General features: G+C 34.3%; 1 protein-coding gene across 2 annotated transcripts; it reads right to left on the bottom strand.

Annotated features, from left to right (window-relative positions):
• Positions 1–18,054: 18,054 nt before the first annotated feature.
• On the bottom strand, positions 18,055–95,978 carry LOC108777803 (lachesin). 2 transcript variants are annotated; one of them, XM_018544784.1, is made up of 11 exons: positions 95,960–95,978; positions 54,847–54,897; positions 43,971–44,074; positions 40,030–40,237; positions 39,625–39,780; positions 30,058–30,186; positions 26,118–26,255; positions 25,391–25,540; positions 24,526–24,594; positions 24,070–24,144; positions 18,055–18,382 (listed from the first exon to the last, which is right to left on the bottom strand). In XM_018544784.1, exons 4-11 carry the CDS (start codon positions 40,085–40,087, stop codon positions 18,237–18,239), a joined length of 921 nt encoding a protein of 306 aa, XP_018400286.1. In that variant the 5' UTR covers positions 40,088–40,237; positions 43,971–44,074; positions 54,847–54,897; positions 95,960–95,978; the 3' UTR covers positions 18,055–18,236. The 2 variants fall into 2 exon arrangements, with proteins under 2 accessions (XP_018400286.1, XP_018400277.1); XM_018544775.1 differs by lacking the exons at positions 18,055–18,382; positions 43,971–44,074; positions 54,847–54,897; positions 95,960–95,978 and having other exon boundaries at positions 24,005–24,144; positions 25,391–25,555; positions 40,030–40,123.
• Positions 95,979–107,251: the final 11,273 nt, after the last annotated feature.

The raw sequence follows: 107,251 nt of genomic DNA, 5'->3' as shown, positions 1-107,251 counted from the left end.
TATATATATATATATCTCACTATGGTCGTCATGAAGGCTAATGTTTTGATCGTCTGATCGCTCGACTGAATTTGTGGTCTTTTGCTACTCGTATGGCATCTTCAGAGTTTAGCGATGCGAACGTAGCCCTCCATTGGCAGACGAGAACGTTCGAACGTTCTGCAATTCAGGCAAAAATAACGCTGATATCCGATCACAATAGGAGCACAATGGACACCGGGGACGATGACTACCCGACTCTGGGCACTCAAAGAAATTGGCTAGTGGTTTCCTGACCCCGAACGCCCGGACCTTAACGGATAGTTGGAAACTCCGGGAGCAGGTGGCTTTGGTGTCGTGCCCCGAACCAAACCGAACCGCTTCGGAAACCCCTTCCCGTTCCTTTTCACCTCTGCCCTTCCATCTTTGGTAGAGAAGAGCAGCCCGGTCATTCTTTTCGCATCGCATCCGACAACGGAGTTACCGGGTGCTGAGAGTTCTTTTAAATCCCGAATGCTTTTCTCGTCCCTCCTCTCTCACGTGCGCACCATCCCGTCTCCGCCTTGATCGTCGCCGATCACCCTCTCTCGTAACTGATCTCCCACACGGCGCTAAGTTTTCTCCTGGTATACGTGATCTCGTGGAGTCATCCGGCTATCGGAAAGACGATCGCTCTGGTTCTCTCAGACAGTGCTTTTCCGAGGGTTTCGTATAAGACTGGTGGTTTTGTTAGTAATGGGGACAGCCGAAGGGATCGCGCGATCGATGCGCAAGATGTCAATGAATGATTATTGCAGCTGGGCAGCTGCATTTTACATGCAAACGAATATGATTGTAATCCTATATCGCGCTGCTCGCTCACGCAATTAAATAACCATTAATGTGGCCCGCGCCCAGCGTGATTATACATTAAATCACGGTCTGATATTCAGGGCAAATAAATAGTCGCGAATTATGCGACGCGGGAAATCGTAACTACCCACGCTGAACAAGCTGAGAGAGCATATACAGCACTTTCCTGATGCATTCGAGCGTGGCATTGGATTTCACAAAAAATAGAAGGCAGAACTGTGACGGGCCTGTTGTGCCCCGCGGAGCGCGATTTCACGAATTCGGAAAAAGAATTATGCCACGTCATAAATGGCGATTGTACGCAGAAGAGAATAATTGTTCGACTGTCCTACTGTAAGAGTATAATTGTTTACTGTATATCAAAGTTGATTGAATTTCCTGCACTTTGCGATGTAAAATGTCAGTTTTGAATGAATAAATATGAAGCTATATATATGCATATATATATATTGCTATATTATTTAACAAAATATTAAATGTATTTTAAATATTTTTTAGCTATTATTTAATTAAATATTTCGATTGCATAAAAATACTTAAATGTATAAAAAGCTTGGAACTATTTATAAAAGTATAATAAATTTGACAAATTTCACATTATGTAAAACTTATATAAGAGTAAATTATAAAAAAAATATTTTTAATTTTTAAATCTTTTATAAAATTAGTACAATATTTATATATACATAATGTATAATAATTTATATTATATTATCAATATTGTACACATACATACATATATATTACTATATATGTATATGTATATATCCATTCTACATAATAAGAAACAGTAACCGTCACGAATAATGACATTAGAAATATTAAATTACATAAATATAAAATTACATTTTTATTCCTTATATATTCCTTATTTGTAAATTTTACTTTAAAAATATTCTGTTGTATGTTTAAATTTTGTAAATATTGCTATTAACTAATTAATATTTATGTCAATTAACACGTCAAATAAATGAGGTTTTTGTCAAATATAGACTCATCCCGTTTATTTCGACTTCCATTAACGGTACATGTAATTCGCTAATTACAGTCGATTGCATATTACATATATGTCAATTAGGTATGTCTGCAACTATGTATATAGCATATATCATAGCTATATGGTTATATCGATCGTCAAATCGTTCAACGTATTAAAACTAATCAATCGACCAGTTTATATCTTATTAAAATTTACCTTTTCAAATTTAACTTATACTACTTTCGCAACTTATTTTAATAATTGTGATAAGTATATATTACGCTGTTAAATCGGTACTCTATCGTCTCTATAATATCAAATTTAACTTAATTTAAGTCGTCACTGTTCCTACAATATATATTGTTATATTATATTAAAAAAATGGTTAAATTTTTGAGACCATATAGTGTCAAATTTAACCACTGTTTTAGTATAAAATAGTGATTGAAATATTGAGGATATTGAGTAAAAGCAATAGCGACTTAATTAGATTAAATTTGACACTATAGATTTAACGGTATAAGTTATTTATACCAATCGCTTTATACTGCACTTCTATGCGTATATACATATATATATTTATAACAAATTAGTGTTTATATTACTTCATTTACAAATAGATAAGAATAATAAGTATAAATTACCTAAAAACGTAAGAGATATATTGCAGCATTGAATTGTTTGCGTATTACTTATGCATTTTCAACTGCATTGCGGTCTGAATATCAGTTTAATCCCATTTATGTTAGAATGTTTACCTAATGATTATATGAAATGTAGGTATATAAGTGTAAATACACACACACACACACACACATATCTAACGTCATAGAAACTAAAGTTTAAATCAATCGGGGTCGTGTCAAGGAGAGTGCAATCATGAGTTTATAGCTTCTCGATGAAAGTAAATGGTGGAACAAGTCCTGTCCGGCAATGCTGAACGATCAAAGACACGAACTTGACGAACTATTGAGTACGCTTCGACCTGATTAATTCCCTCTGACACGTGCACGAGCTCCAATTACCTTAAAGTAAGTGTCCTTTGTTTACTATTATTTATAATTTGCTTCGAAAATATTTAAATAGGAATTATATAAAATATAAAAAATTTGAAGAAAGATTTTGTCATATTGACCAAAAAATAATTCTATGATTACAGTATTCTTATATTTTAATTATAAGTTCTAATTATATTTTATTTCTATCTTATATCTTTTGATATGTATGATATGTAAATATAAATTATAGATGATTTCATCATATTTCACGTGCAATTAAACAATTAAATATATTATGAGACTATTATTTTTTAATATAAACGAATAAATTTATATTTTGCCAATATGCATTAAAAGTCATTTTTTCTATTTTTGATGCTTTAAATGCTGAAGATTATATAATTTTGTATTACATTAAACAAAACATTAAAAAATTTAAAATTTAATTTAATCAAAATTGAATTATAAATTACAAGAAAATTCCGTATCCATTTTAATCGTATTACACATATAATTAATAATGTACAGTATATACATAATACATACATTCATCAGTCATTTTAGATTTAATGCACATCTACAAATTATTCGCATTAAGTGATAAAAGTTTACATTAATCTTTCTTAAAATGCACGTTCGTATTCTGCAAAAGATAAATAAGTAGTTAAATGATCATGATAGAGCAAATTTTCTTACTTCGTCGCGCTAAATGTGGAAGATAAAGCGGGCTTAAAAATTAAGACTTAGCCGTTGAGCTCATAGCATCATGTTATCCGCGTAATGAATATATATGCAAGAAATATGCAGCATAGATAACAAAGTAACTTTGCGTAACAACGTAATCGTTTAACTAAAAAACTCGAAGCTCTATTAATAATAAATCTATTAATTAATAATAACTCTATTAATAATAAGTCATAACTGCCAGCGCCTGCGTTCGCCACGTATCCGCGTGTTCATCGAGAACCCGACTCGCCGATGCACAAGTGGATACACACGTTAGACTTCAACCAGATTTCGGTAGTAAATCTGAGATTGCAAGAGAGAAGATTCAACGGTGTCTAGGGCCAGCACAAAATTTATGTGAAGCCGTTCTTGCCCGCGCTATGCTGGTAGATGCAGCAACGCTTTTTCCTGCCTTCTTCCTGCAGGCATCTCGCGCATCGGTCTTTGTAAATGTATCGCGAACGATAGACGCATTGTATCTCGATTATGCTCAGAGTAGGAGTGCTTTCGCAGATGTATCTGATCGACACTTCAAGACGTTTCACGAGTTTATCGTGAGTGATAACGTTAAAATAAATTTGTAACGCACTAAGTGCGATTTATGGAACTGCTATAAACTTTACAATACATTCTCTTGCAAGTTATACTTGCGGGTTCACACGGAAGAACAACATAGGAATGAATCAAAGTATGCGGAATATTCGGAGCATTCGGCTCGGAGTTTCAGCGGTGACGATTATACGCTTTTCCGTGAATGCTATTATTATTATCCGGCATACTAATAAAAGAGGATAATTAGAGAAGAAATCTCCGAAATGTAGAGTCGCGTTCCCATTTCTCTTGTAATAGCACGAAATCACGGTACCATTCTCGTCTAAGATAACAGGGCGTCGAGACCGTTTTGTCAGGATCCTCTTGACGTCGGGAACGTGAGATCGTTATTTCATTATGGTTAATTTGAGACTGAGTGCGCTCATGGGGAGGCCAACGAGATAACAGAGGGATTCCCGTCATTAGAGGGACGCATCTAGTGAAGATTAACGAGCTCTTTACTGCACAATATCATGTGTGCACCACGTATCAAATATAATATTTATTTATGTTTATTTCTAACGCATTCACGTGATATGACGGAATGCTTTTTTAGTATTCAGTCTTTATTGAAGGAGCGAAAACGCAGGAAAAACACTATTGTCGATACCGCGATAATGTATTGCTCACGAACATTTTTCATGTATACTTAAGTAAAAGAGCATGGTATACCTTATTTAATTTTGCTCTAATTTTATTGTGCAGATTTTAAAAATAATAAAACTAGCTTATTTAATGTTTTGATTTAAACACATTTCTTATCTACATTTTTTTAATTTAAAGAATTGTCTAAAAGAAAATTAAATTTTATTAAAATTCCTAATAATATAAATGATGAAGGTAAGAGAGAATCTTCTTCAGACCGTAAATTATTATGCATTAATTTTGTAAGGATAGAAAGAAAAATGGAGGTTACTAGTCGTCGGATTATCGATCCACTGTCATTCCGTTATTCCTTGCGCGCCTGTGAATAAATAGGTGAGTAAAGCTGCAATATAACTATATATGTTTGTATATAAAAATTGCAATATATAATTAAATGTAATGATAATTTGTGATTATTTCTTTTTTTATTATAAAGTTATTATTGTTTTGTGTGTGACTTTTGTATCATAAAATATATAAAGATACAGAGACAAATATCGAAATATAAGAAAGTTTCCGTGTTCATATAATATTGCACAAAGTATATAAATAAAATATAAATAAGAATTCATACGTTAGCATCGACATCGAATCTCCATGATTGGGCGAATTTAGCTGGAAAAAGATAGGGTTATCGACGCAACGCCAATATTGGCTTGGAGGATTGGCTGATCAAGTCGTGTTCCTGCACGGAATCTTGTTTGCTTCACGTAGCTTTTATATTGAATCGCTTGTATTTTTCGCGAAAATCCCACGTATTGGTTGCTAAATTAGATTAGACAACATTCGATGGGACAGAATGCATTTTGTTTCAAAAGTTACTAGCTTTCAATCTATTGTCTCACGATTTTGCTACAAATTTGGATTTCGAGTTATTTATTTATTAAAAAAAATTATTTGAAGAAGTAAAACATTATTACTCGTATCAAAAAATTATTTTGTTACATTAACTTTATCTAATAATAGTAGCATCATTTTTCAATCAACATATTTTTTTGCAGAAATAGAATTAAAGGAACTAGTATGGTCATTAAAAAGTATAAAAATTTATAAAATAAGTTTTATATTTATAGACTTATGCGATAAATTACAAAATATTAAATGAACTATTTAACTTTAAAATATCAATTTCTTTCATTGATATATGTAATGATCGTGCTGTGTGATACAATGTTGATAGTGATTCTAAGTAAGGAATAATACTGACATCCATACTAATAGTTTCTTAGGGTTATATGTACTCCTTTAGACACTACCTACAATTGCTGTAATTCATAGACCAGAGTTTCAATCCTTGTCGAGTGTACATATATACATATATATACATAATAGTATATCTCAACATGTTTATAATAGATTTTGAGTAATGCTGCGCAAACTCATTGAGCTTAGTACGTAGTAGTCGAGTTGCTATTGGACATTACTACAATGTCATTCTTTAATTACGATGGTATAAATTGAGATCTTATGTTCCGTCAATTTATAATAATTCTTTTTTAATCTCTTTATACGTATACGTTTTTATACTGCTCGAAAACAATATTTAGAGCATTCACGCCACGAAAGAGTGGAACGTGCAAAAAATGAGAAAAAAAAAACAAAAGAAGAAAGGGAAATCGCGGAGGGCTCGGCCTCGTAAGATTTATGAGGACCGACGAGGTCTTTGCTGTGGACTCCGTGTGTACTTACGACCCTAAGATATTGCGGTCGTTTCCCTTTGGTCAGGCAAGCCGAGAAAGTCAGTGTGAGCGCACCGTTCGTCCGACTCCTTTTTGCCCCCATGAACGATCGGGCCTCCTGTCCCCCTTGCGTTCCTCCATCCCTCCCATCAATTCATTGGATTTTTAGCAGCGAAGGGTTATAACCACCACTATCGTGTGAAATGTGCCCCCACCGAGTTAAAAATTGGCTTCTAATATGATATATGCCGGTCACCATATGGCCGAGAGAGTGCCGCAAAACGGACGATATTTTCAGTTTCTTCGAATAGCGCTTATTTCTACCTTCCCTCGTTCTGCAACCTACCCTCTTTCTTCTATACGTTTGCCTACGTCCATTCCCACTTCCTCTCTTCCATCGCTCTTCTTTCGCAACAGTCTCTCCGTTCTCCCTTATGCAATCCTCCCCCCTTTTCCTCCGTTCTCTAACGTATTATTGGAAAGCGATAGTATTTTCGTGCCGGCGGTTCTCTTATGGCGCGGTCATATTTCATGACCCTATTCTAGAGAGGCGAGAACACGAGCAACGGAGGTGAGGGTAGCAGAAAGGGATAACGGGTGGGAATACTGGTGCATTTAATATGCAATTGCCGAGCGCGCTACTGAAGGATAAACCTCTTGAAGGATTGGCGAATCAAGGTCATGTGATACCTTCGAGTCGCGCTTAAGACAGGATCTAGTCCTCGCACGTGAGCCACATTCAACTTTCAAGGTCTTTAAAATCTTATATGGTAGTGTGAGATGTACATATTTGTGTGATAACATAATAAAAAAAATAAAATTCTCCTTCAGTGTCTAAAATTGTGCGAGCACGCAACAAGGAACTTATTATCTCACAATATGCACGTAATTTATTATTTATCTGCGGAATATTTTTCTCGCAGATAGTTTGTCAATAGACAAAGATTTTATTATAGAAATAAAGGGAAAAACTTGAATATGTCTAATCACAAAAATAAATCGATTATATCTTGCTATTCGTTTGTAAAATTACAGTATTGAAACTGTTGAAAGTACTCAACTTTCTGAGTTCTTAGCAAACTAAGTACAAAATTATACGAAGTGGAAAGAATCTTGGATCTAGTACATATCCAAGAACTAAGGGAAAGGGAGAAATAAGGGGGATGGAGAATCCTTCTTCGTAGTTGCCGACGATTCAGATTAAACGAGGCCGATTAATCGCATCTAATTGCACAACTCGGGACGAGCTATTAATTCCCGTTTGAGAGAGTAGGATTACCAATCGCTAAGTAGATCCAGTCGTCATCTAGTCAGATCTTCCTTTGTATTATACTCTTACGTTCCTCTATATTATACTATTAGGTACATATAGATATGAAAGATAGTAAACATCATAATTTAGAATAATATGAAAATTACATTTTGATGATATACAAAAGTTGGTTTTAATTTTGTTTTTTTAAAATAATTATATCAAATAAAAAGTAAATAATTTTCAAAATTTTTCATATTGCGTAACAGACATTAAAAAAGATAAATCAAAGATATTACAGAAAAAAGACTATTATTTATATTCTTTATGCATGCGTGTTTATAATATTACTCTCATATTTCTAAAGCTTCATTTATATTATTCTTATTGTAATATACATTATTGTGTAATTCTATAATTCTTATATATGGAATTTAAGTTATATATACGTACATAACTATGATATATAGGAAATTTTATACATTATATAGCTTTAGAATAATGTACTATAAATCAAAACGCATAAATAATTTTATATCAATTATTAACCGTTTTATTAACAAAGAAAAATTTAATAAATATGATTAACTGGATAGAAAATTTTGTTAGCACAATTTAAATTTGACAGAACAATTTAATTTCTGTTGTGATAAAGTTTTTAAAAGTAAATGTGATATACGGTTAACAGCGAGCGAAATAAGATTGCAAGAAGAATGAATAAAGAATGGAATCGTAGAGACATCTGAGAGATATAATTTATTTATGATACCCGGCGTGGATGATAAAAGTCTTAGCAAACGAGACTGAAATTGAGCCAGACATTGTTTTTTATTACGGTGAAAACTCATCGATGTTTGAATGATTTGCATAATGCATTGCGGTTTGGCGCCGGAATAATTCGAATATTTATTTCACTTTTTTCCATTTTATTGATCACCAAAAGTAATATAGCTTTTTAAATAATGTAAATCCGATAGAGTTTGTACGTATACAAAATGTTAGAATAATCTATTTACATATGTGCTGCAAACATATATTTCATAATCTGACTATAATACAATTATAAAATAAATATAAATTTGCTTTTATTTGAATCTTTAAGAATAATAATCAGAATATATGTGTACTATATATATTCGTAATATATATAGAATTATTATCGCTTATAATATCGCATTAAGATCATAATTTTGAATTTTTATATTTTACCGCTTTAATTTTTACTTCGAAGCGATATATATATATATATATCATGTCAAATATATTTGTTTTAATAATTAACCCGCTGGCAAATCGTTATTCGTATGAATTACTAATGCGAACTTATATTCGCTAATTACTAAAAAATGATAATAATGTATGATATATAGAACAGTTCACATCTGTTCGTTCGATTTATGCATATTCAAATCTAAGTCTCACACATAACAGACACTAGACAGGCACCTATATTTTGTATAATATAGTTGTATAATAAGTACTTGTAAACTCGATCGATATTCCGATCGCGATGAATTAAATATTTAAAAATGTACTTATCTTTATTCAATATATGTTATACAAACCAATTATAGAAGTCAATTAACATATTTGTTTCAGATTAAAATATTTTATTTATAGATAAAAATAATTTGTATGCATCAATAATTTGTATATATTCAATTTTGTGTATATTATGTAAAAAAGCAGACATGCAAATACACAGGTTTAATTTCTTCAAGTTAAATCCAGATTATATAATATAATCGATACCTTCCTTACGTAACGTAATTTCTACCATAACGTTCACAACTATCGAAAACTTAGCACGGATTCAGAATATTACACGCGGAAATGATCTCATCGTAAAGATTGCACAAGGACGGCACGCAGAGTCCTCCGCGTAAAGTGACCTCGTCAGATCGATTCGATTCCAGGCGATGAGCGACGTCGAGGAGAAGAGCGAACAAAACTAGACGGGCTCGTCTGCCGATCTCTTCCATCTCGACGAGAGAGGATCAACGCTGGATAATAGGATTTTTTGACATGCGAGAGACTATTCGGTTCTACTGGATGGGCCTAGGAGAAAATCGTGCTTATTGCTGACTCGACGGAAACGACTTACGCATCGTTGCGTGCAAGAATAATATGACATAAGCTCTGGTAACGTCAGCTGCTTCGTTTCACTTCCTGTTTCTGGTTTCCATTAGATCATATTAGTTGCACGCGCTTACCTCATTGTAATGTTTTTTACTCATGTTGTTTTTCATTTCAATAAATATATTAGAAAAATGCGTTGTATGTGTTTTTATTTAAAAAGTAATTAATAATATATATGCAGTAAATAAATCCAAGCATTATAGAACTAAATATTTTTACACTTTGTAATCAATAAGAAATTCTCAATGTAATAAGTTTTATATAATTAAATTTTAGTGCAATAGAATATTTACAAGAGATTTTCAGATAATAATAATATAAAATTTAAAAAAAGCACAACAGAAGATACTTATTCAATCCTTATAACTACATATGCATATTATATGAATATAACGAAACTGATACATCGATCAAGTTTAATTAAAATAGTATTTATTATACCAAATATGCATATATGGGTCTACATATGTGTTTAAAGCATATTACATATATTTCCATTTTAATTCTTGCACGTTTAAACAGAAATAAATTTTACCTTGTGTATTTTAGTAATATGAATAACATGATGATATCTAATTATTGCGATATGGAACCTTCTTTTATTACCATTTAATCGAATTATGTTATTTTTTATTATATAGGAAGATAAATTCAATATAACAACTTAATTCATTTAGTTAGCGACTGGATTGCTAATAATGAGAAATACAAATCGTTTGAATATTGATTAACCTATTATTTATCGATATACAAATATATTAGCATGAGAAACATTGACCAAGTTTGTCATAATAATGTGTAATTTTGGTGAATAATTATTAAATGATGACAAATACGTGTACATAAAAATTATTCCGATTGTAACAGCTAAATCGAATTTTGACACAATTTTTCGGAAGAGAGAAAGATAAGTGGAAGCTGAGCGATAGAATAAGATGTTCTCATACTCGCGTACATTCTCGTATAAGATCCGAATCGAAGTCTTTCCCACAGGACTACAGGAGACACTTTCAAGATTACTTTTCTAGCTGTCCGAAGCGAATTGATCCAAAAACCATGCGGCACTTCCTGTCTGTTGCATTATTTTCGCCGAATATCCAATCGTAGTGAGAGCCGATGAAAAATTGCTTTATGTAATTTTAGAAATTGATTCTGTTAGTCTGTACATATCAATCTTCAATATTTGAGTGAATACCATGTTATTTTTAACGTAATATAATCAATAACTAAAAAAGCTCCTATAGAAAAAAGACATATTTCGTTCTTTCAGCGAGATGTACATAGTTTTTAACAGATACTTTTTATATATTATTAAATCAAATTGTATAAATACATGCACACACACACACACACACACACACATATATATATATATATAATAAATTTTTACGAGAAACACATATACATTTACACACTTTTTAATAATTTTTATTTTATTAAATGTTTTTCAAACAATCTTTCTAATTATGATTGTAATAAAATCAATACTTAACTTTTAATCAGTAAAAATGTAAATCCTCATCTCGTTTTTTTTTATCTTAGATAATACTTGATAATGATTAATTGTTTCATTCAGATTTAAGAAATAACAATATTTATGGACATAGAACAAAGACTATAACAATATTTATGATCGAAAAGCCTAAAGATCAGAAATTAATTTTTTATTTAATTTAATTTTTACGAGCAATTTTCCATGTGTAACTTAGGTATATTACAAGAATAAGTAGTTCGACTTGTAGAGCACTCGATCTACTAATTCAATTAAAGTCGGATAGAACATCAATTTTGATATTCGGGCTGTCAAGGAGTGTTCTGAACACGTTCGTACGACCGGTAATGGCCGCTCAGGGGTGGAGAATAGGAGACTGTACTAACTTCCGCGAGTCGATAATGTCCCATAATTAGTAACTACCAAAATGTCGAGAAGGGATATATATAGAGTTGGACAGCTATCGAGGGATCGTCGTATATTGAGAAGGCAATCATCGTCATGAACGCCGTCGAATTATTTATTATTATTGTCGCTACCGTTTATTACGAACGGAACAACTGCAATAAGCATTAAAGTCTCTTAATGTTTCATAGGTTTAATAGCACAGTGTAAATCTTATCGTACTATACAGACATTGTTACACGTAATAATTATCTAACTATGGATTAGATGATCGTTCTATGAATCGTTTATTGCCCATTCTGTCCTGTCACTATATGCTCATCTAATGTCAAAGAAAGAAATAATAAATGGTACAGGAGCTGATTGATCGTTCACCATCCGTCTCGATTCGCTGACCCTGCTCTTTTTTCAACTCTCTTTTTTAATCGCCAGTCATTTTCTCGCCGACTGCATCGATATGTACGCGCATGTAACCACGCTTGCCCGCAGCAACAATTCTCAGTTGAAATACACAGCGGGCCAAATGCCGGATTTGCGAAATCGCATGGGCGTAAATAACTGCGAAATGAAACGCAGAGAACCTGTTTGCTGGAATCCTCCGCTGGGATCGATGCACTTTGTTTTTTGCGGCGCGTGTCACTCATGAAGAGCAAAACTTTAAACCACGAAACGTACTTTTCTCGTAGTGTAAATTTTAAATTTGCTGAAATTTTATTCTAATTAAAGCATAATCAAATTTAGCAAAATTAGATTTTTTAATTAACGTTCTCACAATATTTAATATAAAAGAGTACAGCACAAAGTGCTATACTATTAGCACCTTGTGCTCTTTTAAATTTTATCGAGAGACAATCTAAGTTAATTAGAAAATTAATTACTAAAAAACATTGCGATATTTTTAGAATGTTTCTCACATATCCTACATTTATTAATATATTTATTAATATATCCCACACATATATTAATACGTATGATACTCTTAGTTTTACTTGTTAACACCTACGCTTTAATGCAACCATGGCACGGTATACAACAGCTCGTGACCACTTCGCATTCATTCGGTTTGCCTATCACGTGTGCCCAGCAGTGGGCGTACCTTTGTTCAAAGCAAGGGTATTATTGTCCTTATCAACTAAGCATAACAGAATCCGAGTTGAATTCAGCGTAATTTCATTACAATGTTTCATTATACATCTAAAATTTTTTAATAAAGATAAATCTCGTCAATTACAAAACTGCTTTTAAATGATTTTAAATAACCCAACCTACATTTAAATATTATCGAGATTAAGATTCTTTATAATTTTAAAATTAATCAAAATATGATCTTTAATAAGCTATTTGTTTCCATTAAACATAAAATTCATTAATTCTCTTTATTTAATTGTGAATAATCATTATACAACGGACTATTATTTACAAAAAGACCAGTACAAGTGGAAGAAAAGGTATCGGAGAAATATCGTCAAGGCAGATGTTGTGCCCTTTTTCATGTCACTATAGAAAAAAGTTTGTGAACAAGAAACTGTGTAACATTTGTCTTTTAAGTTTGGCAAGAAGATCGATTACTGTTACAGGACGAAAAAAAAGATCAGAAACTGAAGAAGAAGCTATCATTATATAATATTCTAACTATTCATTTCAAATTCTCAAAGATTAACGAGAATATTTATATCAATAGATATAAAATTAATTGTTAATAGAATAATAATATTAAACCAATCGTAATATACAATTTTTATTCGATCTTTGCAATACAACATTAACTCATTACAGATTGTACGAAAATCGTAATATATCTGCTTATATAATAAAGTGCAATAATTTTAATTAAAATTCCAATGAATACATTCGTATTTAACGAAATGTAACTGATTAAAGTTACCAATAAAGTTACTGTTTTTAATTACTATAGTAATTAATTCGAGAATCGTCGAAGGCTCAAATGAATAAATCAAAGAATAACATCAAGTTGCCAATATGAGCCGACACCAGGTGACTGCGTGTTGAAAATTTTTCTTTATTAATTAATATAAATCCATACGTTTCGACCTCAATCTAGGTCCTCTTCAGTGTAATATACAAAGAACTTAGAAAAATATATAGTGAAATATAAAAAATAAGCTATAAAAAATATAAAGTGATTTCTATTGGATTTGATTAGTAGTGATAACACCTCTAAAGATTCTAAGTTCTTTGTATATTACACACTGAAGAGGACCTAGATTGAGGTCGAAACGTATATGGATTTATATTAATTAATAAAGAAAAATTTTCAACACGCAATCGCCTGGTGTCGGCTCATATTGGCAACTTGATACTATAGTAATATTTACTTTTTGATTAAAATTAGATATAAACTAAAAATTGTTACTATATGTAATTATTTTATTTTAGAAAAAATATATAACGTTAAATACTTAATATATTTGTGCATATATAACACATATATATTTACAATAAATGTTTAGTATATCTATATTAATTATGAAATATAAAACTTAATATGTCATACTAATGATGACTTCAAAGAGAAATGAAATTATTTCCTCTTCAATTTTGTGCAACATATTATCTGGTATCAATGTCTAGTATAGTCCCTTTATAATTAACAATGGATGCATGGATAATTTTTTAATTCAATACATTGTCTACATCCATGAATCAATACAAAGCATGAGTTACACGTTTAATGATAATTTAATTTACATACGTCATATGTTGTACACAGTATTCATGTAGTTAATTAATTATACCTTTTAATGAAATGGTCAAAATATAAACACAAAATAATTTCTAACATTATTAATATGTTAACAACTGTAAATAAAATTTTAGAATTTTACACATGTATATTATATTTTCATAAAAAGATATTCAACGGCTTTTAAATATATATTATTTAACAATCGATACAAATTTACAAGAAAAAATATAATATACCATGTACATGGAGATTCACACATTACAAAAATAATAAAACATTAATTTCCATGCATATGCGTTAAAATTATCTATAATGATTAATATTATAACATGCAGTGGGATTTGCAAATATTCTTTCGAAGAAGATATAAAACATATTTTATTTGATTTTCCATAAAACATATCGCACATCATATTACTCTTAGCTAAAATAAACAGATATTATTTGCTACCGTAATACATGAAACGTGTTTATTATAATATGTTCTTATGGCACTAATTTATGATACATCAGTAAGCAAAATTAATGAAATTGTTAAAAATGAAAATTGATAAATGCGATATATTTTCGACAGAAATTTATTATGACATTACTTGTTTTCATATTAATTATAATTAAAATTAAATATGTATAATTTATTATAAACATTATCTTTCAGTAATTAAATAAAATATTCAGCACAAAATAATTTATTAATCATCTATGTTAACTGAAATTTCAAGATGTGTGCGGTTATAACTTTAAATATTATCTATTTGATAAGTATACTTTAGACATTAACAGTTATATAAATCACATTATTTTCGCGCGCGCGCGCGCGCGTGTGTGTGTGTGTGTGAAATATTCAAGTTATTCTCTTCAAAATTTCAAAGTTATTTGTAAATCAAATTACATGTATCGTTCTCTCTTATTTAAAAAATGAGGCAACATTACAAATTCATTTTTCCGGAAAAGGAAAGAAACTATTGTTGTACTTAACAGAAATTACTGAATAATCAAATATTGGCAAACACAATATATAGACATGATTAAATGTTATTTTTATTGTTTTCAACATTTGTTTTGATGTTTACAAACGTTAAAACGCTATCGTTTCTGAGTTGTAATGATTTTGACGTTCCTTCTTTACATTATTCTTTTTAAGTTAGTTCATTTTTTACTATATGATTGATAAAGTAATTAGGTATTTAACTATTATAACTCGTTTATGATAATAACTCGAAATCATGTTTTTCAAAGTAGTGTCATTTTTAAAGTAGTTATATTAACTCACACATGCATAAATAATTAATGATACTTACCTCTCTCTCTTTCTCTCTCTCTCTCTCCCCCTCTCACTCTCCTTCTCCCTTTCTTTCTAGCAAGAAAATTCCTTTCAATCTGTTTCCATCTCAAGAAAGTACGGAAACATGTAACAAAAAAAAAATAAAAATCTGTAACGTAAATAAAAATAAACTAATAAAAACTTAGCAAAATTATTACAAATAAAAGTATATTGATTATATGGAATAAATGAAGATCTGGCTCTTTACGGTAAGGTTAGTTATTAATAAATAATACATGCATAATAGCAGTCATTTACTCGATTTATTAAGATATACAGGCCGACAGTTCCACTATCTATATCTAATTATCGGTTCGTGTGTCATCCGAGGCGATGCACCCAGTACATAAAAATCATTTGACATAGTGAAATCGTCGGACATGATACATTAATAACATTATTATAACTTAATTTGAGATATAGCTACGATCGCTGCAGCCTCATTGGTATTCTATTAAACGACGTTATCGTACCGAATACCGCCGTATCATCTCAAACAGTATATAATATTCACAACACTCGCCTTCTACACTCGGTTTAACAAGCGCAGCCTCGAGTCATCCTCTCAAAGACGACGATCCAGACTGATCACAGCACAACGTATCTACAATATTTACAGAATTAACAGGGAAAGGCGCATAACATGTCACATCCGTCTCATCTAAAATCGAACGGCATGATGGCAATTTATATAATATGATATGATCAGGTACAACGTAAGAGGAGATTCAAAGTGGTTGAAGCGTCGCAGAGTATTCTCTACGTACATATATGCCCATAATAGCCGCACATTCGCGTCACGCGATGGACAAAACGAGAAGTGAAAAATAGGAATTTGCGCGAATATGATAATCGCTTTCGGAGATGCCAATCAATTTTCGAGAACAGCGATTCGAGAGAGATATTTATATATATATGTACGCGCTATATATTCAACATTAATCGTAACAACAGTACGCGTTGCACCTTTCCGGATTGCTATCGTTTCTAATAATCGCGGTCGCTTAACTCTGCGATAGAAACCATATTTCACTCCATCGAAATGTCATAATCGCGCAAAAAGAAGCCACGAAGCTCTCTGCGTCACCGTCGTCGATGATTCGAGGCTACTTGATATCTAGCGTTAATTCTTTCCCCAAGACACACATACTCGGGCGCGAGCTTACAGATTTTCGTCGAACTCCGTTAGCAGTCGCACCACGCAAAACGCATGTAGGACCATGTGCTCGAATTATACTTGCACTCCTTATCAATCCAACAACTAATTATGAGATTACCGAGCGATGCGTCTCGACACAACTACGATCCGTACGTATATGTATATATATATATATATATCTATATATATATTTTTGTTTATTTATATTTTTTACCGTTTTATCCATACGTATATGTATATTTACTGAATACAGTTCCTTTGTCTTTCTCGTGATATAGCAAAAACGCGCATACATAACATAAAAAACGTCAATTAAAATGCACATTAATATCTCTCAATTTTTTCGAAAAAAGAAAAAAATGAATTAGCGCCTAATGGTTACTGAACGGTTTAGTGAATTATGGCAAATATACATGACGTTTCGTTTCACATCGGCGTATCGGAAGCCGATAATATGTGAAAAATGTATCGGGGGCAATATTTACTGATAGTCGAGCGGCGTTTGAAAAATGTTACGTTTGAAGAACATTTCATACATTAATACGACGGCCAATCGTAAATCCAAATATTTTTTTCAGGAGTCGCATGTTTTACGAGAAAGATATTACAAATGTCCTACCAAAAGGAATTCGAGCAGGTTCATCATATTGTGTCCGAATGATCAAGTTTCGCTAATCTAACACTCCGCTTCTCTCAATTCGAATAGAAAAGAAGAAGCGGACACATTCGTCGCGCCGGGCGAGGATTCTCAGTCCCCGAAATGTCCCAAATTTCCAGAGAGAAGTCTCGGTGTCCTCCTCATCTGAGTGTATTCCCAATCCCTGAAACTATTCAACGCGGGATCATCAGATAGAAGGACATCGCGGGTGACGGGTCTCTCTCAATGTATGCGCCGCAGCATTTCTCCTTGACGTTTCTGTTCAAGAGAGTTCGCCGTAACGGTCGCCGAAGGGGAAGCTTCTCCGTACATAGGAGAGCCGAGTCGCGCTATTTTCATACGAGCGCCGATCAGTCGAGAAAGCCTAAACGTAACTTCGTACTCACCGCATATATACTTACACGACATTATATATATATTTATATATTTATATATTCATATATATATATATATTATATATTTTCTTTGCGCTCTTTTTCTCTGTGTATAAGTTTATTTTTAGTACGAAAATAATTTCAAGCGCGACGCGGTTAGTATTCGTCCGTCATTTGCCTGATGGCGCACCGGAACCACGCGCGCACCAGCTGTCGCCGGCCCGGTTGCCGACCAATAAACACTAGAACTGGAAGCCCCGTTCCTGCGACGTAAGAATCACCTTCGGATGGCCGGTACCAGCAATGACAGGAGGCTCGAAAGGAGAAGGATGAGCGGTACACGATGGGACATACCCGAACTCTGGACGTCCGGCAGCTCACCCGGTGGCCTCATCGACGCTTGGCCGAAATCCCTATCATAGTCTGGAAACAGACGAAACTACGCTGCGATTGTTCTAGCAAAATGGACAACTATTATGTGAGCGTAATAAAAAAAAAGTACCATTCTTTTTCGAACATAATTGATAATTCATTCGCAAAAAGAACAGCTAGAGAAGATAATAGAAAGTAGAGAAAAACGTTGAAATATGAGATCCAAAACATTATTCTATGTTTATCAGTTCTAGGATATAGATTACTTAGACCGGAAACGATTAGAAAATACACAGTCATAGACTTCCAGATGTTACACTTTAAATTCAAACATAAATTATAAATAATTTTACAAGAAATATAAAAACATGAACTCTTTTATGTAGTTTCATAAATCATATATTATGACATATAGTATATATCCAAGAGATCGAAAAAATATTTTTATACATTATACTCTAACCGATTCAATTCCATTTTTATCTCATATTTCGACATTTTTTTTTACTAAATTATAATTGATTTATTGTTCATATGACAAGGCTAGTAATTCAATAGAGATGAGTGTATAAAAATATCGCATCTGTCTCTTACAATTATGTACTCTGTATAAAACGCGTTGCCGTAAAACTTGTAAAATCGAAGAACCAGTAAAAGATTTTTAATGAATGCACATGAATAATAGATTTAAACGTAATTATTTCCATTCAAATATTATATATGTATGTCATCAAGTTCATTTGCATGTCGGTAATGATATTATTATATATTTATAATACAAATACACATACATATGTGTATATATATTATGTATGTGTGTGTATATATGTATGTTTCTATATATGTGTGTGTGTGTATATATATATATATATGTATATATATATATATGTGACAGATTTGTCCAACTCATACTCGAGCAAAAGATCGAGCAAGAAAGAAACGCAAATGAAATAATTGTTCACAAAGCATGTAATCGGATGTAATTCAAACTGCAGATTATTTTTATGGATTAGATTAAGAATTTTTGAGAAATCTAATCGATTAATTCTATGTATAATCAATGACAAACCATTTTAGTATATTTGTCACAAGAAGTGCTTCAATATATTTTGCTGCAGCTATATACGATGGAAATGGACATTTAATCAATATACAATAATTAGAGAACGATTTTAAACCTGTCAATCAATTCCCTTTAAGTAACACGGATTACGCGATCGCGCGCGCGTCATCCAATTTTATATTTATGGAAAGGAAATCGCTTAAATATTAATAAAATTGTCTTAAAAGAAACGTGATTTATACATTTATTTTCACAACAAACATGTTATTTATTATATTCGAAATACATATTTTTTTGTTCTTTTAGTAAAAAATATAAAATTATGTATTTGGAAAATAAATTTTATTTCTCTTATAAGCGTATAAATAATTTACCATTTATTCTATCTAGTATTAATTACATAAAAAAGATGATTTAGTTGAATTATTTAAAAACTTAGCTAGAGAGAGATTTAAAAATAGTTTTATTGAATCTTCAAATTAATTACAAATTTTAATCATGATCAGTAATTGAGCAATGCTATAAAAAGTTTCGACATTCTACCAGCGTGTAAGCATCTTACATAATTATTTTGATGGTTCAACGAAGTTATTTTCAGATTGAAATTTTTAAATACTTCAGCCAATTAGTCTTTCTATGTATGATATTTCAAATCCATGATAAAAATATAATCCTATGTAATAAATAAGATCAAGCGCTGCTGATAGTAAAGGAGACAATTTATTCATCGGCCCAGAAGTAATATTCTTTTGCTTCAGTCGATGGGGTTAGCCGCAGGGCAGACGACCATCGGAATATCGTTCGCACTTTGTATCACCGACCGCGAACACCACCACCGTCGACACGTTTTGGACAAACTTCTTGGCTGTATTTTCACGTAACGTGGCCAGCACTACCGCCGTTTGCCAGCTGCGCGGCGCCCGGAACAAATAGTTGGTAGCGCTTGAGAATACGCGAAAATCGTCAAGCTCGGCGGCTCATTTCCTCAGTGGCCTCATTCTCGGTGCGACCGAATACATGCACGTACGGTAACGAGCGGATACGGAAGATAAATACGAGGAGTTGTTGCGGATAATGTGAAACGAGAGGGGGGGGGAGGGACAAAGAGAAAGGGGAGTTAGGAGGAGAGCCGTGAGCCCCCGCTCGTGCGCGTCCGGGAATTAAATTCGAGCGAACTCTCGGTTCTACCGGAATTTCTGCGATGTTCAACTCGCGCAAATCCCTTTTTAACGAGATAAAACCCTCGGCGAAAAGAGAGAGAGAGAGAGAGAGAGAGAGAAAGATGAGGAGTGGCCGGACCCCCGAGAACGCAGGAAGGGTAAATTCATTTGAGATTAAATACATCCGACGTCTGTTAAATCGGCCCTTATCAACCGTTACCATCAAAGAAACGCCGGATGAAATGTTACTGGATTAATTGCGGCGCCGCAGTAATTCGCAGATGTGTCTTGCGAGCTTTTTCATTTGTTATGTGGCGAGAAGAGCGATGAGACACGTAGTGAGATACGTAGCTAAGAGCTGCTACGCGAAGCGCGTCATGATATATCGTGCTTCCGGTGTTGAACTACACACTTGAAGTCCTTAAACTTTAATAAGGTTGTTTAAACAAATTTTTACACTTCAGTGCGCGAAAGAAATAATTTGCAACGTGAGTTCACAGACAAAACGATTATGTTTTTTTATAATATTGTTTAGTAACAAATAAAAATTAAAAAAGTGAAAACTTTCGATGTACATAAAATTATTCGTAATTTAATCCTTGAACACGTTTCATGATGTATCAATAAAAGAAATAATCTATATGTGAGTTATAAATAGCATACAAATAATTATCGATAAATTTTGTAAATACCTATTATTATATATGAAGTAGATTGAATAGTATGCAGGCATCAGAAACTTTAGAAAAAGCTCCATTTTATCCGATTAAACTCACATCTACCAACGGCAACTTTTATTGATTGTTCGAACTTTGATAAATGAATTGAAGTCGAATCAACATCGCGCCACCTGTGGCACTAATGTATAGTCAGTAATGTTATAGAAACGAATACATCAATGACGGTAGACCATACATCAGAATGTACGATTATTGCGGTGATAAAACTTCATGACCCCGATTACCTTAATGACTTCCACCCACGGCATTATCAAATAATCTAGGATCTACTCCCTTGTAACAAGTTGCATTTATTAACAGCAGTACTATCTGGATGAAACAAAACTTTTGCTCGTTTCATTAGTTTCACTTTCAAATCGTTCCATCAAAATTTTTAAACTGGGTCATATTGACAAAATTGTTATTATAATATCTCCTATTTTTAACGACACACACACGCACACAAATGTTAAGTATATTTCTAAAAAAATATCTATATATTATGCGTAAACTGCAATAATTGACAATTTTGTTTTATATGTAATTTATTAGTTAATATAAATAAACATAATTTATAAAGTAATTATCATTATTATTATTATCTATCTCAAGTATTCCTTTAGATAGAGTTTAAATTTAAATCAAATATTTCCCAGAAATTTTTCGTATTTCTTATAGGAAGTAGATATTTAGAGCGAACGATATTATCAAAATTTGTTTTCTGCAAAAAGCGAGAATGTAACGACTTGAGAAAAATATCCTTTTTTTGCTTTTTTCTGAGCACTGGCAGATAGTCGTCCCAAATGCAAGGCGTTTCTCGAGAGTAGTTCATCGTGCCCCTTGGCTTGCCCGCCAGGAACGGACGTCGAAACCGCACGTCCGTTCGGAAAAAGTTATTCCCACCTACCAGTAAAATCCACTGTACGTGACTTTCCGCATGGTCGGCGACAGACGAGCCATTTTCCAACACTTTAACAACATCTTTACTGGCGTTTTAGTCTGTACATTCTCTTACCATTGATTATATTTCAGTGGCTTGAAAATCGCTTGAAGGTACTCGAACTTCTAATTAGTTACAATGAACACTAAAATCGTTTGATCACTTATCGAAGATACGTCAATAACTTTTATCGAGTGATTTATAACGCAACAAAAATAGTTTGCTATACAAGTGCAGCCTTTTAATCGTATCAAATATAATGGATATTTAAAAATTGTCTCTTATTGGCACATTCTACTTACATAATAAAACAACATAACAAGAATGTTCTCATTTAAAGTTGATTGTTATAAACAACTGTGTCGGAATCAAATTTCTTTAATTATTCTCAATCAAGTGCATGCTATCGAAAGTTAAAATAAATGGCCTCTAAATTTAAATCATTCTACGTAATTTACAGTATAAATTCATAGGTTATAAAGTGGATTGTGTATGTACTAATTATTTTTAAAAACATAAAAGCATTTAATTGTAAGAGATAGTCGAAAAGAATATAAATTACAATTGTATGCACACAAGACAAGACTTTTAAAGTCAATTGATTTTTAGAGAAGGGAAGGAAAAGCTATAAAGCGAGAAAAAAATAACGGAAGAGTTTGCCTCTCTCCATTTCCTTCTTTCCACTTCCTGATACCGGAGGCAGCAGACGGCCGCGGGTCAACGCAGCTCGTTTTTCATTAATTGAAAGTAAACTTCAGGAAGGGAGAGCTAGCCTGACGCTTGGGGGAATCTTTGAACAAAGTCATTCCAAGTGAGTTTTGAACTTGCATTCTGCCGCCAATCTCCGTCAGCTGGCTTGTATAATATAAGAATCTGCGAAGTGCTTGAAGTCGTTAACGTGCGAAGTCTACCTTTTGCAATAGAAATCAGAATCGATGAAAACACTGCAGAAAACGATCTATTTAAACAGATTTAGACGTTGAACTTATACGTGATCGTAGTACCAAAAATACATCAGATTCACGAAAAGAAGAGTAACAATTCTCTTTTGAGTTTATCGATGCATGAAATGTAATTGAATGCCCCGTGGAACATCAATTATTATACTGTGGCTGAATTTCGAAATCTGGGGATAGTAAACTTGTACGAAGGATTTACGTGAAAATGTTTCGACGGACATCTTGTAATCCCTTGTAGCTTAACCTGATCAATACAAGAGCATTGGTAGTGGAGCACAGTATATACAACAATTTTGCATGTACAAAGTTATAATAATACGAATATAGTCATTTTGAAGAACATTTTATAAAAAGAAAGAGTAATAATTATTTAATATTTTTCAATAAAAGTATTAAATATTAACTAAACTCTCAGTAAATCCGAAATATAAAATATCGTTTTCTTTTCAGTATTATTTTTTCCTAATTAATATTGAAAAAAAAAGTTTAGTTAAAACTTTTGAACTTTTTAGTCATTTTAGTTACAGTGCGCAAAAAATACACGCAATTATTGATTTTTGTCAATGAGCAAGCAAACAGACGGTTAACGTATATTCTCACGTTAGATTTTACGACAGCAAAGGGATGACCGCAGAATCCTTCCCGGTCAATAAAGGGGGCCGAGTAACGCGACGAAGTAATTCGCTCGCGGATAAAGTGGATCACCGAGCATTGCCAATTTAGTGGATTTTCTCTCTTAGGCTCTCTCTCTCCTCTACTCCCCCAACCCTCGATCGTACATCGTTGACGAGGTTTTAATTACGCTAATTACTCGAACGACATGGCGGTTCGGACGTGTATCGTCGTGGGAAATGCCTGGGCTCTACGCGGAGCGTGTTAAAATAGATATTTACTGACCTGGATTTCGCCATTCCTCGACCTCGTAGTCGAAAGGTCGTTGATTTTGTCGTGATTTCTTGTTACTGTTTCTACCTAAAATGCATTACACAAAGGCGGTTTTACATTGGTGCTCTACGGTAGGCTACTGCGAACGAGGAGTGGAAACGGATGGTTTTATTTAAGAATCGAGAAATAAATGAATGCCGGATTTCTCTCTCAGAGGTTTCGCTCAATCCTAAGTTAAAATATTATTTCTACCTATTTCGAGATCCATATTAAACGCTTCCGGCGATTTAAGGTAATACTGCATTACCTTACCGCTCAATTTAGATCACGACGTATCTTTTCTACAGCTGTCCTATGTACTTATCGTAAATACAACAGATATAACTGAGACAAATATAACTGAGACAAATATAACTGATACAGACATAAATTGAGAAACAATACCAATATTTAAATAAATTTAATTACCATTCTTGTGCGCTGACGTTGCGTCGTATGGCTGCTGTGTTGTAGTTGTTGTCGACGGAGCTGGGATTTCTGCGTTAAAGTAATCAAGTGGCATACTTTAATATTAAATTCGACTGTTCAAGAATGTATGAGATTGCATTCAGAGTAATAGATGATGTTGAAGATATATACAAATAAGTCAAGTATCATTACAACGTGGAAGTTTGTTAGATTTCACGATTACTCTTCACAAGTCCGTGATGTTGAGAGACATTGAAGCGGTCTACAATTGTTTTCGCGTAGATCGTCGGTTAAACTAAACAAAACTTCCCTTTCTAATCTACTATTAATGTTGTCAAGAAAACAACACATTTCGAAGTTTCACTATGAAACCTCACGAACTTCCGCGTCCTATTATGCTCCACTTTGCTTTGTGTATTATTCAAAATTGAGATTTTCAGAAGTTTCTATATCAAATTGTATTTAGTAATGTGAAATTTTTAAGAAGACTCTCTCTCTCTATGTTTACGATGATTGCATTATATCTTATAATTATGTTAAATACAAATTTAATGAGCAATTATTATGATTAATGCTCGTAAGAGAAGTGTACTCAATCTCGTCTATTGCTCGTTAACGGCGAAAACTCAAATATCTTTAAGTAACTTACTATTGGAAACCAATTATTTCACCATTAGCGCTCAGACGTCGATTTCGAATAATCGATCTTAAATAAACCACAACGTGATATCACTTTATTCGATACTTTTCAATGCGCCATGTTAAACGTTTTTCACTCAGTGCGAAGATATACCTTTATCGAATTTTACTTTTACTCGTATCAGATATGTACTAACATTCTTATTATCATCATTGCATGACTTACCATCTAGCTTGATGACACCATCCGTCCCGCCAAGAGAATTTTGTGCAATGCATTTATACGAACCAAAATCTTTCGGACCGACATTTCTTATCTTCAGTATCATATACCTGTTGTAACCACTGTCGGTGGCTACCGCATCGTACTTGTCGCCTGAAACAGAATTGCCTGTGCAAATAAAACCAGGTTCTCCGACTTCCATTTAAAAATAGAATTGTGAAATCGTGAGAAGTAAGAAAGGAAATTTTTAATATCAATTCACATACATATATGGAATTATTCATTTATATACATTGAAAACTTCTAATAACCATTTGTTTGTGTATTTATAATTTTCATGCTTGTTGAATAAGTAAACATAATTTTAAAATATCAGATTATATTTACAAATTTTTAACTCAATTTTTAAGTAAAATTAATATTTCATTTTGATTTAGACTGTTACAATTAGTATTTACAATTTTGTTTATGTACAATTTTGTTTTATTTATTTGTACAATTTCAAATAAGTAAACAAAAACTAGAATATTCAATAATATTGTTCTTATCAGTTTTGATATTCTTCCTTTATATTGCATGGTCATTTTTGTAACAGATATGCAATCAGACAACAGTAACATTTAAAAAAACGAAAACGTTATTTCTTTTCATTGAAATTCTAGATATTTTAAACTTATCAGACATGCAATGATTGTAGGGAATGTGTGCATTCTCGGATTCTTTAAATTACCAGAGACTATCATGTCGCCGCGTTCAGTTGTCCAATAATTTATCGAGTTCGGGTAAGCTTCAGTGTGACACTCGAGGGTAACGTCTTGTCCAATATACGCTCCTTCCAACTGATTTGGTATAGAGAGCATGGGTGGAACTGTAACACAGAAATGATATTCATCATGAATTATGTATATATACTTTCCAGTTGCTAGGAACGATGGGACGCAATGAATAAATTTGCATTAATATATAAGACAAAAGTAATTATGGGGAATGTGAAAATATTTCAGAGTTTAAATTGATTATAACAACTGAATTAACAAACGATATTCACGAAGCTTGTCGTGAGTACGTTAATATAATTATATATTTAGTATGTATATTTTTGTAAAATACAAATGCAGTACAATATTATAAGTAGCCAGCGGAAATAATTATCTTGCTTGAGATCAGACCAATCTAGCAGTCTGATATTTGTTAAATGCTAATCGGAGAACTCATTAAAACAATGTAGAAAGCTTGTACAAATATGTATTCAGAATTCTCTTTTCCTCTCTAAGTTACAAGCCGTTTTTAACGTCCGAAAATTCAGTTGAACCTTACAAAAAAAAAAAACACGACCAACGCACGTAGTATTGCATGCAACTGCATATATGTAATCTCTCATCTTTGCTTTAGAGGTTGTCACGATGTAAAAACACTGTCCAAAAATAAACGATTGCATGCCGTTGCATGCAATGTAGACTGCACGTTGGCTTAATCAAGAAATTTTCTACTGAAAAAACAAAAAATTTACATAAAAAAAGTTCTTTCTGAGTATTTATTTCAATTTTATTCATTCTTTTAATGAGATGTTTCAAGGAAACGTTTCTATCGATTTGTTTTAACTGTGAATTTATAAATATCATCAACTAATCGTTTTAAAATACGGAAATTACATTTTATAAATATCTTATAAAAGAAATCTTTTTTACATAAGCAGATCAAATTCTTTGTCATAAAATTCTCTTGTAAGATGTTCATATATTTTTATTAAATTTATCATTCACAGTTGTTCACTGCTAGTCAAGCTTCATGTTATTTATTGTAGTTTAGTATAGCTAATAATACGTACTTTATTTTAAAAAAGATTTTATATAAAGATTTTATATAAAAATTCAATTGATACTTGATATCGGTGTATCTGATATGTATCATAAATACACGACTGTTCTTTTTCGATCGATACTGATATCTCGGTGTAGGGATAGGATTGTGTCATAGTTTCGTCTTTTACGAACGGACGTAAATCGCGATTTACTAGTAGAGGGTGCGCTTTCAACATAACTGCAGAGTTTTTCCACCCATTTCCCTTTCAAACCATCCTGCTGAGCTGTCAATAAATCCGTCGATAGTGAACAAAACTACAATTTCATATATATTATTCAATATAATTTTAAAATATAATTTTGATTATTTTATAAATCTTTTAGCGACAGTGGCGAGTGTTAAAAAATGATTTGATTTGCGAGATTGTAACGTTTCATTTGTAAATATTGAATCACTAATTCAGTAAAGATAAGTACACACACATTATCTTTATATCTCTATATATTTGAATAATTTATATTAGCTTCAGATGTCAATTCTTTATGATATAAAATCTTAAAACATTATTTTCTTTTAAAATTAACTATTGATGGAATAATCTTTATAAATCTTCATATATAAATTATGCTATAACTGCACAACAATCCACTGTAAAAAGAGTATCTTTACTAAAAATAAAGTCACTGGAAAAGTTGTTAGATAATATATTTCTGTGATGCACGACCGTTATTAATTCATGCCATGAGTTAATAATACTTGTGCGTTTATCATGCCTCACGCACCGTCAGCAAATCAACATCCGAGAGAATATATTGTACTACAATATACCATATAATATCCCCGAGAATCCAAAAGAAAAATACTATGCCGCGCGTGGGCCGCGTGTAAGTAGCCAAGTAGTTGACGCAATTCGTGACCCTCGTACGAAATCGCCGTTTAAGGCTTGAATTTCTTGGACGATTATTAATATTTGTGTTCGCTTACAGGAAAGAAAGTGCAGAAGTGAGGAACTAATATGCCAGAAAAGATGGCGTAAGGACGCGTTTCGCACCCTAAACTAAGTGGAATCCGAGAATTGTAGATGGGCGACGGTTGAAATGGCTGCGCGAGGAGGAACGGACGTATATTGACCATATCTGGGTCAAGTAGCCACCCATAAATCGGTGGCTAAATGAGACGTTGAAAACCGACCTAATGCATGGCGCATCGCGCGAGAATGCTTCTACGGATGAAGAACAGCCATTCTTCAACGAGTTGTAGCGGTGTTCGTTAAATAAGATTGGTCCTGTCATTCTGCTCTTACATAAATCAAATGTATTCATCTTTTATAGTTATCGATATTTTCTCTCCAATTTATAATACATTATAAAAACATTATATGTACATACCTATAAATTTTTCGTACATGTTATTGTCTTACATAAATATTTTTATTCAATGCTTAAAAATATTAATTTGTAGTTTAAGAATGTTATTTGAAAAAATATAATTTTATATAAAATAAAATACATCATGAATTAATGTTTTACCAAATTATACGTCGTGAATTATCATGTTTTGACAAATCTCTGCACGATAGAGAATATAAAATACTACAAGGTATTTATAATGCTACAAGACTTGTTTGAAATTATATACATACAGCATGTAGTTGGTGTAACGTCGAGAGATTAATAAAAAGTAGTTCACAAGCAGCGATATTAGCGTAGTTCATATATCAAAGAAAAGTAGTGGCTTTATTTCATTTCTAACGTTTATGAACCACGTCGAGTTCATTAAAAGTATAATATATCCAACATCGTGCTTTACTGCTTCCAGCGACCAGCATTTACCAAGTTACGCGCGCCTCGCAATCGGGAAGGCATGATAAAAACGGGATTCTTTCCATCATCCTTTCTTATCATATTTTCTTGTACAGAAAAATACGCTGGTATCCTTATGCGACAATGGTCGCTCCTTCCCAAGTTTTATCCTACTCTTATCATAATACCAAAGTGCATAGTATTACGATGACATCGTAGTTTTCGCTAATGGCATATAGATACACGGAGAAATCAATAGTGTATGCGCCAAATCCAGTATTCAGTGGTACGATATTGATGTAAAATCAATCTAATCCATACCAAATAAATCCCTAAAAATATGCGTATTCGATATTGATACTGATGCTATAAATATAGTGAAATAAATAGAATCACGTGCAAATGATACATAAATATATGTGTGTATTATACAAACATTATACATTTACAAGGGTTAAAAAAATTGTTTTTCATATAGATTGACTTATAAAAATTAGAAAAATAATTTCAATTTAAAAAATACTTAGTTATACGTACATATAAAGTTTATTAATAATTTAATATAAAAAATACAAAAACATAAAATATTTGAAGTATCTACTCATTTATACAATACATAGACCTTTTAATTTATGTTCGATCCAACACGATCCCGCGAAGTTTCGATTGGTTCAGTTTCGAGATACTCACGCTGTGGAAAATAATTCCTACAAACTTTTTCAATCAGAGAAATCAATATTAAAATCGCTGCCTTTGCGAACTATTGGTTTTATCTGAATTCGTTAGGTTAATGGGCATGGATGGGCACGGATCCATATAGCTTTACGAATATTTTGAAATGTTTCTCCGACCGGTATTTATAAACAAATATTAAATTGTACGGAAAATCCTTCGATATTAATTCTTTTTTATTATAAATTTTATCGCTTTACGCCATTCCTATCCTTTATCAAGAATTGTATCCATCGTTCGTATTACGCTCATGTGTATTAAATTCATAAATTTCAAGAAATGTTTATGCGTGTGATGGAAATCTTTGATAACGTGGGAAAATTAGTAACTTACATTGCACACGTAGCGAGACGCGCTTGCTCACCGATGGCGGAACGCCGTTTGAAGCTATGCATAAATAAGCTCCCATGTGAAGACGGCTTATCTTCACGATATGCAGCACTTCGCCATCCACGACATTCACTGGAACATAAAATGTTCACATATATTAATATGTAAACTGCAAAAGCTTTAGGAAAATGCATTTAATATACTCTTTTGATATTTTCAATGTTTATGGCAATATAAAATGTTAGCAAATAAATTTCTATATGAAAATACAATTGTTGTAAACTATGATATGAAACCTATAAGCAATTAATTAATAATCAAATTTTTAATTAAACGATACTTTTTAATTAAAACGTATTTGCGTTGTAGCAAATCGCTGAAAAATCCTCTCATATCATATTCTGCCCAAAATAATTATTGTATAACGTGTAATACAATTTGGTGAGCGCAGCTCGCCGTGTTTGTAATAATTTTTCTCACGAATTAATAAACGAAGTGTATCATGATAATATCAGTATTATTCCGAAACGTACAGATATCGATAATGTCGACAAAGAAGGCAACATTCATCGGAGCGCAGGTCGCTGAAAGCGCGCGATGCGCATATGCGTCGAAACTTTTATTGCATGTCGTGTGACAAAGAGCACTTTGCGCCTTGCCAGAGAGCTATTTGCATCTACGCTGCATTCATTTCTGGCATGTTGGTTGATATGACTGGTGCAGAGATAGATTAAACTCTGTAAAGGCGAATTATGTCTGTATCCCGTCAAGAGAGCTGCTTAGACACTACCGACAATCGCGTACTGATAATCGCATTATTGCTACCAATTCTGTTTGATTACAGATCGCAATAGCAAGTAATCCCAACGTGCATAAACGAAGTAGGTACAGAATTAAATGTTATTGAATAATAAATATTCTTGACCATATACACATTATAGATTCTGATTCTATATTTTTTCTCATTTTAAAAGTGATAATAGTGTTATACGGATATAACACATTACTTGTATGCACATCAAACCAGAACAGTGTAAAGCAGATCGTCACATTAACGGAGAAATTACTGTATTTGATGGAACGATCTATGCATTATCTCGCTATTGTCACTTAATAGATTGTGTATGGCATGCAATGTATTTTATCCGAATATACTCGTAGAAATCATATAATCAACAAATATTTGATATATTTTGATGGCATCGATTGAATCATGTTCTATCATATCAGGGAATGAGAGTAACTTGTTACTTGTAACGAAGTTACAATTACAAGTTATTATGTGTTTTTATTAGTATATCGCTTATATTTAAAATGAAAATGCTAAAATAAGTCGGTGTGCTTTTTCCTATTGCACCATTTAGTTTAAACCGACATTTCAAGAAAATGCAAAAGAAACATATAGCGCGATGGAAAACCTATTTAAACTTCTTCTTGCAATAAAGTTGAAAGCATCGTGGGACGCGAGAAACTTTACATCCATTTGACCGAACTGTGTAGAAGCAATAAAGCGTTGTAAAAATACACAAGGTGTTACAAGTTATGCGTGATGCTCTTAAGGGGTTCACGCACTTTGATTCATGTCTAAGAATACTTTATTTTTATATAATTTTTATCCTTACGCAATTTCATTATAATTTAACCTCTTTAGACCTGATTTTAAAATTAGACTATATTAAAAATGTGTTAAAATTCAGTTTAGGGGCACTTTAATAAATAAATAAATAATTTATACTAAAAAATTAAATTTTATTTTCAAAGTTTGGACTATCTTTTCAACATTATATTATTATGTACATCTGGTATTAGATAACGTTGCTAAAATCAAATAATTACAATAAACGTCTTCAAATTTGATATACAAAAGTCTGAATGGATTGATAATATAAGGCATTGTAATACAAAAATTGACTACGAATTATATATATAAATATAATTTTTAAATCTCGGTAAATGCGATAATATAATATTATACTTACAACACAAAATGCATAAAATACGTTTAAAATAGTTTACTTATATTATCGCGTATATATCATCTTTATATGTATATGCGTTTTCATGCGTTTCAATAAAACTTACGTTGGATAAAACAAAAATTCCATTAAATTACGCTACACATCACAGCTGAAGATTTTGCTGTTGAAAGGGAACGCAACATATATACACGTGCAGCAATGAAAGCGGTGAAAGGGATAAAGTTGTTACCCGACCAGCAGTAGGATGCGAGAGAGTGCTGAATCCTTGGTAGCCAACCCCGTGCTACAAGCTGCGCGGCAAACCTATCTATTGTTCCATAAACAATGCAGAGTACCGGGGATTCTGCCCGGCGGGTCGCACTTTCAAGGGGTTTTAATCAAGTAGTCCCGCAGGTCTTGTGCCGGAACTACTCGCTTACCGGTTTAGCGGAAACCTTTAAAACTTTCGGCTTAATGGGAAACCGCAATATGGCCCGGTCGAGCGGAATTTCACAGCGGTCGTGCCGCGGCAGGCGCGAACAAAAGAGAACGCGGACAATTATTATTTTCGGGCACGCCCAAATTTTATCATTCCTCCCCGATCGGGATGACTCAGTTTAATTGCCAGCGATCTGATTATTTCACGGTAGGGCGGCGATCGATGCCATTTAAGATTGGACTATACGCTATTATCATATCGCGTGAGCTCACACATTGTCATGTCATATTACATTATGAATAACGCCACTTAATAAAGTCATCATTGACTTGTAATTCTCTTCTAATTGTTCTCACATCTTCTATTTGTGGAGTTTTTCCATGATCTTCATTGTGTATGTATCTGTGTGTATTTTTAACCTACAATTCCAGTTTGTGTCTATTTGTCGAAATAACAGAAAAAGAATGATACATTTAAAATGCTGCGAAATGTAAAAATTGCCAGAAAAGAAAAACAAAATAAATTAAATTCTTCATTGCTATGTAACAGGAATAAAATATTTGTCTAACGTTCGTATAATGCAGAATGCAATGAGAGAAACATCTGCCGTGCAGAGATATGTACATATTACGTGAATATTACGTTCATATATTAAAGTTATAGACATGTACTTGATGTACGTGTCTATAATACTACGTGATATTGCCTGCGTCGACCTGGAAAGATCAGTGCTCAAGCTATAACGTTATTAAACTTCGGCAAAATTGGCTCCCAATCGTCGAGCTTGATAAAGTTTCGCGTTGCGTTCGTGCCGGCGCGCGCGCGCGCGAAAGTGTTTCGGAATTTTCACGGGACATTACGCGTCTGCGAATGACGTGAAATCTTTCGTGACTCATCCGTCGTCGGCAAATGTGCGTATAAAGAGAAGTGGTGCGCGCATAGGAAGTGCTCCGAAATAAATTAACGTTCATTCACGTCGATGCCGGGGCGTGCTTTGCATAACGTTTTCCGCGACGTATTCTCAGCGGCGTAAAAATAAGCGAACAGCTTACTCGAAGACGAAGTGGAGGGTTGGCCACCTATTTGGGAATTAGTACGTGATGTATTCCGGCCCATAAGCGAAGGATGGGTCGCAGATATTTCATCCCATCCCCCTTTCTCGTAGCCTTAAGTGCTCTTTTTCGCGTTATAACCGTGAGATAACCCAGGTACATTCATTTCCAAGCGAAATCCTCGGCCAACGATTATTGCTGCTAATGTATCCGCGAATGTTAGACCAGACGTACGTAAGTGATTCTTATGTATTTATTGCAGCGGTCGTGAAAAAGTTTTCACAGACGCATTAAAGTGACAACTATGATACAAATAGCGCAATTATATAAGTTGTAAAATAAAGTATTGAAAAAGCAAACGTGGCATTCAATATTTTTATCTTTCAAATCTACGTCTCTCGCGTTTTCTATTTTGTAAAATAATTAAAATAAAATATATATTTTCATTCTATCTGATTCACTTTTTTTTTCATATAAAAAAAAAAGGAAAAAGAAAGCTCACTCCATTTAAATAAAACCTGAAAATTCCAATATACAAACGTGGACACTTGAATAGCTAACATGTTAACGATCTATGCGTGCATATATAAATACATACATAAACGCGCATACACAAATGGTATGTTAAATGGTATGTGTAAGAACTAAAAATATTTGGTCACATTTTCCAGTAGCTATTTGTATAAGCTTTATGCATGGAAAAACATAAAAATGTCCACAGATTCCAGACAAATTGCGTAAATACTTGCGACAAACGCGGACGATGAGAAATGAAATGAAATAAAATCGCTCGTTATTACGCTACGGATTCAGGGTGCATCAACGATCGATTGTCATGAACGCTGACGTCACGAGGTTTGAAAGACAAATTACGTTTGGAGTGCAGCATTGCGTAAAGCGGATGAAAGACGGGGCTATTATATTCCAGTTTCCAGCGAGAAATTTCTCAGATAATATTGACTTCGTGCTGAACGCTGACTTTACCAGCGGTTTGGAACGCACAAAGGAACCTCAAACGGTAACGAGAAAACGTAACGTGCCTCTTCACCGCAAGCATTGGCGCACCACAGACATCAGGGCGTTCGATACCGGTTCGAGCCGGTTGTGTGTACGTGTGTGTTCTCCCTGGCAGGGCGCAGAACTGGGCGAGCGTTGGGTGTGTAAGCGCAAAATGAGTGCGAGGTATAGCCGACTTTGCGCCGTGCTTTATACTCGATGCACATCGGATCCTATTCTCCTGTACGTACGTCTACCTGGCACACCAGCGCGGCGGGAAACTCAGCTCGTTGTCGGTTTCGATTTTCCAGTCGCATCGCGTTATGTCGGCCTCGCGTCGACAAGCCGTGGTCGCATTAACGGGGAGATCTTGCCAGGACTCGTGAGAGTATCGGTGACGGAAATACTCGTGGTATATGTGTCTCTCGCTTTCTCCCTATCTACCTTCGCTTCTTGGTAGATATAAACAGGTGGGCGAGAGGAAGAGGCGTACGCGCGCGTCCATGACTTCGCACATGTATGTACATTTAACGGTCGGTGAACAGTACATATGTGCAAGGATTCGTGAGTACACACATAATCACAGGCGTGCAGCTACATTGATCCACGATAATCGTGTAGGTGTGTACAGTCGAGTGGATGGTTTGCGCGGTATGTACACGTCTGTTACACATACGCGTCCGAATGAGTTTAGAGTCGTTCTCGTATATCGAGCAAGATAGAGGGAGAAAGGAATGGATCTGTCCACCCGACTAGTGCTGATGGGAATGGAGTAGCGCACACGGACACGATGGACAGGCTGCAGTGACCAGGCGGTACATCTCGAAAAAGTGGAAGAAGCCAATCGCGTTTCCCGGGCACGAAGCGCGTGATACGGCATCGACGAGTGTCGACGTATACGCGTTTCCATAACTATGGAGGCAACATGAATTTTCGTTCGCGCGCGCAGGTGAACCTCCCGGTTCATCGGGGTTGTCGGAATAGCTCCTACACTCCTCCGGCTCGAACATTGCATCCGATTCCAATTCACCTCTGCCACGAAATCCGTAGATATCACTGAATTGCGGCGCGTTATCGCTCTTATGAACGTTCGTATTAAAGGCACGAGCGGCGCGCGACAATTCGTTTCCGCCGTCTTCGTCGTTTATTTTGTACCTCATGGCCACCCCCCGCTGCACTCGTCTGCGCTCTAATTTCCCACCCGTGTCTTTCTTTTATCTTTTCCCTCGTGTTCTCGCCATAGCCCTTCCGCACGATCAGTTCCGGTACCTGTCCGTCGGAGGTAAATCTCCCTTGTACCTGCAGGTGCCTCGCACCACTACTACCATCACGTTCAACGACGGTAGCACCTCGACGCGCGATAGTTTTGCTAAATTCGATTTGCTTTCTCATCTCTCTCAGCCATTCTTTTTCGGTTACTCGCCCCGAGGTGGGTGAAAGGGCAGACTGCGCGAGGATGGGGCGGGGGTATACCTTCGGCTCGAGAAGAAGCAAGAAAAGCCGGCAACCATCTATACTTTCTCGGAGGGTTGGTGGGTGTCTGGAGGCTATCAAGCGGGAAGTAATGGCGTTAGCCCGTCCCTCGTGCCCCAGAGGCCAACACATCAGTTAGTAACACGGTCGTACGGCTCGAACGCGAACCATATTCACCATCGCGATATTTCGTCCAATTACACGGATAATCTGACGCTCATCTCGAATGATGAATCGTCGGTTTGCTGGAAAGCATCTCCGTGCGTCGACTAATATCGATCACCTATCGATGCATGGCAACTTCACAAATCCTTAATTATAGATGCAATAATAACGGATTTCTAAAGGATATTAAAGGAATCAAAACAAATCTAATTTAATATATAATTTATAATTGGAAAAACTTTATACCTTTAACATTTAATATTACGATCATATTATATCATAATATTAAGTATGCCATAATTGATTTAAAGAATATTTTAGATTTCATTAGGAACTGCTCAAGTTTGTAATCTCAAAAAATTTTATTTAAGGAATCATAAAATAAGATTATCATTAAAAATTTAACAAATATATCGGAAAGTTTTCAACGGGAGCTTAGAACACTTATAACTTGCTTCTCTATTCTCTGCAAGACTCAAATACTGAATCTTTTAAGAGAAAGTAAAAGAATTTAAAAAAATACGAGTATAGACGTTTTGGAGAAGAAACAGTTCATGTAAATGGATGAAATATGGATAACAGCTCAATATAAATAAAATATTCATAGCTTCTAAAAGGTGTTAACCCTCAACGCTCATATGCTGTGCGCGAACATAAAAGTTTATTTCCTCTTTACGCAGTAATGTTATGAAATGTCATCTTATAACTTCAGCTATCATTTTTAAGTTCTTCTCAACGTATATTTTCAAAGCAATAAATATTTGTTACGAGTGCGCGTTATCCCATTTTAAAATAACACGGACGAAGTACAGTGTAATTTGTGTATAATTATAGTATAATACGTATAATTAAAGCAACATACACTTACGTCAACAATATTTTTCTTCTCTGCATTATCGGATTTTTCTGGTACGTTCACCTTCAATGACTACCTTCCATTTACGATAAAATTAGGTTGCATTTTCAAATGCATTACATAATAATGTCCAGACAACGTGAGATGAAATGGAATTTTTTTCGATGGAATGGTTATCTGCATTTTTTACACAAATGTGTATTAATAAACAATATTTAGATACATGAGATTTCGTAGAAAACTGCTATTTTAGAAATACAAAACAAAAATTTATTAATAATCTTAAAACTATGCTACGCTTATACGATTATATCTCTTATCTTGTCTAAGTGAAAAAATATTTAAAAAGAATTTTTGTGTGTTGTTTTGTGTCACAAGAATTAAAAAAATTATTATTTTAATTATCGTTCCTTTTACAGAACAATTGCGAAAATAATATAAAATAAAATGACACGTATATACACAATTAATCTACGAATAAAAATAAAGATAGTTAAAGTAACAAACACAAACAGAAATTCACATATATTTATTAAAAACTTTATCTTAATTTGACTTTAATATAAGAACTTTTTAATTTATTTATCTTAACACAATAAATCGGGCATCACTTCGGCAGTGGATAATCAGTAAATCACGCTACGACTATTTTTCCATATCAGAACGCGTGACATCCATATTTATCAGTATCAGTTTATACGGCCGGCTTAGTATGGAGTAGTGGTTTACGATCTGACGATCCTCTGAGCGTCGGCACTCGGCGTATGCTTGGAAGGCAATGAAAATTTAAATTAGCGCGCAGAAATTAAATCCGACCTTTATCCTTTATTGAGGAAACCCTCTGGAATCTACAGACGGTTTGACGTCTCGCCTTTCCGTGAATATCCACCCCGACCGACAGACTGACTTCTACTTTTTAGTCTAGTCATAATTAGTAATTAAGAGGGTAATTAGCATCGATCGAGACGGATTCAAGGAAGTAGACGTGTTCTTATATCGTATGGTTATTTTCATCATGATGGAATGATAAGGACGCCACAGCTGCGCTCATCGATCAGTTATTTACATCAAAGTTTGATAATTGTTAATTTTTCATAGTAATAAATAATAATTGAATAAATAAATATGTAATTTATTGGTGTACAAATTAATTCGGTCCGTTTTTTGTGTTCAAAAATGCATTTATTTCAAAACAAAATGAATAAACAAATTAATTAAAGTATTGTCCATCGCTGGCTACTACTTTTTCCCATCTCTCAGGCAATTTTCGAATTCCATCTCGACAAAATGACTCGTCTTTGGAGGCGATCATGTTTTGGAAAACGGACCGAACTAATTTGTACTCCTATATTTATTTGTATTAATTGTAAGTACAATTGTAACTAGTTCGAATTACGAATAATCTTTCGTAATATTTTAAATTATATTTTTATAGAACCACCGTTGAGTATGTAAATATGTATCATTCGACTACAAACCCATGTCCTATTTGGTTTACTAAAAAGTAGAGTAAGAACAAAACATTCTGAGCAACTCAATATGAAATAAAAAAGTTTAGCATGGTAACTTGTCGCGCAGAAATTGAAGAAATTTTACCGGATAGGATATCCATATCTCAATGTTATCGACCTCAATTCCGAACTAGCTGTGAACTGCAACTGCACTTTTGGACACATTACAGTACAGTTTGGCGATACAGTGGTTATACCGCGCGCACCTGAATAATTGCGTTCTGGCCATAGCTCAACCGAATTTTGATGTTGGACTAGGAGAGGAATAATTAATCGTTAAAGCACAGCATCCGTTAGCTGGATGGATGGTACTAGTTTAGAGATGTAGCTGTATGTATCATTGTATTTTCTCGCGAAATTATATTATTCACATAATGAGAAAGTAACGCATAAAGAGTGATTATGTTTAAAAACAGATTTAATTAGTGATAATCGCTGATGTAAACATGTAATACAATTCGATAATGGAAAATTTATAAAATATTCCACATTATGCATATGATATATTTAATTATCGTGATATTATATATACATATAATGGCGAACGTGTTGTTTTACTTTCGAGAGTTTCATTACGTTTATACACATACATATATTCTGTTAATTGATTTTATCAAATTATATATACAAAAATATAAGGTATAATTAAAAAATTAATATACTAATCATAATTAAATTATCACAGATTAAAAATTTATTAACTTTAAGTAAATATTATTCTTAGCAAAATATTAAAATTTCATCTTCCTTCAAATCTGAATTTAATAACAGAATATTAAGATACATTGTGTTACTTAAAGTGAATTAAAAAATACTAATTTTTAATATTGTAAATTTAGCACTTGGTAATCACTTCAAATATGTCATCATTGATCACAGATGTAACTTTGTAATTCACAAAAAAGTGTAACAGAAATATATATTTAAACAAAAATATCAACCTAAGATTAATCAATCTAAAGGTAATAAAATTAGCATCATTATTACGATGATTATCGACCGATATACATCTCTCGACAGCATTATAAAATAACCATCCTATTTGGCATTACGCTCTGAATCCATCGTCTCTATTCGATTGTCTATTCGTGATAATCATGACGAATTAATTATGACTTACCACTCTCGCCATTATAATTTATGTTCTGACCATCCTCGCGTCGCCACATGACGTAAGGCTCCGGATATCCGGTCGCTTTGCACGTCAACGTCACATTGGAAGCTTCACGGACCACCATGTCCGTGCTGGTCTCTTTGCTAATAATCGACGGAGGTACTGTAACACAAACATTAGAAAAATTTTACTTTTATGCTAGTCACATTTACATAAATTTAAATTCTTTACAGACTTGCAAACACATTCATCCATCCACACACACACACACATATAATTGTTAGAATTATTAAATATATTGAGATAGAGACATAATTTTTTGAAAGACTATAATTTAAAAATATATAATTTTAAATATAAATAAGAAGTTTGTGCATTTAAAATGACTTTTGTACATAAAATAGTGCTTACCTACAACTTGTACGTAACCTTGACGACTCTTCATTGGATCCGTATTTACCTGGCACATGTACCATCCGCGATCAACTTCTTGAACTTCCTTTATATGAAGATACCACGAGCGGTGATCATTATACGATAAAGTGATACGGGGATTCTGAGTAATTACGTTCTGATGAATCGACAGTATAGTTTGCGTGTCGACGCGCACCCATGCCACCTAGAACAAACGGTAAAACTATCTCTCTTAAGTTCTTTTTAATTGTAGGTATTTTCGCTTTGCTTAATTATACGGAAACATCTTTCGATATATCTTCAACTTTTTTTTATCTCTATTCTATATAATTATAAAGTATATAAAAACATACAATTAATCGTAGTAATATTAAATAATAAACAGTTAAAAAACATTTATTTAACCTTTTGTTACTCTATATCGTCTTGTCACATCTACTTTTTTTTTACTGTATATTATGAAAAATACGTCATAAAAATAAACATATTACAACAATTATTTTAAATTAAAATATCAGATATTAGGAAGTATAATGATAGACAAACATATACTATATCTTCATTATAATACAAAAGTTACCATATAACATAGCAAAATAAAAGTAACCTCGAATATGCCACATCAGGAGTGATATCGAGAAGTACAATTACAAATTACACTAATTATATTTTAAATTATAGAGAAAGTTCCTTTATTTTCGTACAATATATTGTCTCTTTTTAAAGACTATATGTTAGATTCAGTTAAAATGTCTTTTATATAGATCTTGAGGCACACATAACTTATGATGTACCTGTCATTCTTGTTTGCGAAAATTCGCGCAAATACATATATTCTGGCGAGTTTACATGTTTTACTGAAAAATATCGTACTCGTTTCTTTTTCTTATTTAAACTAATAATCAAGTAAGATAGTACTCTCCATCCTCTTTACATAGATCTCGAGAAACTGACGTAGATTCAGAACTACTCACTCTTCTTCCTACTACCACCTGTCTCTCACACACTTTCGTCGTTGAATTTTCGATACGGGCAAGAGGTTTCTTGAGCATGCAAAACATACCCGAAGTCTCGCAAATTCTACAGCAGTATAATTTCCACCGCAAGTGCAACTCAAGTATGTTTCGTGTTTCTAGTAGTACGACTGGAGAGTATCATTCGTAGAAAAGATCAGCTCACTCGCGAATATTTTAGCTTCCACCTACTATATGTACTCGACTCTTATATATTTATACATGTAGGCGCGCGGTTACGCTATGTGTTATATGCGTAGACACGTGTGCATAGTCATACGCTCGTACCGAACGATATTTCATAGTATTCGTTACAATATTGCTTTAATAACTCATCTTGACACAACTCCTGACGCATTCTCATCGACGTAACGGATGGAAGTTTACCCTAAACTTGACATTGTTGCAATCATTAACAACAGAAATATGAAGAATTGAACTGTACTTATTATATATAAAGAAATTAAGTAATAATCTAAGTTTGAAATTAAATCTATAACTAATTTAAATTTAAAATATTTTAGAAATTTTCATTTTCTGAAATAAAAATGTTTTATAAACGAAGCTTCCTTTTATAAAGCAATACAAAGGAAGTATAAGCATAAAACTTTTATGTAAAAAAATCATTTAAAAAACGTATTATATATATTATTGAGAAAGTTTATAAGTTTATTAAGGTTTTTACATTAATAATTTTAAAAGCACAGTACTCTTATACAGATTAAGATTTACATTATATAGATTGTAAACGAGAAGAAATATATATACATATAGATATATATAATTGGTACATGTTCTTGATATGAAATTTACAAATTTAAAATTTCTCAGCTTTAACATAGAAAAGCATTTGACGCTTTTCATATAAAAGCCTTTTGATTAAAAAGATAAATGGATAGTAGAATCGAAATGCTGTTGAAAGAAAATTTTTGAATGAGAAATATGCTTTCTCCTCGGAATGCACAGTGAATACCGAGTGTACGAAAGCTCGTCGAACGACGAGAACATAAATCTTTCATCTCTCATTAAATTTTCAAAAGACGGGTGGCGGATATCTTGCAGATTATATTACATATACTGAGGCACATTCCTGAAATGCGCTTAAAGGAAACGCATGAATTTAATTTACTCGCTTAACAAGATGTACTAAAATCCATGACGAGTAGAGTTAGCTTGCGATATAGATATAGAATAATTTATAAAGTTCTACTTGATTCTGATCGTCATCTCGGGAAAGAAGGAACGTATTATTAGCTTATGTCGAGCTGCGTTATTTCTGGCAAGTATTGTCGCTATTCGGTAAAATGAATTGTATTCTATTGTTACGTCATCTCAATTAACTGAAGGAAAATGAAGCAATTATGCGAAGTCTTTGATAACGGTACGTAAACTAGGACCGTCCAATTCGCAGTCTACGGACCATAAACGCCGTAGGGATTTCAGTTGATACTATCTTCATTTAATTTGTGCAAGCGCTTCTTGCACGAAGGCAAGAAAAGTTCGAATCTTGCTTAATAGCAATTTGCCATGTTGAAAACGTTTTCTTAAGCTCACTTTAGACAATCTATAATTCGCGTCAGGATTCCGAATAGCATTCCGTTTATAACTTTATATGTCGTGTGATATGAGAAACCAGAATGGAGAATGAAAATAGGTACATACATATATAAAATATATATTGAAATATACATTTGCGCGCGCGCGCGGACACAAATAAATATATAGTACAAAAAATAATAAACAGAACCGTGTCAAATAACAAGAATAGTAAGGCTAATGAGAGCTATTCGCTGTTATTAGTGCGATCATATATAAGATATGTTAAAGTGTGAATATTATATACTACGTAAGTAGTTCCCCCCCCCCCTTTTGCGCGCCGAACATCCGTCGAACTTTAAAACGCAAATCTAATTAACTACCGTAGTAATATCACAATTTTTGATGCTTTATAGCATCTAAAATTGGATCTTAATAATATGTTGAAAGACATTAAATTCTTAAATTATAATATTAAAGTAGAAATAAATTTAAATTTATGAAAAATAAGAATTGTGAAGAATATCACGAGTTGGCGTTTCGTCCCGGCTTCCACTACTAGACTCATCAGTAAGATAATGTAGTGGGAGCCTATCTTAGACGCCTGGGAGAGATGTTAGAAAGAAGTTCTATATAAACAGATAATCATGTAATTCGGCACTTGCGAGAATTGACACGATTAACTATAGACCTTTGTTGGCAAGTCGACGTAGTGATATTCTTCACAAAGTTCTTTATTTAAATAATAATTTGAACCGTGTCAGATTTCTATATTGAAATATAAAGAGAACTTTAATCAAATGCACTATATATGTTATAGTACTAGATAAGTAGTATTGAATTCTCATTTCCTGTAATGTATTAATTCTCTCTATGTTAACGTGTTTTTCACAACAAAGACATTAATTACGTCTTTTTAAGATATAACATTTTCATTTTCTATTATCTAATTGTATTAGCAGTTATTTCTCTTGTTCTATATTCATTCTTTATCTGTACTCATTTCGCACAATGTGAGTCGAGCAGAAAATTGTAATTCAGAAGTAAATGCTTGTGGAAGATCTGACATTTCCGACTATAAAAGATATAGATATGTGATCTCAATTTTTCTAAATGTGTCAATCGATGGTTCGAATTCACCTCGAGAAGAACGTGAATAATTATACGATAACGGTATTTCATATAAAATTCGACATACTTGGAACAGAAACGGAGAAGAAGTTTCATTTGAAACCGTGTAATTTTATAATAGCAAAGGTTGTCCCATTAATCATTTCAAACAACTCTAATCGATAGATTTAAGGCAAAGGTAATTCAAATAGCTAACCATGTTTCATATGACATTTGACATACATACAATAGTAATAAAGATAGTTTAATTTAAAGTACCTTATAATGTCGTAGGTTATCCACTACGCAAGCCAGTAGAGCATCACGTCCTACGCTTACTGTCACGTTTTGGATTTCCTCGGCGAATCGGGGCAATTCGGAATCTGCAACAACAACGTAAACACATTTTAGACAACAAATTAAAATCGTTAAAATAATAACAATGAAAATAAAATCTTTGTTTTTTTATTGTACTCATTTCTATTTTTCTAACATTCAATGTTATTATATCTAACGAAACACACACATACATAATTATAAATTCAGATACTCAGGTGTACTTGTATAAGAAATATGGAGATTTCCCCATAGAAGAAATTCAATTTAAAATCCCTAAATTGCAACAACCGCCTGAGCTAAGTAAGCTGATTAGTAATTTGTTTTTCTTTTCGAAATTGCACTCCGTAGTGTAGATGGACACAGAAGATATTGTAGCCTGAAGAGTCAATGTAATCTTATTTAATATAACCGACACCTATTTATCATAATCTCTAAAATTACACTATTGTCTCGGTTATTATGAGCTTTAATTTTTCTCTAAAACAGATTATAGCATAAATTAATTAAAAATAAACTCCTACTATTCATTTTTTATGCGTTACTTTGCGGAGAAACGATTAATATTCATTGCTGAATAACTGCGTAATTGTGAAATAAAATAACAGTAGTAAAAGATTCAACATAATATTATTAAAAAATAAATAATTTTTTTCTTCACAGAGTTGTTTTTCATAAAATTGAAATTATCTTGTAGAATAATTAATTATATTGTTATATGACGAGCAGTAATTGAAAATACGCAAAAAATTAAAACTTTGTTAAAGATATTCACATAAATAATAATTTTATACATAAAAAATGTATTAAATTGTAATAAAATTTGTTTGAATAGTACTAATAAAATATTTACTAAATGTAAACATATATTTTGTACAAGAATCAGTAATTTAAGTATTTTTTATTAAGTAAAATATGTCTTGTAAGTAAATGTTTATTTAATACTATTTAAATATACTAGTTAATACTATTTATTAAATACAATATTTATTAAAATTTAGTTTCTTTAATGTATTAATCCTAATGTATTACTTTACTTACGACACTTACGTCATGGCATATAAATTCCAACGAGAAAAAATTTAAGTTCTCAAATGTAAGGGATAAGGGATGAAATAACATCAACGATTATTCGCGCTTTGGCATCACTCATGTTAATAAATGTTCCTTTCTACACTGTACTATGCGTCTGATCAAGATAAACCTGTCGCGAGCTAAGTACTTGATTAATCACTTCGACTATTATTCACTTACAAACGTTTGATGCTGGCATGCCTGCACGCATGTCTAGACAATACATCGTCTGACCTGATTGCAGAGTTATTATCGTTAAAGCAGTGTAACGAGTTCAGGATTCAGCCTGGTCTCCCTTAAAAGCTTTTACCTTCGTTAATGTCTTTACGACATTCCGAGCATCTGAATTATTTATGGGAACAAAGAACTCGCGGAGAACGGGAAACAGAAAGATGGAAGAAAGGAAGCAGGATGGAGTGGAAAATATCGTTGAGGAAAGAGAGCGAAAGACAAGTACAGAGAGACAAGCTTCAAGATAAGTTTGAGTTACTTTTAGGTCTTTCAAGCGCGACAGCTCGGATACAGGACAGTGTTAATTATGCCCCCAAGTGCTTTATTATTATTATAAAACACTTCGCAGTGTTAATTGTCGCGCCTACGATGGCGGAGATAAAAAAAAATTAATAACGCGCTTAAAACAACTTAAAATTCATTAGGATGGTAAAATGTCAGAGTAACTGGTTTTGTAGGTGCAACTTTCTTCAAGTGTTAAGATAAGAGTTCTTATATTGTGCATCAAGAAAATGAGACTGGAAACTTTTAATGTAGACTAAAAAATTCATACATCTTGTACAATTATTATTAAAAAATTCGTCAAATTAATACATTTTTTAACACTTAAATTTTATTTTAAACATTTTTCATGAGGTTCTCTGAAGTTCTAGTCCGGATAAGTACGTCCATTGTCTAAACTTGATTGGTAATACAGTGTATATTAAATTTTATACGCACATCAACGAGATATGCCACTGTCATAATGGCCGTCAGAGTATTCAACGTGTTAATGATAATAGGAGTCAAAATCGAGTGAAACTGTTGGAATTCGCAAGCACGTCCTCGGAAAGTCGTTATCAAACTGATTAACAAGCTTTGATTAAGGTAAGCCCATGTGTCGGTATGGCACGGAGTGCTTAATAACATGACTCGGCTCTGCTCGAAAGACACAATACATTACATACTAGATATACCGTGAATTTCGTGCATAACAGTCCGCAGTTAATGAATATGAATTTCTGCCATCACCACGTACCTGCGAACAGTTTTGGAATAGGTATTTAACGTGAGCTCTCAGTAGTCGCGTATTATCTAAACGGAGATAACAATAACCATGAAATGTACAAGAGCTATTTACTTATATAGTCTGATCTTAAAACACTTGTCACTTTAAGCACCATGTAAACTTGAGCACAAACTGTTTAAGGAGGCGATTTGCTAAACGTATTTATTTATTTTATTAAGAATCATGTAATAAGATTTAGAATTATAGATGAATTATATTTAAATATATCTTAAGAGCGTGTATTTTTTTAAGAATAAAGCGGGATGGACTACTGACAAATTGTATAAAATTCGGAATCCTATCAGTGACAACTGCGACAAAGAGAACGTCAGTTTTAATCTGCGACATTTACGTCTCATCTCATTCGACATTATCGTACATACCGCCAGGGAAATCGCGTCTTTGTATTTCAAGAGTTCTGACTCAAAGACAGCCTTATTTTCTCGTTAAAGAACGATTTAACGAGAAACGAAATTAAGGGTCACGCTTCTTGCCTCAGAGGCAGCAGCCCCTACGTCTGTCTATCCACGTTTTCACCGGCGCGCTTCGGTGTTTTCTTAGCACACTTCATCACCTTTAACCGCGTCGCAATAGCGTTTGGCGGCAGACTTCGGTGCCAAAGGTGATTCAATGGTTTCTCATTAAGTTCCTGCCTCACTTTGTCTACCTCTTTGCTTTTTGTTGCCATATTGCCACCGCTTATGCAACAGTGATTACTTCTTTTGACGATTAGAAAAAAACCGCGGACTGTAGATTTTTTCATTCTAATTAAAATAAATTCTAAATATTAAACAGATTTTTCTTGCATCACACTGAATATAATTTCTAATTAGCATAATTAAAGTAAAGCGTAATTATTGTATTGTAATGATTTACAATGAATAGCATGCTCATATTTCGTAATATTAAATAGCTAATTTCACATTGTAGAACTTTTTAAATTTTTAATATTTTGAAATTTTTAAATAATTTCAAAAGAAAATTTTGTTAAAATGTTAACAAAAATGTTCCTTCTGTTACATAAACATATTCTCAAAAATGCATACAAGTTTAATAAATGCGAATGACGTTAGTGATGGTTTCGAAATTAAACACAGTTACACGGTTTACATTACATTATAATGTTGTGTTCTGATTTGCGTTTGTTATTTCATCGTATATTTTTATCCCATGGCATATCGTACAATCCCGATGTGTAGAGTGTAAAACGAATATTCTGTTATATATACGTTATATATACCGCAGTTCTATCATGGGATACGATTGCGCGGATAGCTACGGTAACTTTTATTGTGCAAACTATCATAAATTCCCGCGAAATTTCATTTCCAAACTGCGCTCCGCTTTTCGGCTGCCGGCTGTATCTGCATTTTGCAGCGAACTGCGGCGAGGACGCCAGGCGAATCGAGCGAGACTATTTCGTCGAGGCGTACGGGAAGAAGTTAACAGTTGGACCGGCCATTTCCGCTAGGTATTTCGATCAAGCAAGATCTTACACGAGATAACATTGCCGATTGTTCTATGCGCAATTTCAGACGTTTGTCAGGGGGAAAGAAGGGAAAGGGGAGAAGAGGGTACAAGTTTCCTCTCGTCTGTTGAAAACGCGCGACATTCGAGAAACGGTTAAAGCTGTATGACGTCCATACGAACCTACCCGGTGGAGAGCTCTTCAATCGGGAATAATAAACTTTTACTGCAAACTATTTCAATGAAATTCACGCTGAATGTAGGTTTTCAGCGACGAGAGACGACAGAACGGAACTATATGTATGTATAACTATCTTCGGTTTGATCGCAATCTCATTATGATGAAATGGTGTAATGTTGTAATAATTCCGAATCATTTACTAACACATATTAAGATATATGTTATTTTAAAGTAAATCTGTATATAGATACATTATATATATATATATACACATATTTATTTTAAAATAATATTTATGTATATATAGATATATAGAAAGTTATATGTGATGTATATGAGATATTCTTCTCTTCATCCGCATTCTCTCTCTCTCTCTTCCCCTCTTTTACTTTCAATTATATAAAGTAAACTGTATTTTAAGACAAAAAAATATTCGCACATAAAATATTATCTTTATGTTGCAGCAATGTTTGAATAAAAATATAAATATTCGTACCGATATAGCTAGTCAATTTGCGCGCTTCAACAAGCCTTTCAGATAAGAAAATCTTCGCCGATCGAATAGTTCGAACATGAAACTCGTAGGGATTTACCTGAAATGAAGTTAGAGTTTATTGGTTTACTGAAGTAAACGGAAAAGGACTTGTGCGAAACGTGCTCAATAATCTGTGCCACGAGATTATCCGAGTGCTGGCATCGTTTCTTTCGACGTGCTTCTACCTTCGCAGCTTCGCGCGGAAATCACGATGGAATTTTAACAAGTTGCAGCCCGTGCTCGGGTAGCTCGCTCGGAAAACGCACAAAGACTTATGAAAGTCATGAGTTTCCTCTCAGAGCGAGCATTGTTGTTCTTCCGGCTCTTTCCGTGACAAGTATTATGTACCAAGCGGTAAACATGACGTGAACATTCCTATATTAAACGCGGAAATCGCTACAGATCTTATACCCAGATTACTTTAACAAACTCACGCTCGAAAAATTAAGATGGGAAATAATTACTATTTAATCATCAATACAGAATTACATCAAAGAATTTCAAAGTTCTTCAGATTTCTTTGCTTTCTCTCGAATAATAAACTCCCTCTCCTTTGACATTTGTAAGCTAAAGTACCGACTGTAATTACAACATTTCAAAAGAGAGGATGAAAATTATGTAAACGAAGAGGAGATAAAGAGACTGGTGTACATAAGAAGAAAAACAACGTCATTAAATTTTGCCATCATATCTCTTAGCATGAAACCTAATGAAGGAAAGAGGGGTGGAGAGAGACTCACGTTGAAATATTAAAAAAAACTCTATAAATTAAGGGATTCTTCATCTCATCTCTATTTATCACGCAGGAAAGTTTCAGATATCTCTGTTCATGTCTTTCAACGACGTGCTATTAGTCATTTTCGCGCAAATTCTACATTCTTGCAGAACTGTAAGCAGTCTCGGTTTCGAAGTCGTCATATTTCAGGATTTAATCCCACGGAAAATATATTAACACTGCAACGTCAAGCGATAAATCAGGTAATAAAGGAAAGCTCGACGAAGCAGAGAGGTCGGATAAAAAGAAAATAACAGGACAGAGAAAGTGATCTTCATTATTTTTAAAAGCACTCCAGAGGCGCGGCTGGGAACCACTAAGGGTACCGCGTGACACATATATATATATATACGCGGAACCACCCCTCGAAGGCATTGCGGACGGGGTGACTCTGGCAAAAAATATACTCGGCCAATATTTCTAATATTCCCATCCCGATTCTGCCATCTCCGGTTGGCGCGCGTGCAGATTCACTTTACCCTCAAAGAACAAAAAAAAAAAAATAAAGAAAAAGAAAAAGAAAGGAAGAGAACGACCATTCGCGATGTAGACGACGACCAAAGCTGGAAAGTTTTGCATGAAATTAAGGTAGGAAAAATTACTGCTATTACCGACGGCCCCGTACGTGCGCGGTAAGTCGGACGAAAGTGGTAAGAGCGAGACAGTGGTAAGACCAGTGGTAAGACCGTGGTAAGAGCGGCCGAGATGGGCGGCCAGGCTATAATTACAAGTGTGGCCCTGACTAATTCAATTTTCCCCATCTGGTAGCGATTTGTAGGCGGAATAACTACGGGGAACGGGCGACACACTGGATAATAGCCGCAGGAAGTGTCGTCTGGTACGGAAACGCGTAGTAAGTAAGAGAAAAGACGAAAGGGGATGGGAGGAGTGTACCGTGGCATAGGAGTAACGCAGTCGGCTGAGTAAATAAAGTCCCGTTTAAATGTAATATCTCGTTGAATTGTGCCTCGAGGCTGCTGCCGCCACCGCCTCCACCGCCGCGCCGTCGCCGAAATCCGATATGCACACACTTGGCAGGTCGATACACAGCGCCAGTTACTTAACGTTTACTAACTTTCTCTCTCTCTCTCTCTCTCTCTCTCTCTCTCTCTCTCTCTCTCTCTCTCTCTCTCTCTCGTGTCGCATTTCTGCGTATCTCCTTTGCTTTTCAGACCACCCCGTCGGAAATTTCGACAGACGGAATATCACACCGTAGAGATGTGAGAGAAACGTCGTTTGCCGCGACGATAAAGAAATGGGCTCAACGAGTTCGCGTGGATCTCACACGTCTTTCCTACGTTCGTCACTCGTACTTTATTCCTACACTCTTCCCTCGCCTTCAGTCTCCCAATGACGCCGTGCCTGCCTCGTGCATATTCCGTGGCAACACGAAGCCGCGAGCTACGACGAAGGAAATTATTTTATTTCGCACTTCAGAATATCACCCCGTGGACTCATTCATATTCATGCCCGTGCCTGAGCACTTCGTCTCCAAAATGTGCCGGTAGTCGTGCCGGTTAGTTTAAGATTCAAGCACGGTCTTCTTATACTCGGTCTAACTCCGTCCCTTATTCCCTTATCACCTTTGATTTTGTCTCTTAACGAGGATAAATATTACTTGCAATACGGTATGCCCGGTTTGCTAGGTGTTGCAGTTATTCAAATTTTGCGTCAGGCGCAATCATGTAATGATATAATATATTATTACATGATCGTATAATAATATAAATTAAGACGTAAATTAATATTCTAATTTTGTATATTCAGCACAAGTTCATACCAACTTGCATTTCTATTGTTACAATAAGATTGCAGTAATTTGTGCCATTCTTCATTAACTTTGGCTATTATTACGAAAATTTTACATACAAATAAACGAAATCATTAAGTTAAATTATGTCATCAATAATCGTCAAAAAGTCCAATCTGTCACGCTAAAAGTTAGAATCCAGAATAAGCTTTTAAAAATTCATTTTTATCTGTTATGTATTTTAATCCGTTATGTATCGGACTAGATTTTCTGATAGATATTGTAACAGAAAATATGATAAATAGTTTCAATTTTTAAATAGTTTTGTATTACACATTTTATTAAGTATTATAAGGTCAAGCTGGATTTGACATTCTATATTTTAGATTAAATTTAATTTGTGTACTTAATTCTTTTTTCCTTTTAAATAATTCTAGATTATTTGCATTTTAAAGGTTTAGATTAGAAATACTATGTAAGTATAAAAGTGTTGTGAAATCAATTACCAATCTACGTTCAGAATGATTTAATTACAAAATTGAAATCTATATTATTAATATCGCACACACAACTAATTTTATTAAATCTTATAAAAATATTAATCTTAACTTTACTAATAATGAGTTAACTTTTATCAAGATTTTCTTTTAGAGTTTACATATTATTAATAATTACATTGCTGATAGATAGAAATTGTATCCATCTCTATTCTCCGGTTTACATCGTCATTCACATACACATCAGTGAGATGACAATCGGTTCATTTCCGCAAATTACAACCGGATCTTATTCAGCTCTTATTCACAGCGCGAGGTCTAGTTACGAATGTGATTGTCTCACGACGAGTCAACTTCCCTCCAAATAATGCCATCTCCTTGGTTTATCTAAACAACCCCAACTTCCCACATTGCCCGCTTAACGCAGGCGACTCGGTTGATTAGGGTGCAAACGAACCGTAAACATTAAATTATTCATCATCTGCTCTACAGTTGAGACAGTTAATTAACAGTCTAACTGGTACCTGATTAGTTTACGTTATTAATGCGATATGATTAAAACTTTTTTGGGTCGTGTGATGTAAAGTGAATTCGTTTCACTTCGGTTGGAATGCAATAATGGCAGTTACGCGAAATTCTCAGTCTCAGCCTTGTTATCATATACATCATAACAAAATATTAAAACAAAATGTGAGAAAATTTTAATAATTAATTATAATGTTATGTTTTGAAAAAGAAATAAATTAGTTTATTAATAAATATAATATCTAAATGTAAATTCTAGTATATATATTCGATTTTATCTCTCTGCACAGATTTTATTCTTGCAGAGATATGCATGCATTACCGTTATACTGACGCGCCACTTCTGTTCTTGTCGCCGATTGCAACAGTGATTGCAACGCAAAGAACATCCATATTAAAAATCTCGCGAGAAATCTACGTAGGCGAAACATCGCAAATTAACGTCGCAAAGAAACGTCGGTTCTGCCTGAAGCGTAAGAGTTGTCGTTCCTTTTCCCGGGAATTGGTCAGATCGTAAGATTTCCCGAGTGCCCATGTTACCGATTAGTCTCGGTGCACACGACGACGCCGACGGTGAGATCGCATTTCGGGCGAAGGGGGAATTCTCTTCGTCGAGGAAACAGGTGGAACGGGAAATCAGACGGGAAGCAAGGAAGGAAGGAAGGAAGGAAGGAAAGCAGGAAGGAAGGAAGGAAGGAAGGAAGGAAGGAAGGCAGGAAGGAAGGAAGGAAGGAAGGAAACATCGAACGCGCGCGTAGCGATAGACTTCTCTCTAGAAACGAGAGAAATTGCGGGGACAGCAAGGGGGTGGCAAGTCGAGCGGCAGCACGTCACCATTGTGACGAATGATTCGCGCGTGTTCCATAGAACACCGACGTTGCGTCTCGCTGCGCGTTTCTACTACCTTCCGTCCCGCTACGAAAGCCGGTATTCGGCTTCGGAATCACGGGTGTCGGTGATATCGATCGGCGCGAAACGGGCAAATAGAAGGGAACGTAGGATGGCGACGGAGAGGCCGGGGGAGGGGCACTTAGTGAGCCACTGCATACCGAAACTTCTCTCCACACGAAGGTTCCATCGCGGATTTTCGCGAACAAAAAAAAAAAAGCAAGGGAATCCTGACGAGGAAAACGAGGACGTGGAGAACCGAGAGGAGAGCGATAGCGGGTGATAGCGGGCGAAATGGGTGAGCAGGCGGTACAGATGAGCGAGATGTGGTGGAGCTGAGCGAGATTCTATCCGACTTTTGTGACGCAACTGATATATTTTTATCTGACTGCTCGTCAAACCATCCCCACCCTCGGGTTTTTCTAATATCAACCAGTAAGATATGTATATACAAATATGATTATATTCAGCTTCTAGAAACGGTAATCGTACACGTTTTAAATGTAGGGCATTGTAATAAAAATACACAGAGGTCACGTGTTGTAGCTGCAATATTAAAAAATCATGACAGATAAAATGAAAAATAAAATAAAATATTTAGTAACCTTTATACACACAGATAATCTCTTGCCAGTCATTTGATATTCAAATTATATTTACAGAATAAGCACTTCCATTTTTGTAATTACTAATAAAAGATACAGTAATTGTATGTAACAGAAATCTGTTTTTTTTTTTTTAAATATTCAACTGGATTATATATTCTCATAAATGTATAAAATTATTAATGGTAATGGAGCTTTTTTTTTTTTAAATACATTCATCCATTTTTGTATAAAAAGTAAAAATCTAATTAAATTCCAAAATGCTAAAAAATAACCAAATGGAGCCAAGTATCAGATAGTATTGCATTATATCGCATTTTAGTAATACGTATTAAAGTATAACATAGATCGAAGTCAACATATCATTTTACAAGAGCGTAATTCAGTGACGTTTTACACACACGATAACAGAAAATTGCTTTGCTCTATATGATTATACATATGTCACTTTTTAATACGCAGCAACGAAACTGCTCGTAAAATTAAAACGACTGTACCGCACATATCGTTTTTTATTACTTCACCAACGTTTGACGTATACGCTATCCATCGAGCAATATATGGCTTGTTGCCTGCATTATGCAGCCATGCGATTCGACAAAAAATAACTTGTTGGCGCTCACTGTTTCGTAATGATCGATATGTGGCATAAAAACGGACGGTATAAAAATCCATTGCTAGGCGACGGTATTCACGCGCGCTGCAGGGAGGGGATTATTTTCAATAGAGATTATACATATAAAACAATCTGCGCGCCCGATACGGCGATAAGCCCACTGCGGGTTTATCGTCGTGGTGTAATATCGAAAAGAGCTCGAGGTTGGTGGTGTGAGAAAGAATCGAATCGTGCGGTGGAGAGGAGGGAGAAAGTTATTTTACAAGCAAGCGGATATGCCGAGGCGCGAAATGGCCCATTTCACGAGAGGTGCCCACGACTCCACGTACGATATATGTACACACACGTGCGTCCCGTACACGTGCGACCGTTAACGTAACGCGAAAGCGCTGGTGTTCCGTAGTTTATTTTGGCCTTTAACGCAAACAACAAGGATGATAATGCTCGGTCCCGGTTGACACTCGCAACGTGCAACCATGCGAGTCTGATTTTCGACATCGAGTGCATTCCCGCAACATCCCACGGGATCTAGCAGCTTTTGCTAGTGATTTCCAGTTGGATTGCGCTCGTCAACGTATGGTCACTCACTATTATTGTAACTGTCCGATAATGATGCATCCTACGTACCGTGATGATGACCCGACGATTGTCCCGGTAACAGATTCCTCGCTTGTCGTCCTGTAACACAAAAGAGCACAGAAAATGTTGGAGGATAAAAAAATTTAAGACAGCGCGCAGTTAATAAAGAATTTTATTTCTTTATCTCTTAAATTTTTATTCGAATCTCTTCGTATTTGTACCATTGTTGTTCAAACATCGAGAAAAATCACGTATTCAATTAATTTTTCAGATATCAACCGAAGTAAATTAATTTTTGCAAACTTCGATCGTTGCTACGAGGTTGTGATAACAACGATGTATCAACAACGGAACAGTATCAGAAATCGTAGAGCGTGCCAACGTGAAACAGATCGAAAATCCGATTAGATCAAAAATGTTATGGCGAATCAGTTTAATCGAAATCCATTAAATTGAACCCGTGATTTCGAGTACTTCGATATCGGAGTAATATTACTCCTGGACTCTCGTTTAACGGACGGATACTCTGGTATAGAGAATACCTGCTCTACGCTACCAGTATTGACCTTTATGCCATATCTGTTCCAAAATATTTGTTTATGAAGTCGAGAAGAGAGAAAATTAAATCTTCTTCTATATATATATTTCTATAAACGCAAACCAAATTTCAAAAGTTACGAAATCCTATTTGTATCAATTTGCTACAACAGAGTATATTTGGAAGGTATAAGTTAAAAAAATTTGTTTTACTATTAGATGCAATATTAATTCTGACATCAGACTTTAATTTAATATCTAAAGAGACAAAACTTAACATTTGAGAATATAACTTAATATCTGTCGATTACATGATAAATATATGTTCAAAAAATTGGTAGATAATCTAGAAAAATTGATAGCACTAGATCATTGTAAAACGCCATGTAACAAAACGCGAGATGTAACAACGCATATTAGCAATATTTTGTCCACAACATGTCATTTGGACACAGTTTCATAGATTTATGTGCGAGATGGTGCATCGAAATGACAAGTGACATGCAATGAACACGAGCATACATCGCTAGGAACATCGTTTACGCCGTTCGCAAGTGACGCGCATCACTTCGACAGCATACAACTTATGAGACTTATGAGAAATTTATCTTACCTATCATATTAAACGTGATGATCATAAAAGTGGGTTAATATATTGTTATAGTATGCAAAAAGTTGTATCTATATGGAAAACTTTTCAAATTCACGTACATGATGACGCATAAAAAATATGTGGAAAATTTAATAATAATTTCAAAAATTACATAATTTCTAGCAACGCGTTAATGTAAAAAATTAATATAACAAAAAGTTAATATAAAAAATTATATACCTAATAATGCGACGATTGATTGCAGTGACGAAGAAGCAGCGTAGCAAAAAAATGTGTTATACAACGCCAAATTTGTTGATCGAGAATAAATGTTACGAAACTCGATGCAACCTCGTCATTCGTTCAACCATTTGTCCACGATCGTCCGCCGCACTATGCAAAGGTAGAATGTCGAATGACTGTGGCGACTCGAGCCGAGTTCTGACGAGTGTAAAATTACAACGCGTTGTTTTAAAATATTTCACGGAGCTTTTTTATACGGTTGAAAAATAAATCTCACGGTCCATGACTTTCGTACAGCCATTAAATCTATCGATAACAAAAGCGAACCATGACAAGTGCGTCATAACCAGTGGCTAAATCAGAATAAAGTTTGTAAACTTATTGATGATACAAATACACTTAGTTATCTTATCGTTTTATCCGTCTTATTGTACCTACTCATTTTTATATACTATTTGTAATGTTTAATTTAGTGACGATACAGTTTCTCATGATTCTTTTTTCAAAAGAAAAATCTGACAATCAATAGAGCTTTTCCATCAAAAATTTGGTTTTGTTTTCGCTACATTTTAAAAGTGTTTTATACTGAAAAAACTATATGAATGTTTTGTTAAAATGATTTCTGTTTATAGTCTTTTGCAAATTATACTTGCAGAACTGGCGTCGACATAACAAATAAATGCAATAAACATTTCTCTCTAAAATTGTTGTATTTCTGACCCTTTCTTCAAAATGTCCAAGATCCATTAGCAAAAATTATACATTCCATCCGGAATTAAATAATCTATTTTAAAATTGAAGGAAAAAAATATAAAATACGCTACCGTATATTGTGTATATGTATTTGCAATATAGGTCAGTGCGTACGAATCGTCGCGAGTTTTGTTGATGATAACGCGTGATAACGTTATGATATTTTCCAGCGAATCCGAGGTGACGAAACTATCTAAACTTGGAGATTATGACAACCGTTTGTCGCGAGTTTAACGATGTTCAGTGACGGTGCTTCCCCAATAGTTATATAACTTCGTGCGTCTCATAAATGCGAGCCACGGAGCAACTTGAGGATAATTACATTCACAGATGACAGAGAGTAAAATTACTTGCATTATGAGCACGAGACTAGTAGATTACACGAGGGAAATGTAAATTTGTAAAAGCCAATATATACGCATGTTTTGTGTCCTTCGCGCACAAGTGAAAATTTGAAATTACAATTACGAGCACTCTGCGAATAATTACACGGCGTGTTATAATAAATTAATAGCGAGCATAAATTTGTCAAAATGTGTCGTTTCATTTACCTTTGATTTTGACAAAAAATTTATAATATTGTAATTCTGTGAGATATAACTCTACAATAAATGTTTAATTTTAAAACAAATCTATTACATGAGGATTTGTTGCTCTATAAAACAGATGTTTTATATATTATAAAAATCAAACAATGTCCTTGAGGCAATAGGATAACGTTTTTAATTAATGATATTGCTGAAGATGACTTAAAAAATAAAGTCGAAACGTACGTAAGAGAAGACAAATATTGGAATTTATTCGCAACCCTACATCCAGCGGTGGATTCCTATTGCCTCAAGGACATTGTTTGATTTTTAGAATATAAGGAGTGATTTACTTTGTTATTTTTAATATTAACTAAAGTTTTTTGAAAATTATTTATATATTATATTTATTTTTATAGTTTTGTTAAAATATATGTGAAAGTTAATATCCATACAAGTCAAATCTATCCAAATTTAATAATATTAGGTACATGAGAAAAATCACAGAAATAACGTATTCTTTTATACTTTATGGTATTTTTGTTACAGCTCTTTTCTTTGCGATTCAATTGAGTTTTCAACTTTTTTGTTACGTTCAAACTTGAATAACTGAATTCCATCCATTGACCACGACCGCTGTTCCATTCGAGCTTCGCTAACAGTGCACTGCTAAGGAAGGTTTCATTGTTGGAGTTCGCATACGAGCCATTCTACCGTGTCGCTTTTTTTCTCTCTCCCTCCTTCTCTCTCTTTTTCTCATTCAGCACTGGCGCAACCACCACTGTGCAATTGCGCAACTGCATTTTCTGCACTATGGCGTCGATGTTTCGAGCGGTGGCATTTATTTAGGACGTAGCCTCTTCATGAAACTGCGATATCGCGTGCGTCCGTGGTAAGATTAATGGACCAATCTTGGCGCCGACACGGTTACGCGCAATCAGGAGACAGCTTTTCGGAGCTTGAACCTTTCATCGCGATAGCGACGTAGATATAATACATATACATGTTAGCTACGTGATATGCTACGCCCGGTTTACGCAGTTCAGACTATTCAAGTCAGCGGTATTTACTTTACGTACCACCACGTAAACTTCGTGAAACGTAACCTGCGCTTTACGTAGCAATGTAACAACAGCCATAGAATCGTGTTGTATGCAGAGAGTAGAAAAAATGTTATCGTTGCGAATAAATTGGAAATTTTACGACGTTACATCGCCATTCCATATTGTGAGATGTTTTAAGCAACGATCAGTCGTTCACCGAAAAACATAGAATTCTAGATTGTTAATATTGCACGACTCTTTATCTCGTTCAAAAACGGTGAAAACGCAAAAACGTTGTAGACGGTTATCGAACGATGTAATATTTGTTACAGACGATCGAGTCACTAGGGAACGGAATCGATTTGTCTTTTCTCGTGAATTCACATCGAAAGGTCAAACTGCCAGGAACTATTTATCAAGAAACCGGAATACTAGAAGGAACACTAAAAAAAAAAGGAAGGAAGTCGCAAGAAAGAATAATGAACCCGCTTGAAAAATCGAGGCACCTCACCAAATTATTGTTACTTTCTTCGCGTTGTGTTTTATTCGCTGCGTTTCTGTAAAACATTGTCGCTTCTCTTCGTGAAATAATAACTGTCACATGAAACTTATTATCAATAATCTTGTTATTTCTTCTGTATTTCTATAATATGATTAATTGATGAACAAAAAAAAGTTTAAATAATATATTAAAATATGTATAAACTGTTATCATAAAAATCTGCAATATTAAGACTTATATTATTAATTTATTATAACTTGTTTACAAATATAAATAAAAATCATTATCACCAGAAACGTTATGTTTTAATACAGAATGAATTGTGTAATTAATAATTTCTCCAATTAGATATAAGGGCGATTGGGGAAATTGCGAATATGGGATAAACGCGAATAATACTATTGCAATATTAGAGTAGTGCTAACCTCTCATTTCTCGCATCCAATGATAGTCCAATATACGCTTACAATTAGTACCGCATAACACGTGATCATAATACAACATAAATACAACATAATACAACACACACGAGTTCAAGGTAAATATCATTATATGTTGCGATAATTTTGATGCAGGAGAGAATGTAAGTATTGTAAACGTCCTTGTTGTTTAAGGGAAAAATTAAATAAATCCGATGATTATTTATCAATTACAAAAATGTTTATTTAAAAAATATTAGCCTTAATCCACAATAATTAACATTTACATGTTATTAATGTTATTAAAATTATAAAATAACTATAATTTAAAAAAAGAAATTGATTCGACATTGTCTCGCGTGGCAGCTTTTGCTTTTTAATTATTTTTTAAATTATAGTTTATACTGATAATATATAAATGTTAATTATTATAGCTTAAAGCAAAATAATTGAAATATCTTTTGAATAAAGACTATTAATTGATAAATAATTGTCGGTTTTCTCTTAGATATTTGCATTCCTCCATGCTCCTCTGGTAAATAGTTTCTCATTGTTTTAATTATCAGATTAATCAATTTAAAACATATAAGACAATGAAAAATTAAGATAGATTATATGCCTTTGTGAACCAATAGTATTATTTTGTGATAAGCGTTAACTTGCTACATTCAACTGTACAACACTTTTGCTTGGATTAACTTCATTGTTCAAAATGCGTATGACAGTGATGTTATGACAGTAATATTTCTCGAACCGTTTCCACTTGCAGAACGCTGATTCTCCACAAATAATGAAAGTCATAATATGTAACATAATTTTGTGCACATCGATTATTCACTTTGTCCCACTCAATGGTTCTCGACCGCATGTAAATCCCCGAAGGATCGTGAGTCTCCAAGCGACACTAGGAAGTTGCACGATGCTAGGAAGTAAGATACGACGCCTAATACAGCTTTATACACCCAAAGGAGTGTTTTACCCAAGTTGGTTCGTTCCGGTCTGTCGCCACTTTTCCGATAGGCTCTTTAACTAATTCAAGCGACGGGGCCGCGGCCGTAACAACTGAGATAAAATTCAACAGAGGATTAAAAAGGCAAAGGTCGGAGGAGCAAAATGCTCAACTCGCGCGTATCGCTCGCATATTAAATCAGTGAATATCTATACTTCGTTAAAACTCAAATAAATTAATTAATTGCAGATGGGGAATAAAACTTGAAAAATAAAATCGTATTCTGCTCATAGTTAATATCTAAATAAAAAAGATAATACAATTCCCCTTATTTGAACGATGCTTTTGCTTACAATTATAAACTCAAAATAACCTTCGATAATTCTGTTCGCCTCGAAGTTCCGCTAATTGCACCTCGTATTCAGCTTTTAAATTTAATTAATATCTTCTTCAGTTATCGGAAAATACGTCAAAGTCGCGCGAATTCGCAACGGTTACAAAGATATACGAATCTCGAGAGGTTAAGGATATTACGGAAATCTGCAGAGGAATAAATTTAATTTTACATTCAACCATGTTAATCCTTTTCTCTTTATACACTGTCTGGATCTTCCTCTCAGGTTAGGCGAGAGAGGTGCAAGTTGCAAACAGAAGTAACGTGAAGATCGAGTGGAGGATGGCTGCAGAGAAGGTGAAGAGGTGCAACGAGGTCAAGAAAACGGTACAGAGGAAAGGGAAAGGATAAGATCTGCAGGAATAAAAGGTACTAACTCCGAGGTACCGACAGGTTGAAAAACTAGGTAAAATTGGATCTTGGAGCTGTCTTCATCCACGAAAGAGCAGAAGTTGCAATCGCGCAGCAAATTAAGCGGGACCATCGTAAAGGAGCGAAAATGGTTATGACCTGTCCTAAACTTACCGCCCTTTCTTCCCTCTCTTTTTTTTTCTAACTTTTTGCGTCCCCATTAAATAATAGATGAATCAAAGTAATGTGCCTTTCTCCGCAGCAAAGCATAGTTCGCTTCAGGCTAGAAGCAAGTTTCCGAAGCTTCTCACAATCTCTCTACAATCCTGTAGTCATAGAATTTACAAGGTATCGACTTAGTACATTACAGACTTCATCTTGCATCCGTGAATTTTGATCTAATGAAGAAATCCATATTTTATTTAACGCGTATAGTTTATAAAATAAGACATGAATATTATATGTCCGTACAATAACTTCTTTTATATGCACAGTGAGTAATATAAAAACACATTAAAGAAATAAATTCAGAATGTGGCACAGATAAATGTAAAGTAATATTTCCACGTTTCCGTAAAAAAATAATACTTACGTTTTAAAAACAAAAAAAGATAATTTTTAAATTAAATGTATGTATCTATATTGTAAATCATAGAACACAATTCTTTATGCGTTAGTTATTATAATTACACATTCTAAACATCTATAATATACAATTGTTTCACACTAATATTACAGAGACATATTATAAACTAAAATCTTTTCTGAATTTAACTATAATTACAGTTATTTATTGTTTCTTATTTTAATTGCGTTTCAGTCATTTTAATTTCTTAACCGAGATCTTAATACCGATATTATTAATGGAAATGTTAACGCAAGAAGGAGAGAAAAATGAAATTTCTGAAAAGAAAAATTGATTAACAGTGTAAATGACACGTTAATTGCGGCTCCTTCAGATTCAATAAAATACTCATTACGACTTCGTCTGACTAGGACTCCCCGTACTTTCTTTCATAAACTATGTCTTGGTGCGCTAAATAAAATATATGTCAAAGTATCGTCTTTCTCTCTCTTGCCCTCCGCCCGGCGCAACCGCTTGGCCCGGAGTCAGCATAAGTTTCCAACTTGGCGGTGAAGGAAGCCCCTTGCGGGAACTTGCGTACCCGCAGAATCTCGTGAACAGACTCAGCGCACGCCAACCCCCGACGAAGAGGCGGCAGGTATTTCTTGGGTCGCGGCATGGCTCTTCTCTCATCCCGAACACGTACCAGCACGCGCGCATCCCCTTATCTAGGCCGGCATAGCCGGGCGCAAGCCCGTCTCTTCGTCAGATGAAATGTTAATGGTGACGTAGATGCGTGCGAGCTGCAAACACGAACTTTTCGCGTAACATCCGGCATCGTCCACGCATTCTTTTTGCACGGTTCGCCGAATATTCTGCGTTCCTCCGAGCGTATGAAACGGAGTGTCTCGAATTCTCTCTCGGCCGCGTTAACAGCGTGCGCGCTCTTCACTTTTCTTTTTTTTTTGCTAACGAGAAGCTCGGGCGTCGGGTGATTCATGGAAACCCGTAAATCAACTTGACTACCTGCTTCTTAAGGGAATAATTTCGGTCTCTTTTTACCGAGTGATTTATGAATTAATATCTTTCTTAAACCCGTTATGTATAAGTATATTCTGTGTGTATGTGAATAGTCAGTATATGCACGCTAAATTCATTGATTAATTTGATGTTGATTAATTCAACGTCTTCCCCATTCCTTTGTTCAAAATACCACAAATTATTAATCACAATGATTATTAAATACAATAATATATCGTTTTTAGAAAAATTGCTCACATTATAAAACGACACAAAGAAGAAAATAATTTAAATATGCTCTGAATATAACAATGCAAGAATATCATGATGGTTGCTTTTTAATATGTATAACGGGCGTTCCGATAACTTTACAGAGTGTCAACTATTAATAATCTGTTTGTATTTCCTATATGAGATTTCATTAATATCGTCAGAAATAATTAAAATCAGTATTTAACGTAGCTTTATCGATTTGATTATATTTTGACGGATTATACGAAAAATGTGGTTTACCCATTCTCATATATGTATTTTAATGGCAATATGTGTCGCATATTTCCAATATCGAGTTCAGGCTTTATTTATAATCATTATTTATGAGAGGCGCAACATTCATTATCCTCGATATAATTAAAGGTCCTGCAGCAGCCGCATAAATGATGCCCGCATCTTTTTTTATTTTTATAGGTTAAATTATCGTAAATAAATGTTGGACATATATATGGCGTGACGGATAACTTCGTCAGCACAGCGTTAAATTACATTGCCTATAATTGTGAGAAGACGATCTGTACGTAATACGTCTAATGCAGGCAACATGCAGTTAACTTTGTTCCCACGAGGATGAGGTACAAATAGCTCGGGGCTTAGCAGCAGATTCGAAATATTCACATATCTCGTGCATATCTCCGACCTAAGCATCGCGTTACTTCTGAAGGTTCTCAGCAAAATCGATACATTTAAATCGGATGCTATGCTCGATTTCGTGACGTGTATCAACCGACAAATACTACGCGCAAAAATCTGCAAAAAAATCCCTGGTTTCATAGCGAGGACCATTCGTCTGTGTTAAAAAGGGATTCGCTGTCGATATCGTTGCATACATCACACACGTGATCGATGATGGCGATTCCAGCGGATCGTTGCAACCGGTTATTTCATGCGCAGATTGAGAGAGGAACATTGTTTCGGCTTAAAGATAACGCTTTGTTTCCGGTGCTCCGCGGTGAACAATGCACGCACGAAAATCGAATAACGCTCATAAAGCTGTAGATAAGCGCCGGCTGGATGGAAAAAAGCGCGGCTCAAGCAGCTTTCATATTTCACAACTGCCACTTGTGCCATATTTTTCATTTTACTCTATTCTCGCCCTTTTTAATTACTGATAACGCGGGAAAAACCGCACAGCGCAGCTCGACCGCGCAATCGCGGAGATTTGTAGCCGACATCGGGCCACGAAATTAAGTTTTACAAATTCACAGTTTATTATTCCACTGGATGCAATACGTATGGCACAGTTGAATAAATAATATGCAATAATATTATTTATAGCTATACTTGTAAATTTTGTTGTATTCCTCATGTTTCATATTCGCGCTGGCATCAAAAATTCGCTCGGAATCAAAGACAATGGTAGTGTTCAAGCCGTATGAAATAGTTAGCTTACTCGCTGAGCGATTGAATATGATTGATTGAATGTGTAAGTAAGAATCAATCATGCTTAATCGATCTGTGAACAGGCTAGCTGCTTTGTCAACTCATACAGTCACTAAGTACATAAATCTGGTAAACCTGGTAAAAAATATATTGAAACATTCTAGCAACATTGCATGTAGCAGAGTTATAACGTGGCCGCATTGTTGCTGAAATGTACCAGAATGGAAAAATTTTTTAAACATTTGAAATCAAGTCCAAGAGTTTTTTAACATTTGGATGGTGAAAAGTATGCGTAATGCAATATTTTATCTACACATTAAATGCAACTATTTTAACCTGTGCCAAATTTTCTATGCATTTTGTTGTCAAATTAAACATTTACTTTGTATAAAATTTCGATAGTTACATGTGATATTGACATATGCTTTCATCTTCTAAACTTACATGTATCGCATGCACTTTCATGCATTGAAACCTCAACGACAAATAATCTCGCCGTATTATACTAAAAAGCATCTAAGTTAAGAATTCGTATATATTCTTTTATTAATAAATAAAGTAATTTCTTAAATAAAAAAAATTTGATTAATTTATATAATTTACAGCTTTATATTCCTCCACAAAATATGTTTGTACAAATACATATAAGTTTGAAACGACTGCGTTTGGAGCCAAAATGGTTTATGCTACTTTATATATCTAGACTACATTCTAAAATGTCCTCTTTCGAAGAAAAATTTTACTCAATATAATATGTATATACACACACACACACACGCACACACCCACACACACACGTTACATACTATATAATTCGAATAAAATTCTCCTCGGAGAGGATGTTTTGAAGTGTAGTCCTAGTGACTTTAGTCAACTTGAAAACGGTCAATAAAAAAGTCACATTTAACAAAAACTCAAGTGTGTTTCCGTCGATTGTATCGTGGCAGACTTTTAATTATCGTAATGCACATATACGCGCGGGATTTTCTAGAAAAAACGTAGAAATGAACGGGCGTGGATGCGGTTAAATCAAGTTATCGACGCCGTCGCGCCTGTCGAAAGGTCGCAACGAAACATGTCGACGTACGCTAATTCGCGATCTGCAAATCCGCCGCGCAGTAAAACGCCACACGACGACGCGACGCGACGGACGCGGAGCGGCGTAGCGCAACGCGCGATTCGGCACGGCGGATCAATTGAAGCGCACTCTTCGGCATTGCGAGAGAACGTTCACTGTGGATCCCGCGTTCCCGATGGTCGTGAACGATCGATACGCGAAACAAAGTGCCGACCGTACACATTTCTATACGTTCCAATCCGAAGGGCAATTCAATTGCGGTGGACGTCCCATACGGGCATCTGCAATATTCTCCGCGAGCAATCGTCCTCCAGAGACCGTCAATGTATGCGCTTGCACGGCTCCCAATGACATTTACATTTATATTGACACGGCGCTCAATGGGATCTTGAACAACGGCGAATGCTTAAATGCATTTGCGACCGCGGCTTAACGACCGGACTCGAATTTTTCCGGCGCCGGATCGGCGCGCGAACGCGCGGGAAATGGTACGCGCGAGAATGCGCCGATAACGCCGCCCGACGCGTCCCGCAACGATGTCCAACTAGGATTCAATGCGATTAAGTTTTCACGTCGCGGACATGCCGACATCGCGCACGTACCTCGTGGTACAAGTGCGTTAACTCTTGTGCGCGCACGATACCTTTTCCGCAAATTATATTCGACAAAAATTCATTTTTTTTTTTCTCTATTCACATCTGCATGCATATTGCAAATTTGATTGAGAAAGAGTAAATCTGTTTATTGACGTACGAATGCATTATGGCGCAATATGACTAATGCAAGCTTTGGAATGAAATACGCAATGGCTGCTTTCCAATTGCTTAACACATCTTAACACAAATGTACACAGCAATGTACAAAGTGTAACATTGTGCACGGCTCAATTGGAACAGTATGTGTACGCTGTGCACGGTTTCGGATAAAGTTAGATTAAACGTAGCTTTTCCATCTGTATTGAATAAAAAACAAAAATGCCTGCCACCCAACGTCCTCCAACTTCATTTATAACAGCCACAATTAGTAACAATGTAATTGTCACTAGAAAACGTAAGTTTACACAGCCGACTAATAGCCCTCGGGTTGAGTACGGATGTATAGTGTTGTGTTGACTATTACAGCAATTGGAACACAACGTGTCGCTATTGCACGAAAGTGTCTAGTAATTTTACAATTAGAAAGCACCTAATATTATATTATATTTTGAGAAAAAATGAATTTTTCCACAGAAAACTATATATATAATAGTACAACCAAATAATTTAGTAATTGCATCAATATTGAGGTAATTAATGTAAACATGAACCTCAGTAGTGGGTATTAACATAATAAACCTGAGCAGTATTGAATTAGCGTTATTGATATTCAATAATGTTTAATATTAAATACTATTCTAAATTTTAGTGATTAATATACTTAACGCGCGCGACATTCTAAATTATTCAAATTATTCAATATTATTTCCATTAACGAAAAAAAGATATTCTCAATATACTAAAACAATAAACTTATATATATATATATTATGAATCGTAATCTTCCTTATATAGATTGAAACCAGTAAAATGTTATTTGTGGCTTCCACAGCGAGCTATCTATATTACGAAATTCTCTTTGTGCATATAAAGAGGAGACACAATACTCATACAATTTTCATCCTCGTTAGAACATATCGATACGACAACGGAGACGAAGCTAATAATAGATAAGAATTTATATCGCCGGAATAACGTGTCTGGCTGTCGCATAATTTTCTTGAACCCCGATTCATTAATATTGAACTACTTCAGCTCGAAATAATGTGCGATGTTATTCCGTCTGTTATTTAATTAATATTTGTTATGTTAATGAGACTATAGCATGCAAATATCCGTTCTACAGTTAAAAATGGCACAATATTTCAGCCAAGCGAAAGAATCAATCTTCGCGATGACGTACACGAAGATGATCTTTCTTTAGACTCTTTAATTTAGATTAGATGTGTCTTTCAAAAATAGCTTACGGCTGCTCTTTCAGAGCAATCCGTTTCGAGCGTTAGAAAGAAAAATTGTACCACGATGGCTCTTTACACGACCAATACTTCGATTCATATTCGTACCTTCATCCGCTATAAGACCTGTAACCAAATTCACCTCACGTATTTCCACGGCCCTTTAAGCGCGACCTCGTAGGCCATGGGTCCTGCAATTTATTTGGAATGACGTTCTATTAAGATGGGATTCGGTTGCTTTTGCCGATCCTTACTAACTTCCGAGGTGCACAAGAGGCGAGAGCCTTTCGTCTCACAGATAGCTGGACTGCGCGTGGACTAATGAGTTTGTAACTTTTTTAAACGGTCCTTCAGCGAACGCGCGATTCTTCGTGTCAGTCTAAGATGTCGATAGTCGATACTCGACACGGTGATTTAAGACCTCCCTTCAAAAACTATGGCAAGTTAATTGTAACCCGATAGCGTTTTAAATTTATCCGCCGGATATTGATTTACGGTTGCAAACAAAATGACCCGCTGTCGCGGGAATTCAAGTATTTTTCAGACTAATCAGATTTATCAAGCGATTAATTTGCAAAGTGAGATATCGTTGTAATCTACGCTAACAATACTTTGCTATAATAACTGCACTGCTTATAATATAAAAAACGTACGTCAAACATAAAAAATCAAATAAGAAAAAATACGTTAATTTTTTCAGAATGTTCATTTTTTAATCGATATTCTCAAAATACAAACAAAGAAACATCAGAAAAATATATTATATAAATATATATACATAAAGGAGCAAATTAATATCGAATATGTCGTTGAAACGTACCTATATGTTACATACCAATAAATTTTACGAATATATCACAATTAACGTGACACAGTTTTGTCAAATCAGTAAATTCATTATTCTTATATCTTTAAACGAATTAACCCAAAAAACGTGATTTAAAACATGCAGTTATTGATCGTAAAAGGCATTAAACATTAAAATAAATTGTCGAATGATACAATTATCTTCTTTTTTATTTAAAGATTGATTTTTTGTTTGTCTACTCATGCAAAATTTCTATCATCGAATAATCGAATTTAATCAAAAAAGAATTAATAATTTCTAAATAAAAACATAACAATATTAAGTTTCCTGTGTTTGCTGAGCGAAAGAGAGAAAGAAAGCTGTAAAAATATTAAATATTATGTATATTAAATATGTACATGAATCAATACAGAAATAATGTGCGTTAAATTAAGACTGCTTTTTTAAAACTTAAACTATCAAAATAAGCTCTTTTTCTCGTATGTAAATTTATTACTCTTGAGATTAATTTGTGCTAAAAACATGAGGTTATGTGTTTACATATCTCTTTAAATTTTCTATATTGCGGTGATTAAGTTCTAAATTAAAATCTACTTTGAGATAAAATTTACCTGAAAATTACTGGAAAAACAGATTTTTTTACTTATTAATAATCCTAAAGGTTAGTTACAAATACCATTTTCCTCATTAATACGTTAAATTACGTTTTTAAGTCAATACAAACTAATTAAAAAATTTATGGTATATTCTGAAGTACACTGAAATACATATGCAGGGTATTCATTTGAAAACTGTCCAGCTGATTATCTTGAAAAATATAAAAGATACAAAAAGATACAAAAAAATGCTATACGTTAGCTTATAGGTGTGCGTTCCGTTTCACGCATCGTGCGTATGATACATCACTTTGTCCTTGTTGTTCACCGAATATTAAAGAAAGATAAAGTGATACATCGAACTATGAATACAATGTAAAAAAAGGCATCGTGATTACGTGATTCAGAGAGCCAATCAGACCTATTTCTTTAACATCGCATCTTTGTTTCCTATAGCTCTAGTTACGACTTAAACTTTTACGTGACTAAAAATAAAGTAACGATAAAATTAACTCGATAAGTGAAATCGTTACCATTACTCCAAAAATGTAGCTGCGTTACCATGAACGTTACTCCGAAGAAAATGTAACATCGTTATCTGTTCGTTACTGAAAAAAGTAACTTGCAACGGTAACAACATTTACAAATAAAACACGTTACTTGCCAACCTTGTTGATAAATAAAGTTTCAGCCTTAAAAATCGATTTTTTAAATTGCGATATGCCATGATTTTTAACAGAATCATGAGCAATCAAAATCAAGATGCTCTTTTTATTTAATCTCCGATAACTCAGTAAAATCTAAGAATATTAAAAAAAAAAAACAATTTTGTAAGGAAAACTTTAAACTTTCACGTTAGAGAGTCGAAAATTTTCGCAAGCTTTTTCTGGGCACGTGACAGGCCCATAAAGTGAAAAGAAAATTTCCCCTTTTCTAACTCGTAGTTTTCTGTATGTAAATATTATAAAACTTATAGAAATTCGGAAAACATAGTCACCTTCCAAAAGTATAGATTGTAAGTTTTAAAATCCTATTATTAAATTTCGTTTTTATTTTGAATAAAGTTGCAATCGCTTGGATTTTAATAATGCTACAAAATTTTGTTCCAACCAAATATGTACCTATACATATATGTATCTGTATATTTTTTCTATTACATCAAAAAATTGTATCAAATAATATATGCAATATAGTGTTTACGAAAAATAAAGAATATCGAAGAGATAAGACTACATTTAAAGAAGAATGAATTGAATGCGCTCTAACGTATATTCACATTGTCCATATTCTCTTTTGTTAGATGACCATTTTCGAATTATAAAACGCAAGTGCATCCATTGTGCCGAATGAGTTCTCATCGTGCAAGGACATTTTGTTCCACGGTGACTATCAGGAGACCTGTTCCGTGTGTGTTGCTCACGCGTCACGTATTATAGCATGCCCGCTCGGTTGGACTGGAGTTGCGCCACGTATAAGCGTTTTCTCCATCTCACCTCTCAAGTTTTCACAAAGTACACGGCGCGCGGACTGGAATTCCTGCAAAAAGACGTCTCGTATGCGCCCGGGGATTCGTCGAAATATTTCCGCCGAGCTGCTTTTCTTATTCTTTCCCCTTTATTTCTCTGTGTTTCTCCTTCTCCTGCCCCGCGGACAAACGAGGTGGAGCGTATCGTCATGTCGTGTCGTGTCGCATCCGATGAAATGGGTTGAAAGAAGAGAGGAGACACGGATTGCATGAACGATGTGTAGGCTCCTACTTTGTTATGCCGAACAGCCACATGAACACAAAGACCGATGCCGCAGGTCAGTCGTGGTTTCACAAAGAAAACTGAAAGAGCCCTCTTATATATCTTTCATCGAAATGTTCTGCATCGATTTCGAAGGTTCCATGAACAATATATAAGAAAACGATGATATCAAACGGATTTCGTAATTGCAAAACCAACTGCTGGAATGCACATCAAATGTACGCATTCCAGCGTAAGATAGCCGTGGTTTCGGGATCGACCACTTTGGCATCAGCGATGAAAACGGATGCATATTACGCACGGATTACATATACATATACGTATGAATCAAATTCGAAATAATCGCGTTTGATCGGGAAATGATATTCCAGTCCATTTTCGCAAAAATTAGCTCGTTCGAAACTGTGATCGTCCTTTCGATGGCGGATACTTTCGTTTCACCAGCGAGAGCGTTGTTTTATTATTCTCGTACCGAGGGGGAAACTTGTCATGGAAGACAGGCAAAATTCGTCAAGCCTCGTCGGACTTGTTCTTTCTCCACGCAGTGATTTAATACTCTCGCAACGATGCTGCGTAAGGAGGAGCGCAAAGGAGGATAAGACGCTCAATCAAAATCATTGCTCGCGGTCTAACGCAGAGGGATGTGCGAGAGAGAGCAATTTCGCGAAGTGTGTCGAGATTAGTGGTAGTCCGTTGTCAGTTTAGAGGAAAATAAGTGCGGGATAAGATGAGGGTGAAATGATGGGGTGTATTTTATAGGATAACCGCGCGGAATAAGAATGAACACTAGCCTGCACTATGCATAAATCACATTGGGAATTGATTTCCTCGCCACTTAATTAATTCCCTTTTCATATTGTAGATTTATTATTGATTTCTCTCTCTGTCCTATTAGACAGGTTTCAATTATATTAATCTTATCAAGACCAACGAGTTCACTTATTTTAAATAAAAAAATAAGAGAAACCAATTTTCATTATCACGTACATATATTATTTTCTACTTACAATTAGATATATGTAGTTACATTAATTAATTAAGTTTTGTAACGACGTTGTTAATACAAAAAAAAAACGGTAATAGAACAGTAATGAAATAATTTTAGAAAAATTTAAATTATATCTTTATCAAATTGCTTTTCATAACTCTGTAATTAATTAAACGGCCATTATTTCGTAACCCATTATGTATTGCTTCAATAATGCATCAATTGAATTACCGTCCAATTATAGCTTTATCCCAAATAGCAATCGTTTGAAAAGAATATTGCATTGTGAAATTTAATCGCATTTTTGCCAATCGTAATTAATGTCGAAACGCTTCAATTCAAATTTTTTGCTTAAAAATTTTGGATATTGTACCGGTCACGGTCGAAATTGCACGTACGCCTCGATCGGCAAATGTTCGATGGTTTCATTATCAATCCATTGTAACGTAAAATCCGAATTCGCCAATCCATCCTCGTTCACAATTTCGTTTCGATATGACGAGCGTGATATCACCCGGATATTGATCCTGGCGTATGACATACACGCGTACGTGCAAAGGAGTGCGCGCGCGTGAGCAGCGCGCTCATCGAAAGCGCACGATTGCGCGCGGCTGAATCAGTTACTCTGAAGCTTGATTTCAATTTGCCATAATTTCATAGAATTGATAATCAGAATTTCGCGTGTTTCTCCGACCGCATGTCACTAGGTGGGTGATATAACTTTCGCAAAGACGAGAAATGTGCTGCAAATTATTATGTTGATGATACATATTCGTAGCATGAATATGGTACTTCAAGTCGTATATATGAGATCAAGAATGAGATGGAAGAGAAAGAGAGAAACAAAATACCTTTATATTATGCAGTGCGTACTAAAAGGATTTTGTTAATTTAACAAGCCCCACCTTTAACAAATGATTTGTAGATAGTAATAATAAATTATTGTTTAAAGTAAAAAATTTGTTGTATCTGATTGACGCTAATCTACTATTCTAACCAATTATAAAATCTAGTCCATTTTTGATAAACTTTTATTTGCTAGCAATAAATTATTTTGATTTGTATGTATCTTGTATTATTTATTACATTAACGAATAATAAAAAATTATTCGCAATAACAATTGATTGATATATTTTCCTACCAAACCATCACATTTGTCATCGCTTTTTTGTTGTTCCTATAACGAACTCATTTGAATTCATATATTGAAAAATCAATATGATGTTTATTTAAAATATTTTATATTATTAAAACCCCAATTTACAGTTCTATTAAGAAATGTAAATAATTTCTTTACGTTACGTTAGAAAATAGTATAGAAAATTAAAGAACTTAAGAAGAATAATATATGATTAATCAGATGCAATTATCAGCACATCGTGTAAATTTTAGTCGTTTGAATAGTTGGCAAATTACAAATATGCAAATTTTAGATTTAAAAATGTTACATATAAAGTAGTTAACAAGGTGAAAGAAAAATGAAAAAGAGAGAAATTTCATGACGTTACGCATCAGAACTTCGAGTTCCAAATGTGACCTCGCGAGAATCGTCGCAAAATCTAACGAATTTTGCCACAGCATACGCCAAGTTATACCCGCATGGGTGAAAGTGTAAAGAAACGATACGAATGTTTCCCCCCCCCCCTCTCTCTCTCTCTCTTTCAGCTTTACACTTGCTGCCAAGTATTTAACCGGTTATACGAACGTGAGAATTTGAGGAAGAAGTGGTATCCCGTGCAGAAATAACGATGCGTTAATTCACGCCTTGTAAAGTTATATTTCTCTCAAAATGTGACTTAAAATAGAAATATATAACAGAAATCTGGATAAATTACAGAATTATATCAGTGACACAATTTTATTTTTAATAGAATATTTAACCTAAAATATTGATTTTAAATATTTATTCGTTTTTTTATATACTCCTTTTAAGTAATAAAAATTAATGTATTACATTCAAAAATTAATTAGGTATAAATAAATTATTAAACAAAATCTACAATTTAAACAGAAATGTCATGGAATTTGTTTTAAACTTTATCATCTTTAACGTATACGTATAATGCTAGAATAATGCATTGCTAATATTTGATATCTACTATTGTTACAATTAGTGTGTAACCTTTTCATTAAAACTTTACCAGCTGTTATTTTTAACGATATGCTTTATCTACGAAGAAACAATTCAAGTCGTAATGCAGGATTTCACTTGTACAGTAAACGACAATCGCATTGTTCCATTCCTCGAGTATGTCGGTCATTGAGAGGAAGGAATAACGTAGTATACCGCGGTAGAATCAACGACAAATTGCTGGGAGATATATCGTTTTTATTATAGAGGATTCACAATAACCTCTCGATTTAGAGTCCAAGCAGTCCGCAGAGACTCAGCTTTGGAAAGGAAAGAGGATGAGAAGAGTAAAAGTGGAGATAGCTTGTGGATGAGAGACAAAGAGGCAGCGAATGTCCAACCGAAGGGTGAGATACGCGAGGTTTCTATGGGTTTGCGGTGGGAAGCCGTTAAAGGGAGAGCGTACCCGCTGACGAGGCTTTCCCTAGGTGCTCCGGCACCTAGTTGCTGGACCAGGATGAAACGGAAGGGGCATCGAGGGAGAGACGAGGAATGGGAGTGACTACCCCGCGCCGGAACTGAAGAGGAAGTGGGACGAGGTGGGAGAGGAACGGGGAGGACGAGGGTAAAATCGAGGGAGGACGAGGGAATTGAGGATCGGTGGAAGCGGAGAGCCGAGCTCAGCGTGGAATCGTCCGGCCGGAAAACGCGACACCACCGGAAGATTGCACTATCGCGCACCCACTTGTTTTCTATTCCCTCGTCGTGGCCTCTCGCCCCTACGCCCACAGCGTTACCCCTCACCCTCCCCCCCCCACTCCTCCCGGAGCGTACCGCGCGTTTCGATTTTCTCCTCCGCATGCACCAGCCGATTCTTCCATCCAACAGCATATATACAAATCCGTTTCGTCGGTTTCCTTTGTTCCGGTTGGGTCACCGGAGCCGATTCTCCAGTGACTCGATACGCACACTCGCGCGATTTTCTGTAAAACGTGTGATTTCTCGTCCAATGAAACTACTACACATTTCTTCCGTCAAACAGAGGAAGCACCTAGCAAGTGAATTTCGAGCAGTAAAGAAGTGTAGTTTAAAGGATGAAGATGCCATCGCTTAGGACTTTACTTCGCAATACCGAGCTCCGTTTTACAGGACCAGCGTGCTTGCACCGTTGATTAAAACTCGTAGCTCTCCACTTTGAGTTTCGTTCACTCAAAGTCGATACTGTCTCCTTCTTCCTTCGTAATTTGTATCTATATACGTGTACGATTCCACGTACACACGGTTTGTTTGTTCCATTTCACAATTCTCGTTTAAGACACGCCTAATTCCATCGAAATTTTAATTAATTATTATGTCTCCGTAAAAAACAACGTTAAATAAATGACAATAAATATAATAATTGAATTGAATTTATGCAAAGTTTTATGAAATTGGTGTTACGTATTAAACATATATTAGTAAAGTTATATATAACGATTATTAGTACAGTACGTGTGTATCTAATTTTTCTTTAATGACGAAAATAGAAAATGTTTCAAATTTGTAAATAAATATGGAATTATGATCATCTCTCTACAAGAAGTAGATTTACAGAAATTAAATTAGTTTTAAAGATACATGTGTAAAGATCTGGATTTTATTACAGATTGCGAAGCAGCAAGTCGTTGCTATCAGCAAATAAAAATCACTCGACGAGAAACGTCGCGACCTTTATGCGCGGTAGTTTGACCTAAGTCCCACTCAGTTTAACTAAGACTTCAGAGTATATCAGCTTGGTTTTACGGGATCTACGCGGCACCACCGATTTCGTTGATTAAAACTCTTCACTTCTTTCAAATCGCCGGAACTCGTATGGGACGAAACGAAGATAGAAAGAGAGGTAGAAAGAGAGAAAAAAGCGCGCGGTGACTGTCGAGGGAATGAAAGAAGGTGCAAGAGCCTCCTTATTCCGGAAATTGAAAAAAGGTAGGAATGGCCATAGCGGCAACGATGAGAGGAAAAGAGGAAGAGAGATGAATGGAGAAAAGAGAGAAAGACAGAAAAATGTAATGAGGGAGTGAGATAAAGAGAAGAATAGAAACGGAAGGGTCTGGTTAGAGGACGGAAACTGTAGTAACTGTACGCGAAGCGCGTTTCGCCCGAATGTACTTATGCATTGGAATTCCCTTTTCGAAAGCGCGACGATGGCGTTGGTAATAGGGACTTCGCCACTAGCATCTTAGACGAAGCTGCGATTTTCCTTGCGGCAAGAAAGGAGGGAAACATAAACTGCGGACGAAGACGAGCGTTGCAAGCGGGCGCGCGTATGCGGGGACGAGAGGTAAAAAGAAAGTGACGCGGCCGAGAGATATAGTTCGATAAGTATGAGCGAGTGTGTCGTACGGGCCGAAACGAAGTTTGCCAGACTCGAGGTTGCCAAACGCGACTTCGGAGAGCGAGCGGTAGAGCGAGGCAGGAAGAACAAATATGTACCCGAGCCTGGTTCCGACGGATAAAGGATTTTCCTTGAACATGACGTAAGACTTTCCTGAGATAACGCTCCTCTTATTTTCTTCTTCTTTTTTACTCGTAATGCAGTCATTTTTATCTGTAGCATTTACGTACGAAAATCACAGTAACGATATATAATCAACGTAAGATTTGTCGCAAATCTTGGCAGCGACAGTACGTGCTTCGGTATCTCACTGACGTTTCGTACTTAGATCATTGTGTTGGGAACAGTTGATTTCGAGACATGCTACGCTTCTCACGCGCGCGACTGTCCTACGACTGTTGTATACGAGAGTAGCCCTAAGGCACGGAATAAACTCACTCCAAGATACTTGGGAGGTGAGTGTTTGGCACTACGTGTGCAGCTTGGCGTAGCGAAGTTTGCATCGAGACTGCCAGCCGCAGTCGTAAGGACAAATCCGTTTTCGAGTTTCGTTGGGTTACCGGTGAACAAGGAATTTCCTTGATCATCAATAGGAATCTCGAATTAAGGTGGTCTACGATACACGTAGGTGCACATACATAAAATATCCTGACTATGTTGTCTGTACATATACAATCGTATACATACATACAAACACGTATATGCATATATATATATATATAATATAATAGCATATATATATATATATATATATGTATGTATGTATATTTCCCATAGGAAGGATTAATACCACAAATCAATGGTGTCTAAAGTTTAACGTAGCCCGAGGCACTTTACACGCGGTAAAGTGTAATTAACCCCTTAACCCGTGAGCCGACAACGACTTTATAACATCCTGAATATACATCCGGTGGTGTCAAACCACCTATCTCAGTACCGAGTAGACTAATTTACTACTCAGTCGGAGTTGCAATATCACAAGATAAATCAGGCGTTTCTTGCGGCAATTGTGTCGCACGTCCATGATCCAGTTTGTGATAGCACGATCGAGATATAGATAAGAACAACTATCGATTCATCGTAAGGAATAGTGGAGAGCAATTTCTACCAATTGGCAATATTCCGCACCGTTGGCGATCGATCGAAGCGAGCCCTACTAGTAATTTCGGATGATTCGCTGGAGGAACCTTCGACGATATGTTCCACTCAAAGTTCCACCACTGAAATACATCATTTCGTGAATACAGTCATTAATCAGATCGTGTTGACAAATTTGAAGTATTTCCAGTTCTATTGACTAATCCATTACCGTTCCAATCGCAAGCATAAGTCATCGATAGATTTACGTCACGGACCAGTAGAAATAGTTATTAGCGACGTCCGCGGTTCCAGCGAGAATCGGTAAGTACGATCGATCGTTAAAACGCGATAGAAAGTTCGCTCCATGAAGTGTAAATTTTTAATCAAGTGGAAAAAGTGGGGACCCTCATGCGCTGCCGGTCCCGCTTTCATTCCCCGCATGAAAACGCAGAGTTACGGGGAAAGTTGGATCGCCGTTAGTTGGATAGAAAACTTGTGAGTTTTAACTTCCACCCACACCTCTGAGTTAAAAATTATGTACAGAATTGTCTACAGAAATATTCATCTTATTTTTTACCTACCGATATTAAATCTAAGCTAATTAACAGCTTTCGAATTCTTAGGAATTAAATGTCATTAATAGAATTAAGTAGTATAAATTTTAGTAACGTATGTATAGATATAAAAATGCTCTGATTTTTAAATAACTCCAAATGTATATGACTTTAATAAAATTGCGGTTTTTTGGTTGTCTTACACATGTATAAATACTATTTAATTTTCAGTTAAAAACCGTAATAATGTTCCTAGCTATTGATGTTCTAGACCACCATTTAACGTAATAAAATGAATTACATTTGCCATGATTTACAAAGCATCCAATGTATTATACATATTTTCAAAAATTTTCGTAAACGTAAATTAGCTATCCATTTCTTCAAGATAATAATATGATATATTCTTTAAGTATAATAACAAGGCATATACGGAAAATGGATAACAATTTTACTTGCAATCCTAAGCAAATTCGACAAAGTTTTAGTCTCTTCGACTTCGCTCTATCTAGCAGCTACCTAGATAAAGTTCTCGCGATTCTGCCAGGAATAACACGGTAAACGTATTCCTTAAACCGGAAGTTTATCAGGGAATCCCGGCTGTGGTCAAGCGGATTCCGCTATCCTCACACTCACACACATACACCTATCCACCCTCTATTCTCCCGCACTTCAGGGGCGCAAAATATTCGAGCAATTTGGTGACACTGCCAAGCGTCCGTTGGGGTCTTTTTATCCGTGGTGTTAGCCGGCTTAGTTTTATCGTGGACGCATTATCCTTCCTTCCCTTCCTTTCATCTCTTTTCCGTTCCTTCCTTTGCGCATGTTTATCCTCTCTTTTTACCTTCTCTCTCAATATCACAGCGCCTTCCTCTCTTTCACTCCATGATACCCACTACATTCCGGCTCTTACCTATTCTGGATTAATGCCAGTGTCTTGCCATTCCCAAATCTTCTCTTCACCGTTAGAAAGTTCGCTCCATGAAGTGTAAATTTTTAATCAAGTGGAAAAAGTGGGGACCCTCATGCGCTGCCGGTCCCGCTTTCATTCCCCGCATGAAAACGCAGAGTTACGGGGAAAGTTGGATCGCCGTTAGTTGGATAGAAAACTTGTGAGTTTTAACTTCCACCCACACCTCTGAGTTAAAAATTATGTACAGAATTGTCTACAGAAATATTCATCTTATTTTTTACCTACCGATATTAAATCTAAGCTAATTAACAGCTTTCGAATTCTTAGGAATTAAATGTCATTAATAGAATTAAGTAGTATAAATTTTAGTAACGTATGTATAGATATAAAAATGCTCTGATTTTTAAATAACTCCAAATGTATATGACTTTAATAAAATTGCGGTTTTTTGGTTGTCTTACACATGTATAAATACTATTTAATTTTCAGTTAAAAACCGTAATAATGTTCCTAGCTATTGATGTTCTAGACCACCATTTAACGTAATAAAATGAATTACATTTGCCATGATTTACAAAGCATCCAATGTATTATACATATTTTCAAAAATTTTCGTAAACGTAAATTAGCTATCCATTTCTTCAAGATAATAATATGATATATTCTTTAAGTATAATAACAAGGCATATACGGAAAATGGATAACAATTTTACTTGCAATCCTAAGCAAATTCGACAAAGTTTTAGTCTCTTCGACTTCGCTCTATCTAGCAGCTACCTAGATAAAGTTCTCGCGATTCTGCCAGGAATAACACGGTAAACGTATTCCTTAAACCGGAAGTTTATCAGGGAATCCCGGCTGTGGTCAAGCGGATTCCGCTATCCTCACACTCACACACATACACCTATCCACCCTCTATTCTCCCGCACTTCAGGGGCGCAAAATATTCGAGCAATTTGGTGACACTGCCAAGCGTCCGTTGGGGTCTTTTTATCCGTGGTGTTAGCCGGCTTAGTTTTATCGTGGACGCATTATCCTTCCTTCCCTTCCTTTCATCTCTTTTCCGTTCCTTCCTTTGCGCATGTTTATCCTCTCTTTTTACCTTCTCTCTCAATATCACAGCGCCTTCCTCTCTTTCACTCCATGATACCCACTACATTCCGGCTCTTACCTATTCTGGATTAATGCCAGTGTCTTGCCATTCCCAAATCTTCTCTTCACCGCTTCGAACGAACATCACCTTTCAACCTTTCCCCCATCCCCCGTTTTTGTTTATCATATATATATATATATATATATATATTCTCTTTCTTTATTTTCCCTTTTCCCTGTTTTCCGGTATACGACGCTTCACCGAAGTAGTATAAATGTAAAGCTGGCAGTCGTAAACGAAGAATTACGAAGTCGAGCGTTGCTGCCGGCGGAGGGCATCGTGTATACTCGTTGTCGCGCTCGGTTTACCCTTCTAAGTCGAACCTCGGAGTTCAGATCTCAGTTGCCTTTACATCACCGGCAGAGAGTGTCAGAGGATGACGAGACATGCTCATCACAGTGGAAAATGGCAGCCCTTCTTGCGGGCGATCGTTCATAGAACTAACATGTCATTGAAATTTTAATTTATGATTATTTAAATGCGTTTAAATTTATTTACGTATATATAATATTTATAGATATATTTTTAATTACTTTAGTAAAAGAATAAATTGTTAAATTGTGACAAAATTGTGAAATTATAATAATATCATACCTATACCAAAATAATTTGTCTAAAATGTTTTTCATACATATGTATATGTAAATTAACAATATTTATATTTATATGTCACTTTTAATTTAATATAATCTAAAATAATTTGTATCAGTATGTTAATATTTGCTTTTATCTTAAATATCTTCATTAAGTGAAAATTATTAACTATTTATACAACAAAGTATCAATGCAAATGTGTCGTATTATGAAATTTACAAATAATATTATATTAATTCTTTTATTAACAAAGAATGTTAAATCTTTTGAATATATATTTACTTATACAGAAATTATTAGTATTTAGAGACAATAATTAAATCAATTCATGCAACTATGTACATATATTCAGTACAACAGAAACTGGAAACCAATCGCGCATACGAAATATATTTGGCAAAATGTATTATACTACAATATTACAATAATATATGTATTACATATATATAATATCTATATATATATATATGTGTGTGTGTGTGTAATATATATTAAAATAGATTTAACAACAAAGAGATAACCCATTAATTCATCATTAAATTGACCTCACTGCTATATATATATGTATTAGCAACAAAACTTATACATGTATCGCCTCGTTAGCAATATGCATATGTACAAGAAAAAAAGAGATAGTGATATCGTATACATATAGATAGATAGATAGATAAATAGATGGATAGAGATAGAAAAGAAAGAAAAAGAGAGGGAGGAAGGGAGGGGGGGAGAGAGAGAGAGAGAGAGAGAGAGAGCGCACCACACAAGTTGGTTAATACCTAACTATTATACATTAAACAGTCATCTTATATTTACTGCAATCTATTTCAATTACGAACGCTAAAACAAACAGTTTCACGACACCCCGGGGAATCTGGTCTCGAATTTCGTGCTCCTCGGAACGATCGTCTTATCTTGACGTATCGTTGGTGCGCGTCCCCGTAGTTACGTCGAAGATGATTTAAGGAGATAGATTTACGCGCCGTCCCGAGTCTCACCGGTTTGCCATAGACCCGATGCAGGGACACCTTAATTGGTTTAGGTTTTCCTGATATCGAATTTTACGAGACGACCGGCAAGGAATGCGATAGTACGTACGCTTAGCTATAAAGATAACTAAAAGAAATACCAGTATTATTTATCAAGAACGCTGCAGTTGATTGCTATTCTTTTTGTCAAAGAGATCAGTCCTATACATATTGTATACATGTGCGTATAAACACATATATATATATGTATATACATGCTGTATATTTTTTATACACACACACATATTGTGTACGTAAAAAAATAACAATACCCAAAACGAATTTATTCATATCAGGCTTTGTTTTCAGATAACATTTTCAGTAATTAATAAAATAATAAATTCATCATACACATGAATATCCTGTTTTTATTGTTTAATCTCAATTACCCAATAAACACAAACATGAGCAGAGATAGCAGTTTACACACACACAGCAAGGATTCATTAAGTTCAGATCTAACTGGCTAATATTTAAAGTCGATTTTCACGAAAACAAAGCTTCATAAAAAAAATTTTACTATACGTTGCCGATATTTTTTCATGTAAAATCATCCCCTTCCTAGTTGTACCATCAGTTACATTTTGGTATATATGAATGCACTCACGCGCGCGCACACACATACGTATACTTATACACACACGTATGTATATGTTCACGTGCGTTTACACGGTGTAAAACTACACAGTAAAAAATGATCAGAACAACGAAAATTCCTGAGCGCAAATTGCGACAGTGAAATTCATTTTAGAGACATGTATACATTTCGCGGGAAAAATCCTAAGGGGATAGTACAGAGGTAACGTTTATACCGCGAAAGTTTTTCTACTACCGTATACATGCATGAGCGTGCCGACAAGCGCTTTATTCCCCTGATTTGCTGCACTTTTCACGCACGTGACAAAGTAGGCCGACAGCGTACATTGTGACGGATACACTGTGATGTGTTCCAACTGGGACGAGTCGATGCAACGAAAATAACGATCATTACCAATGCCGTTGGCACAAAATCCGCGCCACGAAAAAAGAATTTGCCAACATCCTAACTTCATCCATATATAATGAAATAAAAGGCATACAATAATTTTAAAAATAATTCCTTTTCAGCGAGCATAATCTTTTAATTTGATATTATTTGTTTTGATAAGTTTAAATCTATGCAGTGTTGGCTCTGTGTAAGAAAGTATAAACTTATATATTTTCCTAAAATAATTTTCTTTTAATTAATTGAAACTTTCGTTATATTTATTTACAAGCTGATTTACCTACATATGTTCAAAAAATTCAGGTTAAAGGATATATTCATGAAGTTTATTTTAAATATCGTGCAGAAACTGTATGTTATAAATACTTTTAAAGTTAATATAAATATTTTATATTTTATATTGATAACAAATCAAAAGTCTCTCTCTATAATTATTTATAATTATTTCAGCTTTCTATATTCATTTATATAATTTTTTATATCAAAAGCTAATTCTTGACATGTAAACCGAGATCAATATATTATATGATATATCATATATATTATATTATTACTTCATAAGAAGGAATAAAATATACAATACTCTTTATTAATTAGATTCACTTCATTTACATTTAAAGGTTAATATAGAGATAATATATCCTTATAAAATAATGTTACATTTTGCTCGAACATTCATACCTTTTATCTTTCGTATTCAATTTCTCTCTGTCCCAATTCTTCTCATACATGATAATAAACTAAAAAGACTACTGTTATACATCTCATATACATATCATGTCGTTTCAAGATTTTTATTAACATCTTCTGGATGATGCGTTTTTAGATCTACAAGTTTTTAAGTATCCTTTTTACAGTTTAACTTCTCGGGCAGGTGTAATTTCAGCTGCTCGTAAAAATTCATAATTCCCAACTACGTGTACACTATTAAATTTAATATTAACCCTTACAAAAGTTCTCGGCCAAACGTTGATACGGCATATAATTTCAAGAAATTGCCGGTGAAATTAATCCGATAAATATTACATCGTTGAACATTACAGCAATAATGCTAGCGACATTACCGTAAAAGTTACACACATCGTTATTACACGCACGCATACAATTGTGACCCTTCTAATTATCGCGCCATTGTTGAATGGCGCCAAGTCATCGCGAACTACTTTTGCCTCCTACGCTTTTAACCGCGCCGTAAATCCATGCTCGTGAAATATTCCAATTATAATTGGCTCTAACTTTTTTCATATGGGCCAGGGACTTACAGCCGCGGACGAGAAAATTATTCTCCATGGACCCGCGGGTTATGCAACTCGGTCAACCAAGAGACCGACCATACTGCAAGCGCGCTGGTCCACGTACGGTCATTACATTAGAACACGTGGAATTGGAAAATTCGCTGCTAGCACTGTCTCTCGTTGAACCTCGTACTCGAGGTTACGCGATTTGCCATGCGATTTCAAATATTCCTTTAGAAACGACCGGGCATTACTTTATACTCGGATAAGTCCTTTCAAAAGCATCGTTTCAAAGGATGTGTTAAAAGCCTTGGAAGTAATAATAGGATTTCGCTTTGTTCGTGAACGTGCCAGTCCGGTTACGCCTAGCTGCAATAAGTATTACAATAATTGACGTGACTCGGCATACAGTGAATAAAGGGAGAAACCATACTTGCATCGACTATACTGACGTTCATCACGGCACATAAAGCTACGCCCATTCTATGATGTACGGCTAATGGACGTAATTACTGTGTTGGCAGTAATCGTTACTCGTGCAAATCATTATTATTAATGTGTGTGTGTATACTATTTTCAATGTGTAACATACGTACATTGTACATGTATGACGGGATACGTTACCATAAATTTCATCTTAACAATCAATGCTTGTCCATCCAATTCGCAAATCTGGTAAAACCGGTACATGTATAACGTATAAAGATGTTCGAGATGATATCACATTTGTGCAAAAACGTGAAAAACTTAAAACAGTGCTGTCAAACTCTAGATATTAGAGAATAGTAATTAAAAATGTATTCAATGCACATATATCTGTCTCATTAAAAACTCACTTCCACGTAGACTGACATTTCCGTTAGCGCATATCGTGTAAAAATTTTACGCCATAGAAATATCTACGCCTGTTACTAACAACGTATTACAGCAAGGAAAGCACTATTATCAACCTTCATACGCGGAATATTACGTTGTACGTGATGTAGGTACACTACAATGGGAACTTGCGTGCATGTATATTTGCGTGTACGTGTGCGTATGCAGCTCACGTTCTGGGCTTTTGTCATGAATTTTCATGCCAAATTTCATGCATATACATTCATAAATACAAATCTCATATTTTTTAAGTAAAATGTTGGGTAGCTTTATATGACTGTGCTGAAGGATTTATTATCCGTAGAGCCAAGGATCTCTCGGAGAACATTACTAACCGCGTTATCTTTGTTGACGTATTTAAAATGTTTAACATTTAAATACATTATCATAACGCATATCAAAGATATTCACATATATATATATTGTATTATAATATATAATATCATTTATTTAATTCTATGATATGCGATACAATTAAAGACGTACGTTTGTAAAAATTTGATAGTTACTTTATCTCAGTGTTTTGATTTATTTTCCTGTTATGTTACTCAAATAATTTGTCATCTAAATTTGTATATCAAATAATAATAATAGTTTTTTGTGATTTATTTTATTGATTTTCGCTTACGTTGGAAATAAAAGCTTTTTCATCATTTTATAAAAAACAAATTCTCGAACTCATGCAGATTGTGCATCCATCAATTTTATACTATACGATGCGACATGTCAGTCACGTCGCGAAGATTCTAGATACTTTCTCCATTTTACATGAAGCACCGACTTTCCACGAGAGGAAAGTAGAATCTCCAAGAAATGCCGATAATTTTACGATATACTATGTCAAATTTTTTGATATTTTGTTTTACCCATAATAAAATTTTGTAATAATATTTAAACAATATTTTTGAAACAATCTAAAATATTTAACAAGCACATTTCACTTTTGTGTGATAAAAATATTTTTATATTTTTTATAGTATTATATTTTTTCATAACATTTTTTTTTAAATGTTAATAAATAATATCTAAATTCAAAATTCATTACAATAAAGATTATTTTAAATATAAAATAAAACGTTTTCCTATTTATTTGACAAAGCCTTTTTATTTAAAATTCCGAAGCTTTTTTTTTTTAAATTCTAATAATTTTTTGATATTACTATTAAGGGAAATTGGCTAGCATTTATTAATAAATTGTTATTTAATCAAAAAAATTAAAGTATGTATATGTATAACAGCTCATATCGTTGCTATTGTATCACATCTATACCTACATATATACATTTACATTATATTTGATTAAAACTTAGTCCGCCATTGGCTATTTTGCGATTGAATTTTTCATCGTAAATGTAACAGGAAAAGTGCTTTCGACTGTTACTAATTTCATTATATTATACAGAGAACCAAAGAGAGGGAGAGAGAGAAAAAGAGAAAGAGAGAGAGGTAGAGGTAGACGAAGAGAGAATACAATATCTGAGCAAAAAATTTATCTATTATTTGAAACGTCGCAACGTGATTGAAGAGTTTCAAATCTCCGACTATAAAATATCGATAAATAGAGATTAACAACAGCATGCCTATTAATATGCGATAATGTTTCGCAATAATGCTGCACAAAATAAACTGAATGATGTACTTGATTGAAAATGTGAATATTAGAGAAAATTTATAGAAAGTCTTTTAATTTCTACAAGCGTGAAAAATGTAGATCCTTTTTTATCAGAACTATTTGAGATATAATAAATTGATTCCTATATATTAAAATTCTTTCATTGAGGCTATAAATTTAAAGATTGCAATGCAGAAAAAATAATGATAATTCATATATTATGTATTAAATATATATATTATATACGAATATGTGTGTGTTAATATACCGTTTGATTAAATCTTAGAAACACATAAAAATCAATGTAAACTGTAATTTGTTATTATAAATACAAAAAAATAACAATCACATTAATTTAGAAAGAATATTTCAAATTTTTTATTTCATTTATACCATTTGATGAAATACATTTTCTTGTCTTGTAGAATTGATTGTATAGTTGTTGATAATTAAACATTCCTCCCTTCTACTTAAAGAAATATCAAGAGCTAACCACGATTCTACAACGAATGCATTTCGTCTATAATGTGAACCATTCCCGCAAACATTACTTGGAACGGTTCATGTCCGGAAGTAATTTAAGCCTGGGAACGGGTTAAATTTTCTTCCAGTTCGACGAGAAAGGTCAGTCGGGCGCGATATAATGAAATATCGATTACGCGGTCTGCGGCATTACCGAAATCGTTTCCCTGGCACTCGCTCATGTTGGCCCAAATTATTCCGCTCACTGCATCTAAATACTCTTATATGTAATATTTTTATTATGCATACACACACACAAACACATGTCACTCCTTTTTAGATATTTAGATACATATCTCCTATCAAGTGAGAATTTCTGTTTCATGTATGATATTCGTATATACGTCCAATTCAATTTAATTACAATTTAATTACAAGCCAATACATTTTAACAAATAAATAACAATATTTTTAATAAAACTACAATCATTTCTTTATTAACGAAAATTAAATTGAAGAAAATAAATATATATCACAATAAAGAAAGAACAGAGAATCTGAAATATTTTGCACAATATTAAAGAGAGAGAGAGAGACAGAGAGAGAGAGAGAGAGAGAAACGTGAGTATTTATCAATATAAACATTCTTCCATTTATATTAAGTATATTTATAATTGTGAATTTAATATAAAGTAAAATGAAAACAGTACATTTATTAGATATTTATAATAATAAATAAATTTATAAATTTGTAAAATAAAAAAGTTTCGTAAGGTTTTAGGATTTGATTTTGGATATCCCGATGTAAACTTGGAAAGGGAAATTTATCTCGATTTGATTGTAGGATAAGAGAGAAGAGAACGACGTGGATGATCCATTATACTTTGTACGAACAGACTACTCCTTCTAGCTTTTTTTTTTTTTAATATACGTGAAACGAAATGTGTATTTCCGCGACGACCGAGAACAACGAGCGTGCATCTCCCGGCGGAATTCGCGCGTAATAGTGCCTGCGCGCACGCTCACTTGTTCATACAGATAAATTTCCGTGGTGGTGAGGGGCATACGAGCGGCACGGCTTCGTTTTGTGGGGCGTAATTGCCGCTACCGAAATCGATGAATATTTCAGCGCGTACAGTGGCGCGCGGGTACGAATGCAGCCGCGTACTTGCGCGCTTGCACACCTCACTACGTATCCGCCGCCGCACACGTACTCCCTTACCCGCCATCCTCTCGCTTTCACTCACCCACCCTCTTATTCTCGCCCTCGTATCACAGTATCTATCCCACCTCCCTTTTGCCACTCCCCAACGCTGGCAACGGTCGGCGAATATGTTTATTCATGCGGTTATTTATTAGTTCGGGCAATTAGCATTAATTAGCGCAATCTGGTACTCCGTTCTACCTCGCAGCGGCACGTCCGCAAGCCGCGAGCAGCGCGACATTGTATAGCCGTAATGTTTTGGCAGTACACAACGAGGCCAGTAACGAGCTGCAAGTTACTGGCTATGATTGGGTTTGCAAACTCTGATGGTTTTCTTTCTGGATCTATTATGAACAAGGAAAGATAATTTCAAACGTCTTTGTTACGCATCATTCTCTCTTTCTTTAAAAAAAAAATTAATTCTTTTATCGGAAAAATATAAATAAAAATGTTCCTGCAAAAATACTAAACTTTATAAGTTTCTTGACAACAAATTTTTCGTAATGTTTAATATAACTTATTAAATCCAATTTATTATATTTCTGTAATAATATACATATAAAAGATAATATAAAATAGGTCAAATAAAATAGACTTTGTATATTTAATTTTAGAAGCAGTTTTATAAAACTACTATTATTTTAATAAAGTTATTATAAATTTTATCTTAGTTATTTTAATGAAGAGAGCTTCTATTTTCAATATACTGTTGCTTGTTGTGTGTGTACATATATATGTGCATATATATATATATATATATATGCAAAACATTATAGAAAACTATTAGATATACAAATAATATATCAATAATTTCACGCTTTATTTCTATTTCGGTATTGAAGTAAAACGAAAGAAACCAAGTTTTCACTTTTGATTATTATAGTCATCACACCAACCAGAATAAGCTACAAGTGCAAATAAATGCGCAATAAATTTAATTGGTTGACACAACATCACGGATGTTCCAACGAAGAAGGCAGAAAGGAAAGCAGTTAAGTGAATGTTTCAGAGATAATAGTCTACTTTCTGGTGCAGCGATCACTTCATTTTATGACCAAGTGCGATCAATTTGTCGCTTCATTCTGATACCTTTTTCATTGGTCAATATCATGTAGTTACGAAGCAAGTTGCAGCCGGAGTTTTCTCGTTACTCGTGTCACGTCAGGTATAGTTGGTAGAAAACAGAATCAAAAGTTAAATGGCAGCCAAAAAATAATGATGATGTAGCAATTTAACATTAAATTAACTACAGTTAAGATATAAAACAATTTATTCTTTATTTATCAACCTGCAATTATATTAATTTTTGCTTTATAGATTTTAACAAAATGCATAAACAGAAACGTTTGTAAATTAAAAATGTTTTGATATCCAAATTAAATCTTTAAAAAAATAGGCTGAACGTAAACAGAATGCAAATTTCTAGATAATAAAATTTAATTTATAAAGAAATTAAAGTAATGAAGAAAACATTACTTCCAATGCATTATAAATGTAAGATATTATGTAAATAGATAAAAAGGATGGATAAAATTAGGATCGTTTTAATATCCATATATTTTCATTACAAACTGTTATCTGTATAACAGTTTTCTATTTATATAATTCTTAAATTTACTTTATTAACTTAAACAAAGATTTCTATTTCAAGAAACTAAAATATAAAATTAATTTATAACTTAATTTTAAATCAATTGATATACGAGGGACTAAAGATTTACAATACGAAATAGAACAGTAATTCAATATTCAAGAAATATTCTATATTCGTTAGTTTCATTACAGAAGGAATAAGTAATAAATCAGGAGAAGTAGAAAGAAACTTATTATTCGAAGCCGTTAATAACATGATACCCATTTCCCAAAATCATTGCGTCCACCGGTGTTATTCGTGCGATAATAGAACAGAAAGGATTGGCAAGATACTAGGCAGACCGGAGCATTAGCATAAATCCGATAGAGATTCCAGGTATTATGAGGATCCAAATTCCTGGCCGTTAAGCCTGTCCTCTTTCCCCGCGTAACTATCCCGCTATCGTGAATACGGTGCATTGGTTTGTGCAGCATGCAGCGTTCGCGAAAAGACAATGGACTCCGATGGCGAGAGATGGAGTAAGAGAGTTCATTAGTCGCTGCCGCGTCTCTTTGCATTAAGTATTGATAACGGAGAACTCTCGAAATAGCGAGCGAAAGGACCGCGACGGGACGCGGAAGTGGGACGTAGTCTTTGTCCGTAACTACTTCTTCGCTGAATTCTATGATCGCGCGGGAAAGTTAGGTGAGAGGTATCGTCTTGGCGATGTCACGATGACTACTTGTCCACGGAATTCGTCTTTGGTATCTGACGGAATACAACTAGACACATTGCAGATGCATTGGTGCCAAAGGTACCACATCAAAGCTCACCTCAAGCCGACTTTGCGCACCAATCCCCAATTATCGTCGAGTGTGCCTGTAAAGTCGTTTCCTTGAGTCATTGTCATTGTCGCACTCTAATCGGTTGTCAAGTAGCGGTTTCTATGTGTAATACGTCCCGTTAACGACCTACCCTACAAATCAGTGAGCATATATAGTGGAATTATGTTCGGTGACGTTATAAGTTTGGCATAATAAGTGATTTCTCGAAAATGCTTACGGAAATAATCATTCGAGTCTTCACAAAAATTTCCATTTTTGAAAAATATGTCACGTATTATTTATTAATTTCACTTTTCAAATAAAAATTGAAAATAGAAATGCATGTATTCTTTTACGTATATACAAATAACATCATAATATGACATAAAGGTCGATATTCGAAAATTAGGAGATGCTGAATAAGAAATAGTATCGCATCGCGCAAAAATACAATAATTTCAATATAATTACGTAATTATTATTATAACAATGTTTTATTTATAAAAATAGGATAATGTGCTGTGCTCGAAAGACGCGGTGACCTATATTACACTAAATAAGCATGATTAATTGACCATGATTCAGCTTAACTCTTCTGTTTCTCCGGCCATAAAGTAAGGGTAATTTCTGATAAATGATGCTTTATTCAACGTCCAATTAGCAAATGTAGCATGTAATAACGGTAGCACAAAAATAGATATTAAATTACAAAGTTATGGAAACTTTATATAAGTTTAAGGACATAATACACCCTCAAAGTAAAAGCTTTATTTTTTTCTAATCTGTTAATTTTAGTAAGTATAACGACGTGTATAATCCTTCAAACGCTACAACGTTGATAGTGTATTGAAAATGTGCATTTTATCACGTCGTGCTCTCAAAGCTTGCTGGAAATCGCGGTAATGCTCGCCGATGCAACTTTCCCCTCGAGTATTTGCCCTCTCTGCATCGCGCTTAATGTACAAATATATATCGTTTCCCACTGTTCTTTTATCTCGTTTGAAAACGGCAGTCCGAAGAGGTTCAAGCGCATGTATAGGTACGTAACCGGAAAGGTAATCGTTCGAACGTATCCTCCCAGTTCGGTTGGAGGTACACAGGGACGCTCCCAAGTTTTATTACCTCTGTTTTTGTCAACCCCCGGAGGGGGTGACCGTTTCTTTCTCTTAGCAGTGATATTTCACTATGGCGAAGAGAAAAAGAGAGAGACCTCTTAAGCGTTTGAATCCATTCGGGCGAGCTAGAGAAATAAGGAAGGGGCAGAAGGGGATAGTTACCCGCACTGCAGAATTGCCATTTTCCGGCCTTTCCCTCTCTATTTTACTCCCCTAATCCCAACGCCATAAATTAGCCGGGACGGAAGTTCGATACGTTAGTCGCATTTGTCCACGGTATACCCAAAATAAAGAGAGGACTTTGTGAAATCATGAGTGCGCGCGCGAGGTGGAGGGAACTGTTCCCTGGATGCAACACTGGGAACTCCTATCTCACGGTTAACAAAGACTAGCCGTATATTTATCTTGACTACTTAAGGTATCGATACCTACAACTCTCTAATGAACAAAAATAGTGACAAATATTTACCCCAATTTGTTCTCACGCTATGTACAGTTCGTCCTATAAACTAAAATGCAACTGGTGTGTGTTGCTCGTTTACTTCATATCGATATTTTGTGCACATGTTCAAAAATGTCACATTTCTTTCCTAAACATTCTGGAGTGTGTAATCAATATGTTACAAACGACAAATATTTAGTTATATCAGAGAAATCTATTCACTAAAAATTTGTAATTTATTATAGAAATAATACTCGAAAATAAAAATATAAATAATTTTAAATTAAAGATAAACAGTTTTTCTTTCAATAAATGATTTAATTTATCATTTAAATAATTTAAAGATGTTAATAATTATTATATATTGAATATTACTGTTTGTTTATTATGACATATTTTGCTTTATTCTGCTATCTATTCAGGTCTATTTGATCCAACATGTCAATTTTTTACTAACATTTTACTTAAAAATGTTTTTTTCTGGCATTTGATTTCTGAACTTCGTCTGTTAACATAAAAAATTTTTTGTGAAATTTCCTTAATTTTTTTATTTTTTATAACTTTTTAATTATATTGACTCAAATAATGTGATCGTACAGTAAATTTGAACAAAGCAAGATTAAAATCTAATGTCGTGCATAAGTATACGTAATTAGTAGCGTATATTATATATTTTTATTAAGTGTGCACGTATAAAAACTTCTAATTTATAACATAATTGTTCCTTAAGTTATTATTAAAGAGAACAATTACAAATGTATTATTATTAATAATAAACATATTATTCCCTATTACGCAATTAATATGTTTATTAAAAACCAGATATCATTAAAAAGATTCTGAATATTGTATAATAATATATTTATATTCATCTATAATTTATTAATATATAAAATATTAATATCACAGATTTATTAATAAAACATATTTTTATTGTTTCATACCGTAATAAATTTTTGATTAATTCTATTTGTAATTTATACGTCGTATAATACGAAGTAATCAGAATACATACATAAGATATATATTAAATTACATGTGCGTGTTAAAATACACACACACCGCACATAAAATTATGAATGAAATTCTATTCTGAAATCTAAAGTAAATTATAGGCTTCCTTTAAACCTAAAAAGAATTAATTAAATTAATTTCATTAATATTATTTTATTTCGTAAGATACATCTTATAGTAATCTGTTAAATTAATATTTCTCTCTCTCTCTCTCTCTCTCTCTCTCTCGCTATTATATCAAAATCTCTCACCTAATTTTCATTTCTGAATGACGCCTTGTAGCGATGTATATTAATGACCGGTCCACACCATACAACGTGCATACAATGGCATGCAGCGAACAATGGTGTGCATCGATTCAAATGAGTCAATCATGGCCAATCTAATTTGGGTATGCGTAAGATCGAAGCACATGGAATGTGATTCATGATCTGTGCTACCTTTATTAACGATTGTTTCTACAATAACAAAGATAATTTTAATAAGATGTTCCGAAAAACTTATAATACTTCAAAGCCATTATGTATCTAAATATAATCATTCCTTTATACTCTGCGCTTTATGTGCTACATTAAAAATTATTTTAACGTTAATTTAAAATTTCTCTTCTTCAAAGAATAGATTAAATAAGTGGTTTTTCTCTAATCTTTAAAAATTAGTTAAAAAATGCCTTCTCAATTCTAATTGAAATCTAAAGTCACTACTATCTTTAGTGAATTTTACTAAAAAATAATATTGTTTTATCCATTAACATATTAACATTTGAAACTTAACGCAGCAGTTTTCTCTTTAATTAGAATTAGAGAAACAGAAAAAAAGAGTTTATTAAATTTAATTTTTCATATAAAATGCTATGCATATTGAAATGTACATAAGTATATTCCAGTTAATTAAAAAATTTTTTATTATTGTAAAATGCAGTATTACGAAAATATTTGCAAATTATTAGAAATTCTGACATATCAATAAATCGATTATTTTAGACATATTTCGATAATGTAATTGACTTTTTACATTTAATACATAATATAGTTAATAATTAAGTGGTATAATGAATTTGTTTAATTACTCTAATCTTTCTTTTTATTTTTGAGATTATGGTAATTGTAACATATAAAAAAGTAATTTTCCAAAACAGGCATACGACATAAATTTTACAGTCTAAATTACAACGTTGTCTGATGATTTTGTAGGAATGTTTTATTTATTCAGTATATATTATACGAAAATGTTGTTCATCGCGGTGAAAATATATGTATAGAGAAACACAGTGATCCTCTGACTGAAGTGTAAATAGGAACGCCGTAAAACTAATCCCGGGATTTGTCTCGGATAGCGCTTTGTTATCCTTAAATTAAATGAGTGTCGTGCCGTTGCCAAGGCTTTTTTGGCAGTCAATGTGGGAAGGCTTTTGGTAGGTGGGACGAGCTCGAGAAAAGGAAGCGAAGTGAGCGAAGAGAAAAAAGACGATGAGGAAGGTAGAAAAGCTTCACTCGCACTCGTCGTCTCGTCCGTTCGTTATTGTCGGCGGGTAAGGATCGTGCCAGGGGGATTGGGAAAAAATTCCCTGCTAAGGAAGGTTTCTCGCCTTCATGAAAACTCTGAGGTTTTATAGATGGAGATAAATAATGTATCAGGATATTGAAGGATAATAGCGCCACGGCAAGAAGAATCGAGAGCTCGGACCAATCGATGGGTAAGATATCCGCCACACTCCAATGTGTACATCTCTATAATCTTGAACCATAATCTCGAGTTTCGTTGAAAACGCGATCGTAGATAAATCAAGACAAGTTTTTGCGTGTTCTTTGTGCTAGCGCTGACTCTACCTGGAGAATTTTATCTTGATTCCGAAAGCTGGAGTAAAAGTAGACCGCAAAGAAGCATGAAAGAGAAATTAAATTTCTCGTGATAACGTTATCGCAGACATATGCGATATACTTTACACGTTTCTGTCTGCATAAAACTGACACGCTGCTTGATAATGGAGCAATCTGTGTTTACAGGAAATTTAGCTTGATAGGCAATCTATTCGTGATAACTTGCAAATTTAATTTAAAATATGTAGAACATATATATGCATATTATAGCAACTGCAGTATTTAATTAAAACAAGAATTAGTCGAATACAACATTAGCATTTATCAAATAAAAAAAAATATTATTTAGTATCCATGTAGCAAGCTGATATTAAATAATAATGTCTTAATGACGTCTTTAATGTCAATAAGACGTCATTAAAACTTCACCTGCTAATTGGATACCAGAGATGTTCGTTAGTTATTGGATTTAAATTTAATTCGGATGCATCTTTCCCCTTTGAGTTGGAAAACTTATAATACACGCGCTGTTAAGTAGCTTCTTCTTGGCACACAGAAGCAGATTATACAAATAAAATGTAAATGTCGTGTACCTATCATGTACAGTTTATCGTGCATGACGCGTCGTTAGTTGCTTGCATCGCGGAGTGTTACGGCATGTCATTAAATTAATGCTGAAATCCTGTAGCACGCAAACTACCGAAAGTTACCGGCCAACTTAAATCCCGGAATCACAATCACAGCACCGCAAAGTGAAGTGTCAACCTGTTTTCCACAACCAATACTTAATAATACTAAAAAAATAATACTAGGGTATCCATATACATCAGCTTCAATATAAAATGTTCATTTCTTTTAAAAAACCATTCATCTTATAATTATAATATAAACTCATGAAATCGAAAACACACATAAATGGTTAAAAAGTCACAGATTCAAAAGTACCCTAAAAACACGTTTTTAAAATGAATTTTTAAATTAAAAAATAAGCTGTATTAAAAATCTAATATTATTAATATTTATATAATTTCTCATCTGTATAAAATGATGTGCAATTTAATAAACACACACATCGAGAATGTGTTATACAAAAAATGCTTATTGATTCAGAGTGAAACAAGTTCTAATGGTAACTCACCCATCGCTTTTTTTGTTTCTTATATATTTTGCACGTTCGCGTTTATAACTTTAATATAAACTTACGCTGCCTGCATATAGAGAAATAATAAGAGCACTACGAGTTACAAATGTGAAAAGACATCAAATATCGCAACATATCTTGTGACAGTTTTACGATGTAATTAACATTAACTTCGCGGAGTAGCCAAAACAAACATTGCGGAATTGGTTCACAACGCTATATATACCCGGATAAGTCACGTACAGCCCTAACCACGCACAGAACGTGCCCCTTTCGAACATAAGCAGACAGCAATTACTCTTAATGTTAGCATACGACGAACTTCATCACTGACCTTCCACAAGGGATGGACGAGCGAGGAACACCTGCGCGACGACGTAAATCGCTGACACAATAATGCGGATCAGCGACATCCATCTAGAACTTGGCGTGACGCCACGACGGGAAAGAACGATTCGCGCCGGAATCTCGGTGCGGACTGACACACGAGAGGTTTACCCGGCTCGGTAGCGACTGGAGTAAAAGAGAGGGTAAGAAAGAGCGGTAGGGAGAGATGGAGAGAGAATGAGAGTAAGAGAGAGAGAGAGAGAGAGAGATTTAGAGAGAGAGAGAGAGAGAGAGAGAGAGAGAGAGAGAGAGGAGGGGGGGGAAGAGAGAATGAGAGACGAGAGGGAGAACGTGATCCTTTCTGGTCTGCCGTGAGCTTTAGGGTTGGTGGTTCGCATGCGCTCGTCGGGGTTCACGTGCCCTCCGCCATCACAAACCGTAAGACCCGCCTTCCTCGTACTGGAGACACGTTCTTAGGATAGCGAGAAACACACGTAGACACCAACGTCAGTTGCATGGTATTCGACCACCAGAGTCCCCTTAGGATAGATAAATGATCGAACGTCCTGCGTTAAACAAGTAGACGCCGGATTATATTTCTGTTTATACAATCTGTGCGCTGCTTTCTCAAAATGCCAAAATTTATTACAACGTATAAAGCAACTACACCTACGACTCCTAATCGATCCGATGCTTAATTAGTGGATGTTATCGTGTTAACACGTTATCGCAAGGAAGTTATTTCAGAAAGAGCAGTTGTCTTGCATTTAAACATCACAATGTCATCGATATGCTTTACAATGCGTCAAGTTCATTTTTGTATACACATTATGAATTTCATATACAATATGTATTTAATTATACAGACTGTATTTTATATATTTTTTAATTTTGTTTAAGATTCGTGTATTTAAATAATTAAACTCTAATTACATAATTAGTACATTACAATCTTGTATATGTTTACATTATAATAATTGTACATTTCTAAAGATTAATTATTTAAATAAATAAAAAGATTTTAAATAAAATTTTTAAAATATAAGCCATAATTTATATTGCAGTTTTAGATTACAATTTTTATTTCACTTATATTACACTTAATTACAAAAATTTGAGTACATATACAAAATCATGATGCTGATAAGTAGTAAGATCAGTCATATGGTCAGCCATAAATTTCACGTCCATCAGAAAAGCCAAGTTTTTCTCTACTGAACTCTTGTACAGATTGAAATTACGTGTTCAATCGAAACGTTACTTTTCAATCTGTGGCGAGTGAAAATAGCTTGAAATCGATCGTCGGTTCGACGGTGAAAAAGATTATCCACTTTTCCGTGTCAGATGATAAGATTTCGTGACCTGTGATTCACCGCATCAGGGCAACGTACACGTGCGGGGACTACTTTAACAGACTGTCGATCAATCAGCAGATATCCTCGTTTATCAACTCTTTAAACGAACCCTAGATCCTAACATGGTTCTACGTGAAGTTCCTTTTTTGATTGCACATACTGTTTCGAGGTTAACGAAGTTGGACGCATCGTTGCTCTTTCTTCGATCGTTTACGTCCTTCAGCGCCATTGTCGAAAATTGTCAAATCAAAAATTACAAAATAACAAGCGATACACTGTGCAAACACTAAAAACTGATTCCCTGTTATGAGCCGAGTAATCGTTAGTGCGATGTATTGGAATGACTAGGATGAAAGTCACCATCAAGAAGGTTGCAAAAGAAATTTATGCGTTTCAAGTCTTTCGGTGGCATGCGAACGAGTAGTGCAAGTCATAAACCCAACCCACAGCTCGCAGGCCAGTATTCGTAAGAGACATTATAGTACCTATATCGTACTATCCCCTAAGGATGACTCTAAGTGCAAGTGTACCGAAACTTTCGTGGGTGCCCTCGTAAACCGGTAAGAGATGGGCTTCAAGGTGACGGCAGGAAGCGAAACGTGTTCCCAGCTCCCCTCCATTCCCCAGCTCTTTTCGTCGCACTTCCTTTTCCGTTCTCTATCTCTCTTTCTTCTTTCTGTAACGTTCTCTTCCTTTCACTCGCGGGTAAGGTAAGCCGACAACATTTCTACTACTACACTTGCCTCGTCACACATATTCCGGCACCGTTGTAGGTGCTTTTGTAGGTCTTTCAAGCGAAGTTTCACAATGGAGGCGCGAGACTCCAAGAAGGAAACTATAGATATTGTCTAAATTATATGTTCTAATTAAAGCGTCCCTTTGTAAAAATCTTACTTATTTCATTAAAACGTCAAATAAAGTGATAAATGGTCTCAATTCGACGTCAAACATTCGTATATAGTATGCCTCATGCACCATTTTCAGCTAATCAAAAATATTTGTATTTGCAATCGTGCCTCTATCATATATATCATTAATATGAAAATACATGTATGTGGACTAATAGATTGACGATATGTGGTTTAAATTAGTGCAAACAGAATACAATATGTATTTAATTATTTAAATAAGTAAATATTGAAAACAGGAATATATATAGGAAAACGTAATGCGCACAACTGATTACGATCTGGTCTTGTTAAGTTTAGAATTATTTATACATCGCTAAGTATTCGCGATATTTAGTATTGTTGAATAATATTAACACAATAATATACAAAAACACAATCTGAATAATAAAGAGATAAAAGGAAGATAATTTTAGATATTTATTAAAATGATATCTGTGAAATCTGGATTACCAATCTGACAAATATGATGAAAATATTATATATTGATATCATAACTACAAAATTTAATTCATTCTTTCTCATTACTATACAATGTATTTGTTTAACACTTACAATAGAGATCATTGTTTGTGTCCAAAAAGATATAATAGATGTTACTAAAGTAATCGTAAAAGCAACAGCATTATCAAAAGCATCATTCACAGCTTTCCATTTATTCTATTTATTTTCCCAACAATTTCTAAAAATTATTAGAAACATGAATAATGCATATATTATGCGTTACTAAATATAGTGTTTAATGTAATTATTTTTTGTATGCAATGAAATAAAGTAAATGTGCTGTTTAATCAATGTGATTTTGTGATTAAAGATCTTTTCTAACGATACGAAAGGTGATAGAAAAAATTATGTAGTTGATATAAACAAGTAAATATGTTATAATCAGAGAGACTTTTCTATTAAATTCAGTACACGCACATCTATAAACATCAATGTGACATACTGAAATATTACCCTGACTACTCGCAATTAAGATTTGCAAACCGTTTTAAATAATGTTTACGGCAAAATTGCACCTAGTTTTACTAATCACGGAAGCTGCTATATATCACGTATAACTTCTAGCCTGCAGGCTGTCTAATGGAAAAGAAAAACTCTATGATCGTTTGTTTTTAGATTCGCATCCGCGATAAAATCAAATTGCACGGAGATCGGGCGAGACGTCGCGGAGGCCGTCCTGGACGTCGAAGCTGCTCCGGAAAATGCCCATTCCCAGTGAAGGACTGGATGCTCATTTCCTGCCGTTGGCGGACCGCAAACGCGAAACGAGTAATTCGATTTTCTGCGAAAGCGCTAAGAGGCGTCCAAAAGCCTCGACTGTGCTCACTCGGTGGTACGGTTGCCGAGTCGAGAAAAGACTCGCACTGCCTCTTTATTCGCCTTCCTCTAAGTACCAAGCTTTTATGCGCTCTAACGCGAGCGTACGAATGCAGCGCGAGGAAACATACAAGAGCAAACGAACGAACTTGAGAACTCTCTTAACAATGAACTCATTCTTTAATCTCGTATACGCATCGCAATTCGCGAGCTTTACTTTTTACCATCGCATCGATAGCATGAGTAACCAATTATCAGATATTAATGCATGTGTGTGATTCACAATCACAATAGATCCTTTTAGACGCGCTTCAAATTATTTTTGCTATGTTTTCTCTATGTAGATTTTATTTTACAAAATTTTTCATTTGCTCTCAATCAATCATTTTACGGTATTTAATCGTTAAATGTCAAGCTGTCAAACCAACCCAACAGAATCAACCCAAATTCACTCAGCCGAATCATATGATTGGCAACCAATTAGAACGGTGGATAAATAACAACAATAATCGCGTGATATCTAACTCCTATATTTTATAAATTGACAAATACATCCTACAAGTTTATTCTACGCATATTTTAAAAAACTTAAATGTTTTAAAGCATAAATAAAAAGAATATCGCACATTATATATAAAAGGTTCATAAGCTTCGTTTGCATAAACCTCAAGGATTCTATCATTTATGAATATTATCGCTTGAATAGAAACTAAATATTTGCCGAAAAATATATATTACAACAAACTTATAGTCAATTTCCATAATACATTCTGGACGTACGTATTATATTGTATTATTAATTAACGCCTATCATTGTGAACATGGTGTTATTAATTAAGCAAGAATCGTATAAAAAGCATGTGAAGCTTACTTCAGCATGTTTGGTTCTACTTCTTAATCTTTTGCATTTGCATATACGCAAGCTGCAAAGATTTAGAAAGATTTTCTCTGTGCATTTTCTCTACGTTTACGTCGAGAATTCTATTCACGAAGGCAACCGTGACACTCAACAATCATGTGCTGTGTTTTGCGATCCAACGTGCAAGGATACAATGCGAGAAGCAGACGAACACAAACGAGAAAACTTAGGAACTTCGTTAATAACCAGACTGTTGTTTAGCCCTTCACACGCATCCTCGCCCACCCGAGAGCTACAGGCGAACCTCGATCTAAGCACCAAGCGATCTTACTAGACCTTAACGGCCGTCACGGGCGCGTTACAACAGAGCGATAATATTATGCTGGTAATATAATGCACACCATAGGGGATCCCTATTATATTCTGACAATATCGATGTGTACCGCGTTCTATTGCACGCGATGCAATAGTCCTGAGTACATCGTAAAATCGTCCTCATAAGAAGATATCGATTCTGTGAATCGTAAAAATTCTCCGTAAAATGACAAAATCGAGGGTGATATAAGAGATAGACGATTTGTAAGTTGTGCGTGTGTCAGCGTATTAGTGTGTATCTTGCTTATAAGAAGAACATGGAAAACCATGCGTTTAATTTGCGTACAATTATGACAATATATGTATATCTCTTGTCATATGAAAAAGGAACTCATTTTCACAATTATTCTTTACATGTCTCGCAGAATGACAAATATACCTATATTTTTATGTTTTAATGCTAAAATAATAATCAAATAATATTTTCCAAATGAAAATAATCATCCAAAATATAATTAAATATAATCAAGAGTAATTGCGTTTCTGAAGATAATTAATATTTACACAAGTAAATTTTTTCGTCAATAGATTATTAATATTGTACAATTGCACGCAACATTCCCAAAATGATTAATATTATTAATCACTTTACCGTCCCAATACAAGTTTACGAATAATATTTGTTGTACCAATATTCCAATGAGTTAATTATCTAGTTAATATGTAAATTAGTAAATTGTTTACGTTTCTGGTATAAATAATTATTTGTATAAATAATAAACAGAAATAAATATAAAATTCATGATTGCGATAATTATTTATACAGGCATAAGAGAAAGTGATACATATTCATATATCAAAACTAAATTTTTTGTTTCTCAAATTAGAAATTATTTTGGTTACACTATCTCATTCAAATCGTTAATCGACATAATTAACACATAATTTAATATAAACTTGAAGAAGCCATTATAACATCAATTAATTCTGTTATGTAACACTATTTTAGGGTGGATCTCATTACATTTGTCAAATTTACGGAAAATTAATTTGCATGTAGAAAATCGATTAGTGCTATATTGCGACGCATTAGTTTAATACATAACTAATAAGCATGCTTATGTATGCATTCTTTTAGTTATAGATATACCTATTGTATAATTAGGAAAATCCACCTCGGCGAATATACATTCGAATTTCAATGACACTCACTTAATCAGATTTGTATGCAGTGTTGCATAATAATTTATTCCCGATCAAGCGCGAGGCCTGTCGTATTTATTCATACATCCGTTATAATATTCACGTATCTAATAATTAGACTCTCGGCTGACTGGAAGAGCCACGTCAATCGGACGAACGTGACAGCCCCGCATTGAGCCCTTCAATTAATTCTCACCGGGTGGGAACGGTACCTGAATCCTACAACGTGTGCGTGCACCTTTGATAAACGAGTCGCATAAGGACGACTAATTAGGCAGGCACGGCGTGAGATTGCTTGCGTGTACATTTGGATCAGCTATGTGTAAGCGTGCACGTTCATAAACGAACGTACCCGTGCACGATGCCGTGTTGTACGTTCGGTTGTTTTAGGGGCCGAAGGGGCTACGAGATGGAAAGCATTGGGACGTCATTGTCTAACCACAACCTGAATCACCGAACCATTATTCCAGCACAAGGCTTTGACGTTTGTCCGAGATAAATTGGCTCGCGCTATAAGCATTGAATAAACAGCAGCGCGCAAGCACCTCCCCAATAATACAGGTGTTTCTATAGGAAAGATGGAATACTCGCTGATATATGGCGATATTCTTAAATAAAAACATACCATTTTTTCTACTTCGCGATAGTCGCGAAATTTTACATTCGTATGTCATGTAGTAGTTAGGCATGGCTAGATACTTTAGACGCGCCCTATCAGTACCTTCTGCTCGAGTTGTGCGGCTTTGCTGTGCAGCAGTTTTTATCCACATCTCGTCGAAATTTGCTGAGTTGTTATAAATATCGATATTGATGACACCATCATTATTTTTAATGGAATATATTTATAATATAAAATTATTACATTAGATAACTCACTAATACTTAATAGAAGTCGTAATAAATAGCTGTTCAACTAATAATAGATCTCGTCATTCTTAAAGCTTTATCTTTTCAATTCGGAAAGCAGTAATATATACATATAAATATGACATTTAACTTTTTATATAAACTAAATATTTATTTTAAAAACCTTTTTAATTGCATTAAATATTTTAAATGTAAAATAAGATAAAGATAAATAAATCAATTATGTTGGATTATTTTTGACACACATATGCTTTTGAGACGATTTTGAAGTGCTACATTTTCTATTTATCAAAGTAGCTGTTAAAATTTCAGAATTTCTCAAAATACTGAGCAATTATAATGAAATTTTGTTCGTTAAAGATCAAATTAAAATATTAACAAACTCGTTTATAAAGTAAAATCATTTAACAAAGATCATTAAGATATTTTTAAACATATTGCATTTAATGTTTTATCTGCGAGCGTTTTTTATCATTTTTACATTGTTTCTAAAACCAGAGCTGTCTTTACGTAATATAGCTGATCACAGCTACATTAGCTGCACATATAACTCTTCTATTACTTTTTAATCACAACTGGTATTTTTCCCTTAGTTAAGAATAAAAATTGCGATCTATGCAAAACGTTTCCTTCTCGGTGCGGTATCGCGAGCCGCGCGAAGACTCTTTCATGCGTGTCGTTGTAGAAATGTAACACAATATATTCAGATACGTATTTCAGAAAACAGATTATTTCTCTCGCGCGTATATTTCACATGCATCAAATGCATTTTCGCTTCAACCGCAAAACGTTAGTAATTTTAATATACGTGAGTTACAAGTGTGCAACGGTACGAAGGCGAAATTGCGGGCCGGAGAGCCCGTTGTTTTTCCTCGCGCACATCCCGTAATGCGATATGACGGAAAATTGCATACGTTTTAAAGTTCGCTCGACAAACTGCAACACCAGGCGTACTCATGGTCGCAGCCATCACATATTCATAAACGCCCTACATAGTCATAGTGGTATGCGCGGTCACTTGCTTGTACGCAATTGCGGTGACTCCGCCATCGTAAAAGACACATTATCATCTTTCTTGCGAATTCCTATGCTATGTTTCTTGCTGTTAAGCGATGCAGTTTTGCCAGCATATAAACATCGCTATTACAACGTAGATTCTACGCGGACTAATGCAAATCACTTTCCGAGGTCAATTACGTTAAACGCGAACTATTTGCAGGGAACCGCCGCATTTATACGATAAGCCCGCGAAAGTTCTTAAGGTTATTTCAACGAGGGCACGAATCCCTTCCTGAAAAAAACTCGAGATTACCGTGATTTCCCGGAGTGAGGGTGAACGCCTCGGAATGCGAAGACTGACTGGGTGTGGCTAGGTTCATTTTCCTTTTATTCAGTACACTGTCGGTGTAGCACGGGAATCTCAAACATGAAAGAGTCTCATAGCTTCGCGTGAAATAATCCGAAACAATACTAGTAGAGACAACAGTGCTACTGTATAACGACATCGATGTCTGCATTCCTATAGAGTAACAAAACGATATCTTTTTTAATATGCTTCCATAAATACAATCGTGTTACAAAAATTAATAGATATGAAATTTAATGAAAGTACATTTTGAATTTGCGAAATGTTGATCTATATGAAAGAACGTCATATAGTCAGATAGAGTCAATAGAAAAAGTTATATAAAAAATTCTGTGGCTTCAATTATTACATTTTTTTAAATGCATATTAATTCAAACATTAATTAGTAAATTGAATGATATTAAATACATTACATTTTGTAATTTTTTACTCACAAACTGGAGTAAAAGTATATACAGCTGTATGCTTTCTCATACTATTATGTGTTATGTTACTTCTCCGTGAAGAATTTAGAATTAATTTTATCTTAAAATTCAGTTAAACATCATCTTGGTTAATAAGTTTTTAATTTCCAATGGTCAATATTTTAGTAATCAAGTAATTATCGAATTTGTAAATTATAAATCACAAAGTGTAGTAAATCTGATACCAGTTAAGTTAAAACCGATGTATATTTAAAAAAGCTTAAGTAGTTGATAAAATTGCAATGTTCTACAGCTTTTGCACCGTTTCAAATTTATCTATAATAGTTCAAACTACGAGTTATGTTAGAAAAAAATTTACTTCAAAAATTATATATAATTAAAGATTTATATAATTCTTTTAAATTCTTTATAAAAGTTAATTCATAAAATCTTTTATTTTTTATTGCTTTAATTCTTTATGTCTTGTACAACTTATATTTCGAAATGATAATATTAAAAAGCAAATGTTATTTTTTTTTTGCATTCCTAACGGTTTTGCAAAATAAATAGAAATATATTTTTTTATAAATTTTAATTTCCTATATGTTTATGCATTCAATTCTTATCTCATGGTCAAGGCCATGTTTACTTGTGAGTCAGGACGCGTACGTAATGCTTATCTCGATTTGAACTTCATAACGAGCAATAACGTAACCTAAGGATGCTTCGCCGAGTACTCTGAATAGTTCGTGTTAAAGGCTGAATTCATGGACGATGTTACCAAGTTAACATAACTACTCGCGCGCAGTTGACGTAATTTCAATGAGATGACAAAGGCCTCGCTCATAACATGCAAGGTTTCTTGGATTAAAGTTCTGCTTTATCCCCTTTTGCCACTCTACGTCATTCAGACTGACATTTACCATGTCATACAAGAAACTGTGTTATAACAAATAAACTGTATATCAAAGTGATTTCATGAAAATATTGTAATAGAAAAACTCTTAAATATGTAAATAAAATTTATAAACAGACTAGACTAATGAGAGCGCAGTACTTGATGCGCTTATAATATGAAAAATATTATAACACGTTCTTTTCTATGCCGTACCAGAAGAAATTTGATCATCACACCGCGGTGCTCAAAATATTTTTGTTTACATTTGTTATATTTGTTAAATAACATGTATTTTATAATGGAATTTATAATGGATGGAAAATTTAAAAAAATATTATTATAAAGAAGACCTAACGTACTAATAAATGTTTTACACATATATTATAATGATGCATCCATAAATAATATGAAAAATTATTTTACATTTCTTTTTATAGCCAAAATACGAGATAGCCAGAACAAAAAGTCCAGCATAGGTCATCACCCTACGAGAAACATATTAAGTACATTATATTTATATAAACTATATGTGTGTGCACTAAATATTATGCCATTATTATTAGCTTATTTTGTTTATAAATTCAAGTTTTTTTTTCCATATAACCAAAACTTGCAGTAAATATTAGATTTAAAATCGTAAAAATTTAAGAAAAACAGAAGGTTTTTATAACTGAAAAATTTTTTCGCTAATAATTTTGATACATTTTTTCCTATAAAAATTCTTCACCTAATGTATTTAATCTTAGTAAAGATCAAAGCTTGGACAACATAAACACGTTAATTGAATATCAATAATGCCGAGTGTGTGGGAGTGAAACGCTTATACTTGGTTACGTGCATTCTTACGTTCGAAGGAATACATAAAATCCTGGTTGCGAGGGTGGCAGCTCGTCCGGACCATCGAACAGAGTTATCGAAGCGATAGGGAAGCTATCCGAGGCTCTGTCCCTCCGTAATCCCGCCTGCTCGAGCTATTATCCCGGAAAAGCCAGTCGAACATCCGATTAGGAAAACCGAACATACGTTATTTCCTTCGCGCAGGAAACGTTCGTCGGCTCTTGCTCGCAGCAAAATGACATTTTATCGTTATTACGTTTATGATTTGAAACCGGCGCTCATCGATCCTCTTATAAGTGAATTTGTTGCCGTAGTCTTTATCAATCTCAGAATCCTGCCATTCAATCGAGTCGAACTATAAAGAGTGATCAAATCTTCTCTAAAAACGTAGATGATAAATTATGTCGTATAAAAACAAATATTACATATTTAAATATTTATTTGTTATTATGAAATGTGTATTATAAACAAATTATTGTTTACTATAAACAAATTATTGCTACCTGTACATAAGTTAATTAGAAATTTTTCGATCATTAAAGGATGACTTTTATTTGTAGAGAAATGTACTAGAAACTTTGATAATTGCGCGCGATAATAAATAACAGTTAAAGTTAACAAGATAACTACATTACAAGGCGTCTGAAATCGTGTTAGACTTTGGAATGCGAGCATTCCTGTGCGTTCCTTTGTCAGAGATTCTTGCTGCTTCTGCGCGCGAGGTAAAAGTCTCGTAAAAGCTTCGTGACGACTTAAACGGCAGCGAAATAGATGCAAGCGAACGAAAATCCGGCATTGACAATGGAATTTTTTCAACGTTTTATCCTCAGGTACTCGCTGCTTGTAATTGACAAATGGCGTCTCGAAGAAAGAGAATGAGTACTATGGTTACAGAATATCCACGTGGCGAGCGGAGAAGACAGAGACATTGGTAGAGGGTGGATCCGGGGGAGGGAGGGGGGGGGGG

This window comes from Cyphomyrmex costatus, unplaced genomic scaffold (assembly GCF_001594065.2).
Source record: "Cyphomyrmex costatus isolate MS0001 unplaced genomic scaffold, Ccosl1.0 scaffold116, whole genome shotgun sequence".
Lineage (NCBI taxonomy): Eukaryota > Metazoa > Arthropoda > Insecta > Hymenoptera > Formicidae > Cyphomyrmex > Cyphomyrmex costatus.
The sequence above is the reverse complement of the archived record's forward strand: the minus strand, read 5'-3'. Positions and strand labels throughout refer to the sequence as shown.

What these genes read in the sequence shown, in the direction of transcription:
- LOC108777803 (XM_018544784.1), bottom strand. Translation starts at nt 40,087, where the DNA reads ATGTGCCAGGTAAATACGGATCCAATGAAGAGTCGTCAAGGTTACGTA. An exon ending in AACGTCAGCGCACAAGAATG is followed by an intron (nt 24,145 to 24,525) that starts GTAATTAAATTT and finishes AATGCATTTTAG; the next exon opens with GTAGAAACAGTAACAAGAAA. An exon ending in CGAGGAATGGCGAAATCCAG is followed by an intron (nt 18,383 to 24,069) that starts GTCAGTAAATAT and finishes GTCTGTTTCCAG; the next exon opens with ACTATGATAGGGATTTCGGC.